Raw genomic sequence first — 142507 nt, forward strand, 5'->3', positions numbered from 1 at the left:
TTGGACAGTGTTTTTGGTTTTAACACTTATTTTTTTTTTTTTAAAATCTTGTGGTACAGAATCCATTAACAGAGAAGTATGGAACAGTATAGAGATCACAGGGAGATGAGAAAGGTCAGGTAGAGGACATAGTTCACCTCCATCATAAGAAATAATTTGGTAGGGAATTTTGGGTCTTTCTCCATCCTTTTGTAGAAGTCCGTCACAACAGATTAGTTGGGTTGAACACTGTGGCTTCTGTGCTTCATTTGTTAGTAAGAATTGGGCAAAAGTCAGACAAACTGTCTAGGTTGGAAGGAATCAGTAGTCAAAAGTTGCAGCAACATGGCATGCTTGTAACTGGTTTCATACTTTTGATTCTCACATGCAGCCAGCAGAAGTCCCTAAGGTTATTAGGGCTGCACTGAAGAGTATCTATCCTGTGCCCAGCCCTGCATTTCTCTGGAGAGCTGAGTGTGGCTGCAGGAGTCGTAGCGGTGGGAGAAGCTCTTCAGAGCTAAAAAAGGCTAATGCAAGCATTTTCCATGTTTTGTCCCGTACCCACCAGCAAGATGCAGTATAAATGGTGTGATTTGCTTTTTTCAGAAGCCAAGTTTTAACTCTGTATGGGGGTTTTAGGCTCTTTATTGAAAAAAATCCAGCTTTATCTCACCTTGCCCCTTCTTGAGTGTGTGAGTGTATGTATATTTTTAAATAACTTGGTCAATAAAAGCAAGGTCAGCTTCTGATGTCTTTCAGTTTCTGCTCCAAATGTGTTAACATAATGTATGTGTAAACACATACAGTGTATACTTTTAAGCATTCCTGAAGAAAGTTAAGGCCCACTCAAAACATGAGTTTTGTTTTCTTTTTCAAATTGGGATGTTGGGCTTAATCCATTCCGCACAAATTCCCAAAATGTTCTAGAAGGAATTATATTCCCAGAAACATACATTTTAAACAAAAGAGTTGTATAAGGAACAACTTTTTATTGGCCACGCTGCTATTAATGCTTCTGCTAAATACTGTATCCAGTGTGCCTTTATCTATAAACTTACCTTTTAGGACATGTCAGCGTAGTCAGCAGCATCCTTCAGTTTCGTGAAGTCAGTCACTTGTGCTCTGTTTATGTTTCTAAAGCTGCTGCTGAAGCTTAGTAGGTTGTTCTTTCAAGAAAAACAAAAGACAGATTCTCTAGTAAAGCAACGACAGGAATCATAAACCTGCTTTCCTCAATGCTGCAGAATTCCCTGGGCTACTCCTCCTCGCACACACACTGTGGGGCTCAGATCTTTGGATTGGTGGTAAGCTCATGTGCCATGAGAAAGTACACATGATTTGGCTATTTCTCACTTCAACAAATGAGAAACATTAAACCAATTTCCTATACCCAAGGCCGTAGTAAGTGGAAGTTGCTTACTAAATTCTGTTCTCTAGGTGATGCTTTAACATCTTTGTTGCTAACAATGTTTTAGTTATGTTTTGAAAGTTGAATATGGTTTAGTTTTGAGCTGCTTCTAATTCTACTAGTTTGATCCTTTCATGTCCTTGGAAGGAGAGGTCATTCTTCTTACATAAGATGAGGCTTGCTCTTAATATGTAACTTGCACAGATGTGAAAATAATAGTTTCTGTGTTTGTGAATTTGTGGTATCATCACTGTGTGTATATCATATTTGTGTCACTGGGCCAAGCATGATTTTGTCAGGACTTTAGGAGAGATTATAGCAAGCCTCGCTTCTTGATTGCATATAATTTTTCTTTCTAGAACCATTGCTTTGTTGCAGCATGTCGTGTCATAGCTGGAGTGAAAGGGTTGGAAAACAAGCTGTCAAGGTGCAAATGCAGTGGTGGAGTTCTGACGCCAGTTCTGGTTTGGGTTATGATGGGTTTGAAGCAGGTTCTTCTTCCACATACTGTTTTTCTTCATACACAGAAAGAGTGCTGGCAGATTCTTTGTTGGGAATATACCCATCCTAATTTCACAGTCTCATCTGCACTTAAAAGCAGAGGAGACCAGATATAGGTTGTCATATATGGTTCAGAGTCCGCTGTGGTGGACATAGCTATGCTAGCTTAACAGTTGGACTCGATTAAAGGTCTTTTCCAACACAAGCTATTCTATGATTCTGTGAAAATAAAGAATATATTCGGTTTGGAACTGGTAAGATACTGCCTCTCTTTGAAGGCAGGCAGTGTGTTGATACTTGAAGTGCCTCGTAGCCTTGGAGTAAGCACTGGATTTTCATTTGCATCTTGTGTCAATTTATACATGCTGATCCATGCACAAGCAGAGATTGTCCCTCTGTGCAAAAGAATTGTCCTTTGTTTGCATTTTAAGGAATGTATTTTGGCAAAATATTTCCTTACTGTTACTGCCTGAGGCATTAAACAGGTTCAGTACTCAGCAGAGTGTGTATGCAGCATGGAACTGCCGTGCTGGAAACGGGTCTAGGCCTGTGGTTTTAATTTTCTTAACCAAAATGCTACCACGGTACAAAACAAATTTACCTTGGCAAATCTGCTGAGATGCACATCCAGATTCTCTGTTCCGTGGTTCAAACTTTCAAGTTAACTGAGTAGATTGTTTAGAAATTCAGCAAAACATGAACAGTCTAATTTACAGGTTGCTAATTTGGGGAGGGAAAGAAAAAGATTGTTCTCGCTTCATGTGTATGAGTAACACTTTTGCAGCTGTGTCCTTTATGTAAACAGTCTTAGTGTCAGATGCATCAGATACAGGTACTGTTTGAGCACTTGTGCTGTCAGCTGTTTCCTTAATGATGCTATCCTTATGATGTTAATTTTCCTTTTCTTTTTTGGTCTCTTGTGGGCAAACGGAAGTGCATACACATGAAAGGAATTGAGAGTGTGTGCACCTCTTGGAGAGTGAGCACATGTGTTTTCTATGCTGAATTTAAATTTTCCTTAGGCAGTTCTAATGTTCTTGAAATAACTTGAGTGCTTAGGCGTATTTCCTATTACTGTTCTAAGCCTAAGGGAAACTAGTTTTGCCCCTCAATATACTAATAATGGGCCGCAGTCAGCTGGAGCTTTCAGGTGGTGGTAATAAAGTGACAACTGCTTTAGTCTTCTGAGCTATTTATGAGATTTGAGAGAGGTAGCCTTTCTTCTAGAAGAAGGGAAATGGGATAGAGAGGTCAGTTAATATCTTAACCTTTACTGCTTGTCATTGATCACTAACTAGAATACAAATCCCGTACTTCTGCAGCAAAGGAGAACCCATTTCATATAACTTTTAGGTCCCGAACTCCCCAAGGCAAGGGAGTAAACCTTAAAGCTTAGAAATACACTTCAAAAAAAGGAGGAAGAAAAGGCAAGTAATTTTTTTTTTCTTTTGCACAGGCTACAAATCAAGTGCAGATGAGCTATACATCAGTAGTTTGTCTGTGTATGGAAGTGCTTCCCCCTGTAGGTGGACGGGTGAGCTATTACAGAATTTATGTTAGGAGTCTTCCTAGAAGATGCTATTTATTGCAAATAATAATGTAACTGGAACCATTTCTGAGCTGAAATTACTACATTTATGTAACTACTAATAAAGTTTTGTCTTTCATTCTAGGAACTTGTCAGGTACTCTTTTAGACATGGTTTTCTGCATTGGACTTGACACTCAAATCAGGCTAATAGAGATTAGTTGTATACCGTAGCTTATGTCTGTATTTAAACATAAAAGGAGTGCTTTAATGTTCCTTTCTACTGACAAAAGCAAATCGGTGTCTTTTTTTTCAGACAGGTAACATAAGTCAGTACATTAGAGAGCAGAAAAAAATTACTGTCGTTTACAGTATGAGTTTTCATGTGGTGCTTGTCGTTAACTTGGTTTAATTGGCTGTGTGTAAATATTCACCAGCTGCCATGCCAAGTGTGGTTATTTTGCAAGTTTTGTGGCTTATTCTGTGGCAAATACAGTACTTGAGTATTTGTAAGTATAATCACTGCAGTAATGAGAGATACTAGTGTGCAATATAACCCAAAATACTGCTGTTAGCTAGGGGTAGGTTATGCTGCCTGTTTCAGAACTGGAAAAGAAAAATCCATGCATCAGTGTGTGTGAAGTTTGTGCTAAATCGTAATAAAAGGTACTATGAGATACAAGTGTCTTTCTGTAAGGAAAAAACATACCCATAAAAGCAAGAGTAAAAGTTAAGTGTATTTGAATACATGGTGTCACAGTCTACATGGTGCCTCTTAGGTTCATAACTGACTCTTGCAAGGGAATACTGGCTGCTGAATAAGCTGGTAAAATAACACATCATTTTTTATTGACGAATGGCATCTGTTTTTTTCCTGCATCGTACACTTTGGTCACAGCAACAGCCTTCCCCCTCCCCTTTAAGTAGGCTGATGCAAGGTTCTGGGCTTGTGCAACAAGGTAATTAGTGATTCCTAAACAACTTAAGCCAGTTGTGCTAAGTAGCTTCATCATTCATTGATAAAGTGATAAACCACCAACTTCTCATGTCTTGGAAGGTCCTAGGCAGAGAGTTTTGACATTGAAAACACTTTAAGCAAGCATTAAGATTTAACTTGGAACTTCTGAAGACCATACTTAAACCTTCTCCTTTAAGATGGCCCAATCCTTCCAAAAGCAGTAGGGCTAGAACAAAGGGCATAACCAGTTATGGTTATGACTCTGCCAGTTACAGTGAGACAGTAACTTCAATGCCAAGTGAAAGGATGGAGCTTCTTTTGCTTACAGGATTGACCAACTCCCAACATATGTCTGACTGATTTAGAAAAGTAAAAACTATTTTACTCTGTGAAAACCATTTAAACTGCTGTTTATGTTGTGAGTTAATCATGAAAGCATAAAAGATGTCTAGAAACACCGTGTCTGGGAAATGGATAGGCTGCAAGAACAGTAGCCTGTTAAAACATCTCCTTGATCTTGGTGACAAGAGGTAACAGTGCAAGCTGCCAGCTACTGCAAACAAAATTAAGTACTAGATGTTGACATACTTCTTGGTGAGACTTACTGTCTATCTTCACTGGTATTGGGTTAGTGTTATTAGCATCAAAAGCCTCCTTCACTGGCACTTTGACAGCTTAGCATACAAACAGACAAGAATTAGCCAGAGTGACATGCCAAAAAAAGTTTATGCACCAGCTGGAGATTTTTGCCTATTTAAGTTAAAAATCTTAGTATCTAGTAGAACAGGTAAATATAGCTTCTTAAAAAGTTTTATTACACAAAGAGGATTGGGGGTCAAACAACAGCTGTTTAAAGGGTAACACAGGAAAATAAAATGGAAACTAAGTGAGGTTAGAAACCAGATGGTTTCTGAGGCTTCAGAACCATATTAACCAAATGGAAATAAAACGGCTTCCAAAAAGCTATTTTAAATATTAAGAAATGAAATAATTATGGAAGTAATTGCATCCTGAAGGCAGGGATAGGAACTCTGATCCACAAAGCCTTTATCTTGTGGTAAAATGTGTGATTTGGCATAAAAAACTAGCATACAAAATGACTGATGGCATATTAGTATGTTGAAGTAGTGCCATCTATTTGATTTAGATTCAAGGGACTGTAATAAAGGTAACAAAATCTTACACCTCAACCCAAACCATTCTGTGAACATGTGGATGCAAAGAGGTGTCTTTTTCCAGTGCTGAAGCTGGCAGAACAAAGAAATCTGCAAATCTGAGAAACTGAACTTAATGTGGCTGCTGTCAGTTTGTCAGTTCAGCATTGAATAAGGTAATAAACCACACAATCCAGTACTTTCGCTGAAGTTATTTATTAACAGAAAATATTTTTCCATCACATACCCAGAAATTGCTAAACTATCACAAGTGTAATCAACATAACTGAAGTGTGAGAGTTCAAGTATATGTTTTGTTGAAGAATCACAGCTTTTGTTATGAAGACAAGTTTATTCTGTGCTTAACTGATGTAGACCTTGCTGACAGATGGATACTATGCTAGAATACAACCACAATCCAATCCAGCCAAAGGTATTTTTGAAGTTTATTACATACCTTATCTTTAATTCTGGTTTGTGCTTGTTATCAGGCATAGTAAAAGTATTATTTGCTAGGAGAAAAAGTAAACATTTACTCATTAACAGTGCTATTCTCTGAAAAGACATCAAGTTTATAAATGTACCAATGCATCAGACTGGTAACTTTGCAGTGAAGAGAGCAGTGGACTAAAGAATGTATCCTCCAACTGCACTGTCCTAAAAAGCAGACGCACATTCAAGACTGCACTGTCATAGAGCAATCAATGAAATAACTTTAATTTTTATCTTACACTGCCGTTCACAGGCAGACATATTTTAAGTCTGTATAATTCACTATCTTAAATGTGCTTTTTTGGTGCACTGGAAATTACCAGAAGGGCAGTTAAGTGTCCTTTAACCACCCTTCAGTTGGCACGATGCACAAACACTACTGACAGACAATGTGCTCCAGACCCACCGGGTCTCAAGCGTTACACAAATATAACCATAAAAATACTTAGAAATAATCAGTAGCAGTCAATGCCACCTTATGTGCGCTTTAAAAAAAAACCCTGTGAAACTCAGTCGTGGCTTGTCTTCCTCCCTCCCTTGTGTTCCTGGTACCTCTTTGCCTGATTGGATAAAATAACCCATTCCATAAGGTACATTCATTAATGTATAGAAAGAAGAGCTCTGCTGCCTTCTTTCATTTATTTTTAATAATTAACGGATTAACCCCATGAAATAAATTTAACCAACACAGGAAACAAAATTTATTCCCTGTAGCTTCTGTAGTGCTGATTTATTTGCCAAATTAACACTGCTCATTTTTCAAGTGCTTCTTTTGACTTCCATGAAAAATTAAGTTTAAACAGCATTGTTTGTTTCATATTAAGGAAGCTTTACATCATCTTTTGAAGATGACAAGTGGTAAGGTGATGCATAGAAATCTCTCCTCTAATCACTTCTATTTAAATCTTTATTAGGGCACAAGTTAGCCAAGTTTAAAGGTTTTTAAGCCTTCCTCCCTAATGGACATTCACCTGTGTAACCACACATCCAATTCAAGGCACAGAGTCCATAGGAACAGAATCATTTATGTGCTCATGTTCTTTGGAGGTGGTGAGTAATGTTCCTTTAGATACTGAGGAACACTTACATCAGTGATACTACTTCTACCCAAGGATAGTCGCATTCTTTTCATGGAAGGGAGTTTACCTGTATCATCATGTCACCACTTGTGCTTCCTTCACACAGCCCTTATAGTGTCACAATTATGTAAGTTATTCCTGCAAGTAAGCACCCCATCTTCCTCCTGCTGTGCACAAAGCCAGCAGCTCCTTGTCCTTCCTGGACTGTCCTGTTCTCAGGGCTGCTGGGGTTCACAAACGTCAAACAAGTTATATTTGATCCCAGGTGTGTGCAAACTGTTAGGCACAAATTACAGCTCTTTGCTCAAAAGCCCAAAGCTGAACAGCTGTCAGCTTTGCAACTAGCATTAACATGCACTGAAAAAGCTGTCTGTTCACCTGTGTGGATGCCTAGCTGGAGCTAAAAGCAATTCCTCACCTTACATAAGCATCAGATTCTCTCACAATTAAAAAACCCAAACAAAAGGCACACCTGTCTCTAAAAGCAGGTCATATAACCACGTTAGAAAAGACAAGTATGTACACAAAATTCTGAAGGGAGACTGTCCTCCACAAAGCCTCCAACATCATCACTGAAACATCAGAGGCAGTAGAAAATGGTGGTCTAGTTTCCCCTTGCCATAGGTTTTGATCTGTTTTCATTATGCACAAGTCTCCTGAGTCTTCCCAGTCACACAGGGGTAATCAAAGAATAATGTATCTGCATTCTTCCCTACTCCTTGCTGAAAATTATAGACACTGTAATCACATTACTGAAAACCAATGTATAAATAAAGAACATGTGAAAACATATGGCAGCACAGAATACTGTAAATATCTCTACGCATACGGAACAGGGTTGCTTAGTTTCAAGGAAGGTAGAAGTTGCATTCATATATGTATCTGGTTCAAGAAGCTTATTGAAACTACAGCACTCTTTTCCAAACTGTTGGGATTGTGCTTTTTGAAGATTTTTATAAGCTTCCAATGCAGACATACTTTATTTCTAAGTATTCATCAATGCCATATTTTGAGCCTTCTCGCCCTAAACCAGACTGTTTTACCCCACCAAAAGGACTCTCCACTGATGAGATTATGCCTTCGTTAACACCAACCATTCCAACTTCCAGCTGTTCTGCAACCCTCCAGATCTGAGCTGGATCCTGGGAGTAGAAATATCCTGCCACACAGAGATACAGGAATGAAAATGAAAACCAGGAAGAACAGTTGGAGAAGACTCTGAAAAAGAGACTTCTTAACATTTAGAAGCATCATTCAGTAACACTAAAGTTCATAAAGCAACAGGCACACACTTATCTGACAGAGGCATACCTGCTAAACCCACATTAGCTGCGTTTGCTATGGCAATAGCTTCTTCTTCAGTATCAAATCTGTCAATATAAAGAGACAAAAACCACAAATGAGGTCTGCAGTTCATCTACCATCTTGCTGACACCCAAGCAGCAGCCTTATCAAATACAAGGTCAAGGTACAGGATTTTTCCTAAAGTGTATTTTAAACATCTGATTTCATTTTCACTTTGAAGCAGGGGTTTCTACCACCTCTCTTCATTTAAACTGCAGGTAAGTAGGGCTGCTTTTATCTGCGCTAGATACTAATAGGTAAAACATTTACTTCACAGAGGGCAGCCCACCAACCACACAAGCACTCTTTAACTATCAGAGAGAACCATATGTTCTTCCATCACATCCAATTACTCTGGATGTAGGCAGGAAAGGTTTTAGGAGAGAAAGAGAGCTCCAGGTGATCCTGCATCAGAAAGAATTTAGGACTAGCAAATCACATGACAATCTGCAAAGTCCTGCCTCCTACTTCCTACCACAAATCATGAAGTTGATGGTGTTGCTGTACATACCTTTGTTTACTGCTAATACAATTTAAAAGTAAATAATTCTCAAAAACTTGCTAAAGAGATGCTAAAATTGGATCAAGAGTGAGAAACAAACGAACTACACATCCAAAGTAAGTTTCCATATGTGTGCCCCAGTCTTATTACAAGACTTGTGTGACTGTACAAAAATACCTGTTGGTAAACTGTCATTCAAACCTTATTTATTTAAGATTTCATATTTTAATTGCTACTTTTAACCTGGAAAATTAATAATCTTACTTGATAACTGGTGCTAAAGGGCCAAATGTCTCCTCTTGGGTGCAAAGCATTTTTGTTGTAACATTACTAAGTAATGTTGGCTCAAAGAAATTCTTCCCCAAGCTGTGCCGTTTCCCTCCAGTCACAATAGATGCTCCTTGAGAAACTGCATCATTAATGTGTCTCTCTACCTGAGTATGCAAAACAGAAATCTCAAAGTCAGCATCTGGGAATGAACAACAGTATATTTTCCACTGAAGAAATAATACTCTCTAGTATTAAAGATTTTGAGAAGTTTATGCTTTGCAGAAGACCGTTTGCAGTATTATTCAAAATTTCACCTGAATTTTTATTTCTCTGAGTCTGACATAATTTCTGAGGGATAAATTATGAGCATGATCCTAGTTTCATGGATATTAAAGATTCAGCTTTTCACATTCACACTCTCACATTGTATACAATTTCAGTAAAAGTTCTTGAGAACAGCTAGGAAGTAATCAGGACGAATTAGTTTCTTCTAAAGGAGGAATCTTTTTTTCCCTTAACAGAAATAAGGGAGCGATACGTTAAGTGGCCACATCTGTTTTGTCTACAGGTATATGCTCTCTTTTGGCTCACTGCAAATACATTCTAACAAAACAAGCATGAAAAAAGTGAAATATAAATCTCAAGTTACTTTACAGATCATAGAAAGGAAATTCAGATGTGAAAAATTAAATAATTTATACCTTCTCCACTGCTTTTTCATTAATTAATGGCCCTTGGGTAGTATTTTCATCAAATCCACTTCCAACGTGTAGTTCTCTCTCTATGGCTTTAGCAAACTTTTCCACAAATTTGTCATGGATTCCCTTCTGCACCAGGAAACGGTTTGTGCAAACACAGGTCTGAAAGCAAACATGAGAAGGAAGAACAAACAGTAGTTTATATTGTATTTAATCTATCAATTAATTAATTCTGGCCTTCAAGCCACATCTTCAGGTTACTACAGTGGTCCGTCCTCTACCTCTTCTCCGTCATCCTAAACTGCTACTCAGCTTTGCAATTTCTTTCATCACCCCTCCCACTTTAGGAATACAACTTCAACAAGCTGTCAGCAAGTGTAAGTCACTTGAGATTTTGTGAGTTCTGCTCATGGATGAAACAAGTTCCCGAATCTGCAAGATTCTTCAAGTCTGCAAGACTCTAATTAGCAGTGCTGGACTGAGCAGCAGAACCTCAAATCACAGTTGGTGGGGTGGGGTCTTTTTTTCTAACTCCTTCACTAATCAAGTTTTCTTTCTTCATGGAATTTGTTTCTAAGTGTTTTCAGTGGCCTATTAATTTGTGCTACCACTCTGCTCTGACTGCATCCTGTTTTGGTTGCTACAGTCTCAAAAGTAACAACCACTTGATCCTTCTATACAGCAGCAGAGGTGTCTTTCATGTTAGATCTTATCCAGTCTGTGTTTGATCACAATTAATTAATTGTGGTCTAATTAATTTATTGCCAACAACAAAATGCTGACAAAATGCCTTATCACTTTTCACACTCTTGTAAGAGGTTCTAGAGATCTTCCTTCTTAGTGACAAAACTGACTGTCAGGCTTGCTGATAACTGGCTTGAGTGCTCAAAGCCATGTGCGACTCTTCATTGTGAAGCGTTCTATGCTTTCCCTTTACATAAAATAGCTTATTTGCAGCTTAAACTGTTAAGTACAACTCTTCACTTCCCATAGACAAGGGCAAAAAGATTAGTCTTACCTGCCCTGAGTTTCTATATTTGGAAGCAAGGGCTCCTGCAACAGCACGGTCTACACTGGCGCTGTCAAACACTATGAAGGGAGCATGTCCTCCAAGCTCCATGGAAACTCGCTTCACCGTGCCAGCTGCATGTTTCAGCAGTATCTGTAGGCAACAGAGGAGACACAGAAATCTGTACCTCTACCAGATGTGAACTGTGGAATCAAGAGATGAAAAGCAGTGAAAAACTAACTCTGGCAGGGAATTAATCTCCATCTTCTCTGTAATGCTAGACCATCTGTTTTTTTCTATGACAAAAACAAGGACTAATTGCCTTCATTAAAATCTTCAGAGATTGAATTCTGGCCAGGAAATACTGGAGAGAAGGATTTTCATCAACTTTAGTTCAAGTCAGCCTTTTGTACAGAAGTATTGTCACTGTTGTTTTCTCATTCTTTTCTTTTTGGGTAACAAAAATCTTGACTACTCTTACAAAATTCTTCCAAGATCTGACAGAACTTAGTGTTAAGATTTGCCTCGATACCAGACTTTTTCATTCTGCGTACAGCCATCCCATACAATCCCACCATTTTATAGCCACACTCTACAGTTGTAAAGCTTATGTCATTAGAGATGGTGGTTATTGCTTTTTGACTAATGTTGACAGGCGAGATTCAAGGGCCTCACTTCTCTAATACTTCCTCTCAACTGCAGAAGTTGTTCCTGAACAATACCTTTGAAACTCTATTTCAGTGTTCTTATTAGTATGTTGTCACCCTATGATATGAAACAATAGCATCTTGTACAGAATTGTTTATAATTTAATAAAGACAGTTATCCAGACCTTGCACACAGGCATCCTTCTGTGAAGTACTGATACTGAAGTAAATAGGCAGTATCTCAAGTACACAATTATTTGGACAATCTGTATACAACAGCCAGAAAAGAAGGCATCTCTGTATAAAGACACACACTTCCCCCCCAACCTTCCCAGCACAACCACCATAATATTCTTCAAGGATATTCTGTGCACTTATGTACCTTTCCTGTTGCTGTAGAGCCGGTAAAAGATATTTTGGCTACCAATGGATCAGTGCACAGGATTTCCCCTACAGCTGGTGTCTGTTGTCTGGAACAAGGAACAACATTATACACTCCTGCTGGAATTCCAGCTTGGTTTGCAAGCTGCAACAAAAGAAATATAGAATTTGCATTATCAGTGCATTTTGCACAAGAAATAGTCACTAATGTTTACCATTTCAAGCAAACCAGTCTGTAAGTCAATGAAAACTGTAAGTCCACAGCACAACAAGTAACAGATGCCACAGTGTCAAGAAAGCAGCCTCACTCCAGTTTAAGCTGGCTGTCAGAGTAACCAAAGATAGAAAGATGTTTTTCTTTGCTAAATGGCCAGGCCTTCTTTGAGCCTCTAGACCGTATTAGAGCAACTTTAAAAGATTCTTACTAAACTATATCTCTGGATCAAGCCAGCTTGCCCTTTCTTCATGTATGAAGCTGGCCAGAGGTATCTTCAAAGCCCGTCTTGACTCTCCATTTACAGCTTCAGTCCACTGCTAAGGTAAAGCTCAGCATAAAAGCTCACCTCCCCAAGAGCTAGTGCTGATAACGGTGTGTCCTCTGCAGGTTTCACTACTACTGTACAACCAGCTGCCAGAGCTGCGCCAACCTTCCGGGTAATCATAGCGCTGGGGAAATTCCACTAGAATGAGAGAAAAAAGTACAATCAAACTTGGGAAAATTTTGCCTCTGTTTTTGCAGAAATAGCTAACCTTTTCTATAATCCAGCAGATGTGCATTGTCCTAAGTGAACATTACAGAGAAGTACTGCCAATCCAGGAAGAAGCAAGTACAGGGCAGAAATGAAACCTAACAGGATTGTTTGCGAGGGCTGGAAGAGCCATCAGTCAGGCCACAGCCCCATTCTGTGGGCTGCGCTTAAAACCTTCCCATGATTTCAAAACGCCAGCTATGCTTACTGGGGTTATGATGGCTGCCACTCCTACAGGCTGCTTCAGCACCAGGATTCTTCTGTCTTTTGCAGACGCTGGAACGATATCACCATAAACCCGGCGAGCTTCCTCTGCAAACCACTCCAGAAATGAGGCAGAATACAGGATTTCACCCTGTGCTTCCTTCAGAGGCTTCCCCTTTGATTAGATCAAAGAAACACTGTAAGCAGCTGACTGAAGTAATACAAACAAATTCAAGTCAACTGAATCTGAAATCAGTTTCTGTTCTTTTTCAGAGTACTTTATAATCCCCTATCATGTACACTGCAATCTCCAAAAAGGACTATATGATTGCAGCAGCAGTAATTGTGTGGCTTCAATACAGCCATTGTAGAGATAACATTTTGTATGCTGTGCCTGGATTCTGCACCAGCTACCAAGGAAAAAACTGACTGCTACGGCTGAACCCAGCACACCTGCCCAAGACAGGGAGGTAGAATAGCAAATGTTGCATGTCTTTTATTACAAGCTTAGCAGTTAGCTGCTACTATCAATCCTAGGAAGATGAAGATCATGGCACAACAATTACAGGTTTATGCCAGGGATATTTGTTTTAGGGAGTATTACTTTGGACTACCTCCAGGTCTGATCCTGTGGACTGAATGCCCGTTTGCAGCTGGGACACCACAGAGGAGCTGCCCAAGTATCTCCCACCAGGGTTTTACCCAAAAGTCTACCAATTGGTGAGCTCCCAGACTGCTCTGCTCTGCAATGCAAACCAAACCACACCGAGTGAATTAAATTTGAAGACTTGCTTTAATAATACTGCAATTTTTCAAAGTCAAGGAAACTGAAAAAGCACAACCATTTCTGCCATGAACACCATGGTTTAGGTTGATGTATGCTTTTTTATACCATGAAGCAAAACATGGGGCTGATTCCTGCTGGATTGTTAGGTACTATTGTCATCGAAATAAGAGACTGTGTGTCAGAAACGTCTGAAACAGTATCCATTGACCTAACCGAGTGATGTGAATGCACACAATGTGTCTGATAGGCTCAACTTGGTCACCTTAGGGTGGCTAACCGATGAAATACATACAGGGTGTTTTGACGTCTGCCTGTTTTGTTTTACTTCAGTGTTAGCATCAGTTTACTTTATTTCAGTGCCGGCACCCCTGTGTTACGTTTCCAGGGAGGCTGAACGCGAGCACGGCGCAGCGCCCACGGCCGGTCAGAGGGGCAGCCGGCCCTGCTGCCCTACTCACGTTCTCGGCCGTGATGATCCTCGCCAGCTCGTCCTTGTTCTCTATCATCAGCTCGTACCATCTGCGGAGGCGCACGCTCCTCTCCTGCGGAGACAGAAGGCTGCCGTGGCTGCCGCCCGCAGGGACGAGCTTCTCCGAGGGGGAAGCGAAGCCCCGGGCAACCCCTGGGACAGACCCACAGACAGCCGGAGAACGGGTGGCCCCCGCTGCCCCGGACTTCCCACCGCGGCCGCCTCCCGCCCCGGGCGGCGCTGGGAGCCGCGCTCTGCACGGAGCCCCCTCGCTGCCCCGGCGCACGCCATGTTCCGCGGCCGCTCACCTTGGCGGGGAGGCGGCCCCAGGCGGCGCCGGCATCGTGCGCGGCCCGCACGGCCTCCCGCGCCTCGGCCGCCCCGCAGTCGGCCACTCGGCCCAACTCCTCACCGCTGGCCGGGTCCTGCACGGGGAAAACAGTGGGCGCCTCCACCCATCGGCCGCCCACCAGGCCGCCCCAGCGCACCAGCGAGGCGGGCAGCGCCCAGCTGTTGCGCCGCCGAGCTACCGCCAGGCCTGGGGGCCGCGGGGGCAGGGAGAGGAGGAGGCGGCGGGTGGCGGCAGCCCGCCGTTGCAGTAGGCTCGCCATGGCCGCGCACCGGCGACAGGCGGCGGGCCCCGGGCCCAGCCCGCCCTCTCCGCCCCGGAGGAGGAGCTGCGGAGGAGCCGAGCCAGATGCGGCAGCTCGGCGGGGTGCAGCTGCAGGCGGAGTAGGAGGAGAGGGTGGCGTTTGGTCTGGTGTTGGGAGTGGTGGGGGCATGGCAGTTGGGAGTTTCTGCTTCCTGGAGCCCGCTTACTCTTAACCCCATCGAGACCCTATCCAGACGGAGAGGGGGAATAGTGCTTGATGGCTTAAACGTAGGCGCACCGGCCTGCAGGAGGCTGTGGTCGTAGTGGGCCAGTGGCCCTCGTCTCCGTCGGGCGGGTCCCATGGTGGCATTGGTCAGTCTGGCACGAAGGCTGTATGACGGCCCTGCCCGGTGCCACCATGTTGCTGGAGACCGGTGGGGCTGTGCCACATGTGCCAGCCGTGCCCTGGCATGGTGATAGGGTCAGGTCTGCGGGGGCGCGGAGCTGCAGCACACCCAGCCTTTGCAGTCACATAAAAGTTAATGGCAATGCCTGTGGCAGGAGTGCTGCCATGATTTCCATCATCAGCTGGGGTTTCTGTCTGGATATGACCCAAGCGTATGTGTGCAATGTGCTGTCAGCTCACCAAACTTAGGACTTTGTGTTGCCTACAACTTGGGAGCTAGTGTGTTTCTACTAATGCTCCTTTGGCAATTGGCTTTTAAGTTTTCGTGAAATCTGACACGCTTGTCACACTTGTTGTAAGGCAAGTGCACCATGAACTGGTCAAAGTGGGAGGATGCTCTTTGCCGTGCTTTGAATGTTAACAGAAACCTCACTTCTCATGTGCAGTGACGGCAGTTACGCTGCCCAAATTCCACAGGTGGGAGCACACCTATAGATTACTTATTTTTATATATATATAAATTATTTAATTTGAGGTAAAGAAAAGCATTGGTCTAAAATAGCCTTTCAAATACAACAGTCATTTACTTGCTGTGTCAGCAATATATCTGAAAGAAAAGGCATGCTCCATAACCCACATTTCAAAGGTCACAGCGCTACTTCTGCAGGCTTCTGAAAAAATTGCAGTTTGAGCTAGCATCATGGGTGGTTTGAAGATTTGGTCTGTTCTGCTGGTTATACTATGCCATTTCTGTCAAAGATGTCTCCCGAGTGGAATTTCAACACACGTTGAAATAGGTAAGATATTCAGAATAGATTTCCATGTGTTTTTGTTTGCTTCTTAGGAAGAAGTAAATCCTGATTTGACTGGAAAGCAAAGGGAGGAAATAATGTTAAAGTAATGAGCATTATATATATATTTTTTATTAAAAAGTGAATTATACATAGAAAAGATGAGTAGTTTGGTTTTGGAGTTCAAAAATTTGCTGGTTTTATAAGCAAAATGCTTGAATCGATGTGGTTGCGTACTTTTCCGTCTTCTAAAACACAGGCATTATGTAACTGGAATGTTTGTGAGTCTTAGGCAGACAGGGTTTGGTTTGGATAAAGAAGAGGAACAGTTTACACAGTTCATGGGATTGTTATATTTAAACTAGAGAACAACACAGACCATTTGTGGCAGCTCTGTTTTCAAATCACCCTGTACTAATTTTGCCATGCCTGCATGAAATAGATCAAATGCTGTAATTTGTTTGTATCTATGGTTAACATAATAAAAACTGTTCTGTATCTCTTCCTGGTAGGTTGCTATCTGTAGCCTGAACAGCCTAGATTTATAGAGAATGAAGGAAAGAACTGAAGGAACATCAAAGAGGGGGGAATATTCCTGGTTTGAATTTCTTGTTTGCATATGTTACTTTTAATACCTGGTTTCTGCTGTAGTTCTTGCAAGAGCACTCTTGAGTAGTGTGAGGTTATTCTGAAATATTTACTCATAATGAATTGACTGTTTTAATTGTTTTCTGTTTCTGATTCTAAATCCATTGCTCAACAAACAGAGTAAGACGTATGACAGATGGTAAAATGTATGGTGTTGTCTCTATTGAGGTAATCTTCTCAGACTTTAAATACTAAATACATGCAACTTTGAACAAATTAAAGGCTGGGATTATTCATAGCATTCATTTGAGACTATGTTCCCTTACTAAGTGTTGTACCCTTGGTCAGTATTCTGCAACCATTTGCTTTTCCAGACAATATCAAGAAACCCATAGGAGAAATTATGGTGCCTGAGGTTAAGCAAGCACAAGCATCTTTGCAATGTTGGGGCTGTAATTACTGAGTATGGGCTTCTGAAACCTTGGAATAACAGATTTGGAAGAATGGAGTGTATCTGCAAGAAAGCTATAAAGAGAAACAAGAGCTTATGGCTCTCTTCCAAAGCAGTAAAATTTTTTCTACTCAAGGAAGCATATTGCAGGAAACCTGCATATATATTATTTAAAGATCTTGGTGCCTGAGGAGTAGTGTACGCTGAACTGTTGGTCATAGTTTACAACAGATTTTGTTCATTTGTCAGAAAATAACATTAAACTGGGATCAGCTCTGATGCTGCTGCAGTCAATGCCTTAATTAATGTGCAAATAAAAGTCCATGATGGTAAGATGCTGAAAGTTACTGCCAAATCCAAACAGTGAGTATTCCAAGAAAGAAAAACCACAACACTGTAGAAAGGAACTCCTCCGACTCAAAACTAGCACTGAAATCTATCGGGGACAGGCTCCTGGAAGTACTTTCAAAAATGGTTAAAAACTGCCTGATCAAAATGTGGATCATGTTCAGTGTACTCAGCAGAGCTGTACCATGTCCTACTTGGCCATCGCCTTGTGGCTGAGGGCAGATCTGAGTGGGGAGGCTCCTCCTCCCCAGGGGCTCCTATCAGACCTGCTCCGTGGAACTGTGGGGATCCATCATAATATCAATGTAAATATGAACTTGCAGGACATGGGCCCACTTGAGTAATGAGAGAAGTCGGGGGGGAGGACGGAGGAATGTGAGACACAAAAAGCAAACTGCCAAACTGAGACTCTCCCAGACTGGAAACAGAGATGTGTGTTGAAATGGCTGAGCAGAAAAATGATGACTTTTTTATTATTATTTTTAAGTTATTCCTGTTTTGGTGCAAGATTGGTCCTTAAGGTATCTTAACATATTTGAGTAAGGATGGTTTAGATTGTTGGGTAAAATTCAAAGTGAAAGAACATTCAAACCCACACAGTTTTGTATAGATCTTACTCCAGAATGAGAGTGGGTTTGGGGATTATTTTTTTTTTTTTTTTTTTGTGATTTATTTGGTAAGGATCAAATTAAATTCAGCATATTCTGGCTTATCTTGAGCAGTCTTAGTCTGTAAATAGCTTCAAGTGAGAAGTAAAACTCTGTGTGGGAAGGCAAGATGATAACCCATGTGTACAGTTTCCACTGAATAATTTTAGTGGCAATGTTGGGTATTTTTACAGGAGTGTAAATAGATTATCTCTGGGATCTAACATTGTTAGAAGGAGACTTTGTGAAATTCATGTCAGTTTGCTTCATACTCGTGTTGTACTTAATAAATATTTTTTCAGCAAGAATGTCTGGATATTCAGTGAATAGATAGTATTATTTACCTTGCTGACTTTAGGTTTTTGTTGGTTTTCATACATGTTAAAAATTAATCAAGCTGTTAAAACATCTGCATTGATTCCTGAGGTACATCTTTCTATGTTAAGGGCAACAATGAAACTTAAATACAATTCACATAAGTCCTTTATAGCTACGACTCTATGATTCATACTCTATAGGTGTCATCATGTCAGTTCACTGTGGTAGCTCAGTTCTGGATGTGGAGAGTGTCTTTTCCCTGCAATACGTTCTAGTGTGAGGCATCCCTCCCCATGGCAGGGGAGTTGGAAGTAGATGATCTTAAGGTCCTTTCCAACCTAAACCTTCCTGTGATTCTATGATTTCAGCTTTGTTGGTCAGCTTGGGAGCTGGGGATTCGAGAGACTGATGAGACCTCAGTGCCTAGATGTGCCACAGAAACAGCATTTCCTTATTAGCTCAGTAGATGAGAAAAGACACCCTCTCACAAGTACAGAGTTTTTTGAGAAATCATGTTTTATGCACCTTTGTGACTTGGCTTAGGTATAACAATGCAGTTATTCTGGTTTTGATAATGCTTCTAACAAAACCCAGGCCTGGCCACAGTAAATCAATACTTCAATATGTTGTTTTTCAGCACATAGAGCTCTGGAATTTTTCATTAAACACGAAAGGAATGTTAATTATAGACAGGTAGGAAGCATATTATTGCTTAATTGTGTGTACCTTTCTTGTGAATGTTTCTTGGTCTGTCTTCTTGCCTTTCATAACTTTATTGTATATTCTCAGTAATATGTGTGTAAAAGTTGTGCCTGGGCTGTATTTTTATCTTTTTTGTTGAACATTAAGTGACTCCTAAATACTATTGCAAATATGTAGCAATTATAACAATGCTTTCTTGCATGTTTTCCTGTCTTCTGAAGTCAAACCCCCCATGAGTAGCTGTATTTGAAGAATTGGTAGAGGACTTTTGGAAAGGCGATTTAATAAACATAAAGTCAGGAAAATGACAGCAAGGTTTGAATGTTGTCTACCACATATATAATTCACTGATTTCTGATTGGTGCAAATAGCTTTTTCTTTCATGGCCGTACTAAGCAGAGGACTACAGGCATGTGGGCAGTTTTCATAAACACATATACAAAATGCAAATGTGTTTTATGTTTACAACATTTTTAATATATCTTAGGACAATGTAAAGAAGACCATTTTAGATAACTCAGTGTTTCATCAAAGTAGGAGATCACTCAAAGTGAGTATTCACACTGTCCACTGTAGACAGATGTGCTGTGATTCAAAGGATGGAAGTTAGCCGCCCAGGCTTTTTATCTAGTCCAGGAGGAGGAGAGCGCCTTCAGAAGGTGGCTTCACCAGCATCTATGTTAGATTGTATGAATACTTTCCTAAGTGGCCTTTCAAATTAGTGTATGCTGATTAGCTTAGATTCTTTTACTGGGGGGGGGGGGGGGGAGAGAATGTTGCAGGATGATGATGACACTGAAATAACATTTACCAAGATAATAGTTGTATCTTGCAGTATTTTATCTTAGATATTGGCAGTAAACTCTATTTTTGTTCTCTGCAGTAGCATTCTGATTCCTTTTTCCCCCATGCTTTTCCCAGTTATTACTAAACCACCAAGATGCATTTCAGGCTGGGAGCATTTATCCTGATGCCTTTTATCCTTCAATCTGCAAAAGTGGTAAGAAAAATCCCATATTGTAACAACTGTATTTTTATGTGAAAATCTTATTGAATTTAGTAGGGTTAAAAATAGTTGTGTTGTAAGAAATGAAATAAGGCAAAAAAAACCCTTCCTGCAAAAACATCCAGTACTTGTATTTGGAGCCTTTTTGTAGAACTTTGTAAGAAACTAATACATTTGAAAATGTTTTTAGAACTTTTAGTAACTTTTGAGCAAATGTAACTAACGAGTAGGGGATTTTGATAGAAGGATGCTGTTTGATTGAATTAGGTCAGATTACTGAGTACTGTCTTGGGGAGAAACTGAGAGGATAAAAATCTCTTTTTTCTAAGTCTAGGAGAAAGCCTAGAGCTGATTTCTCTACTAGGAAGTATTTGTTCCTATCAAATCAGTCACAAAGATGATAGGAGGATATAAAAAAAAAAGCCCCAAAATGAAATAGCATAGGGCTTGCTGGTCAGGGAATGTTAGTAACATCCCAGTGTAAAGCCTTTCTTTTCCGGTCTGCTGTCTTCTGCCTTTTACTGATTCCTGTTTGCAATTAATATCAATCTTAGTTTTGCTGCTTCTAGATCTAAAGAGTGCACTACAAATTTAGCGGTCTGTAGCAATGGCTGTAAAAAGGATGTCTTGACTTGCAGGTGGTCCCCTCATTTTTCAGCTTTTGTAGGTCAGCTCTTGATCATAATCAGCTTCTCCAGCAGCTCTGGAGCTATAAAACAGCTAGCTAGGTCTTGCTTCAGGATATTTGCTACTGAAGTGGTAAATCAGGGTAATGAGCAATTAGCAAATGGGACAAAGACAGCCTGTCCTCCAGCAACAAGCTATTAGGATATCTAGGCAGATACCAGAGACAAGGCAATGGTACATAGTTTGTATGAGGATACTTGGAGTCTAAAGTGCAGGAGGTGGTTTATTTTAGTGGGTCATGCAAATTCAGATCTATTAAATTCGAAGTGTTCTTAGAATCTTTGGTTTGCTTCATCTTTTATATGTTTTACTGCTGAGTGCCAGTGCCTCCGCTTATCTCGGTATTGTTTTTCTCTGCCTCAAACTATGAAATCCTGTGTTCTTCCAAAATAAACTTTCCCCATCTTTTCTCATTGTCTGCTTTTCTTGGAGTCTCAAAATCCCACAGTGGCAGCTGTTGTTTTTTGGTCCTAGGTGTTGATGCTGGCTATTGTTTATGCCAACTATAGGCTGCTTTATTTATGTCCTGATAGGCAAGTTTGCCCATTCAGGTTGCTGAACGGGGGATCCTCTCTGCTAATATGTCATGGTGCTTAGTTCACATCCACATTGCCCCTCTGCTCTGGCATTTAATGCTGGTTTGGTCTCCCGTCACTCATCAGGTCACTGTTCCTGATCTTCTGCCTGGCTCTGCTAACATCTTGTCACAAAGTTCTGACTCACTTGCTTTGTTTTCAGGATAGATGTTCTCCTGGGATTTCTTAAATTCCTGCCTTAACTTGGTTACTTTTATCTACCTCATCTTTCCCTTGTAACAGTTGGCTTCTGCCTTATACCAGGCCAGAAACTGCAGCTTCCAAACTGCATTCCTTCACCTAAGCTGGGATATGTCTTGCCTTGTTTTACACTTGCACAACTTACCATCAGTCTCCTTAGTCAATGTGGAAGAAATAGGTACCTCTGCAGATCTGAGCTGCCTCTAGATCAAGAGCAAAGTCATCCAGACTAGCTTTCCAGGTGTGAGATAAGCTTAGATGTAGAAGTCTGCTCTATCAACACTGAATTTTTATCTAGCAAATCCCATCCCTATGTTACCTAGTTCAGCTGCACTGTAAAATGTCAAGAAGCCAGGAGGTAACTGAATCAACCACAAGATCTTCTCTCTCAGTTTCAGCTTTTAATATACCTTAATCTTCTGCAGTTTCACAGTTCTGTGTGAGCAAACATATACTTGTCCTCATAGTGTATTGATGATCCAAACAATTAACCTCCTGCCTACCATCTTCCCCCTTAGAGAGTTTAATAGTGTGTGTGCTTCTTGGTCTTGTCACATCAGCACCACTTTGCCGTTTATGTAGGTAATTTAAATGCAGTTTGTAAGTAATTAGCTTTTATGTAGGTACACAGAAATTTTTAGGCAATGTCACTGTTAGATCCTACATAATCTCCTCTGCAGAAATCCAAGTGAGAGTAATAATTGATGCTTCAGAGGAAAACCTGATTTTTCCTGCTTTCCTTTGCACTCTTTCTGCTCCTGCATTGACTATATCTTATAAAGTTTGTCTTTCTGTTAAAAATAATGGTGTTGACATAGCCCTCTTTGGCCCTGTGGAAACTGATACCTGTCCCAAAGCTTCAGTTGTCTGCACTGAGTATTTTGAGTTGTCTGCATTGACCATCAGTTTTTCTGCCAAGCAATTTGATGCGTTCATTTAGTCAGCAGCTTCTCTGTTAGCTCTCCTTATCCTGTTCACTTGGAAGGCAGTTTTTCATTGTACTGTACCTACTCACAGGCACAGAGAAAGGGAGCAGGGGAAAAATGTCAGGTGCTTCAAACCCATAGAAGGTAAATCTAGTATCTCTTTTGACAGTATAAATCATATAAAAATACATCTCGTTTGGCTTTTCTCATATAAGCAGATTTCAAAATGTATCATCTCTACATATGAAATTGAACAAAAGTTTTTCATTTTGTTTTGGGTGTTTTTTTTTTTTCCCCATGAAGAAAAACAAGTTGTATTTTTTTTAACTCTTCTTTTTCTTTCGCTCTGCTCCTCCTCTCCTCCTTTTCTCCCCCCCCCCCCCCCCCCAAGATTAAATTAAATACTCTATAATTTTAAATTTTATTGCAACAGGAATATTCCATGATGTGTCTGAAGACACTCACTGGACACCATTTCTCAATGCAAGTATTCACTACATCAGAAGGAATTATCCTCAGCCTTGGGAAGTGGTAAGAAAATTTCATTAACTTTTAACATTGCATTCTGCTGTTTTCTTCACCTTCACTACTTGTTGCAATTTTGTCTTTTGGAAAGTGTAGGAAAAATACATAGTTTTAAATTAAAGTGTCTGCTGATATAGGAAAATTCGAAATCCTGTTTTCATCTTTTTACCAGACATAAACATTGTGGTTTCCATATGAAGTCTGTCAGTTACCTCTAGTGTGGTCTGGTGCTTGTGATACATTTCTCAGGTCCAAATTTTGTCCAAATCTGATTGGTAGTTTTGCATTATTGTCAGATCTGGTTGAGTGACTGCAACTTGAAAACCAGGTGTCTTCTAGAATTCTCACTTGAGAAATCTTCAATTTAGTCCTGATTTGCTCTTGTTTACGGTATATGAGCTACATATGAGGAGAACAGATGAGCTTTAAGGTCTCTTCGAACCCAAACTATTCTATGATTCGGGCAGATACTTTTATGAACAGGTCTTGCACCAGAATGGCTGTCTCTACCCTGTGTGCCTGCACAACACTCCTGATTACAGAGGGGTTCACTCCTTTGAAGTGGAACTGTTTGTCCCCAGTCCAGAGAAACACCTTAGTGCACATCTAACCTGTGGTCCACAAATTTTCCCCAACATCAACCATGTAATTCTGGCCTTGGACTGTCTAAAATGCTTAAAGTTTCTCAAGTCACAAAAAGTGACTCCAACAATAAGGAATGAGTGGACAACATTTTGTCATGCTGAGTTCTTGGATTGTAAGAATTTCTCACCTATATCCTTTTATAATGCACTTACATAAAACGCTTACCTCTTCTTGAAGACAGGACTAAAATTGCTGACATTACTACAAGTGGATTGTTGTTGTGTAGGCTACAGAGAAGCTGGTGGCTTTCTTGTTTGGAATTGCCTCACATATGGTGGCAGACGTTAGCTGGCATAGCCTGGGCATCGAACAAGGATTTCTAAAAGCCATGGGAGAAGTAAGCCTGTGTTATTTTATTTGTTGATATAACTGAATTTATTGGAGTTGATAGCTTAGCTTTGGACTCTGGTGGGGAGGAAAAAGAAAAGCTTGGAGCCCTGTTTTGGGAAGATTTTCAAAGAGATGTAATGTCACAAACTCCATCAAAACAAAGTTGGTCAGGTTTGGGATCTGTAAACGTCAGAGCTGCTGAAGAGTTTGTTTCAGCTCATATGTTTGTATGGAAGGATGCGTAAAACAGGCAGTTCTCTTGTTTTTCTCCTTCTACAGATTGATTTTCATGGCTCATACTCAGAAGCTCACAATGTTGGTGATTTTGGTAATGTTTCTGTTTGCTGATTGTATGTTCTTCTATTGGAGTAACTAGTCTTCTTCAAAGTCACAGTGTGTGATTGTGGCACTTACCCTGTCTTGATGCAGAAGCCAAGAATGAGTCATGGACACTGTGTTCTCACTCTCCCCCATAGCCCTCAAAGCCTTGCTGTAATTGGCCTCATGCTCCATGTTTCAAGAGATGTAATAGGGCATATGGAGACTTGCATTAAAGCCAAAACGCAGGCTAAAGGATGCTAAAGTTTAAATGGAGTCACTACTGTGATTCCAAATTTTACATTATTCTTATCCTCTGGCAGTATAATATATACAGCATGTGTTCAGGTAAACCATTTATGTATTCTAAATGTTTAGCTGAAGGATCTGTCATACATGCATAGATAGCATAACCATATGTAGCTTCGTTGCCTCTATTATCTGTGGTAGATACTTCACGAGTTCGGTTTGTTGTTTTTTGTGGGTTTTTTTCATTCTTCCATCCACAGGAGGAGATGTACTGAGTCAGTTTGAGCTGGACTTCAGTTACCTGGCATTGAATTGGTAAGATAGTGAGGTTACCTTCTTTAATAATTATTTCTGCTTACTCTGCACACTCACTGTGCATTTTAACAAAATGCTGTCCTTTATTTTTCTTTCCAAAAAAGCCCTTGTGGCTATTGGAATTTTTCTGAGTTTGATTGTTTCTTATATTCGTATTTACTGTTCCCTGACATGAAAAACTGCAAGGACAGAAGAAAAAAGAGATTTACTTGGAGGAACACTGCAAGAAAGATTAAATTATTTCTCTCTGAAGGAAATCATAAGTAATTATATGTAAAATAACAAGTGAAAAATGTTTCTGGAATGTCCTAGTTAAATAAATCTCACATTTCTATTTAAATTTTTGGAAGTTGAGGATGCTCATGGTTATAAAAGCTGTGGAATTCAGACAGGTTTAAGAGTGTAAAAAGAAGCAGCAGGTTTAGATGTACACATTTTTTTTCTCAGTTTTTAACTGAAATAAAAACTCACATGCTTTTTTTTTCTGCTGATAAAATAGGTCATTTGAGTAATTTTGCTTAAGTAGGATGTAGTTCATGTAGGTGCAGAAGGAACAGCTGGGGGAAATGTCTGTTTGGCTAGGAGTAAGTTTCGTACAGCAGAAGTTTGGAGGATATCCTCCATGATTATGTGATCACCAAGCCGGGAACCAGGGTGGGAATTGTGAAAACTTTACAAGCAGTAGTTGCAGGGAAACAGTTCTACAGGTTTCTGATTTTGAACTAAACAAGAGGAGAGTGTTGTGCAGCGAATAACTGCACCCATAGTCCTGCTCTTTCTGGCATTTGTAAGGGTTCATGACCTTCTATAGTCTTTTGAAATTTAGAATATTTTAATACAGGCTATTGCTATTACACAAACTTTAATCTTTTATCAGGTGATGTGCAAAATCTCCTGTTATAATACATTCATCTTGGTTTTAGGTATGTACCTGTCAAAGACCTAGCAGCTATCTATAAGGAATTTTATGGAAGAGAGATTATAACTGAAAGCACAATTATTGACTGTACTTACCTGCTGTTTCTTGAACTGTAAGTTGAATAGGTTTGTCTGGGTTTTCATAAGTGAAACATACATAGGAAAATTATGCTAATCTCATTTGAAATGCCTTGTGCATTGAGGCCAGCAATGTAAACTACCTGCTAGACCCTCAAATCACAAAGCGCCTGAATTTTTTTAATAGCTCGAATACACTTTTGGACTGCATAGTGACTGTTAAATTCATTAGTACACCACAGGTTCAGCATCTTAGTTCTTCAATGCATTTATGTAGTTAACATACTTACGCCTATTTATTTGAGAACAGCTGTGTCTTCAACATGCCTCGTGCCATGTTGCAATGTAATACACATGTACTGAAGGAGTAATGTACATACCTAAATAAATGGCTTACCTACGCTTTATGTGGATCCTTTCAAGTCCAAGAATAAGTCAAAAGAGCTTTTTGATATCTGGCAATGTCTACTTTTGAATATCCTATACAGCTTAGCTGTATTATTTATTTCAGTTTATTACCAAGTCATGCAGCATTTATAAACACTCTGAATCCCTTCAAATCAAGGGGAGCAATAAAGTTAATATCATTACTCCTCACATTACAGCTTCTAAAAACATGTTAACAACCAACAAGGAAATGTAATGACTTGTATAGTATTTACCATACAGAAGCCTTAAAAAGAACTGTTGAAATAATTAAATATTAAATGAAGCAATTTTTTTTCTGAAGATTATATTTTTATTTTTTTTTAGGCATGGAGAAAGGCTTGTTGTTGGGAAGGTTTGTTTTCCATTTTCTTTATAAAAACGAAGATATATCAAGAGGACTGTGTAATCCATCTTACTAAGAGAATTGCTTGCTTCTTAGCTTTTTCCAACATATGCTAGTAAATCTCCATTTCTGGTGGAGAAGTTCCATGAGTATTTCCTTGGAGGAGTGGATGACATGGCGTTCTGGACAAACAATATTTTTGAGCTGACGAGCCATATGCTAGAGAATGGAACCAGGTATAGCATGTTTCCTGCAATATGAAACACAGTAGCCAGGTTCTGACACCCATTTAATTGTTCTTCTGAAGGCAGGCTCTTTCGTAGAAATGGTGCTGAGCTTTAAATCCTTCCTTGGACTAAGGGATTTCTGTGGCTGTCTTTTACCTTTGTGCGTGGGATTACACAGGCCTTGAGTTTGCATTTGTTACATGTTCACACTTACATTCTCCAGGGAAGGCTCTGGTATGCCCAGCTGATACTCGATAGGGAAAAATTGGAGCATTTTTTAGAGAGATACTCAAAGGCTTGCTTAAACTTTGCATAGCCATGCCCTGAGGTTCTGCCTGGCAGTCTGAGCTGTGGCTGTGGCTGCACTTTCTGACTGCTGTCATCAGCCAGTGAAGATGCCTTCAGACACTTAAGGATGATAAGATCAGAAAGAGTAAGAGTATACATGTTGTAGTGTTGGAAGCTCAGGCTTGGACTCAGAATATCATGTTTTTGTAGAAGTTCTAACCTTGTACTGCTGTGTTACAAGTGTAATCTTACTGTAAATAACTTTATGAGACCAACAGTGGCAATTAATCCATGCATTTATATGGAAAATATCACTGCATCTATTTTGGGAAATGATGCTTGAAATACAGTATGGCATAATCTGTTGTGTTCTTTGTTCTAGAATGGCACTTTCATTAAAAGTGCTTTAATATAATTAGCATAACATATTACAGTGTTTCCTTTAAGAGTTGTATAAAGACGTGAAACTCATACCGAACTCTATCAAGATCATTAAAATAAATATCAAAGGGTTTTGTAAAGATTATAATGATCTGATTTTGCATAAGCAGGATTTCTTGAGAAAACTAATGACTTCTAACAGAGGAATCAGTAAGGATGAAAGTTGTATTTTTAGTTTTTCACTTCCATTGCGGGAAAAGCTTTACAATGCATTCTGCGTATTTCTTTAGTGACTGTTTCCTGCCTGAGAACCCCCTGTTTATAAACTGCACAAGTGAGCACAAGGACAACTACATGTAAGTATAGTTCTGAAGGTTCAAAGATTTACTGATGATAGGAGAGTCTTCTGCTAATATGGACAGCGTACTATTGAAAATTAGAGATCTTTTTTTGTGTGAATTTGAGATTCTTCTAACATAAATAAGTAAGTTTCGTATAGGGAAACTGTGCAGAATCTAGGAAAGGCTTTCCCCTTTCAGCCCAGGAATACTTATCTAGCACTTGAAATACTAGGTCTTCACACTTTATTTTGTTGTCACTATTTGTTCTGCTAATTGTGAACCTACTGATTCATATTTACCCTTACCATAGCTAAATTCTCTCATGATTTATATACAGAAATAATGGAACTCAGGTGTTTGTAGCTGAGGATACAAGTGTATGTATTCCTCTAGCAGACATCTCAAAAGAAACTAGCTTAACTGGTATGTCTTGAAAATTCCATTTATACATGGGAGGAAGGGACAGCTGATTGCATGCAATATGTTCAATTCTTCTAGCTTTCTCATAAAATACTCAAGTTGTTAATTCAGTTATATTAATTGTTGTATTACTGCCTTCTTTATTTTAGCAAAAACAAACAATCAAAACATGAACAACAGAAGAATAGAACTTCCTTGCTTACAGAAACACATGAAAAGAATATAAGTTATACAGAGAGAGGAGTTCACTTCAATATACAACCTTGGGTAAAAGTAAGTGAGAAGTGACAGACATAAGAGGTAAAATTCAGCTCTTTGTAGAATTGCTTTAATTTCTGTCTGAAATGCTGTGTAATGGAGCAAGGTGGATGTTAACAGTAGCCTCTGGCTTCACTTCATGGAGACTCCAGTGCCATATATTTATATGTACATTGTAAATATTCAGTTTTTACACTTTGCTCATTGTATAGTGAGATTAGATTCACACTTTAGTATTTACACTTTAAAGGATCATACAATCACTTTTTGGGGTTGAGAAGTCCCAGAAAAGCACAGCAGTGAATAATTAGCAGTGATCCATTTAGAGCATATAGATTTTTCTGTTTCTAAAATGTTTGTGACTTGAATCAGATTCCACTTAGATCTACATGGTGATTTCTACCATTGTTGACTTGTTTTCTGAGGGGCTCCATAATGTTGTAGAGTTTCAGCCTGTGCTTTAACCATTCTTGTGTCTTTTTATTGTTTTTATGTCAGAATTCCTTCCACTTGCTAAACCATGCCTTTAGAACTGATGTCTGGAGAGCTACACATCAGAAGTCTTCTAACCACATCTACAAGCCAGCAGCTTCATATTTTCTGACCTCACCCTATGCTAGACTTGGATGGTTGGTAATCTTTTTCCTCCTACTTCCCTCTTAATTTCTGAAAATTTTGAGTATCCTCGAAAATATTAATGTTTATTTTTTGGATACTCTTTAAAGGTGATTGTCCAAGTCAGTTAGCATACAAATCCGACTGAATGGCTTACATCATCTGTCTAGAACAAGAAAGATAACCTATAAAACCTTTCTTTCAGATGTTAACATAAATTTCTTGTGTTGGTATTGAATAAAACTGTATCAGGAGCAAAATTCCCATTCAGATATGAATTCCAGTCAGATAACCTTTTTCTTTGGAAGGGTTGTCTTTTCATAGTTTTTTACATTCCCTCCTTAGCGAAGGAGCTCAATGCTCTGTGTGTGATCAAGCTCGGAATGGAAGGAACCAAAACTGGAACCAGGCCTGCCTCTACTTCTGAACAGTATAGGGACATTTTTAGCCCTTTTTGGTTGTGGGTTGATGTTTGTGCAGTTAATTGCCTGCTCTGAATTGATCACTGATGGTGCCTAGCGAGTTTTTTTGGAATCAGGGGACTAGCGGGGAGTTCAAAGGTATATTCAGGACACAGAAAAAGGGGTGTTCTGTCGCTTTGACAGAGGGTTTCTGGCTTGATCTGCAGAAAGGAAGAATAATAAAATAAACTTGCATTGCTGCTCGTCTTGGTTTATTTCTTCTGACTCAAAAGTTGAAGATTTAATTCTTGAGCTTACTTCACACCATCCAAAGTAACAGTTAGTTATTTTCTCTCCACATTCCCTCTCCAAACTCCAACATGTAACTGAAACCTGTGATCCCTTTGCTTTTCTACTCTTAATTCCATGAGTTAAATCAGAAGTTCAGTTAAAAAGATATTTAATTTCATCTTTTCTATTCTGTGTCATATTCAAGCAGCCCTTTTCTGTGCTCCTTGCTCTGATTCCTTTCAGGTGCCTTGTGTCAGTGAGTAAAAAGCAGTTCCTACAGATCTCAGAGGCATTAATTTCATATATATAGTATAAAAAATACAAAACCCAAGTCTACTAAGAAGTAGATGTTTTTTTTTCTGCTAATGTTGTGGTAGTCTGGAAGCTAATGCTATGCTTTTGTTGACTCCCTTGCTGTACAGGGCAGTGATTTCAGCTGACCTGAACCAGGATGGATATGAAGATCTGGTGGTTGGAGCCCCAGGGTACAGCACATTGGGCCATTTTCAGATAGGACGGGTGTATGTGGTTTATGGCAACCAGTCAGGGTTGCCACCAGAGGACATGGATCTAGATGAGAAAGCTGACCAGATACTACAGGGTCATCAGGTGAGGAATCAGGTCATACTTGCCACTTAAATATTTTTGCCTGAAAATGTGATAAATTTTGACTGATCAGCAGTATCATTGATACGTATGAGGGTTATTCCTGAAATACCTCTCCTGGTAAAAAGGTGTTGTATGCTTTTCAGGAAAAAGAAGTAAATCACAGGAACAGTTAAAGCAATGGTGATCTGTAGGATCGCTTTTATTACTGTTCCAGATAAGTGGGTATTAGAACATAATCTGCCCTTGAATAAAACTGAGATAACATCTCTGTAAGTCGCAGTATAGGTCATTTGGGTCCCTGCATTTAAGAAAATAATGTGATTTTCCCTTCTTTCCTTTCTTTTTAAATTTAAAATTATTAATTCAGTGTAAATGTCCATTCATTTGAAGCATTTTTTCATTAATTGATAACTTCTCACAAAATCATTGTCTTTACTAAGAGTAACTGGCTTGTAACCAAGAAGCAGGATCAAATTATCTTTTTGAATAATGAAAGTCATCCTCTGTAGAAAATATCTTTATTTAGAAAGAAGAGAATAGAGTGAGATGAGATACATTTCCTTTTAATCTGTTTTGTATAAACTGTAGAGTAACAGCTGCTGTCTTCTTACAGAGTGTTTTAGCGGCTCTCAGCTATAATGCTGTTAACAGCAAAGATCATAAGCTTAACATCAATGGCATGCTAGGCTCAGAAGAGGAAATACCCAAGCAGCACCATACGGTGTTCAGTTATCTTATATTTTAGCATCTCCACATGCTCAAAAAGAACAGTTGACTCTGAGTTAATATGTTAGTATGACAGTTACTACTTGGAAGAACAGTGATGCTAAGAAAATATTAGGAATTGGGATAGATATTTGTCATTTCTGTTTCCTGTTCTCTTTGCTGCAACTGTGAATGTGCATTAAGTTTTGATGGTTTTGTCTTGAAAACGTCTGTTACTTTCATGAGAGCCATCCCTCTTCTTTCAGCCTTCAGGAAGATTTGGTTCTGCCTTGGCAGTCCTGGACTTCAATGAGGATGGAGTACCAGATCTGGCAATTGGAGCACCTTCTGTGGGATCTCAGTTTCTTACTTACAAAGTAAGCCACACACATGGGTGGTTTGGAATTTTTTTCTCTCCAAACAGAAAAGTTTGATTGATACATATTTTTTTGAACACTAAAATGAGAAAGAGAATTTCTGTTCTTCATCAGGATGACATCATTGTAACTTAAACACAAAGGTTTATAACCTTTATGGGTACTTTGACTAGACCAATGACCACTATCTGTACTTCTCTTTCAGTGGCCTTCTTGCACATTAGAAATCCAAATCAGACTGCAACTTAGCATCACTCATGTGCTGAAAATGTAAGGAGCCATTCATGAAATACAAGTGTACCCTTTCTATTTAGGAACAGAGAGTCTAGAACAGACCTCATGGGTTATTGAGCCTTGTCAACTGCTGTCACAGGCCAACAGATGATATCTAAAATGTGATGTGAACACAGGCACACTAGCTAAAATAATCAAGTTACAGAGGCTTAATGACCTGCAGCTTACTAGATAAGCCCATGTAATGGTCCCTGACTGTTTTCAGCCCATGCAAACTAAGAGGCAAAATGTTATGGTTTAAACCACATTCATTAACCTTAAAACTTTTCAGAATTTCAGAAACTAACTTAGCTGCCTAAGTAAGAACATAAATGCTTTTATGTAGACCTATTAGCTTGGAAAATTGTGTGCATCTGTTGTGTGTTGCACTGTGTGTCATTGCAGTAAATAATATATAACAAAATTTAAGCCACATGAGTTGTGTATAATGACTTATAAATACACAGCATACCATCCTTGCTCCTTACCCACAGTATGATGAAAATGTACTTCTCTAGTCTGTTGTCTGGTTATAACAGTACCCTTTACAGCATGGGTATTCTGAAATTTGGAGTGAAAAAGGTAGCATAATGAGAAGGCTCTGAGAGGAAAATGCAGTTGTGTAAATAGCCCTTGCAGAACTGTTTCACTCCTTGTACTTTGTCTTGGATTTCATACTTGGTGCTGACATGCAGATGCACTCATGCTGTATTTCCTTTTCCTGTTGTTCAGGGTGCTGTGTATGTCTATTTTGGCATCAAGGGAAGAGGACTGGCATCTCAACCAAATGTTACCATAACATGTCAGGTATATTGATTAGGCTAACACAGGGCTACACAAGCAGGAGGTGAGATGAAGGGAAAAGGGGCTCATGGGCTTAAAAAAGGGAATTTAGATTGATGGGGATCGTGAAAGCAGGTGCTTGCTTATATGTGGGAAATTCATTTGTACTGCCGTGAAGGGAAGGCAGCATCATGAACAGAAAAATGCATAGCCCTCCAAAAAAAAAAGCCCCAAAGAGAACAAAACTGAAGGCAGGGAGTGGGAGGGTAATTTGATCAGAAGCAAACAAAAATAGGTCTTTAGAAGTAAATTGCTTATTTTGCAATGGAATTGGTGGTTTCAGTTCTATTTCAGGCTTAAACTAACTGTTTATTGCAGTATTCCTACTGTAATCTTGGTTGGTCCCTCCTGGCAGCTGATGTTGATGGGGATGGAAATGCTGATCTGGTTGTGGGCTCTCCATATGCACCTGGTGGTGGGCAGCAGAGAGGATTTGTGGTTGCATTTTACTCTTATTTCAACAGGAGTGACCAAGGTAATATTTATTGAGTAAATTAACCCTCTCGTATTTTTTGTGACTTCATTTGTTCCTAACTAATCAGAGGATAATTCAGGTTCAGAGGGATCTCATAAGTTGTCTAGTCCAGTCTTGTACTCAATAAGGGGACAGTTGTGAAGTCAGACCAGATTGCTCAGAGCTTTATCCAGTTGAGTCTTAAAAACCTGCTGTGGCTGAGATTGCACAGCCACTCTGGGTAGCTGTTCTGCTTCTTGGCTGTCCTCATAGGGTAAAAAAATGTCTTGTTACAGGCAGTGTGAGCCCCTCTTATTTCAGCTTATGCTCATTGTGTATTGTCCTCCCACCATGAAATGAGAGGCACAGAAGGCACCGAATACCCCAGTACACTGGGAAGAACCTCGCTTTATCTACTTGTTAACCTCCTTATAGGTACTGGCAGGCTGCTCTTAGGTCCTCTCAAAACCTTCTTTTCTCCAAGCTAAGTCCTGGTCCCTCAGTCATGCTCACAACTCAAGTGCTCCAGCCCCAACCATCTTGGGGGCCCTCCAGTTTATCAACATCTTTACTGTTTTGGGGTATCCAAGACTGAACATTATGTATTATATGGAGGAGCAGAGGGGGAGCAATTGCTTCTCTCAATCTCTTTGTCATGAACCCGCTTATATAGCCTGGGATGCTGTTGGGCTGTTGTCTGTCTCTGCTGTTAGAGCCTCACAGTTGTCTGCTCACCCCAGGGCTTTTTTCACATGGCTGCTTCCCAGCCTGTCCCTAAGAAGTCTGTCCCCCGCCTATCCCTAACAAGGAATCCCTAGTTCAGGGCAGGCTCAGCTTTCGTGTACTTTGTGTAGTCTATTGCAAGGATTTAGAAACAGGTTATGTTGAATAAAGGCTTTCACCAGCCAGTACAGTTACAGACTTGAGCAAGCAAAGTTGGCAATAATTGTTACCATATCATGCACAGTGAAACAACTTTGCTTATAGAAACTTGTCATAGGATGAATCAGTGGAGTATTGCTAACAGATATTTCTATGCCAGGATACACCAAGTTGTAATTCATATTTTTCTGGTCTGTCAGGACTTCTGTCAGCACAGGATGCCAACTGGATGGTGAAGGGGGAAGAAAACTATGCTTGGTTTGGATTTTCACTTGGTATCTGCCAACTGGAGAATATAACATTGCTGCTGGTTGGCAGCCCTACATGGAAGAGTTGTGCTAGGTGTGTTGTGTAAGACACCTTCCTCTCTCCTCCATTCTCCCCTGCTTCTACAGTATTTAAGATTTGTAATAGATTAGACTTCCAGCTTTTCAGGAAGTTTCCTCCTTGTTCTGCTTTAATGTTTTTATTAAATTTGTATTTTTATGCCTTCACCCTCCTGAAAAGAAAGGTGTCTTTAGACCCTTTATAGGTCTTTGTTATTTAGAAATGTTTAAGAATTTCTAGGGTTTTCCTGGGGAGGGGGAGAGGGGACACAAAAATGCTGACAGATAAGCATGCCTAAAATAAGCCTATAGATAGCACCTAGTTTGAGATAGCATTTTTAAAAGCAAACCAGACACAAAATGTACCGAGTGATAAAAGAAATATATAGACTAAGTCTGTGCTCTCAATGTTGTGTAACTAGTTAGAAGAAGGATGGGAATTACTAAAACAGATTTCTAGCATTTGACAGCCACTATTATGCCGAGCTAAAGGAGGAAGATATTTTCAGAAGCAATCCTAGCTGAATGTACAAAAATATGTTACCATATACAAATATATTTTGCATTGTAATTCAAGCTGCAATCTCTTCTCATCGGATGTCAGACAGAGTGTTGGGAAGGTGTATGGGTATAACCCACCAAGCACAAAGCTCTGGTTTGCAGTAACTGGAGACAAGGTAGGGCTCCTTCTGTACTGTGGGACTTTATGAATAATTTGAAGTAAAGTGTTATTTTGAAGAAATGACATACGTGTGTTAAAAATCTGACAGGCAATGGGCAGAATGGGTTTGTCTCTGGCCAGTGGTGTGATGTCTGTGGCTGGGATCACAAGGACAGTTTTGGTGGTGGGTGCACCTATGGCAGGTATGTCCTGAAAATTGGAAACCATTTCTGCTTTGGGATGTTTGTTTCTGCATGACCAGAAAACAGTTAAAAAGTTAAAAGTTAACTCCATAAAAGTTTAGTCCATAAGAGTTTAAATTGCTTCATAATTTAAAAAAAAAAAAGAACAACAAAAAAATTCTGTAATCAAGAGTGCTTTACATGTAGATTCCTCTCTGCAATGCATCAACTTCGGTGTTGGTTTTTTTCCCTTCCTTAGAGTTAGCTCTTTAAATTAGTTTAGCAGCATTACCACCTTGCATTATTTATGTAGAAGTGATTTACTAGTAGACTACATATTTCTTGGAATTAAAACAACACACTATTTTTGTACTTTCTCTGGCAATGGGCAGGAAGGAATTAGGAAAGTCAACACGTAAAACTGTCTTTAACTTGAATGCATTTTTTCCCCTGGTACTATTGTTAAGAGGTTGTTTCTATGCTAATTAGTGTTAATACCATATAATGTTTGATCTTATAAACGTTATGTATGCCATGTGGCACACATGTGCCATATGTTAGGTAATGCCAGTATTACCTGTAATTATGTAACATAGATTATATACGTTATATAGATTATATTACATGCTATGTAATGCCAGTATTACCTTTTGACAGTGTAATCCATGTATTAAACTTAACTTCCTCTATCTGATGCGCAACTTCTGTTACTTCTTTTTCCCAGATAGCCTGTCTAGGATTTCCTTTATATCCTCAGTGCTGCTCCAAGCTGGACTGGCTCTGGTATATGATCTGACAGACAGCACCAAGCCTTCTTTGCTCAGCTCATTCAGTGGGGACAGGAGATTCTCTCACTTTGGAGGAGATATACACTTAAGTGACCTGGATGATGATGGACTTGGTAAAGCTTGATGAATCTAGATCAGAAGTGAAATGTTTTACTTTTGGCAGTAGTAAGACTGGTCACCTACGTATTCATACAAGTGCTGAACACTCTGCTTCCTCAATTGACTTGTACCAGTATTCTGTTGTGCATTTTGGGGAGACATCTTTAAAATCCCAAGCAACTCAGTCAGAAATTGAAACATTTTGACTGTCATCATTAATAGGAGTTGTGGTATCTAGATATACGTACATGCCAACTTGTGTGTTTCGGTTTAACATTATTGCACTTCTGATGTGTTATGTCATCCTTGTAATATCTGCAGATGAAATGATTGTGACATCCCCACTGCGAACTAACGCTATCAGCATGATACTGTTTGGTGGGGCAGCAGGCCGTGTTTACATTTACAATGGAAAGCAGGCATCCTCAGGGAATGTGACACAGCACTGCAAATCACTGGTATCTCCCTGTCCAGAGGACTGGGTAAGAAGACATAAAAGAGAAATCAGGGCATAAGTTCATAATGACAGCTGATTCATTACATCCAGTACAAGTATCTAGTGCATTCTGACTTGGTTTCAGAAAACAGAACATTTATTTATGTTCTTACAAATCTGTGTGATTCAGCTCCTCCTATTTGTTGTTGAATTACTTTGTTGTTTAGCAGCCAAGGTTATGGCACTGGTCTATGCTCCTAGCCTGGTTCTCTCCACTGACTTTTTCTCTTTTCTTTTTCTTTTTCAGGCACAGTATGTCCTGATTTCTCCTGAGGTAAGTAACCAGAAAATACACTACTGAGAGAAACAAAAAAGTCCCATTGCAACAAACAACAGCGTTGTAACAAATAATGTTATTTTACAGGAACTGTCAAGATTTGGGAGTTCTGTTATCACTGTGAAATCTGAAAGAAAGGTGAGAAAAACTACTGGTTTTGGTTGCTTTCTATCATCTTTCTACCTCACTTGCATATGCTAGCCAACACCTCACAAATATATCTTACCCCTTTGCAGAAGTCTTAAAGGCTTTACATAGTTAATTAAGTTTTAATGACTCTCTGCAGTCATAATTAAAACCATTTTATAGGTGGATGAACTGTGGAGTTGCCACAATTCTGGCACCTGATACATGAATTGAAAGATCACTTTAAAATGGCCTGAAATCTTAATAACTTAGGAGTTTGTTGAAAGTTTGCATGGTAAATCAAGTGTAGGTGCCAATTGGCTTTACTGTTCATGCCAACCTGTATGCAAAGTGGATGCTCAGCTCTGGAGTAAACCAGGCACCGACCCACATAACATATACAGGTTTGCTGTTCTCGTTATCACGTGCAGTGAACGCTGTTTCTGTGTCAAGTATTTCCAAGCACAGAGAGGCCCAGTTCTTAGCCAGATGATTCTGGACATGTTCTGTGTACCCATTTCTCTCCCTCAGGTGACCATTATTTTTACCAAAAATCAATCCCTGTTTGCATGATGTGCTGAGGAACGTTTTTTTTTTCAGCTTGAAGGTTACTTAGTGCTTGTTCAGCTGAGTGGAGTCCAGTGTTCTCTGACATAACCTCTCAGTGTGAGAAGTGAGGCTCTCTGTGATTACTGAGAAAGCCTCAGGACCAGGCTATGGAGGTGTGTGATAGGCCTTCAACAACTGGTGTCTGTCTTCTTGCTGTTCAAACATGCAGTGGAGAAACCACCTCTAAATGTGAATGCTTCTGACCTAGGTTAGGGTGCATAATCCAACACCTGAAACACAGGCATCACTGATGGCTTTTGTCTGAGCTCAAGTGAGGCCATTTTCCAAGCAATTGTGTTCTTTTGCTATGGCACCAATCCAGTCCACACTTGAGCTTCATCTGTATTGATCCTAATCCTGAGGAACAGTTTATATTGGCAAGAGATATATTTGACTGGTTCTGGCTTCTTTCAGTTACCCAAATGAAATAATCTGTTTGCCAGATCATTTTATTAACCACTATTCTGATGAGGTGGGTTGTGCTGGCATTTCTTCTCATAGGTTGCCCAGGGAGTTGTGAATGCTCCATCCCTGGCAGTGTTCAAGACCAGGGTGAACGAGGCCTTGGGTGACATGGTTTAGTGTGAGGTGTCCCTGCCCATGGCAGGGGGGCTGGAACTAGATGATCTTAAGGTCCTTTCCAACCCTAACTATTCTATGATTCTATGATACTAATGATATGGAAAAAATCTGGTTTCCATAAGGCAACCATGTACCTGCAGTTGCATTTTCCTAACCCTTGTTCCATGTCTCTTCAGAAAGAAGTGGTGGTGGCAGCAGAGAGAAGTTCAGCAAAAGCACGCCTTGGTGGAAGGCTTTTTATCTACTCGCTCTGAAAGTCCATGGTAGCCTTTAAGACCAGGGCACGGCTGGTCTTTTAGTGAAGCGTATCTGTAGTATCTGCAATACTTTCCTTAACAAACATAAACCAAACATCTGAGAGAGCCAGATAGGGTCCTAGGTAGTTTTAAGAGAGGGAGGGAGGGAGGGATGGACACTGGTTTTAAGTGAAGGGGAACATGAGTATTCGTGGGGGTTTGACTTACAAACCAAAGCTTTATCAGTTATGTAAAAGCACAAATTAATTCCGTTGTGAGCAGTAGCATCACTTAACCTAGAACAAGCAAGCTGAACCAAAAACTTTCTGAAGTCTGAAACGAGCAGGCAGCTAGATTTTTTTTATAGTAATATTTAGCTGTATAACGAATAATATTCAGTGGTCACATTCTTTACTGGTCAAATTTGAGTGTTTTCTTGACAAAACCAGGAAAGAATAGCATATCATTTTCAATTCCTTGTGTACTGTATACAGACAGCTATTCTAAGATGTCAAAAAGTTGCTGTCAAAATACTAAGCATGGAGGAGGGGCAGCTCTAAGACAGACAGAAAGGTGGGTGCCAAGCAGTAGCACATCTTGAGGTCTGCATTCAGGGTGTGGAACAGCTGGGATCTCCCAGGGCAAAAAGTACAAGCAAGACTGACCATGTTTTAGGAAATGCTTTTACTTTCACACTCATGGCTGACACTGTTGTGACACCCTTTGTGCTTTTATGTAGAATTCCATGACCAGTGTAACTTAGAACTGTTAATAGCTTTAGTGGTAACAGTATTGTCTTCAACTAATTAACACTAATTTTGTAAGATGTAGGTTTAACAGTGTTCACCAATTATCTATTAAACGACTTGAGCAGCAAGATGTGATGTTATTATTACCATTAGTCTGTTGACACATGTATTTTCTCTCTTGCCTCCTTCACAAATATAAAGCAGTATTCTTATTTTAAATAATGCAAGTCAGTGGAATAGCACAGAATTCTAAAGGCTATACTCCAGGATTACACATCTCAACTTACCATATTAGGAATTAGCTCAGAGAGGTTGTTTAAGGGGAGAAAAAAAAAAGGCAAGATGAACAGCTTGATGTATATTGTGTTCCGACACCTATTTGGAGGCTTATTTGCCCAAATAGCAGGACACTTTAAAAAAAAATTAAATGTGAACTTCATGAAAGTAGTAACTGGATGGAACTGGGAGCAGAGTACCTACAAATCTCTGCACAAGCAGTGTATTTGTAAGGGGAAAATAAATACTTTTCCTTTTAAAATGAAAATTGGCAAACCCAGTATGTTCTATAGAAATTCCATTCTGAACATACAGCTTTCACCAGTTTTGGTTTTTTCTATGTGTGATCTCATGGTAACTTTATTGTGTGTGAATGCATTTTGATTGCGCAAATTGTCAGAAAACCATTACACATTTGTGTATGCCTGCAGAGAGAAAGGCAGTCTTCTAAAAGATGCGTCTTTCTCTCAGTGCTTTTATTGTGCTTTAAGTCAGTCAGGTACAGGAAAAAGAATCAATACAGTTCACAGAAGTCTCCCTGCGCAGAAGCCAGAGCTTGGAAAGCTCACATGAAAGATTCTCAAACAGCTGCACCAACACATTTCTGTACTGGCCTAATGCAACTACAGCTTGGTTGAAAACATCAGCATCCATATCCCTTCACACACTCAGCTTTCCTGGGTTTATCAACCAAGGTATGTGAGCCATTGTTTCTTCCACCAGACTGTTCAGTTTAGAGGTTTCTTACATCTCTACCTGCTTAGTAAAAAGGCTGAAAGAAAAACAACCAAACCCGAGCTAGAAACCTCAAAAACTTTACAAACCTCATTAGTTTTCTTACCTTCTCATGCCTTTTTATATCTGTAGTTGAAGTCACACACAGAGCAAGAACAACTGTTTAAAAACAATTACATAAAACTGATTTTAACCAAACTAGGATCACAGGCCAGTATAATTTTAATTTATGTACCTTTTCATTTCCATTTTTGACTCATTAGTCCTGAGTGAAAATGTTCACAGCTACCATCTTTTCAGTTCCTACTAATACAGTAATTTATTTGGTGGCACCTAAGGAGCTGCTCACTGTATGTTACAGAGAGGTTAAAAAACTCAAAGAAATACACAGTTTGTGACCTGATTTAGAATGATTTCATGCTCCCTCTACAGACTGAGAGAAACCAGCAGAGAACTACACCCTCAGAGTTCAGAGGTAAGTGCTAAGAAAAATGCAAGTAGTGGGCATAAGACTTTTACTCCTTCCTTCAGTTCACCACAGGACACAAGGCTTCCTACTGTGGTGCAGGCTAGTCCATGCTTTGTCTTGTCTTGTTGGAGAGAAAAAAAAAAGCAGAGCCTAGCTTAGGAGAAACGAACAACTGGTCTGGTGCTTTTTACCAGCATGAGAAGCTGTTACACTGCAGCTGTGTCAATGCATGCAGACTTAGTACCAAAGAACAAGCACCAGGGTGTCTTACCAACAAGCTGCTTTTCCTGTTACTAAAACTGCATACCTTTTGGACCTGAATTAATTGTTAAGGAATACCCAAGATAAGTAGCTACATTTCAAAGCCTGTTATTGCTCTCTTGAAATAACAGAAACATTATTTTTGGTTACTGTCAATCTAGAGGCGATGCTTCAGGACAGGTGCAGGTATGCTTTCTGCTTTGGAAAATCTGTTCTCTGCAATTAAAAAAGGCCTTAAAAAAAATATATCATTAAAAAGGCCATTTTTGGGGTGTTTTTCTTTCTTTGACATTGGAAGTCAGATTCCTAAATCTGCAGCTCAGAACAAGAATTATTAATGAACACTGGCTGCTGCCATCCTTTAAGCTGAAAATACTAAGAAAGGCCATTACATGAAGTATTTGACAGAAATGCCCCCAAAATAAATACATGTATGCAATACAAAAAACTAATGGAACATACATGGGGTGTGAGGTGAGACTACTGTGAAAGCATATCTCCCTTTTCCCTGGTGTTTTTCTCCTTTTGTGTGTAAGCATTAAAATCTCACCATAGTTTTTTGGCATAAAATAATAAATTAGCAAGTTTAGAAATTCTTGCAGTTTTCAGTAAGGAAGAACAAATGGAAGTGTCCAAAGTCCACCCTGTAAGAACAAAAGTCTCTTCATTCCTGCTGTTCTATTGGTTTGTTAACGTGCTTCTGTTCAGCCCAAACGTTTCTGTTTTAAGGTTGTTCTTTATGTCCACTCTTCCAGCTGCTGGCTGGGATTTTTTCAAAACTGCAGGAACCTAGGCAAGATGATACAAAACAGGCTGTGATTACATGAGAAGCTGTTCTATATGCAGCAGAAAGAAATACATCTTCACAGAGGCCCAAACACTGATTTTTCTTAATTTTCAGAACACTGGCTCTAGCTCCCCCCTCCCTAATCCCGTTCAGTGTACTTCTCCAAGCCGAAGTCAGTATGCGCTGGAGTTGGTTTTGAGCAACACTTGAGCATAATCCTGTTGGTTTTAGCCACAGTCAGCAATCCACACAAACTCCTATGTGCTTTAGTGGCAAGGGAGCGGAGGGAAGAAGGGCAGTTATCTGTCACTCCCTTTCTTTTGTCACTTGTAGCAATTTAACTTTTGAATCCACTGGTACTTCCCTACTCTAGTTGTACTAGAGTACCACTAGTAGTCTATTGTACTGTAGCTACAAATAGAGTGCAGAACAGAGTTGGACAATACAGTCCCAAAAGCCCTGGGAGGAAATGGTAGTCAACAGGGAAAATAATGCATGTAAAATCTTGCTAATCTGAAGATGGTCTCCTTGGAAATCTTCATACAGCTTTGTACAATGGGGTTCTAAAAACGTCATCAGCATCGATGGCAAAGACAGCTGGTGTGCATGTGAGGAGCTATTACACACTTTGGATTGGGAGTCAGGACATCACAATTGCATCATTCTCTGGAGAGTTCCTACACCTAGTACCTGTCCTTATCACCTTTTTATCTTTGCTTTCTTTCACAAGACAGGGACTACAGATCAAGAGTTGTGTGAAAAGGCAAATTAGGGCTGTTTTCTACCATTAGCCTCAGTTTCCCTTGGACTGCCAGGTTAAAGTAATAGTGCATCTCAAGGAACAGCTTGTAGCTTTGCTTCTGTCAACAGTGAGCAGTATCTCTTAACTGCTCAGGTGTATCTTTGCCAGCGCTGGGGCTTCCCACCTCATTCAGCCCAGCTAGGGAGAACCTCCTCCTTTACCTAGGAGCAGACACTGAGCTGAATTCCCCCTACTCTGCAGCGCACCCCTCTACAACAGCTTATTTCCTGCTTTAGAAACGGACTGTACGGAGTGTGAAGCAGAAACCCAGCCAGCCATACATACTTGAGGAGGTAGTGGAGGTTCTAGGTGCCGCCCAAGGAAGGAAAGCAAGCGTCGCCATATCAGACCACTTCCCAGAAACATAATCCCTGTCACCAGCCAAAATATCCTGGGGTCCTACCAACAGAACGTTCCCATTAGTCATAAAATCCTCTCTTCACAAAAGGGATTATCCAGAGATAATCTCACACTCCCCACCAGAGATCTCCTCCTTCATGGGAGGAAGTGGTAAACTCTACCATCAACATCCAAGCCCTGCCTTGGGAAAAGGGCTGTTTCATAGCAAACCATTTTATTTAGGAATCATCCTGTTACTGTCTCATGCAGTTTTCCTTCCTTCATCAGGAAGTTTGAAAATTTAACCTTTCTATATAATGGATTTGGAAAGAAAGAGTCTTTGCTTTAGTTAGTTTCTTTTAAAGATAGCATGTGCAATTGTAAATTTGAACCCCTCCAGGTGTAAACACGTAACTGACAGCAGAGTATTTCCTGTGGTGTGCTGGAAATGCCCTGAGTACTTGCCAGGTACCCTTGTATATGGAAGACAAAGCTGGTCCCCTTCAGAAGAACAGATGATCATTAAAGACAACTTAATACTGCTTTTACAGTCAGTCCTTATACAACCATAAATTTGTCTTCCTGTTTCTTTTCCACAGACATGACACAGAAAAAAGGCTGCTAAATTGCGCAGTTAGTCACACATAGTAATTCACCTACAAAAAAAGTGATGGTATGAACACATGAATCACCAGAGTAAATTATATTTACACATTAATATAAACCTGGAGCTTTACCTATGGAAAGAAGTTGCATTGAATATAAAATACACTATAAAACTAGGTCCCATGTATTATGTCACTGATAAAAGCAACACTTGTTCCTTACCTCTTCAAGAGAGGACTCCAAGTTCATACCAAATGCAACTCCTATGAGTCCAAAGAGAGAGAGAGAAAAAGTCCCCATAGTCAGCTGCAAATTCAGCCTCATCATCACATTACGGTGGCTAAAGGGAGAAACATCTGTAAGAGGAACCCAAGAACTGATTTGCTGCCCAAATTCTCAATTCCATATGCACTAAAGCCAAACAGTGAAAGAGAGGAAGTCATGCTGCAATTAGACAACCCAGGGAGGCATCCACCAATAGCTTACACAGGTAGCTCCCCAGTAAAGAGGAGAGTGAGCATTAAATGCTGACCTCAAAGACAGAATGGTAGGTGCTTAGAAATTCAAGCTATTTTTCAGTAAGAAAGCTGACTAGTAGTGAAAACTGTAGCATATAGAGAGAAAATACTCACTCCAAAGTTATTCATTCTTGTCACCACCCCACAGAGTAATAACTTGTGTTACCCAGCCAGATTTAAATAATTCAGGTTTTCTAAATTAAGACTGAACTTTCCTGAGTAAAATTTTATTTTACCCCTAAATTTGCAGGGGTTTCCTTTAGTGTGTAGCTCCTCAGAAGGATCTAGGGGAAGCCTGGTTTCTCCTGCTATGGATAACTGATGCCTACCTAGCTAGGGAGCTTTTTATACATACAAATTAGGGTGTCTTGTTGCTTTGCTTTGTCCAGTTCACTTGCAAGAAAAGCTGCACATGCAGCTTCTTGTGCTGCGACTGCAAGTGCATTCAAACCCCCATGAAGATGGAACTCCCCAACTGTCCTTGTAGGCAGATTTGAGAAAGACTAAGCAGCATTAAATTCTGCTCGGGTGTTGGCAGTCCAGAAGATAGGGTAGCTAACCTGTCTAGGTTGATAAAGATTATGCTTTCTGAGTCATCAATCAACAGTCTGAGTTCACGAGCTTCATTTGCAAGATCTTCTGCTTGTCTGTAATAGTTCTCCAGCAGCAGCTCCATTTCCTCTGCATGGTCAATCCCAGATACACTCTCCTCACTGCGAGCAACAATTTATATTTTTCTGGTTAGCTACACATTGTATAGAAGTGTATTACTGATGTGTTAAAACAAGGCACGTAAGAGTTAAAGGGAATAGCCAACAAGAGTGCTGTCAGATACTAGATCTCAAAATTCAATCTTTTCAGTGAGGAACTTCCATCAATACAAACAGCTTCAAATAAAAGACATATTTTTCTATGTATCAGCTGATCAGCATAGGCAATTGATTCTGAGTAAAGCAGTTAGCATTGGAGGTACTCAAGACACGCACAGCACCACAAATCTTACATGTTGAGGTATTAAAAAGTTATAAAGTTACACTTTTATATTCTTTATAAAGTTTATATTACCGTGTTTGCATTATTATTCAGCTATCATAAACTGCTGACAGTTTTGACAGAATATGCTTAATTTCGTGATGCCCTCAAGTGGTGGAAACTGGTAACAGTACAGTCAAAAATACCAAGAATCAAGTCAACACACAAACAGTTACACAGCGAGGCAGATGTTTTAGAGGTATATTCAAAAAGTTTAGTTGTAAGGTGTTTCAGTTATACACAGTGATTACTGCATGTTCTGGAGCATGAAACAGATGAAGAATGAGCATCAAATGGAAGATGCTGCTCTCCTAGGTGAAGTCTGTCTGAGAGACTAGTCTCATTTCATGGTCCAACTGCTGGTGCAGCAGCCTTCTCTGGAACAGGTATGTATGTTTCTGGTGGTGTACTGGATTGCTATGTAGATGAAAGCTGAGGCACCCAAGTTCCACAAGGGCCTGGAAACTGGCAGCAAAACCAGGAAGATTCATCATTTTTTAATTTTGTAGCATAACCTCACTTCTGCAGAGACTCAACCTTTTAAAGAATCTCCTCCTTGCATTGCTGACTGTTAAAAAGGGACCTCTCTGAAATGGTTTTCCAAGAAACTAAGTGACATGCTTTAAGAATCAACACACATAAGCTTCCTGAGGAGCTTTAACAGAGCCCCTAGTTTCCGTCTTACAGGGCAGAAGCTTTGAGTTAGCTAGGTTGATTTTAGAGCCCTCCAGATGAGAGGAGCTGCAGACTTAAAAGTCTTAGAGCACTACCTGCTGTATTACAGATTCGGTTCAAGGTCTTACTTGATGAGTATCTTTACATTGCCTTCTTTGTGGATATACAAAGGAAAACGAGGCATATGGCCTCTTCCACCTGATTTGCTTTCATTAACTAGCCTCTATCTGTCTCACAAGTCTTAAAACAGTCTGCCATGCCCCTGCACAGATACAATGCCCAAATCGTCTTTTGTCTTTCTGCGTTCAGCTCACCATTGTGGCTTCAAATGATCACTGATGCCACCTATATGCCTCAATGGGTTACTCCACACCTTCTCAGACTTCTTGAGTTCAGCAAACACCACTTACCATCTGCATCAATTGTGGAGCAAAGAGAGCTCTCCACACACTTCCTGCCTGCAGATGTGCTGCCACGGCTAGTATTTCCTGGTGTACCTTGTACACAGACCACCTCTGCACCCTGTAGCACACCACAGCCTCCCAGTACCACCTCTCCTTCCCATGGCATCTGAAAGAAAGGATGACTTCAGGCTTCTCCTGACATGAGTGTGTAAGGTTACTTTGGTAACTTTCCTAGATGTTCCCTATACATTATCTACCATGAGGCAAGAAGAGAGCTGCCAGCAGCTTGCATTAAGTCCAGAGGAAGGCTGTGAGCAAAACCAGGATGAAGACCAGCTGCTGACTCAGGGGCAGCCCTGAATTCAGAGCCCTCCTGACACTGCTCCAGCAGATACACTAGAAATGCTAAACGTGTCCCACTTTTGGAATACCAGGTTTCTGCTGCACATTTAGACTAAGCTCTGCAGGACAAGAAACTACCTCATGATTTCAAACACATGCTACTGTGTGAATACTACTAATATCCACATGCAGTGTGGTTACACAAAAGTTGCATTCAGCAGCTTCACAAAGGATACTGAAAAGCAGTTTCTGTTATCCGCTTAAACATAAAGCACGTCTGTATGCCCAAGATTTAAATACAGTTCAGCCCAAAACATACTGGGGTCTGGTACACATTCTCTTTTTGCTTTTTAGTTTTTGTTAAAGCTACCGGCACTGCTGCTGCTGTCCTTCACCAGAATTTGAGGGAGTGCAATAGGACTATTTCTGCATGTACACCTTTCCTTAAATGTTGCTCTTCAGAAGCACAAGATTGCTTCAGGGCCTCTTTCCTTCAGGTTCTGCTGGTAAGCAAAAGCTAGAAGAAAGGTGTTCAGAACACTTCTAACAAAGGAAGCAGAGTGTCTGATATATTTAAGACAAGCTTTAAAATGAGCAAAATTCTTCCAGAGAGTGTTAACATTTGCCTTTTCTCCTTCTGCCATCCTGCTCCCATCCCATTACATACTGGATGAGCTGACCTGTTATGCCAAGAACTATTTGAAAGTGCATAATATAACTAGTGCTAATGCAGTCCCTCTCTGAAAGGAAAATACAGTGATTTCTGAAGCAGCAAGCATTACGGCTTTATAAGTCTTTTGCTTTCTGCTTTTTGGCAGGGAACACACAGTTTAGTGTTCAAGTTCTTCTAAAACAAATCACACTGTTAAAAAAGTATGTGGCTTCAAAATATACATACAATACTTGTGGATCAGTCCATTTAGATAGACAGAGCTCTTCTATTAATTCTTCTTCATCTAAGATCTCCAGAATTGTTTCTTTGAAAACTTTAAGATCTGTTTCCAGTTCTGACAAGCTGAAGAAAGAACAGGCAAAAAAGGTCAAGTAATCCTCACTGGCACCAGTGCACAAAGGTAATCTCTAACTGAGTTTGCCAGCCAGCACCCTCGCCTGACAAGACCATCCAGGGAAGAATTCCTTGCAGGGTTCTAAGAACTTCGAAATATCCCTTACAGGCCATACACTTTAGAAGTGGCAGTGATCTGTCTGGGGACCAGTGAGCTACAGACACACACTGAAAGAGATTCAGATGTGTTTTCAGGATATATTCCTAAACTAGAGGAAACAAGCACTCTATGAGCATGTAGCAAGCATATACCAGAGGGGCTAATACAGAAAGGTACCAGTATATGAGAACTAGTAACCTTAAAGCATAGATCTAAAGGCTAATCTTGTTTTACATTACAGGAAACATTTTCATGATGTTATTTTGTTCTCTTAGGTATTATTTTGTTCTGTCAGTTGCTATTGAAGAAGCTCAACTGTATTTATGACAACTTGGAATAGGCTTCCCTTTTTCTATTCTGCCCCAAATCACTCATCTTCCATACCAATTTTTACATTTAGAAATAAGATGCACAAGCCAGCACTGCAGTTATCTAGGAAATTAATATTCGATACCATTTTTCTAACATTTCACTGCACATAATTTTCTATGGTCATCTTCTCAGCTCTTCATGGCTTACTCTTATTTACCTCTTGCCATTTTGCAGGAGAATGTGTAGTTTACTCCTATCCACAGACAAAAGCTTGGGGTCCACTAGAGCTTCCAGTGTCTCAAGGATCTGAGGCTGCAAAGTGTTAAGTCTCCCCTGTAGTCTGCTGATCTAGGTAACAACATGATCCTTCATAAGAATTAAAGCAATCCCTTTAGAATGACTTGGGCTACTGACTCCTGTCTCTGAACACAGAATTCACAGTAACAGGCAGTTAACACAATCTGCTCTCCAATGCCCAGGAAATACTTGCTATAGAGATACCACTTAAAAGATAAAGCCAGTGCAAACTACAGTATTTTATAATAGAGATTTGCACTGAACTGAAACCCAGTGACAACCACAGCGGTTAAGGCTGATAAAGCTAAAGCACTATTTGCCTAGAAATGTCATATTAGCATTAGCAAGCACAGATTTTTAAGGATAGCTAGAAATTGTTACCTGACTCCTGCCCAAGAGGCCAAAAACCTCAGCGTGACTTCCATTTCAGCTACAGCATGTCTCTAGAAAGGTACTCTGTCTTGTTTTTAACTGTCCAAATGATGGTGAAGCCATCACATCCAATTAGCACTTTCTTGGGAAGGGAATGGTAACACATACACACACAAACCCATAAAAACTAAAGTAACAAAAAACAAACCAAAAAGAGCTCCCACCGTTAAGTGCAGAATACATACACAAATGCGTATGTATAAATAGTAACACAAAAATAAAATCAATACTGTCCTTTCTATGAAGCAACAACTTCCAAAACTGTTTAAATAAAAATGAGACAGCTCACCCGGTATTGCAGGATTGCTTCTATGGCTCGGAATTCAAAGGGCAGGGAATATGTAACCAGCTGACCTTCCCCAGCCAGCTGAGATGCTAGTTCCTTGAAGAGCCAGTGTTCCAGGTTTAAATTACGATAATCTAGTATCAGAAGAAACTCTGGTGTTATGACAGCCTTCAAGAACTGAAAAAGACAGTACATAGAAGAGTCTGAAAAACCACCTCTTTCAAGATAGTTTGTAACTGTGTAGCGCATTTGATAATTTAGGCTCTAATAAAGCCATTCTTCGAATGTCTTTCCAGGCAGGAAATAACAGAATCTCATGCTAACTGCAAACTAATACATTCCCTATGGTTCAGACACAGCACTGTGCCAGTGGTGGTATGACTGAGCAGAGGCTCCATGTAAGCCTTTACTTCTATGACAACATTAGTAATGTTTCTCCTGTCATTAATATATTGGTGAACACATACCTCTGATTGCTAGGCAGAGCTCCAAAGACACATTTACTGCTAGACTGCACCTCATAGAAAACTGGTATTAAAAGAACTGTGCAAGAAAATGCAAGTGCAAGGATAAGACATGGTTCAAGTTTACACTCAACTACAGGGAAAATATTACCTCCATTCTCAAGATGATCCTGTTGTTCCTAGCTGCTATGCTCATTAGGTGTTGGAATCTTAGATCTCGAGCTTGAAGACCCAATTCCTGGTACAATTCTGTTTTCTTCTTTTCTATCAGAAAAATATTTTAAAATGAAGACATTTAGGGGACAAGCATGTATGCCCTGAAATGACATTTTATTGTGTTACTAAGACCCACAGAAGGGAAGAAAAAGCTGTTATCTTTAAAACAGTTTTCCTCCCATAGATTCCTCAATATACGAAGTTTATAAGACTGCATCTTAAGTGGGAAGAGAAAAAATTCAGATGTAAGTGAAAAAGTTGGCCATGAAAATTAATATCATGCCAAAAACCAAGAGACTCATTTGGGAAGTCTCGAAGGAAATACAAGGTGAGGAAAGCTGCGTGTTTGTTAAAAAGGGAAAAGACAAAGTAAAAATGACCACCTGATAGAGATATATTTTTCAAAATATTACTTAAAAATATGTAAAAATTGTAACAATAAAGATGCTATGAAGACCAATAGAAGGCAGCAAAACAAAGAACATATTGCAACATCCCACACAGAGAAGTATCCCAAATACGATTTTCTATCTCATGCAAATTGCCAATTGGACTTTTCTGTATTGGAAAAGGAAAAAAGACAAAAACTAAGCAAAACTGCAATGAAAACTCACCAAAATAGGTAGCATTTCCCTCTTTGTCAAGCTTCATCTAAAGGAGTGGAAAAAAAATATATCTTTTTCACAGAACTACTGTATGTCAAGAAATCAATTTCTAAAACTGTTTGCACTTGCCTGAAGTCAAATGGAATATACATTATGAAGAAAACCCAACCTTCACTCTCTTCACAGTTCACCCCAATTGAGAAAAAGTTGCACCAGACTGCCACACACCAAATACTAGTGTCATCTCTATGACCACGTTCCTATGTAAACCTTGGGGAAAAAGTAATTTACAGAGGATCAGACTTAGAATAAACTATTTCAGTGAGAAGGAACCTGCAATAATTACAGAATCCAACTGCCTGACCACTTCAGGGCTGAACAAAAATTAAAGCCTGTTATTAAGAGCATTGTCTAAATGTCCCTTCAACATGGACAGGCTTGGAGCATTGACCACCCCTCTAGGAAGCCTGTTCCAGTGTTTGAACACCCTCTTGGTAAAAAAAATGCTTTCTCATGTCCAGTCTAAACATACCCTGGCATAGCTTTGAACCATTCACACATGTCCTATCACTGGACACCAGGGAGATCAGTGGGGCATCTTACATTCTTGATCACAGATTTTGCTATTTCCTTTACAGCAATCTAGGCTCTGTCCTGGCCTTGAACGCTGCCAGGGATGGAGCACTTACCACTTCTTTGGGCAGCCTGTGCCAGTGCCTCACCATCCTTACAGTAAAGAACTTCTTCATTTATAGCTAACCTGAACTTCCCCTGTTTAAGTATAAACCCATTACTCCCTGTCCTATTGACACAGTCCCTGATGAAGAGTCCCTCTCCAGCATCCTTGTAGGTCCCCTTCAGATATTGGAAGGCTGCTATGAGGTCAAGTCAGAATACCTTAAATCAACAATTTAGAACTAGGGATGTCCTCTGAAAGATGAAATCTATCTGCTCCTATGATGCTTTAAAGAAAGAGTACCATCATCTTGCACAAGCTGCCCTTGCTGGTGGAAACTCCTGCACATACTTACCACTGCAAAAACAGGAGCCACGCTAGCTAAGGTGGCTTGGGAGGGCTCTGTTGGGACATGTTGATAAAGTTTACCTGAAGAAAGACAAGACATTTCTATTTATGTTTTCCAGCACACTGCATTTTGCCTTTAACGATGCGGTGCCCTGCTACAAGCCATGCGCATAACCACTGGCACAGAAACTAAGCAGCACCGGTAGTCAGAAGGCCCTCACGAACCTGACACCCTTCCGGCAGGAAGCCGACACGGCACCGAGAGTGCAGCTACTGCCGGTTTGGTTTCCCGGTCCCCGGCCGGGGTGTCACTCTCTCTCCCTCCCTCCCTCCCTCCCTCCCCGCCTGCGACACCACACAGTGAGTCCTACCGGGGCGCACGGGGGACCAAGGCCCAGCGGTGCCTGCCCCAACCCACCCCAGCCCCGCCGCTTACCGGACCAGCGCAGCCCCCGGGCGCACAGCGGCACAGCCACGGCCGCTGGCCGGCCGGAGCCTGGCAGCAGCCCCAGGGCGGCCCCCAAGCGGGACCCGCCGCCCTCCGCGCCCGCCCAGCTGCGGGCCGTGCAGCAGCAGCGGCGGCTCCGCACGGCCCCGCGAGGGCGGCGCAGGGCGCGGGGAATCAGCCCGGTGCGCAGCATAGGCGCGTAGCGCCCGCACGAAGCGGGACAGCACAGCGCGGCCCGGCCCGGCCCGGTACGGTACGATACGGCTCCCAGCGCGCAGCCGCGGCGAGGGAGGAGCCCAGGCTGAAGAGTTACCCTGCGCAGCCTGGCAGGAGTGTGGCCTGTGGCAGCTCGTCGGCTGGGGGCCGGGAGGGGCCACGCGGTGCGGGGTACGGCTGCCACTGCTAACTGAGCTGTACGTCGCACCCGGATGGAGCTGGTAACGGAGCGGTGGCCGCAGTCGTACTTTGCGGGCGCCCAGCCTGCGCCCGCTGGCTGCTGTCACCGCGGCGTCTGTGGCCTGCTCCGACCTCCGGAAGCGTTCGTAATGCGCGTAAACCATGTGGTGGCGGAAACTTTCATTGTGAGGGTGGTGAGGCCCTGGCACAGGTTGCCCCTAGAAGCTGTGGTTGCCCCATCCCTGGCAGTGTTCAAGGCCAGGCTGGACGGGGGTTGGAGCAACCTGGTCTAGTGGAAGGTGTTCCTGCCTGTGGCAGAGGGGTTGGAACTGCATGAGCTTTAAGGTCTTAAGCATATATGAGTAAACTGAGGGCATCGAAAGTTTTCAGTTTCTGGGTAAGCATGCCTGAGTGCAAACGTCCCACTTTATAATTAATAAAAAGCTCTAATCAAAAGCTTACATATTTTAGCTCAAGTTTTGTTTAATCACAGCAGGTGGCAGTATGCACAAGACTGTTCTAATACTCTTGGATGTCAAGAGATACTTAAAATTTGGGAATACCAGACAGCGCAGAGCAAACAACAGGAGAGAGGAAATAAACACACGCTGTTGCTGGCTTCTAACAGCAGCTTATGTTGGCTCTGCATAGTTGGAATGCAAAAGCTTGGGAAGCATTTGAAGAGTATCTGCCAGAAATTTACATTTAATGAACTTGCAGTAAGTTTCACACAGCTGACATTTCACTCTCTTCAGTAAAAAAGGGAAAAGATACTGGGTTGATCTATTTGTTTTCCTTTGTCCGTCTGTTATTCTGGCTGCTTACACAACAGGCCTGTTAGAAATAAGATGACATAACTTCACACCAAATATATATTGATTTGAACTTTGATATGTATGATGCAATAGGCCAGTATGCTAGTGAGTACTGGTATTGTATCTCATTATAGCTGCATTATCAGTCATCATCATAATTGCCTGGAAGGGCAGGGACCAGGTATCACCTCTGTCTTCAGAGGTGAAGGCAACAGACTGGTGTGAATTGGCAAACAGGGCTAAGTTCTGAAGCACAGATAGAATGTCTGATTTTATACTGCTGCTCAGAAAAGATACCTGGAGATCTCAAACTGCCATCTATTTATTGCAGCTCTAAATACCAATGATCTGCTTGTTGCTTCTGCTGTACACAAGTGCCAGGTACCTGGTCTGTCCCGCAGTGCCAACTGTTGGGAGCAGTTTGCTGTATCTAATAAAAAATTAGTCAAGCTCATCTGCTGTTTGTTGAAGAAGCTCATTACCACAAACAGGCATGATAGCTGTCCTCTGTTCTGCTGAGAAGAGAAGCTAGCTCACGCACAGGCTTGCTTAGCCCTGAAACTGCTATCCAAAACACAACTATCTGTGAGCCTGAATGACATGAGCAATTAGTTCCACTGCTGTCTGAATGCCAGTGCAGACACGAGGGACTGGTCTGATTGCAGCTGGGGTATGTGGAAGAGCAGAAACACCAAAGAAAACTACAGAAAGAGAAGGAAATCACAGGTGTCATCAGAGGACTCCTTCTAAATCTCTGCTGAAGACCTTAGAGAACTTCGGGGAGAACTATGGTAGAAAGGCATATGGATGTCTGTCTACAGAGAAATTGCCTCCCTAGTGTATGGTTTGTACATTTAATTAGTCCTGTTCATATACAATAACATGCCTGAACCTATTACCTGTTTCTTCTCCTAAAATACATGATCACAGAAGTGCCATTATATAAAGAAAAAAAAACCACAAACAACAAAACACAAACAAAAACCAGATTAACCAGAAAAATGTAAGCTTGCTTCCAGACAGTAGATAAGTGTTCAGTGGATGATCAGTGCAGCTCAATAAGAAGAGAGAAAAGGCCCCATGGAAAACTTAAAAAGTATAACATTCATATTTAGAATAATTTCTATTGCATGAATGAATCAGGAATACTCCACTGATAGTGTCAGGTGCCTTTATCAAAGGTGGCTCCCATGACACACTGAGAAATCTTTGCCTAGAGAGCATACCTTCACTTTCTATACAAAGACCACATGAGAGATATTTTTTAACTTTTTACCTCAGGCTAACCCCCTGGAATGTGCTTCTTCATGGAGAACTATTTCCTCATATGCCTTTAAGGGTATGCAATAGCCTTTTTCCTAGGTAACCCTTTATTATCTCAGCTCTCTCAAGAATGGTTAGAACTCTTAAGACATGTCATCAAAAGCTGTAGCTTCAACTAAGGTTAATGCTTTATTTAAGAAAAAAATAATTGATCCTGGTATTCTAAGGAGGTTTTGATCTTGCAGTTGTAGAAGAATGTGAAATTGCTATGACATGGGTTTTAAAATTTACAACTGCCCAGCTGCATCAGTATTTTGTTTCTTCCAGTTAGGGCATGTGTCTGAAAGCTGAACTACCCAGTATATATATACATTAAACTGTCAGTTCAGACTGTCCGATCACCCCAGAATTACAACTGGGAATAAAGTGGCTGCTATTGCTTAGTCTGATTTTTAGATAAGCTGCACAAAGGTGTAGTTATTAAGTGTGAGTCTCAGCACTGTGTACAATCGAACAAGCTGAATTTTGTTCTCTGTATTTAGAAACTTTATCATTTTGCATTCTGTCAGTCTTCAGCACTAGGACATGTTCCTGTCTTCATGACCTCATGTTTTGCTGTCACTGAGCCTTGTTGCCAGGGACCTGCAACAAGCTGCAAGATCGCTCCTGATCCTGAGATGCCTCACAGCATTTTGGTGCTGAAAAAGTGACCCTATTTGATGCTATGTCACTATGCCATGGCTCTGTTCTCATGACATCCCCCAGTGTGTGCTCATTGACTTCAGGTCCATCATGTGATCCCGACACTTGACCTGACTCCAAGTAAGATGAGAGGTCTGACACTGCTCCATCACAAAGAGATTATGTGTCTCTGGATTTATATTAATTGTGTCAGTGGGTTCAGCAGCTTTTCTTGTTACTGTGGAGAATGTGACAGGAGATTGCTTAGGAACTGAAACAATAGTGGGAATAAGCGCTCCAGCCCTGCAAAGGCTAGAAAGAGCAGATTCTCATAAATGAAGGCTGCTATCATCAGCTGAAGTGCTTGAGATTTTCTTAGCTTTTGGGCAATGGTTGCACTAAGGCAAGACAGAAAACATACTAACACTGGAAATACTCTAAGTTTGTTTTGTGTTCCTATCACTGAAGAAAATGTTTCATCCTGAAAAGACTTGTGTGAGGTAATGGGCCTGTTGTGCACTAGACAGTCATGGTTGCTTTTCAGGAGCTGAATTTCAAGGTCGTGCCTTAAGAATAGGAAAACAGATTCCACTGTAGCACAAGTAAGGGGACAGATGGCAGAAACGCAAGCAGCTGAATTTGAGAGATGAAGTCTTTATGAGGCATTGCTATCAGCTATGGAAAGCTTAAACTATGGGCAAGATACTCTATTGCAATTACGCAAAGGATTTGTAATGTGCTCCCAGTTTTGGCCAAAGATTTTGCTTACCAGTTCCAGGCTGCTTTAAGTCTCTGGTATCATTCAGGGGATGTTTTATTGCAATCCACAAAAGTGATTGTAAGCAGTACGGCTATAGGTAAAGACCAACAGTATTCTGGAGTAGTGCAAATGTCAAAACAGGTGCACAAGTAAAATACTCAGTGGTTTATACCTATGCCAAAGACAATGTGTAATCGCAAATTAGGCCTAAGATCACCTTAAGTGGGAAAATCTGGCACAAAATAGTAGACAAATAGTTGGCATATCACTACTTGACTGCAGAATGATGTGAAGGTCATCAGCATTTTTGGTGTTTAAACTGAGGCATATTTTTAATGTATTTTTTTCATTTCAGGTTGCAACAGATCAGTGTTAAGCAGTATTAATTTGCGGATGGTAAATGTTTGGTTCTCCCCTTTACTAGACAGAAGCAAACCAGCAGCAAGTAGAGAAATTGAACTGTTAACCAGTAACAGCATATTTGACTTCCCTCACCCTGAAATTGCTTTCTGTAATGCTTAACTGCCCTGTTGTAACTCACAGCAGGGGGGTAATTTTCCCATCAAAGGAACCAAGATAAAAGGGAAGAAAAATTCTTTCCATCACATGTGTTAAAATCCATTTGGAAGAGCAATTGTTACTGTACACTAAGCAGTTCCAGGTAGGAAGATGTAGACCAGTTCTAGTCTTGCAACAACCAGTGGGGAAACGGGGTTGTTAAAGGACTTCAGTTCAAATTTAAGACATTTTCTGTTTATTTTCTCTCAGGTTTCACTGCTTCTTGTACCCAAGCTGTGGCAAAAATCCAGTGGAATCAAAGCCTCTGTATTTTATTATGCAGCTTCCTGGAAAGAGCAAAGCAGATAGCATTAAAAAGTATGGCCAAAAGGCATGTCCCAAGTATGCCTAAAGTGTTGTCAAGTAAAAAAACTTTTCTGTAGTCAGAATTTTGGTGGTCTGGACACACCAGAGACTTGTCTGTACATTGAGTAAGCCTGTAAGACCCACTCTTGATTGATTTTTTACAAATTTTATTAATCTGAGATTAAACAGGTCTACTATTCTGATAATGCAATATCCAAAATTACTTCTCAACCACTGGACAATCTGGAGATGTTTGGCTGACAATTAGCAAGAAAATGCAGCTTCAAGTGGATCATTTGTTTACAAAGTTTTTTTAATAGTTTAAGATTAAAATGGTATCAGTATGATTTCATGATCCAATATAGTTATCTATGAAACATAAGGAAGTCTTTTGATGATGGCAGCCATTGGATCTGGTTCTTAATAGGTATAAAAATATATTTTTTATACATGCTATATCATACCTACTATGCAGAATTATAGAAATCGACTTAAGAAAGACTGCAACATAATCTCATTTGACTTTACATCATGTTCTTTGAATCAGGTGTGTTACTTTACGTTTTGTTGTCCACGTTTATGTTTTGTTAAACCGCATTTGTCTATTGTTTTTCTGTTTCATTTTGTTGATGTATTTTTGTTTAAAATAAATTGTGCCCGAGGATATTCTTCTGATTTATCAGGCTACTGTTCATGCTGTATTTCAAATTGATCTTGGTTTAGTAGGGCAAATCATCGCTGAGTCTCATTAACTGAAATTTTCCAGACAGAACTGCAGGTTTGGGCCAGCTCAGCAGGAGTGATATTACTTCTTGTGACTGATCCTGGATGCTTAAGAGAACAAATTATAGCAGACTTACTCAACCAAAGAATACCAGGAGTACCGAAAAGCCTTCAAATATTCCAATGCAAATAGCAAAATAAAATTACCCAGACACAGGGGGGGTGCAGCTTAGTTCTGTGTTACTAGCAAATTTTTCCCATTCAGATGGTAGACCTGCAGCAAAGATCCAATTTTCAGGAGGAATTTTTAGTAACTGACAAGAAGTAAAGAAAGAGTAACAGCAAGTATGACTTTTCAGTGGTTCGTTTGTTTTGTGCATGGACCTTCCTGTACACACAACTGGGAATCGTTAGATGTTAATCATGAACCAAAGGCAATTACCAGGCATCAAGTAACTAAATCTTCACTGGAGAAAGCATGTGTCAGATTCAGCAAGGGAATATGCAGAAGCAGCCAGGCCAGAGCGCTTGAAGCAGTCACTCGTGTTGTAGAAACTGCCTTTTTGCTGGCGGCTGAACCTTGCCCTTACCTCCACGCCAGGGCACCTGCCTAGCGTTTTCGTTACCTTGATCTAAAAGGTCTAGTAAAAGTCTGTTTTTTTCTTGAGAAGGAAAAATTGACACGTTCAGTAAGAAACCCCAAGAAGAGCTGGCTAGACGTGAATGAAATAACGTGGTTTTCACTCCCTCCTTCTCCTCTACCGGGCGCGGCCGCTGCCTGCCACCGCCTACCTTCCGGCCCATCACGGCGGGGCCAGGGCCCGTCAGGGAGAGACTTGCGGGTGGTTAATCCTGTACTCACCACCATGCGAACGGCGGTCCCTCTGAGGCGGCGCGGGGGTCTGTTACCGGCGGTTAACGGCGCTTACCGGCCGCTCGCCTGTGTGGAACCGCCATCTCACGGCAGCTCCGCCGCGCCTGGTCGGACCTGGCCACCGCATTCTCCCTGCCCGGGCTGGCTGTGGGAGCGCTAAACCGGCTCAAGGTTTCACCTCCGCCGCCGCTCCCCGCCGAGGGCAGTTCAGTGGCCGGTACCTTCCTCTGTGGCGGGGAGCCCCAGCGCACTGCAGCGCCTGAGCTGCTGGGGAGGAGGAGGCAGAGCGGGGACTATTCCCCCTCGCTCTCTCGCTCGCTCAGGTGCGGGGCCCTTGGTCCGTTTACATTCTGCCCGTATTGCCCCCGCGTCCTTCGCCGTGCCTCTAGACACGACGCCTCCTCGTTCTCCTTCCCCCAGCCCCTGTCCGGTGAATAACTGAGCAGTGCTTTGTGCGGTGGCTCTGGGTCCGTCAGGCTCCTAGTAGGCTGTCGCCTGGCTGGGCAAGGGGGAGGACGAACAAACCCGGGATAAAGTTCCCCGAGGAAACCAGGGTGGCAGCGGCAAGTCGCTTCCCGTAATGGCAAGGCTGGAGGATAAATACCCTGGGAGGCCGTAGGTCCCCTGCAGTCCATTTTCCATCTGTGTAGGATCTACCTCCATGCAATGTTGTTGTTTTGGTTTTGTTTGTGTTTTTTGCCTGGGTTAGTGTAATCGGCGTTAACCTCCCCAGGTGCCAGGGAGCAGCAGCAGCAGGAGCTGGTTGCCAAGGAAGAGCCGCTCTCAAGACGCTGACCTGAGCTGTGCCGCAAGCCCTGGGGAGGCTGTGGTCCCTCCCCGCGGCCCCGGGCTCCCTCCTCTGCCTCCTTGGAGGTGGGCCCTGGTGCCCAGGCCTCGCCTGGGTGTGTGCGCTTCACCCCGCTGTCTCCTGAGTAAACTGGTGGTGCAGGCACCGGGAGGTCCGAAGCCACCGAGCATGACTAGTACTGGCACAAAGGGGTCGTGGCTCTCGCAGCCGACGGTGAAGAGCTTGCTGGTATATCGGAACGGGGACCCTTTCTTCCCGGGGCACCGCATTGTCATCAGTGAGAAGAAAGTGTCCAACTTTGAGGTATTCCTGAAAGAGGTGACAGCTGGGGTGAAGGCACCCTTCGGAGCTGTGCGTAACATCTATACCCCCCGGGGTGGGCATCGTGTCCGGCAGCTGGAGGAGCTTCGAAGTGGAGAGCAGTATGTGGCTGGTGGCAGGGAAGCCTTCAAAAAACTCAAGTGAGTGGCTAAAAAGTAATATCAGATATGTATGGAACTTGAATATCAGGGTTCGGGGTTTGGCGCTGTGGTGTTACTTCAGAAGGCTCCCACCCCCTTTATTAGGCATTGCAGAAAGAGGACTTAAATGACTGCAACCCAAGGCAAAAGGAAAGGTGCTTGTAACAGATAAAACTGCACAAGAGCTGCAAGACACAGAAAGGCTGCTGTGACCATCAGTCACATAGTGCCATTTCCTTGACATGACGGTAGAAAAGGAGAAACAGCCTTTTAACTTGAAGGACATGCAGCAATGGCATGATGTTGTGATACGTGTTTTTAACTGAGGGGTGAGTGGTAAGAGGGAGAAAGCTGCAGAAAGGTGGAGTCTTGACAGTCCTGCTGTGAAGCTGATGAGCCTGGGAATTTAATTCCCAACACTTTCTTGCTAATTTTATAAAGTCTAAACTATTCTGCCTAGCTATCCACCTCTCCATTACTTCTGTTCGTTTTGGGTAGGTATCTAGACTTTTTATGACCGCAATATCTGAGTCCCTCCTGTTATTTAAAAGATGACTATTTGCTTTCTGTTCCCTCCCTTGATACCAAGAATTGAGATGACAGTTTCTCTGTTTTCTAATGAGTGACTGGGATGGTATCATGGAAGAGATTTGGGCTTTTAGGTGTGATTCCTGAGTGGCTCTGCATGTGATCAGTAATGGTTCTTAATTCTGGCAGTGAATTTCTTTGTGGGCATTTTTCTTACAGTTGAATTAAAAACAAAACAAAACAAAACAACAGTCTCAAAATTAACAGTCCCTTTCTGAAGGTGGTTAGGAATTTATATGCTAAACTAGCAGCTTTATGGGACCTTGCTCATCTTGGTTTTGCAGAGTTCAAGACACTACTTCTCCCAGGAGAGCTCATGATGTTTCAGGAGAAAACTGTGTAATGAGCAGGATTTCTGTCAGCACTCTTACTATTTTTGTCACTGGCTGCTTCTGAACATTTATTGAAGCTTCTTGTGCTTCAGTGGCAAAGCAAGAGAGAAAGATGTGACAGGCTAAATATAAGTCCCTTTCCCTCTGTACTGTCTTCCATGTCAAATGCAGTGTTCATTTCTCAAGAAAGATCTACCATATCTTTTTGGTATTAAATGCTGTGATTCTGTGGATAGCTTAAAGTTGTTAGCTGTCAGCACATCATGTTTCACCTCCCTAAATGTATTTTATGTACAACAGACAGGGTAAATGTAAGTAAGTGTTTGGCATTAGCATGTACTGTGTAAAGAACTGAGCACTCTGGATTTATTTTGGGTGGGAAAAAGCATTCCTTTTTGTCTTGTTATGTTTTATGGTCAGAGTTTTATGGTGAGAGCTTTTTGGACTTCTATGGCTCCAACATCAAACAATACAGCTAAGAATTTGAGGTCACCAAAGAGAAAACCTTAACAAAAGCTAGCCTAAAGGACTTTTTAAGAGAAGGTTGGTTTGTATATCCCTTGATAGTATGCCATAGACCTGTACTGTAGAGAGGATAAATGGGATGACTTGAGATCTTTCCCATCCTTGTGTTCAAAGTCGAGTTCTTCACTATTAGTATTTATTTATTTATATAGTGCTGTAAATGTTGGCAGTGCTATTACCAGCATTATTTATGACAGGATGAAGGGCTTAATGTTGATCTTGTTCTTAACTGCATTGTAGACAGAATGGTAATTAGGGAGTCATCCATAAACGTCAGAGGAGAGGATGGGTTAATTGAAGGGGACAGTTTTCTGAAAGATATTGAAGGAATTAAAGAGCGTATGTCTCTGTTATGTGTCACAGGCAAAGATAAAAGCTGTTGAAGCTGCAAGAGACCAAAGCATCTGCCCTAAAGGATCTGCCTCTGGTCTGACAGCAACAAGAAGTTTGTACATTATTTTTTTTCCCCGAGTGTTGCTTATTGAGCACATTCATTGCTGTGATAGACTGAACTTTGGCATGGTGGCTTGTGCCACTTATGTTAGGGAATGTAATGGAAAGGAGAGAATATACAAGGAGAAGCAGAAGCTGAAAGTGTCATTGCTCCACTTCAAGCAGTGCATTTGTTTCTTCTCAGGTGTCTTATACTGAGAAATTAATCTTTTTCTTCCCTGTCTGCAGTGATTTCTAGACTAAACTTTGCTCTCCTTTAACACTCTCATTCCAAGCACTGAATTGTAACATCTTTAGATGATATATATATATTTAGATGAAATATACCTTTGAAGGTATGTAGTCCATATAAGCTGCTGCTATGTTTAATACTTAAATAAAGTGATTGGCATTAAAACATTTTGCTGTTTTATCACTAACTTGGGTAGTCATTGAGTGGAAGTATCTCTGCTTTCTTAGCAAGTGGATATACTGTGGTTAAGTTTTTGATCTGGAATTTTTTTTAATGCCGTTATCCCACAGAAAGCCTTTGGCACTGTCTAAAACTTTTCTCATTTGTGGACCTCTGAAATTTGACAGCTGAGTGCCCAGACCTCTGCATAGCGAATTTAAGCCTTTGACTATATATTTGCTCTTCTTTGACACTTTTCTTAGTTCTCCTCGAAATAATTCAGTGGTGCCAGAGAACAAGAACCAGGGTCAGCAGCTTATTTCTTTTTAGTCTTGTAGGCTTTAAGACTTTTTGTTTGTTTGTTTGTGGTGGGGTTTTTTGTTTGTTTGTTTTTGTTGGTTTGGGGGGGGGTTTGTTCCTTTGGAGAAACTTGCAATACTTGTTTTTGTTTTTGTTTTTTAAACATGAGGTTTGCACACTTTGTTTTTAAATACTGTCTTGTGTTGCTACATTTACCTTGTCCATATCACAGAACCATAGAATAGTTAGGGTTGGAAAGGACCTCAAGATCATCTAGTTCCAACCCCCCTGCCGTGGGCAGGGACACCTCACACTAAACCATCTCACCCAAGGCTCTGTCCAACCTGGCCTTGAGCACTGCCAGGGATGGAACATTCACAACTTCCTTGGACAACCCATTCCAGTGCCTCACCACCCTCACAGGAAAGAACTGTGAACTCCTTATATCTAATTTATTCTTCCCCTGTTTAAGTTTGAACCTGTTACCCCTTGTCCTATCACTACAGTCCCTAATGAAGAGTCCTTCCCCAGCATCCTTATAGGCCCCCTTCAGACACTGGAAGGCTGCTATGAGGTCTCCACGCAGCCTTCTCTTCTCCAGGCTGAACAGCCCCAACTTCCTCAGCCTGTCTTCATACAGGAGGTGCTCCAGTCCCCTGATCATCCTCGTGGCCCTCCTCTGGACTTGTTCCAACAGTTCCATGTCCTTTTTATGTTGAGGACACCAGAACTGCACACAATACTCCAAGCGGGGTCTCACGAGAGCAGAGTAGAGGGGCAGGATCACCACCTTCAACCTGCTGGTCACACTCCTTTTGATGCAGCCCAGGATACGGTTGGCTTTCTAGGCTGCGAGTGCACACTGCAGCTGGCTCATGTTCATTTTCTCACCAACCAGCACCCCCAAGTCGTTCTCTGCAGGGCTGCTCTGAATCTCTTCTCTGCCCAGCCTGCAGCTGTGCCACATCATTGGCATGCACTTTCAAGCATTGCCTCGAAGCCTTGCTGTGTCTCACTGTCCTTGCACACTCAAGCCTTAAAATCCCTGTGTCCATTTTGTGGTTCCTTGATAGACAATTGCCATTCTTTCAAAGAATTTCTTCTTTCTTGCTTCTACACCTTTGTTCAGGTCCCATGAATTGTCAACTTCAGCCAGGCAGGAAAGTTTCCTCTAGCAAACAAATCTTATCCCAGCCGTCAAATATAGAACATGACATTACTGGAGGGCTGCAGATGCATTACGAAAGATTTTTTGGTGAGCCTGCACTGTTGCTTGCACCTGACATTTCCAGATAGGATCTTCTAGCCTTAAAAGCCTGGCAAAGCTTTCTCACTGAAAGTAGGAATAGGGGGAACCTCTAACAAATGCCTATCACCTAATGTTGAGTTAGATGCTCCCTGCATAGAATAGATGCCCCAGTCGTGGGTTTGTTGTTTTTTTTTAACCTCATGATCAGTTCTTGGTAGAAGGTGCTGAAAGGTGCTGCTGTACTAAGTTGTAACTGCCCATGAAGGTGTCTTTTCCTGCAGCACTGAGAACTGGAAATATCTTGCAGTACTGGAAGATACTGAGAGCTGCATTCATGAGAAGAACCACTTTCCTGGCTCTCAAAGTGCTGACAAGGGAAAGGAGTTAGCATAGTCTGGGTACCTGGACAGTTGCCTGTTTGCCAGTCTGTGGGTTACTCATGCTTAAAGGCTTATTTAATTCCCTTTCATTGGAAAGGCAGCATACAGCTAATCCATCACTGTGTGTTTTAACTAACAGGTCTGTGTTAATGCAGTGTTTTTGTGGAAATATTATTGTGAAGGAGAGCAGTTTTGTTCAAATAGAGATTTTTTTTTTTTCTTGTCCAGTTGAGGCTTGTATTTTCTTTATTCACAAGATAATTGTTCAGATTATATTGGTTCATCACCATCACGAGAAACCAGGATATACAGTGTTTAGATATATCCGTGTCCTGTTGAAGCACAACTGTAGATCCTTTTAAACTTTAGCAGATGCCATGGGTCAAACTTGGGCATGGAGGAAAGCTTTAAATGTATCAGAGACTTAATGCAAGAAACTGAGAGGCAAGATGCTGAGTTTGAAAACTCTGGTAAGTTGATATTGTGCTGAGATTTGTTGATGCACATCACAATAGTATGTGAGCTTCTTTATGACAAGGGGGCTATTGATGGTCTGTACTAACCACCAGTGACTTGAAAGTAGATGATTTGTTCTCCCCTGTACTTTGTATTGGCCCACGGAGCTAGCCTGCAGGTTTATATTAACACTCCTTCATTAAAATCTTAAATTAGTTACTTTGATAAATTTTAAAATTTAAATTTTAAAAACTTTGTGTATGAAAAATAGCAGAAATATTTGCATTGTGTAAGTTAATTGCTTCTGTAAGTAATCAAAACTGTTTTCCTTCCACAGCTATTTGAGCATTGGAGAAACAAAGAAAAAACCTCCTGAAGCCAACAGTGAGGTAGGATGTCTGAAATAATTAAGTAAACTTGCAGTTAATGTTAGTGACATGCCTGCAGGTCTGATTTTTATACATAGATTTATTATGCTTAATAATAGAATTATCGACCATTCTGAACATATTATTTCAGTGATTATTACTCTGATTGCTCTGAGCATGATGCACTGATTGTCTTATGCTCAGCTTTCTGAATTGCCACATCCAGTTGAAAACTTTCAGTAAAGAAAGTCTCTTATCTTCACTGGATCTGGTCGTAAACCTAAGAGACCTTTTTTTTTTTTCCTCATGCAAAAAAGGTGGTGGGAATGGGAATTTTGGGTGTTTTGGACCAGCAATTTTTTTTCAAAACTTGGTATTTTTTCTGGAGTAGGGATATTTTTGTTTGGAAAAATGACAGTTGAAATACTTTTCCCAGTCACTGCCAGTGTAAGTTATAAACTTCTAACAAGTTCTAGTCCATAATTCTTTAAGCTCTCCTATGCTGTCTTCAACAGTGCTATGCTGTAGTCTGAGGAGGTAACTGCAGGCTTCAAAACACACTGTATGTGGGGTTTTGTGAGATGTGTGATTCTGCATTATTTTTGCTGTTTTATTGTGTGTGGGAGCAATGATTCCCAACAAACATTTGAATTGCAGCTTCTGCTTGGCAGGAAGCATCAACTCACTTGTTTTCCAGTTTCTTTCACCTTGTGCTGACATGCCACGCTTCCAGCAATTTAATGGTTTGTGTAGTGGATGTTTTCAGAGAGTAGGACACCTTGTACTAGAAGACCCTCAAAACTGAGGTCTTAGTGCCCTAATGACATTTACTGTGATACTCAGATATTTCTTATTCAGAGGCTATGAAATATGACATCTGCATTTTATAATTGATCATAACTTTGTAACTCATATTTTTTCCCAAGTTTATTTATGCAATGACCAGAACATTGTAGAGATAGTTGTTGTTTCTGTGTAGCCATTCATGTTTCTCTGTTGCTTGGGTCTTTTTTACAAAGAAAAAAGAACAATTTTTTAAAACTGGGAAAAGCTAATTAAATACTGATGAGTCAGCAGGATTATACTGTATTGCTGATGTATATTTATTGAGCAAATCTCCTTCACATAGGCACTACCTAAGATTTCCCATGACATTTATTCGTAAATTCAATTTCTGACCCCCAGCATTTTCTTCTTCTTCCAGTCCTGAGTCTTCTTTGACCAAGTTTTGTGAATCTTAATGAAACTAGTTAATTGCAGTGTGCACAGGCAGAGAATAAAATCATTATCTCACTTAATTATGATCTAAGTAAGAGATTATAATTGTGGGAGGGAGGGAAGGAATGGAAAAATGTTTGTACGTAGTAGCATTGCACTTTCCTAACCTCTAACACAGGAAACATAGTTCTGAACCAAAAAACGTACCTTTGGATGCATGTCTGTTCTTCAGTATTTTTTCTGAATACTTGAATATGTGTGTAGGACTATATTTTGTATTAAAACAGTATTTGGGTGAAAAAGAAAATTATTTTTACATATCTAGAACAAGAAAAATAACTTGAGGAAGTTGCTTCTAATTATCTCCGAAAATGCAGTGGTTTGGATTCACTATTATCTGTGAATCTCATTAATAATGTGCAGTGTGACTAACTGAATGTGCCCTTGCTGAGAAGATAGTTGCCTTCATGGAAGGCTTTAGCTAAATCTCCTGATACTGCCAGTTACCAGTACAACAATAGGCTTGCTACTTAAAGGCTAGTTTTAAGGCTGATTGTTTTGCAGCATATCCTTAGAAGATTCTTGATATAATACAAATTCGGTGCAGTTGGAGAAGTAGTTATAGAAGTTGTGGGTTTTTTACTTACAATTGAGAGAGGCTTCTATTATTTCTTCTGGAATCATTGTTCATTGTAAATTATCTTAATATTTTCATCCATCTCTCCGACCTTTGAAGTAAACGAGTATAAACCATCTATTATCTCAGCTTTCATTCTTCCTGTTTGACTTACGTTTGCAATCTCCAGTCTCTGTGGAGAGCTTAACTCCCAGTGTTGAGTTTAACTTTATGTGATTGATTTATTTGGGCAAAGGAGTCATAAAAATGAGATGAAACCCTAGTAATAGTCTACAAATTTTTATCTGGGATTATGAGTAACACAAATGTTTTCATGCCCTAATCATTTAATCCTAAAAATGAACTTTCAGGGGGCTGGTTACAGAAGTTTTTATGTCTAAGTGTATTTATGTTAAAATGATGTGAGGAAGCAAGTTCTGTTTTGTTTTATTTTGTTTTGGTTTTTTTCAGGCATTCACTTAGAAATAAAAAAAAACCCTAGATGTGCTTTAGGACCAGGAGGAGCAGCAGTATTGTCTTTGATTCTGTCAGATTTTCATCAACAAACAAACAAAGAAAAAAATCATGTTTTTTCCATGAAGCCTTGTAGCAGTCTTGATGCTCTAGCCCACAAAGGTATTTTGCTTTTGTAAGGCCTTATTTTAGATTGAATTTCAGCAATAAAATCCCCGTTTGTTTCATTAAAAGCCACATCTCTCTCTTGTCACTGCTACGCTGTTATGTGCATTGGACACTTCCTTGCCTGCTTGTAGTTTTTTCACCTTAGCAATAGCAGCAGCACAGCAGTTTAGGCCCTTCATTCTCTTGTGGCTTTAACATCAGATTGATGTGCCACTCAGCTGATTTTCACAGTGACACAAATTCAGTTCACTAGGAGTGTTCATGACAGTCAGAAGGGTGAGCTGTGCCTCATGAAGAGGGAGAAAGAAAAGATGAAATCAGAGCTAAAGGCAGTGAGTAGCTGCCGCTGTGAAGAGTGAGAGAGTACCTGTATTGGCAAATTGTATCTGGCTCAAGTGTTTTACTGACATGGCAATGTTTTTTCCTCTGTGTTTTGCTGTTTATCCCAGCAAATAAGTGGTGACATGTTTCTTGCACTGTGGTACTTGTTCTGTATGGAAGGCTGGAATAAGTTTTCTAGGAAAAATCTAATTTTTCAATTCCTGTTTGGTTGTCTTTGCAACAAGGTAGTTCTGTGGAATTGTCACATCCCATCTTAGTTTAGACTTTTTGGAGAGAGATCAGGGGTAGAGAATAAGTTCAGATTTCAGTCGTCTTTTCAACCAGACACAGCAGTAAGGGTGAAAGAAGACACTTGTCCTAGAAGCATGGGAAGACTGTGTCAGTCTCAGCAGATGGCCTGGATCTTGGCTACTTTAAATCCTCTGACAGAGCGCTCCCACTATAATAATATGTCTCAAAACTTTTTACAGTTATGTTACTTGTACAGAAAGTAGTAAGAAGATTTCTTTCTGACTCAAGCTAAAGCTTCGATGCAAACTATTCCTCAGGTATTTTTTCATCCATCGCTTATTTTGGCAACTGAGCTTGTTTTGCAAGAGAGATCCCTTTTGTACTGAATGTGATCTGCAAGTACAAATACATTTTAAATGATGTGCTTGTGGAATCTAACAGTTAATCTCTTGAGGAAGTGTGGACCAGCAGACCTACCATTTGTTTATTATTATAAGCTTAATTGTTTGTAAAAGGTATTGAACATTATTTTCCCATTATAATGTGTAAAGCGTGGACATTTATATTCCTCTAGGCGCTATACCTGATCTAGATGGTCTCTCCCTGTGCACTCCAAAAGATGTAATTTTACTTGTCATTGGGGCTGAGTAAGCTGCTGAAGAACTAGCTGAGCTTTTGTATGTGCAAATCCTGTATGCAACTCTTTTGAGTTTTTTTGTTTCACAAAACCGGTCAGCTGAAACCTCCTTTCTTCTTTGACTTCTTGTGACGAAGGTTTTTTAACACATTGAACTAAACAGTCTTTGCAATGTGTTATTATTATAAAGGCAAAGAATTGCAATCACCAAAGAAAAGCAGATGCATTTTGATATTCAAGAGCCAGTCTCTTGCAAACAAAATAAAAAAAACCTTACAGTGTCGTATGAAACAGCATCTATTATCAAAAGTTCATGGTAGGCTTGCATTAAGCTGCTTTACTGACCCATAAAGATAGATTTTGGCCTTGGTTGAGAGCAGACAGATTTTCTTAGGTAGTAAAAACATTAAATTTTTGGTCTGCACTTCACTTTTTCCCCTGGGATTCTAGGACAAGGTGATTGCATGGCAAACTCTGACACAAGTATTTTTTGTGCTGCTCAAGTTTCATTGTCATTTGTGTTCTGCTTGGATTTTTTTACCAACTTTAAATTTATGAAGTTATTTAAGAAGTTATTTATGAAGTTATTTAAGAAAACAATGTAAAGCACATTAAGATTTATCTCTATACTATATAGAGATAAGGATGGTGTAGACTCTTTTCCTTAGGTGCTGCACTGTTGCCTATGATGTTTAAACAATGAAAACATCCTGGTCCACAATTTTAGAACACTTGCTGACCTACGGTGTGTTTCTAGCATTATCCATCAGTTGGGAATGGCTGTAGGGCAGTAAGTATGAAAACAGACATTTCAAGAGCTTGTTGGTTGTAGGCCAGATGTGTGGCTGGTCGAGGAATGGTTGCTTTATTCAGTTTTTAGAATGGTGGGTTCATTCCAGGATGCTGTCATTTAGCATTACAGGTATGGCTCTTAGACTGTCAGATTCGGTGATATGTGTCAGGGACCCTGGTGTGAGGGATGCAGTAGGGGACTCTCTGCCCACCACCCACCAGTTCTTGCCCTACTTTTCCAGTTCCTGATTCTTCCCATGTTCAGCCTAGGTACATTTCTTGTGCTATGGTTGCCTTACATTGCAGTAGTTTTGTCCTGGTCACATTTTTTCAGTGATTCATCACTTTTTTGTCACTGTTTTGCGTAAATGCATTTTACTGTTCCATAACTATTTCAGCTTCAGCTCACACCATGACAAGGGGGTGTGAGGTGGAAAATACAATATTTGAGACTGGTTGATTGGAACTTACCATCACAATTTAAAAAAAAGAAAGCATTTGAAATGTTTCTGTGAAAGTATTTTAAGGAGCTGCAATTTCTCTGTCTCCTGCTGCTCTTCCATATTTTAAAATTCAATTCATTTAGTATGATTTATGGCAATTGTTACTTCTGCATCTTTTAAGCTCATCTTTGTTGTGGAGTCACCACTCGCCTGTCAGCAGTGATACGATTGGATTAATTTGTAAAAATTGAATTTTGGAAGTTTATAATGTTTTCTCGATTTCAGAAATTACTTTGATATGCTTATGCTGGATATACCTTGTCTTTAGCATATTTGCATATTTTTTCCTAGTATATTCTCATGAAAAATCTCCCTATTTATAATTATATTGTTTATTTCAAACCTAGCATTTATCATCTCTGACAAATGTGCATGTCTAATCATAAGAAAAAGCTTTTAATTTTTCAGTGGGTGGAATCTTGATTCACTTTTAACTTTGAATTAGAAATGGCTCATTGATACTTTCCCTGTGTAGGAGACAGTCTCGTGAGGGTGAGAGAGTGCCTGAACAGATATCAGAAATGATCCCAGCATGTTCAAATTACAGCCACTTTATGTCAAAATAATCTATCTTCACAGGATATTTTTTCCTCATTCCTTCCTAAGACTTAGAAACAAACAGGACTTATGCTACTCAGAATTACGCTATACAAAATACTTGTATGACTGGAAATAAATATAATATAAAGGTCCACTCATACTCCTGTGCAGATATGCAAAACTAAACCCTCTTGCTACTCCATATCTGACCAGTTTGATTTCTTCTACTGCTGGTGTCACAGGCTCAGTAAGGAATTTCTCATTTTCTGGTGCTGAATTAATTAGGAATTCTACTGTAAGCATAGTTTCCGGAATAAGACTGTCAAAAGGTAAAGATAAAAAAAAATGAGATATATGTCCTTGATCTCCTGAGCAACATATTTAAGACTTAAATTTTATATGTCATTGTTTGGTATTTAGTATCCTAGTAACATAATTAGCACAACAGTTCCTACAAAACAAATACTCATCCTGAGTGTTCATAATCTGATGCCAGGAGGAATCAGAAGAACTGACCAGACATGCAGTTAAAACATAAGCTGTCTTCTAATAGGGCCTATGAATTAATAAGATTTCTCTTTCTATCATTCTGTATACCTGAATTGTGCAATTTTGAATATTCTAATTATCAGCTTTCTTACAGATGGATTTAATGGATTTTGGAGCAACAGAAAGACTTGTAGAGGCTTTTGTTCATGTCACTGGAGAATTTCATGGTCTATATTGAGTTTTATATGAAACTTGAAAGTTGATCTCTTCCTTGATTAACATGGCTGCCTTGTTCTGTAGGGTAACTGCTCTTTCTGGTCTGTGAAGAGTCTGGAAGGGAAGAGTTGCCAGTATTGAAGCTTTTAATGAGGCACGTTAGTCTCATTAAAAACTAGTTGCTGCATATTGCATTGACTTATTGGAAACTTTAACAGTTGCTATCTTTGATTAAAAATGATGAAAAAATTTTTTTTTCATAGGGTTGCTTTTTGTTCTTCAGCTGTCGTTGATCACAGGTTCACAGGTTCAAGCCCTTCTGAACAGCCATGAAGGCTAGAGGCTTCTTTTTGATTTAAATGAATCTAAGGAATTGGGAAAAATAGAATTGTCAGTATTATGTCAGTGACAGAAAAGAGTCTCAGGAACTATTTTGCTTGAATAACATCAGCATTATTGATGCCATCATTGTGTGTGTTGTAAGGAGTGCAGGGTATAAATAACATCATACAACTCAGAGAAGAAATAGGAGGGATTCTTGGGATCCAGAAGCAGCACAGGTGTGATCAGTCTTGGAGCACTGCACAGGCTAAGTGCCTGTGCAGATAAGGCCATGCCATTGTCTGATTTATCTCAGCTGAAGATCTGGCCTCTAGTCCAATGCCCCAAAACAATGATGGATCCCAAGAGAAACATTTTTCTTTTCAGGGCTTAGCTAGGTGCGGTGAGACTTATCCCCAGATGCACAAGGGATGTGAACTCAATATCACCATAGTTGAAAAGGAGAGCAATTCACTTTGGAGGGGACCAGAGTGGCTTTAAACACTTTGTGAATTTTGTAAGAGTTTTGAGGTCTAAAAGTTTTGAGTCAGTACATGGCAATTTGTTCTGGCATTGTTGTCCTGGCATAGTTAATTTTGTAGAATCACAGAAGAGTTTGGGTTGGAAGGGACCTTAAAGCTCATCTAGTTTCAACCCCCTTGCCACAGGCAGGGACATCTTCCACTAGACCAGGTTGCTCCAAGCCCCATCCAACCTGGCCTTGAACACTGCCAGGGATGGGGCAGCCACAGCTTCTCTGGGCAACCTGTGCCAGGGCCTCACCACCCTCACAGTGAATAATTTTTTTCAACTGTCTAATTTAAATCTAAATTTCTGGCTTATCTATGCTGTGTGTAGGCTGATAAGTTTGTGTACTGTGGTGATGTTGTGGCCTATTTATGTATGCCTAGAAATACACTCAGTTAATAGCAGTTTCAGTGGTGCTTTGTGTCCACACCAGTGGAAAGGCTAGTAGTCTCTTGCTCAAGGCTGTTCTATACTATCCAGTGTACCATCTAGCAACACAAAGTAGCCAGGGGAATGTAGATTATCCAGCTTAATTACTATGTAAGGATAACTAATGGTTTTGTACTGACCAAACACCTCAGTGACTCTGCATCATCTGTCCAAGTGTATGAAAGTGACCATTAAAAAAAACAATTTTGTGTTTCTATGTAATAGATGTTTCCTGTGTTGTAATAGCTTTAGAAAACTTATCATTCTAATTTCCTTTGATCACTGAACCTTGAACATTCCTTTCTTTCACATCACAGTGTGGTGATAGTGTGTATAAATGGGGTTTTGGTTCTTTTGACCCCAGTTCTACCCTAAGGGAATGCAAATATTTGTTCTCAATTTTTCTGAGCACATTGATTAACAAACAGACCATTGTAACAAACTGGCAAAGCCATGGCTCATTGCATTAGCTGATAAATTTGGAATGTGACATTGTGTTGAAATACTTAAAAAGAAAAGGTTAGTTATAAACTGATGTAATGAGTGAGATGTTCATAGCACCCAAGACTATATTAATACAGCAAGAAGAAAGGGCAAGTCTTAAACCTGTATAAATCAAACCAGCATATAGTGTGTGGTTCAGGGAGGTTGTGTTTTTTTGACTGTTGTTTTGCTGCCATCCAGAATAGCTGTATAAATATGTGTAAACCTGTACATCTTGCAGTTGCCCAGTTGCTCCCTTTGATGGGAGGCACTTCTGGGAAGAAAAGGAAAGAAATCAGATAGTCATACCAATTCTTAGCTCTGGATAGCTAGCTTGTGTCCTCATGGCAGCCTGTGAATGTGCTCCCAGACCTCTGTATTTAGCATGTCTCTAATATAGAATGGGGGGGTGGTGGTGGTGGTGGTGGTGGTGGTGGTGAAGCCAAGAATAGTACATTTCTGTTTAAAACTATTCTCAAGTGCATAAATTCGTCTTTTTAAAAACTAAATATGCAGCTTTTTCAGAGAACAATGAAAATACGTTTTAATGAACTCTATACTGTTCTGATAGACAAGGACTGATTCTCTGAAGTGTCACATACCTCTTGCAAGTCCCAAGTAGCCAACAGGAGGTTGGGTAGTTTGCTGAGTCTGTCCCACTTTCCAGTCTATATTTGAATGATAAGTGTGAAAAGGATAATGTAGCAGTCATAGAAGCAAAAACTTTATGCACTGGGATCAACTAATAGGTTCATACCAATCAAAACAAATACACATAATTTTGCTACATCTCCATTTTAGGGATTGTGTTTTTTACTTTTTACTGGTTAACACATTTCTGAACAAAGAAGTAAAAAATACTCTTTTTTTTTAATCTGTATTTCAAGCCAATGTGTGGGTTACTTAGAGCTTTAGAGCATTGCATGAGCAAAAGCCCGTTAACAGTGTTCTAAAAAGGAATAACACATTTTTTGTTGATCTTCAGTCCTTCATGTGGTCAGCTGGACCACATAAACATAATAGAAATTTTTGTATGAAAGTTATAGTAAGTTGGTATATATATATATGTATGCATGCACACATTTTATATGCATACATAGATGTGGATATGCAAGCACTAATTCAAAGTGATTTTCTTACAAAAACTGTTTTTCATATGTGTACATATAGTAGTATTCCTGAGGTAATGGTTTGGTTGCTGATCATTTTGCTTTGTTTTTTTTTTGCCTGCAGTCAACAGTGGAAGATGTAAGTACCCTGAAGTATATCATGCAATATGTTGTATGTGTTTGCTAAGTGTTTTGTCTGTGTTTGTTAAATTTTATGCATATTGAGCAAATTTTTTTAGCATAAGTGAAAAATATAGAGAATGTTGTTATAAAGCAGCTGTGCGGTTGCGGATTTTTTTTGTTACCGTATTTCAGTTAAATGCTGATCTGCATCTTGTATTTTTATTTTCAAAGGAATGTTAGAAGGTACTCAGCAGCAGCTAACATTCAGCAACACAAATTCAGCTGCAGTGAATTCCAGCTGAAGAGGAAAGCTGGGCTCTAATAGACCCTTTGTAAAATGTATTCTGAAATTTGAGTGTTTACAGAGATCTCAAACACTGCAGATTGATCCCCACTCCCAGAATCTAGCCTGTGTTGAGTTTAGCTGCTTTGTTTTTCCCAGACTCTGCAAGGTGCTTTGCAAAATTTGACAGGTAGTAACTCCTCTCTGAAGCAAGGATCATCCACACTGCTGTTGGTGTAAGAGGCACTGTGGAAAACAGCAACAAATTCATTGTAGAATAAAGTGGTAAAAATTATGGTAGTTTTGAGTGTCTGTGATCCCAGGGTACATTTCCAACTGGTTTTAGCTCCTTGTTGCACTTGTTGCAAATTCTTATCTGATTTCTTGTCCCCATCTTAAAGTTCCCCCTGAGTTTCAAGTAATATAATGCTTTCTCCTTCCTCCCCTAAATACTTTGTGTTGTTGCTGTATGTTATTGTGTAATAACTCAGATGAGTATCCCATCACAAATTATGAAATGTTGGCAGCATTTGTGAGGAGGATATGGAAGCTGCCCTTGAATGGGTCTTTTCAAACAAACTGAAAATGTGCAAAATTCAAAGATAAAATCATAATGGGGCCAGACCATTGATTAATGTGCAATTGCTGACGTAAATGGGAAGGTGCTGATTTACACTGGCTGAGAATGTGGCTTGTGAAATTAAAAGAAAATGAAGGGCTTAGGGGGCTAGTGATGCTGGTATCTTAATGTAAGCACAAACTTTTCACCCAAGACCACATCACTGTTAATATGTAACTCTTCAGTGCCAGAGGGGTCAGGCTATTCCAGACACTGCAGCCCTGTGGTACCTCCTACAAAGGAAACAGGAGCAGAAGCATGAATGCTTTAATTAAATCCTTGGTCAGGTCTTCTGCTTTGGTGGTTTGGCATAACTCCCTGTACTTCAAAAGAACAAGATTGATTTACAGTGGCTGGGCACTTGGTCTTTTATTAATGTATATTTCTGTGCATTGAAATTATGTGGCTTGCTTTTCATAACCATAATAAATTTAACATTAGTCTGATATAAATTATTCTAAATTCTAAGAGTTAGTAACTTGAAGGCTGTGCCAAAAAACCCCAAACCAAACCAAAAGCAACAAAACCCCAAAAAACCAGCAGGACAGTCACATTAATTAGAAGAATGGTGTATAGGGTAAAGGGTTTTGTTTTCAATCACAGTGCTGTGTACCTCTAGCCAAACTGTTTTTTAAACAGGTGGCTTCAGAGCAGGCTAGAGTTGGTTTTGCTGAGTTTTGTGCTTTTGTGCTTGAAGAGCTTGATATACTATTCTGTAGCCAGAACATACTTTGGGTATCTGTAAGTTCTCTCTTGTGCATTGTGGAATACTATACTATACTGTGTGGCAGTTGCTTGCATGTTTGCATACTTGCCAGCTTCAAAATTAGAGATGATTTACACAGCTCATTTGCAGTGCCCTGTGCAGGCACTTTCCTCTGTTTGTTGTTTTATTGTGTTTTGTTTTTTAATTTTCTTATAATTCATGTATTTATTTCCTCCTTTCTTCTCTCTCATTTGCAGCATCAGTGTTGTCCCTGTGTCCTGGATGAATATAAAGAGTTTATATGTCTTTTTGCCCCCTGAAAGCAGATTAGGTGTAAAATGTACCTTCAGAAGCCAAGCAGTCCCAAAGACACTAGTTACCCCTCATCTTCCAGACAAACAACAATAGCCTAAACATCAGCTTGAGACCATGTGGACCCCAAGAGCAGTACATTCGTCCTTGCTATTCATGTTGGGTGTGGCAAAAGACTCTTCAATGCTCTGTGCCACTGTGGTCCAGCATTTGCTTAATTTAGTCCACGCTACTCTGTTCTAAGCTCCCAGAAATTGAGGTCTGGTCTATGCACTGTGGTAAATACTTGTGGGTGTTTTAATAGTGTCATAGTCACCTTAGTGTTTCTATGCACTGATTTTTGTGGTGTTACATTAGTAAATGTAATATTTGACCAATGTATTCTTTTCACCTTTTAAGACAGTTACAGTTGATCTAAAAATGCTTAGCAAAACAACACAAAATTGTATTTTATTTTGGTTTAGGCCATGCTTAGGTAGAAGAAACAAACATTGTCTCTGCCCAAGCTGGTCCCATCTTACAGTCACCTGAAGTTTACTTGTTCAAGAACAGGGCTGACTTGTTAGACCACAGAAGGCTACTGGAAATATTAATGCTCTTTGATAGATTAACCCAAAAGAAAGACTTGTCAGAAAGCTGATGCCACAGTAGCTATTATTGGGAGAAATACAATCCTTTGAATAATAAATGAGCACTTAACATGGCAAGTTGCTTGTTTTCTCAGGGGCTGGGTGATTGGACTGCATGCAATAACATGATGGCCGCCTTAGGAGCCTACCTTAATGGTTTCATCAGCTGAATTAATGGTTTCATCAGCTTGCAAGAACAACTAAATAATTGGGCACACATGGGACTATCCTAAAGTGCTCCTTTATACTTAGTGAATGCTTTCTAACTAGTTCCAGTAAAGTGTGGATCATTGGAACCTGTGCGTTGCAGACTCGATCAGAGAACTTAGTTTGATGGCCTGTTTGGAGCATGTGAGAGCTTGAGCATAGGTATCAAGAGCACAAGTATGCATGAGGAATCAACTTTTAGAAAAAGCAATGTGAGGCTTTACTAGTTATATATTGAATACCTTATAGGGGATTAGTCTGGCAATCTAGCATCTATGCGGAGAGGTGTATGGCCAGCCAAAGTTAAGTCATTCCTGGCTTGGATGCAACCTCTGTTTGGAGTCTAAATGTTAGGACCTGGTACTGTGGAAGTAAATCAGTATTGCCTTACACTTCAGTAGCATACTTTTTAGAAAGTTACCATATTTTTTCTGTTTTCTGAAGCCTTCAATTAGGTTGCTTATGTTGGGCAAATAACCTTGATGGATGACAGCACCGATAGAAATGTTTTCAGATGTTGCAGCTTAAGATATGTTTTCTTTTTCTTCCTAGAGACTCAATAAATTTTCATCTCTAATTTTGGTGATTTAAATGACATGTTATACTCTGAAAAATGTGCTTTAAATGTATCTGCAAGAATGGCTGAGCTCCTAAATTATTTGGCAGTCGCAAAAAAATTTCTTTGCTTCCCCTAATGAGATGTATTATAGCAACCTCTTAGTCTCCTCTTGCTCTGTTTCCAGGCCTGTAGTAGTAGGTGTGAATCTTCCACCTGATTCAGAACACATTGGAATTAACAGAAAGTCTATGAATTATAATTGCCTTAGGCATTAAGACATAGCATACATACAGTCTGGTACAAAATTTCTCATTGTATGTGGCCAAGACAAACATGTATATGTGAAATAATTATTAAGGAGTAAATACACTGCCCAGTAAATTGCTTGCATAAAGGAAAGGTCCACTAACATTGTTGTCACAATGTGGCAATAGCATCTTTCTTGCTGTCTCTCCTCTTGTAGAAGACCCACCTGATTGTTCTCAATACAATGTCTCCTCAAAGTAATACAGGGAATAATGCTGGAAATAGCCTATGTTTTATTCTGAGAGCTAAAAATCTGCAGTTCATTTCACTTGTGAGTCATCACCCTTTAATAAGCGTAGTATTCAGCAACCTTTATAAATGTCTGATAGATTTGGATGAAAAGACCTGTGCAAGAGGAAAAGTATTTATTACATAATAATTATTATTACATACTAGCAAAGAGACCTATAGATGACATTTATGGTTAAAAAGAGAAGATGGTTTAATTGCTTGGACCATGGTTATGAGCATTAAAGACTAAGAAAGCGAAAACAGTGTTTGGAAGTGTTGCTTTGGGTCTCTAGGAACAACTGAGAAGTCACCAAAGATGTCCATACAATAATAACCTCTCAGTGGAAATCATACATTGTGCCATGTTGCACTGTGGTGTACTATGCTGTGACTGCTCTCCAACATGTATATAAAGCTGCAGAAGTAATTACGTATTGCTGTGTGTAGAAGGTGAAGCTGGAAGGGAATAAAATTTGTGGTTTAAAAACAGGAGCGTCTTTCTGCAGATATGCTGCCCCCCTTGCTGGTGGTGTTTGAGGCAAACTCGTTCCTAATGTGAAGATTGAGTAATTTCTAATTCTTTTTTTCCTTGCAGGTCAAGCCTGTTACTCACAGTCGAATCACTGTGTCAGCCCGGTTTCGAAAACCACTCCAGGAGCCCTACACTATTTTGTAAGTAGAATTTTCAGTTAGCGAACTGCCATTTCAGGGCTGGGGGTGGTGGCATCTTAAGTAGTTTTGTTTAAAATGCTCCTCTAAATTATTTTACTTTGCTTTATTTCAGCCTGATTGCTAATGGAGACCTCATTAGCCCTGTAGTACGCCTCCTCATTCCCAGGAAAACACTGAATCACTGGGATCATGTTCTTGAAATGGTTACAGGAAAAGTTACCATCAGAAGTGGGGCTGTTCACAGGTATCAGGAAGCTATTTACAAGATACATTTGATATGTGTAGATATGTTTTTTGCAACTCCATAGGTAGATGTAATGGATCATTTCTGCTTCATGGGAAATTCCACTATAAGAAAATCAAAATACATGTAGAAGTCACAAATTAGAATATATTGACTCCCAAGCAGCCTTCATGTTTCATTTTAACTGCCATTTGAAAATGCAAATAGCTCAACTTGTTTCAACTGTTATTTCTTGATTAAATATTTAGTTAGCAGGCATTTTATAATACAATAATAATGCAATATATTTTGTATTAATAATTAAGTTACAGGCCAGAATAAAATAAATGAGCATGATAAAGTTGGTGAAGAAGTTTGTAATATGCAATAATCGGTGCTATCCATATTTCCTTTTAATTTTGGTATTTAAAATCATTGGGGCAAAAAAAAAATCAAGAAAAATGCTATAGATTCTTGGGTTTTTGAAGACCTGTGCTATGATTAGGATGTGCTCTATACTCAGCCAGCTCAGCCTTGTAATAAGAGCCAAGGCCAAAGTTGGAGTTGGGAGTTTGCCAGTTCTAGTATCTCAGTTGGGCTGAGTTATTGTGTTCTCCCAGGAACAGGAATTGAGCTCTTGGATAGGTAAGTTTCAGTCCCTGCGGCTCTGTAAATAAGCTCTCTAAAATAGTGTAAGGTAGTTGTTGCAAGTTTTAGAAGAAAATGATATATACAGCTTCCATGAGAAACGTTGTGTAAATGGGCTGCCAAGGTGTGTACAGGCAAATTATTGACATTCCAGTGCTGCCCCATGAGGAGCACATTACAGAAATCCATTCCTCAGATGGGAAAAAGCCTTTTGTAGAAAATCATTCTTCACAGCTTACACAGTGTCTGAGGCTAAGCTTGCAAAATCTTTCTCAACCCAGTGAAGATAAGGTAGTCTTTCAATTCTTCTGGTTGCTTTCCCAGAGCCTATACTGATGAAGGTCATGCTATCTGTTGACTGTCAGCTCTTGCCTAATTTTTCCTCTCAGCCCTGCATTTCTTTGCTCCTATTATTTGGCTACTTAGCACTTTTACTTGCAGCTAACTAAACTTACACACGTTGCAGCTTTCTGGATCTGTTTCTCAGCTAGTATAGCTCAGAAGTGAGCAAGGTGACAGTGGTTTACAACATACCATTTTTTCCTGCTCTTATGTTGTTTAGCAATTTAAAAGCCTTTCACATTTTATTCTTATTACTTGATGTCATTCCTTGGTGAAACTGTATGATGTACATGAAAGCAGAAATCATTCTGTACATAGCTGGAATTGCTTTTTAGAAGTTCCCTTCAATGCTCAGATTTAATCCTTTGAAATAAGATAATGTGTATGACATTTTGAATTATTTAATGGTTTCCTTTTTCTGGTTTTCTGTTAACTGAGTTTTCATTTTATTTTTCCTAAAAATCCTAGGAATACATATTAAATATGTTAGTAAAGTGATCATTGTTCTTTAATAAGTTACACGTTAATTGCTGGGGTTTGCTGAAGCTATGTAAGCATTAGGGGAGTGTCTGTAAAACCACTGATGCTGAGAAGATTTAATATCTTGTTAAAGAAGCGTAAGTGGAAGTACAAGAACCTGCATTATGTACATGGCAGTTTTTCTTTTCCATGTTATTAAAAGACATATAAAGCTGCCAAGTCTTACAGTTTCACATATAGATTTTTTTGAAAAAAACCAAATATTGTTCATCTGCATTAGAATAGGGTTGTAAGTAAGAAATGACAAAGTAGCTTTTCTGCTTGTCAGATTGTGCATGGGGATGGGGTAGAGCAACCTGATGGGCAGGTACCTGGTGCATTGGCAACTGGGAATTTGGGGATATTGGTCCCACAGGTTGTGTCTTTGCTGTCTCCTTTGTCAGCCTGTATACTTGCTTTATTTTGGTTGCCACTTTCTGGCTTGGATTCAGGAGGGAAAATGGAAGTCCACTAACATCCCACAGGACAAATCCTGGGTTATACCCCAGTGACCAGAGGAAGTGACCACAAGGACACCTTTGTTGTGTAATAGTTGCCAGAGAGAACTCAGCTGGTATGTGAATGGTTGTGGTCAGGTGGGTGGGTAAAAGACTTCAGAACTAAGTGTCACAAAAGTTTTGTGATGCTTGTTAAGTCAATAGTTATTTATGTGTTTGAAGTGCCATTTTTTAAAACTGCTTTTTTGATTTCACTTTCATCTTCAGTGGCTGATTATGTTTGATTCAGTTATCATGATTATTATTTTCAGGGTGAAAAATACACTAGAAATTTCCAGATGACCCATAACATTTTGGGGAGTTATATTAAACAAACGACTTTGGTGCATTAAATACAATATTAAAATGCAAGCAAAGTGGAAGATTGAGAACAAAACTCCACAATCATGTCTGTATGAACCCCTATATACCTGCAGCACCATACAAATATATAAAACAGTTCATAAACTCTGGTACATTGATTTACTGTTTTATCCTGAGTTCCCCAAAGCAAAATGTAACCTAGCAAAACACAGTTAGATTAATTCAGAAATGGGCTTACTGCTGATTTTAGACTGATTGTTTTATTTTCATTTTTGGGTGTAAATAATGTTGTAACACATAAATTGTTCTTTGAATTGCTGGCATGCCTGTGAAACATTTGCACTAAAAAGTAAATGTAAGTAATACAAACAGGGTGCTTCAGAGTTGGCATACTTCTTCACAAGGAAGCAACAATGTGATCAAGAATTTAAAAAGCTGCAATTTCACTTTTAAGAACTTTCAGTCTTTGCACTTAGAAATCCAAGGTACTTTCATATGGCAGGAGGCACCTAGAAAAGCAGGGTACTTTCATGAGGGGAACTTGAGAAAGACATGGACACACTGGGAGCGCAGCAAAGGGTCACAGATCATAGAATGAGAAAATTGTTTAGGTTGGAAAAGACCTGTGAGATTGCAAAGTTCAACCTTTGACCAAGCACTATCAAGTTCACCACTAAACCATGTCCTTAAGCACAAAATCTGTCTTTTAAAAAACTTCAGGGATGGTGACTCACTACTCCCCTCAGCAGCCTGTTCCAGTAATTAACGACCCTTTTGGTGAAGAAATTTTTCCTACTATCCTATCCTGTCTGGCACAACTTGAAGCCATTTCTTCTTGTTCTGTTTCTTGTTATTTGTGAGAAGAGACTGATCCCCACCTCACTACAAACTCCCTTCTGGTACTTGTAGAGAGTGATAAGGTCTCCTTTGAGCCTTCTTTTCTCGAGACTGAACAACCCCAGTTCCCTCAGCTACTCTTCAAAAGACCTGTGCTCTGGACCCTTCACCACCTTCCTGACTCCAGCACCTCAATATCTTTCTTGTAGTGAGGGGCCCAGAACTGAACACAGGATTTGAAGTGCAGCCTCACCAGTGCCGAGTGCAGGGGATGATCACTTCTCTGACCCTGCCGTCACACTATTTCTGATACAGACCAGGATGCCTGGGCACAGGCTGGCCCTTGTTCAGTGACCATTAGTCAGCACCCCCAGACCCTTTTCCACCAAGCAGCTTTTCAGCCACTCTTCCCCAAGCCTGGAGTGTTGCATGAGGTTGTTGTGGCCCAAGTGCAGTACCCAATACTTTGCCTTGTTGAACCTCATATCACTGGCCTCGGCCCATTGATCCATCCTGTCCAGATCCTTCTGTGCAGCCTTCTCACCCTCAAGCAGATCAACACTCCCACCCAACTTGGTGTCACCTGCAAACTTCCTGAGGGTGCACTAGATCCCCTTGTTCACATCACTGATAAAGACATTAGACAGAGCTGGCCGCAGTACTGACTCCTGGGGAGCACCACTTGTGACTGGTCACCAACTGGATTTAATCCCATTCACTACAACTCTTTGGGTCTGGCCATTCAGCCATTTTTTAAAACAGTGCACCTGTCCAAACCATGAGCAGCCAGTTTCTCCAGGGGAATGCTGTGGGAAAGTGTCCACAGCCTTTCTTTTATCCTCTAAGTGGGTCACCTTGTCGTAGATGGAGATCAGGCTAGTCAAGCAAGACCTGCTTTTAATAAACCCATGCTAACTGGGCCTGACCACCTGGTTGTCCTGTACATGCTGTGGTAGGTGGACAGGTCCTGGGTTTGCAGTAAGTGGCCATGAATGACCAGAGCACAGATAGGAGGTGCAGCTTGGTATGAGAGGGGTGAGGAACTCATGGAATAGATCCCTTTCAAGGTGTCAGGAGAAAGACATTAAACACCTTCTAAGTATAATTTCTTTAATTTTAGAAATTATGAGAGTATTTCATCTTTCATAGCACTTTATATTTCATTAGTTTTATATAAATTGTGATTTAGTTCATTATTTTGCTCTGTCTTTCCTTGTTTATATTGTGACTGATCATTGTATGGCATCTACTATATTTTATTTGGTTTCATATCTGGAAATTCAACATGATTTAGTGCATTTAGATTAATGTAGCTTTCAACTCTCTTAATGCACCTAACAAGGTTTATTATATTACACATTTTCATATTTTTCAGACTTTACACTATAGATGGAAAACTTGTTCAGAATGGGTCAGACTTGGAGAATGGGCAAATTTATGTTGCAGCAGGCAGAGAAAAGTTTAAGAAGTTGCCGTATGGTGATCTGCTATTTCGCAAATCTGTAATGAGAAGGCCACAGGGGTAAGTTCTGTAGGTGTGTGGTTTAATTCTCACATGCCTGTGTGTGTCAATATCTTTACAAAGTACCACCAGTAAAGTACAAAATCATCATGAGGAATGGATGGAGGGATAGATGGATGGGTTAGTAGGGGTGTAAAACTTTATTGACAGCTTCTGAGAAAGTTGAGAAGATGAAAATGAAAGAGAAGATAGAAATTCAGAAGACTATTTCACCTCATAAATATGCCACTGAACATGTATCACAAAACTAATGTTAGAGACAGTATTATTGTGACTTTTCTTAATTTGTTTTTTTTTGTTTTGTTTTTTTTTTGTTGTTGTTGTTTTGGTTTTTTTTTTTTTCTAGTGAGCAACTATAGGCAATGTAAAGAATTTGAAAGTGTTTTGGGAAACAGCATTTGCAACAAACGAATTTAAGGACATTGAAAAACTATGTTGATCAACTGATGTAAACCAATTATTTTTTTAATTGCTGGAACTTTTCATTATAATAGTTGTAGAGATCTTTCACTTAGTAATTCACTGAATGCTGCTCTGCAAATTTTCTGTATATGAATTATGCATTGTGGGGAAATGTAATGTATTTGTTAGTAAAAATATACGATGAATAAAAGAATTAACTCTGTTGCCATAGCTGATTTGGCATTATCTGACTGATACATAATGTCTATGGTAGTGACAGCATACCAATTCTAAGATATGGCTTATTTCTGCAGTTCTAAAGCGTCCGCACTACCTCCAATTGTGGGATCTCGAAAGTCTAAAGGCAGTGTAAGTATCAAGTGCCATAATAAAACCTGTTTCTAATTTTGCTTAATTCCGGTAGATGGAAAATCCCTGTCCTTTGGGTTTTAATTAAATCTGAAGTGAAAAAATCCACAGCCACCTGGTGGTATGCTTATGAAAGCTTGATGAATCTGTAGTTATTTGCAGTGTCAATTAGGAGAAATCTGAGAAAATATTATTGCAATAATGGCTGCTTTATTTGTTATAAAACCTTCCATAGCAAAGTTCCGCTGCTGCCTTGAGGTCTTTCCCATAAACCTTGGCAGTTATCTTTGTGTGTTTATTTATTCATTTAAGCTAAATACCTAGAGGAAAAACGCAGAACCTTTTACAAAACGTCTTGCAGAAAATGGTGTTTCTGCATGTTGAGTCTGAATAAGGCTCTAAACCAGTTTCCTATCTGATGTGTTTTGTCCTAGCTAACCATTAAATACAGAGCTTGAGCCTCCACTGTTTTGTAGCCTGTATAGCTACTTATATGTGTACAAATGAGTCCACTGTGGATTTAAAACAGTGCCAAATCAGAATATAAGTATCTGTTTGCACAGGCTCTGTACAAGTGCTGTTTACTATACAAGACAGTGGAGAGTCAGATTCACCATCTGTCATTATAATTGTAGTAGTTGATCATGTCCATTCACTGTTTACAAAACAAAAAACTGTGGAGCCACTGAACAAAATAAGCAATAAAATATACTGTTCCATTCTGTTGAAATTCAGTCGAAGATAAAACCTCAGTAAAGAACATAGTTTCAAGTGCTGTGTGGTTTTAAGATGTGAGCTTTGCAGTTCTAGCATTTGTTAGCTTTAACTTCTTGCCTCTTCTATTGTTATTTTACAACATGGACAGAAAATTATTTGATGTTCAGTTTTAGTCACTGGGATTGTAATACACACTAATAACAAGTTTCAAAACATAAGGAGGCAGGAATACCTACTACTGCTCTTAAATATGTAATGCAACACTTGAAATGGTATAAATCATACAATTGTTTACTTCAGTTTGATATCTATGCTTTCTTACTATTATTGCTTGGGAGTAACAGTCTCCAGTTTGAATTGGAAGAGACTGAAATATTGCCATGTCATTATTTCTCTTTATAGAGAAAGGATAAGTGGTAGATTTGATGGCATTGGTAGATAAATGGTAGATTAGATGATAAAAGCTAAACAGTTATTTAAGTAAGATATTTTAAAAGGAACTGATTTCTAGTGATTATGTGAAAACTAGCAGAATCACATAAAAATGTAGTAATGTATGCAGGATGTTTTAAAGAGATGCAGGATTTTGTTCAGGACTTATTTTTCAGAAATATTTTAATTTTATATAGTATTACCTTTTAACTTAAGCAGTGAGGTGAAATGAATTGTGTATGACCATCACAGAATGAAAGGCCTTTCTAATGGGCAAGTTCTAAAATGGCATGAATTGTTCATGCAGCTACACTAAGCTAAATAGTGAAGTAGAATATATTTGTCTTCTGTGATTCAGCTAAGTCAGTGATAGGTGAACAGTTCCAGTGTTTTGTCAGTACTGGATTAGGAAGAAACTGCGTGCACTGTTAGACTGGCAAAAGTAGGAGGCAGTGGTGAGGGTGTTCAGTTGGTAAAGTCTTTGTAAAGCCTGGAATGATATTAAACAGAACTTATACAGTTCAGATTTTTATGATGTTGATTGTGAACAGATTTACACTGAAGAAAAATGTGTACAAATAGTAAAATCTCTGGCTAATACATGCAGGATCATACACACATCAAAGCAGTAAAAGTACAGACCAGGTTTCTGGTTCTGTTTCTAGATACACTACAGAGTAAGCAGAGGAACTGGCTAATGTCTTCAGAGGTGATGCAGAGGTGATGTGTGGGCAAACCCCTTTCTTAGTGTCCACTTGGCAGTCAGTGTTACTGCCATACAAAGACTGTCATCCTCTTCGATCTGCTTTTGACACTTAGGTTAATGCCCATGCCTCATTTAGACAGGCAGTGAATCCTTACAAGTTGAATTTGTTACATCTTGTGACTTTCCACACATATGTGTAAATGAGATATAGCTGTATATCACATGCATGCATGTAGATTCCCCTAGCTTTCTATTCATCAAATGGAACATTATTTCCCTATAACAAATATATTGTTTTCTTCTGGGCATTGTTGAGGAACATTTAATCAGTTGGATCATATAGTAAGTTGATAAGATAGTTACAGTTTTCTGGATAGCTTATCACTTAACTGTACTGATTTAAAATGAATATGCTTCTTTAACACTTGACACCAATCCTTAGTATTAAAAAGTTGAAATAAAATTGAAACTAAAAGAAATAAATGTTGTTGTTTGTATCAATGATAACCATGTACACATCTTTTCAGGGAAGTGATCGGCAATCTAAATCAACCACTGGATCCAGTGACCCAGGAGAAAACAGTTCCTCACCTCAGTTTCCCCAAAAGAAAGACAAAAGAAGCCATAATCCAGGGGATTCTGTGTCCGGACGGCACTTTTCTAACAACTCTACTAAAGTAAAACAGACAGTAACAGCTTCCGCAGGAGTCCTTCAAGATAATGGTCAGTACCGAGATAGACACTATTGTACACAGCGGGTTTTGCTCTTCATTTAAAATTCAGTGAAACAGTGAAATAATATGCTTGTATAGTTCTTGAATTGCCTGTTTACTCTGGCTATCTGAATTTACAAAGGTTCTTTCTGCTTAGGAAATGTACCTATGCATAACCGCTACTTTCCTGGCTTTGAGTACCACTAATTTTTAGTATACCTTGGAAGTTAAACTAATACAGTCTTATCTTCATGTTTTTGATAAAAACATAATAGAAAACATATTTTGAACATTCTCCCACAGTTCTGCCCTGCAAAAAAAGTAAAGAAAAGGAGTTGGTCTGCCCAAAGGAAAAAATGTCTTGTATTTCACCATTACAATTAAGCACTAAAATGCACCTCTAAGATTCTTAGTGGCATTAACACCACTAGATTACTTTAAAATTAAGTGCTTCGTTGTGCTTAGTATATATTACCCTAGGATGCAATGATGCCTTTCAGAGATAATAGGAAATGTTGAGATTTATAGCTGCAGTTGTTTAAGTTTACCTTTATCTTTGATAATATCTGGAGACAGCATATCTAAAATAATTTTTTGAAATTACTAGTGTGATAGCAGTTTTTACACCTGGAACTGTTCTTGAGCAATGTACTAATTGTAGGGTGTGCGTAACTCGGATAATATAACTTCTCTAGATTTTATGCATGCAGACAGTTTCTTTATTTGTTTTCTATTGAAACTTATCACAGTATCACAGTATGCTAGAGATTGGAAGGGACCTCAAAAGATCATCTAGTCCAGTCCCACTGCCAGAGCAGGAACACCTAGATAATGTTACACAGGAATGTGTCCAGGCGAGTTTTGAATGTCTCCAGGGAAGGAGACTCTACAACCTCCCTGGGCAGCCTGTTCCAGTGTTCTGTCACCCTCACTGAGAAGAAGTTTCTTCTCAAGTTTAACTGGAATCTCTTGTGTTCCAGTTTGTACCCATTACCCCTTGTCCTATCATTGTTTGCCACTGAGTAGAGCCTGGCTCCATCCTCGTGACACTCCCCCTTTTTATATTTATGTACACTAATAAGGTCACCCCTCAGTCTCCTCTTCTCTAAACTATAGAGACCCAGCTCCCTCAGTCTTTCCTCATAAGGGAGATGCTCCACTCCCTTAATCATCTTAGTTGCCCTGCGCTGGACTCTCTCCAGCAGGTCCCTGTCCTTCTTGAACTGAGGGGCCCAGAACTGGACACAATATTCCAGATGCGGTCTCACCAGGGCAGAGTAGAGGGGAAGGAGGACCTCTCTCGACCTACTAACCAACCCCCTTCTAATACACCCCAGGATGCCATTGGTCTTCTTGGCCACAAGGGCACAGTGTTGGCTCATGGTCATCCTGTCATCCACTAGGACCCCCAGTAAAAGAGGAGTTAACATACTGTGCGATGTTTGGTAACCAAAGTCTGTTGCTGTATGTTCCTTTTTATTGTTCTTTCCCATGTAAATGAACAGCAAGCTTCTCTCTGGAAAAGCAAAGCAGTAGGAAATAAACATCTCCATGTGGGATGTGAAGGGTTCTTGAATTGCTCCTCTGAGGTTTTTTTGCCCTTATTTGTCTGCCTGTGAGAGACAGCAGCACTTGCAGGCAAAATTTGAGGAAAGAGGACAACTCTTGACAAATCAGAACAAAGGTCTTTTCACTCGAGTCAGACTCTATGTGGGAGCTCCAGTGTAGTCAGAATTTGGATATCTTGTGGTGAAGAAGTTCAAAGAAAATGTACTATATTGACCCCACAGAGACATCTGCACAGTTGTCTTCCAAGCATTTATTCTGGTCACACATGAAGATGTAGTGACAAAGCACAGGCCAGGCAGGCTGTAGGAGCTGTGAGCTGTTAGTGAGGAGTGATACAACTTCAGTATCTTCCTGCCCAGCCAACCCGCTCCGTCAAAGACTGCCCATGACAGAAAACCAGTTGGACCGTAAAAATAGAGGGTTGCAGAGGTCAGCATTGCACCTTATTTCTGTTCTTTATTATTTAAAAGGACTGAACTGCTGTGTGATTTGTGATGATGTTAAATATGACAAAGGCATATTATTTTGTGACTTGATAGCCTGTTTTGCTATTAAATTTATTTTTATTCCTCATTAGCTGAATATTTTTCACCTGTGGGACTATCTGTTGAGTTAAATATAACACTGGAGCTTGATTAAGTACTTCCACCAAATTATCTATCTGCAGGTGGGAAGTGGAAGTTGTTAGCTGGTTGATGTACATTTTTAAACAGAAGTAGGTGATAGTCTCCTTTGAAAGCTTTCCCTAGAGAGCCTCATCAGTCAGATCAGTTTTAAGAGCCCACTGACTACAACTCTGTCAGTGGGGGATGTGAAAAACAAGATGTATTGAAGTAAGCAAAGCCCGAAACACTCTGTCCTCATCAGCATTGGCATTGTTTCTTGGTGCATCACATGAGAGTCACCTGGCTCGGTTTTCACCTGTGCAGCCCCTTCTCTACCAGAAAAAAAAAAGTTCACAGTGGGCAAGTGTCCTGGGTTCAGCAGTAGCAGTCATTTTTCTCCTTCTTGGTAGCTGGTGCAGTGCAGTGTTTTGACTTTCGGCCTGGGAACAGAGCTGATAACAATGATGTTTTGGTTTGGCCAAGGACTTTGTGAGCCTCACGCTCTGCCAGGGAGGAGGGGAAGCCGGGATGAAGCAGAGACAGGACACCTGACCCAAACTGACCAAAGAGGTATTCCATACCACAGCATGTCATGCCCAGGATGTAACTGGGAGTTAGCCGGAAGGGGTGGTAGTCTGCAGGGTTGGAGGAGGTATGGGTCAGAGCTTGGTCGGGCTGGGGGGGCGAGTTATCGGTTGGCTGGTGGTGAGGTGATGTATTCTCTTCCCTTGTTATTTCCTTTATCATTGTTATTATTGGTGGTAGCAGTAGTGATTTGTGTTATACCTTAGTTACTAAACTGTTCTTATCTCAACCTGTGGGAGTTGCATTCTTTTCAATTCTCCTCTCTGTCCCTCCGGGAGTAGGGGGAGGGAAAGAAGGGGGGAAGTGAGTGAACGAGTTACCCGACTGAGTTTAAACCATGACAGCAAGTCTCACTACCATGCTTCCTTGCTAATGAAAGAAACAAACTAGTTTGCCTCTTTCAAGCAGACCAGGTTGTGGCTAGCTTCTCTTCCTGCTTCTTTTGACATACTAAGCTGACCTTTATCATACCAGTGAAGAAGGAAAGAAATGTTAGAGATCTGCAAACACTGAAAATATTTTCATACTCAGATGACCTAACGTATCTGTATCCTACAGCTTGTTGTTCATGGCTCAGTTGGCTGCTTGGGTTTAACCTGCCTGCCCATCTCATGTGTTTCAGTACATTTCATAGAATCATAGAATCATAGAATCATAAATTAGGGTTGGAAAGGACCTCAAGATCATCCAGTTCCACCCCCCATGCCATGGGCAGGGCCACCTTACGCTAAACGATATCACCCAAGGCCTCGTCCAACCTGGTCTTGAACACTGCCAGGGATGGAGCATTCACAGCCTCCCTGGGCAACCTATTCCAGTGCCTCACCACCCTAACAGGAAATAATTTCCTCCTTATATCCAATCTAAACTTCCCCTGTTTAAGTTTTAACCCGTTACCCCTTGTCCTGTCACTACAGTCTCTAATGAAGAGTCCCTCCCCAGCATCCCTATAGGCCCCGTTCAGATACTGGAAGGCTGCTATGAGGTCTCCACGCACCCTTCTCTTCTCCAGGCTGAACAGCCCCAACTTCCTCAGCCTGTCTTCATACAGGAGGTGCTCCAGTCCCCTGATCATCCTCGTGTACCACCTTCTTGAAAGAAGAATCATAGAATTCTGTCCTTTTCAGTTTCATTTTAGAGTGAGGAGTCTTATTCTGAGATGGAGATATATTTTTTGATGGAGAGCAAGAAGCCAACTCCAGTTACACAGTGATAATGATTGCTTTCAAGTATTGTTTGGGTTAATATAGCTCCACCGTCTGCTCTGAAGGCTCCTTGCAATTCCTCAGTTGGCTTTGCAGATTTATTCAAAAAAACTCCTTCAAACTCAAAAGCTTTGGATTGGGTAGTGGAAACATTCATCACCATCATATCTTTTTTTATGTATTTTTATTTAATATTTTCCTGAGGGACAGTGAGAAAGACTCTTGGCATTTTAGTTGGCTGCATTTGGCTGTCACTGATGAGGGATTAATTTATTTTAATCGGAAACCAATAAACCACACAATGAGTTTATACATGCACATTTTTGAGTGTATGGAAATAGCTATAAAGAAAAGATTCATAGTAGAAAAAAATGCATCCCATATTCTTCGTTGTCCTTTTCCCCGCCAATTTAGCAGTTATGTCGAATCTTCTCTCTTTTAAGTGCCAGATTGTTTGAAAGTGGTTGTTTCCTGGGACTTAACATCTGAAGAATTATGCTCATACCGTATTTAAAGCTTAACCTAATCTTCCAATAGTGTTTAGTTGGGCTAACTGTGTATTTACTTTGATTTTTTTCTTTTAACACACTAAGAATGTCACCAGCATGCGATTCATATTAAAATTGATCCATGTCATAATCCTCTCAAATCAAGATGATTAAAGAGTTTCTTAGTGTTGAAAACTCTTTGTGCAAGACTTAAATTCACCACTGCTGGAGCAAATCCAGTAGACTGTGAGCTGGTGGTTTGGCTTTTGTAACTTATAAGGTATGCTATTAATGTTATGATTGAACTCTCATTGCACTAGTAGAACCTAATTAATATTGAATATATTATATGTAACAGTAATTGCAGCTAGAAATGTGAGGTTTAGAGCTTAGACTAGTGCAGCTGGTTTGGCATAATTAGGGCTTATGAAAGTGACACCAAAGGCACATTTAATTATCAGCATCTTGGTTTAAAGTTTTGAAAAATACAAACCCCAAACCTAATTATTTTTTCATTTGCGCCACATTCTTTAAAGGGTATACTGTAGGAAGTTGAACAGGAAAGCAAATTCAGACATGTAGTAGAAAATTCTTGTAAGGAAACACCCTCACTTTAAAGCCTATTCCATTCAAGTACAGTAGTTTAATTGTGGTCTCTGTCCTGGATTCAGCAGTAGCAGTCATTTTTCTCCTTCTTGGTAGCTGGTGCAGTGCTGTGTTTTGACTTTTGGCCTGGGAACAGAGCTGATAACAATGATGTTTTGGTTTGGCCAAGGACTTTGTGAGCCTCATGCTCTGCCAGGGAGGAGGGGAAGCTGGGATGAAGCAGAGACAGGACACCTGACCCAAACTGACCAAAGAGGTATTCCATACCACAGCACATCATGCCCAGGATGTAACTGAGAGTTACCCGGAAGGGCTGGGGGACTGCAGGGTTGGAGGAGGTATCGGTCAGTGGTTGGTTGGGCTGGGGGGGCGAGTTATCGGCTGTCTGGTGGTGAGGTGAAGTATTCTCGTCCCTTGTTATTTCCTTTATCATTGTTATTATTGGTGGTAGCAGTAGTGATTTGTGTTATACCTTAGGTACTAAACTGTTCTTATCTCAACCTGTGGGAGTTGCATGCTTTTCGATTCTCCTCTCCGTGCCTCCGGGAGCAGGGGGAGGGAAAGAAGGGGGCGGGAGTGAGTGAATGAGTTACCTGACTGGGTTTAAACCACGACAGCAAGTCTCACTACCATGCTTCCTTGCTAATGAAAGAAACAAACTAGTTTGCCTCTTTCTTGAAGCCTCTTTCTTTGAGCACATGGTGAGTTTTTTATGATTGCTTTAGTAGAATGAATATATTGCAAAGCATAAAATGGGCAAAATGAGCAAATGGTACTTGGAGCAGGAAAGCCATGTTGCTTAACTTGTTGCAGAATGGAGTGTAGGTGTACTGATGATCAGTTTGGAATGATGGGACCAGGACAGGCATTTCAGGGCTTTTGCATTTTCTCTGCAAGAGTTTAACCCTTAGGACCCAGCTGTACACATAAGAAGGCTGAGTTTTGAAACAGGCATGGAATTAAAAAAGATGTGGCTGAATGGAAGCTGCTTTATTAATTTCAAAATGCAAATAATCTTAATGATCTGTAATTTAAATAAATGAATAAATTAGATGCTTAGAAACATGGAGAATAAATTATGTGAATGACCAAAGTAGGGAGAAGGAAGAAAAAAACCTTGTATTGTGACATGCAATCCTTTATTTTTGTACCTGTTTATGTATAAGGATGACTGAGCTATTGCAGCTGACTAAGGCAAATTTTCTTTTACTCTAGTGTTATGACATTTCCTACCCGTAAAGGAGACAAGGTGAAGCTCTAGAAGCACCTTTTGCAGTTTCTGTTGAGGTAGTCACATGTCACCAATCTATAATTGTATGAAATCTTCTTAGAAATTCAGTATTTTCTAACAGAGGAACTAATTGCTTAGAAGCTTGAGGCTTCAATAGTTGGTGAAGAAAAATACATATTTTTTAATATTCACAACAGTTTCATGTGTATATTGCTACCAGTTTCTTTTTAATTCCATTACTTTTTGATGATAGAAGTCACAGGCATACAAACACATGCAAACCTATCACCAAGGTAGTGGCTTTTTGTTGGAAATGGGTCTTGTACAGCAGTGGTGCTTTAAAATAAGAAAAAAAAATAAAAAAATAAAAACCCAGAAAATTATGTTGGGTGCAGGCATAAGCACACCTGTCCTCCCTATTCCTCATAGCAATCTAGTCAATTTAATGAGCCACAAATTTTTTACATTTTGTTTTTAATTTGACTTAACATTTTTATGAGGCAGTCTCTGTGGTAAGTCACATTAATTTTTTTTTATAGTCAAATTAACTTCCTTTCTTTCATACAGAGCTTGCAGTTAGTAAATGCCTCTGATTTCCATAAAATATTCAGGGCAGGCTATTATTACAATGATTTTTTTTTTTATCCCTCCTAGTAAACTTCAATCAGTTTAAAATTTGGAATGCATTAATAACTGCATAATGTTGTAATTTGTGCTGCAATAAATGTTTTACAGATAATGCTGGTTAGGAAAGGAGCTTATATAAGAGCCAGTAATTGCTATGCTCAATTATTTTAAATATATAGATTTCTTATGAGCTGGTTCAGTGTGTAACTCAATTACTATTTAATAAAGTCATATAACTTATCAGTATTCCAGCTGCAATACTGAGTGGCATCAGACAGAAGATGATAGTAGCACTTTAGACAAGGTCTGCTTGGTTATACATGCATCAATTAATTGCTTTTTCTGTACATATAGAGTGACTGCACAATATACTGAACATCCGTGTATTGAGATAACTGGTAACGTGTCAGGTGAAGTGTTGTTAGTCAAAATGTTTTGGGTGTTTATAAATTTGATTTTACTGGTAATTAATCTGTTCTGTTCTAGACCTATTGGGAGATTAGCCAGAAGTATAAAATATGTAGAAAATTCCTCTGAATGGTCAGTGGACTCTCTTTCACACAAAGGAATTCTCAGGAGCTGCAGATCTATCATAGCTGGCATGGGTGAGGGGACAAGACAGAACAGGTAACTCTGAGGATCCTTGGCTATTAAGAACCATTATGCAAGAAGCGCAATTTACAGCAAATAACATTGTTTTAAATTTTATTGGTTTATTTGGCCATTTGCAACAAAGTCACAGAGGTGAAGTACTGTAGGAACACAAAACCGCCTTGTCTTATCTTTGGTGAAACCAGCTGAGGACCCGGCTGCTTACTTTATGAAACAGACCTTGGCGAAGTACAAAATCAGAAACTCCACACTCTTATTTATCAGACATCATCCTTTCTAATGCAAATGTGTCCATGCTGCCTTTCTCCTACCCACAGCCTCTGGACCGGCTCTTCAAAGAGCTAAGTCTTCTAAGAACATCCTCCCTCATGTATTGTCACCACCTTTTTCAGATGAAACTGTTCTCTTGATTTTTCTTACTGTTTCTGTGGTTCCATTGCTGATAGTTCTAGAGGTCTGCCATAAAGTAGATGTTAGTGTTTCAACAGCTGTTATCATTCCACTTTGCTTAGGGCAGATTGAATTGGTTCCCTGCTTTTTTGAGACACTAGCTATCTCTCTTCAGTGCAGTGTATCGGGCTCCATGTGTTCCTTTTCCTGGTAACCCTCACAAGACTTTGGGGAATTCAAAGCTTAAAGCAGTCTGTGTCCTCTTGAGATTCATCAGTCTTTCTCTCTGTGGGATTACAAAGCTGGAGAAGAGTTGAGATAGAGCATAACTCTTGAATAAGCTTCGTAAGAAAGCACTTGTGGTTTCAGTTTTCATTCATCCCTTCAGCCTGAAACCAAAAAATGCTGTAAGAATTCTTTCCACAAACTGTAGTACCACTAAATGGAGTCTTAATAAATATTGGTTTTGTAGGAAATAAATAAGTAATCAAGAAAAATACTTGTCTGACGACAGTGTGCATTTTTTCATGGTTGCTTTTTGCTGCACTTCTGTCACTAGTGAGTATGTGTGGGAGCATCTGAACATAGAAATTCAATTGCAGATAAGTACTAGTAAAATGACATTCCTCTAATAAGGCTTTCATGAAGGAAGATTCCTTTAAGAAGCTTAAATTCTGAAGCTTAAATGCTGAAAGCCGTTTTTGCCATAAAACGGAGTAAGGTCAAGGGACCTGCACAGGAGATTCAATTTTGGGGAAAAAAATGGCAAGATGGATGTTGCCAGATCCCCACAGATGTGACCAACAAGATAACAGCAATGTCTCCACCACCGCCATGGTACCACTGGGGCGATGCCGTAACTCAGATTCGAACCGAGGTTGCTGCGGTCACAACGCACAGTACTAACCACTATACGATCACGGCACGCTACCAAGCCTCCATGCATCCTTGGCATAGACTACCTCAGGAGAGGGTACTTTAAAGACCCCAAAGGGTACCGATGAGCTTTTGATATTGCTGCTTTGGAGACTGAGGAAATTGAGCAGCTGTCCACCTTGCCTGATCCTTCTGTTGTGGGGTTGCTAAAGGTCAAAGAACAACAAGTGCCAATTGCGACCACAACAGTGCACCGGCAGCAATATCGCACCAACCGAGACTCCCTGATTCCCATCCATAAGCTGATCCATAGACTGGAGAGTCAAGGAGTGATCAGTAGGACACGCTCACCCTTTAATAGCCCCATATGGCCTGTGTGAAAGTCTAATGGAGAGTGGAGACTATCAGTAGGCTATCGTGGCCTGAATGAAGTCACACCACCATTGAGTGCTGCCGTACCGGACATGCTAGAACTTCAGTATGAACTAGAGTCAAAGGCAGCCAAGAGGTATACCACGACTGATATTGCCAATGCATTTTTCTCAATTCCTTTGGCAGCACAGTGCATGCCACAGTTTGCTTTTACTTGGAGGGATGTCCAGTACACTTGGAACCGACTGCCCCAGGGGTGGAAGCACAGCCCTACCGTCTGCCATGGACTGATCCAGACTGCACTGGAAGACAGGCAAGCTCCAGAAGACCTGCAATACATTGATGACATTATTGTGTGGGGCGATACAGCAGAAGAAGTCTTTGAGAAAGGGAGAAAAATAATCCAAATACAGCTGAAAGCCGGGGTACCTGCTGGCTTGCTCTTCCTTCACATCTCATTCCTTTAAGCTTCTAGTCTTCCAATGCACATAACCTATTTTTCTGCCTTCCTGCCAGTGTGCTAGACACCATTTCTTCCCTTAGGTTCCATTTGTGTTCCTCATTTTTCTGTTTACTCTTATACAGTTTCTCATTCCACACATTCCTACTAACATTACTGTGCATCATCTCCCTCTGTTTCCGTATCCTCCAGCCTCTGGATATCCTCTCTCTCCAGTTGGCTGCTCCTCTTGAATGGCTTTTCCCTCTTGTGATCTGTTCTTTGCCCTTTTAAGGTTCTTCTTTCTCCTTCTTGCCTGAATGACTGAACAAGACCCTGATTTAAAATAATCAGAAATAATGGGAGATCTTTGTTTTGGTTACCTCACTTTTTTCTGTATAGGGTATAAAAAGTAATGATTTTTAGCATCAGACAGTCTGTTTTCATACAGGGACTGGCAAAACCTGAAAAATTCCAGTCTCTTCTGGTTGTCTGGGCACTATGAAGAAATATCCTCACAGATCAAGACTTCTGGTAATATTGTGCTTGGCCTGTTGACAGAAGTAGCACTTTACTGTGGCATGGAGAACTAAAAAAACCTAACTGAAATAAATCCTCTGATTTCCACTTGTCTGCAAAGCTGTAGGGAGACATTTTGGAGCTCAAAGTGCCCTTGAATTATTTAGTGCCATTGTATTCTACTCAACTTGGAGCAGATGCATAGACTGTGCCACACCTTGACTATAAGGATTAGACCTACCTTCCTTTCTTACCCCATTTTAGAACTTTTCTGACTCAACGTTGCCGTATCCCTGGCTGTGGCAAATTCCCAGTTTGAGGCACAGAAAGTCAGAACTAGCTTTTGTATGAGGAGTATATGTAATCTAAAATATTTTATGAACCATTTGGGGTAGGCATAAATGTTCACTCTAATGGAAATGCTGGGAATTCTCTTTTCAGTAAGGTACACTACTTATTTCTAACTTCAGCAGAGATTGCAATATAAGCCCACAACCATATGGAAGGAAGACTTGCAAAATTTTTTTTTCAAGTAATTTATAGTGTTTTCTAAAATGCAGCCTTGTTTTCTCCTCTCTTAGAGATGTGTGTAGAAACTGACTCATGATTCACAGAGATGTGAAATATTACGTCAATAAGATATTTTTTTGTCCTTTTTTTCTTTTCCTAAATCAAAAAACACTTCTGAAATATTACCTATAAAAAAATGAGGCTAAATTACCCAGTCTAACACATTTGCTTGGGAGGTGCTGAGTAACTCACAGCACTGGTAATAATGGTTAATGTGGTCTGCGAACTCCTGCTGAGAAGATCTTGGCACAGAATCACATAAACAAGTAATATATTGGCTTTTTACTCAGCTGCCCTGCTCCAGATATTTGTAAATTCACACATAAAAGGTCTAAATACTTATGGTCTGAGTAGTAACACTAGTAATGTTTATAATTTAAGCTATTTTCTTAATGCTCCATTTAATCAAGTTTTTTTTCATAAAGTATTTATAGAATCATAGAATAGTTAGGGTGGGAAAGAGCCTTTAAGATCATCAAGTTCCAACCCCCCTGCTGTGGGCATGGACACCTCATACTAAACCATGTCACCCAAGGCTCTGTCCAACCTGGCTTTGAACACTGCCAGGGATGGAGCATTCACAGCTTCCTTGGACAACCCATTCCAGTGCCTCACCACCCTCACAGGAAAGAACTGTGAACTCCTTATATCTAATTTATTCTTCCCCTGTTTAAGTTTTAACCCATTACCCCTTGTCCTATCACTACAGTCCCTAATGAGGAGTCCCTCCCCAGCATCCCTATAGGCCCCCTTCAGATACTGGAAGGCTGCTATGAGGTCTCAATGCAGCCTTCTCTTCTCCAGGCTGAACAGCCCCAACTTTCTCAGCCTGTCTTCATATGGGAGGTGCTCCAGTCCCCTGATCATCCTCGTGGCCCTTCTTTGGACTTGTTCCAACATTTCCATGTCCTTTTTATGTTGAGGACACCAGAACTGCACACAATACTCCAGGTGGGGTCTCACAAGAGCAGAGGAGAGGGGCAGGATCACCTCCTTCGACCTGCTGGTCATGCTCCTTTTGATGCATCCCAGGATACGGTTGGATTTCTGGGCTGTGAGTGCACACTGAAGCCGGCTCACGTTCATTTTCTCATTGACCAACACCCCCAAGTCCTTCTCTGCAGGGCTGCTCTGAACCTTTTCTCTGCCCAGCCTGTAGCTGTGCCTGGGATTGCTCCGACCCAGGTGTAGGACCTTGCACTTGTCATGGTTAAACTTCATGAGGTTGGCATCAGCCCACCTCACAAGTGTGTCAAGGTCCCTCTGGATGGCATTCCTTCCCTCCAGCATATCAACTGAACCACACAGCTTGGTGTCATCGGCAGACTTGCTGAGGGTGCACTCAATCCCACTGTCCTTGTCACCGACAAAGTTGTTGAACAAGATCAGCCCCAACACTGGCCCCCGAGGGACACCACTTTTTACTGTTCTCCAGCTGGACATTGAGCCATTGACCACAACTCTTTGTGTGCGGCCATCCATCCAGTTCTTTATCCACCGAATGGTCCATGTATCAAATTGATGTCTCTCCAATTTAGAGACAAGGATGTCGTGTGGGACAGTGTCGAACAATTTGCACAAGTCCAGGTAGATGACGTCAACAGCTCTACCCCTGTCCATCAGCTCCGTAGCCCCATCATAGAAGGCCACGAAATATTGTCAGGCAATTTTTACTTTGTTTGTTTGTTTGTTTGTTTGTTTTTTTCATTTTTGGTACCATAGGATCAATGTATGTATCCTATTGGAAGACTAATTTTGTTCTTTGATATTTTCTTGGAATTATTTATTTGTTCAAGTGTTAAACCTTACAATTTTCAGTTAGTGTAATTTTTTTTCTTCACCTGTTTTGGCACATTTCAGACCAAAATCCTTTCTTCCCTGACTATTAATGGTACATGTGTTTTGGACATTTGTCTTCCATACTTTCATTTCTGTGCAGAGGTAAATAATTATTTTCCCTTTTGCTGTCAATTTTCTTATTTCCTTAAAGAATTTTTTCTTTTCTGACAACAAAACTTTTCTGCCATCCTTTTAGAAACCAACCAATGATCTTCTGTGTTGTACACATTTGAAATGCGCTATTTTTTAACTACTTGTTTTCTCCAAAGAATATAGTTCTGAAAATGAGTTCATTTCCAAGTGTGAAAACACTGTCCTTGAAGTTTTTTGGTGACTTCTGTGGTCACTATTATTTCCCCTTGCAGGCTGCCATCTGATTTTACCATATTCCACGCTGTGGAAGAGCAGGAATGCTACTTCACTTTAAAGTACTTTCCATGCAAAACAACAGTTGTATTCTTTAGAGATGCTTGAAGGTTGTGCAGAACTCTTTTCAACTAATCTCTTTTCATTTATGACTATCTTTCTGAGAAGACACGTGGTAGAAATTGCTTAGAGGAAATCCTGTGAGGATTTCAGTTTTTGCTTATTGAAATTCCCCTGTTAATAGCTATTTGGATACACAGTTTTGAATGGGAAACTTATTTTCATGACACAGGTAGGAACTTATTGTCTTCCTCCCTCTCCCTCACTCCCTCCTGGTTTAATGCTTGAGGTTTTTGAAAATACTTGCACATCTATCTCCTTATGCTGGGCTATTCAGCATAGCCCTGAGGCTGACTTAGTCTTCTAAGAAGTGCTTTAAAATTGAGAATCCTAAGCTCTTGAGATGAATTTTGTGGATTTGGCTTCCAGGGTCAGCACATGTTTATCTCCCTTGTACTTCTTTTGCCTGCAGGAGAAAAACCTAATTAGAGTTACCTCTGTACCAAAATCCTTTCAGCTCTAGATGCCAGAAAATCCCCATTTTGGTTTAAAGACTTGGGGATCTTGAAGGCAAAGTTGGTATTACAGAGTCTAAATGGTGATACTAAATGCAGTTCTCTCAGAACTGATTTGACCTCTTATATTTCAGCGAGCTGAGGGATCTAGGACAAGGTTCTTTTCTTATGTATTTCAGAGAAAGCCTTGAATTAGGAAAGTCATCACGGTAGCTTTCAAGGAACACATTACTTTTTCCTCTCAGAATATGGTAGCAATCTATATCTCAGTTTAATGTCTATGATGAAAGGCCACAATGATAATATCAGATAAGAGAAACTGAACATTCTGTCCCTTAGAGAGCTCAGAGAAATGGGGAATGTGAAGTGCATTGATAGAATTTGTCAAAAAAAAAAACCCAACCGTGTCTTGGTAAAGGGGATCTGTAATGAGATATGTACATAAAGATTGTGCAAGATTTGCCATACTGCCAGCAAATATTGGATGTTCTTAGTTGGTGTCAGTGGAACATGCTACAACAGATGAATTATATTTAATAATCTACAAAAGAAAGGGACTTAGGGAAAAAGATATTTCTATGCTAAGTATGAAGATGGGAACTTTTTCAAGATGAGTGCGATGTTTAGAGTAAGAGTACATCCAATAATCCCGAGAACCTTGTGGTATTTCCAACACCAATACTTTCAGAGGACAAGTAGTCTAGATCTTTTGGTGGTTTGGGGAAGGGAGGTTCAATGGGACTGATGCTCAGGAGCTCAAGGTGCTGTATCCATCAGAAAATCTGTCTCCTAAGATGCAATCAGCTGTACCATTCTGGAATATCATTGCGATGTTCCATAGAAAGAGGCTTTCTTCATCTTAATTTTAAACTATGAGAATGGCTTTCATTTCTGCTGCTTTTGTCAGTGGCCTGTCAGTAGATATCTAAAGCCATCTGGATGAGCTGGCACCTTCCTTCCAGTTAGCCATTTGCAGTGGTATGGTATGTCTTAGAATTTTGTTCCCAGGGTAAATGCTTTGCTTGGCTTTTGTGGTGATGACAAAGTAATTGGAAAACTGTTGTGGTTTAAGTTCAGTCGTAAATCAGCCATGCAGTGCTTGCTCACTCCCCCTCCCTTTCCTGCCCCCGTGCCCGGAGGGATGGGGAGAGAATCAAAAGAATGTAACTCCTACAGGTTGAGATAAGAGCAGTCCAGTAACTGAGGTATAACACAAATCACTACTGCTATCGCCAATAATAATAATGATAAGGGAAATAACAAGGGAAGAGAATACAATACCACCCGCCGACCAGTACCCAGCCTGACGGAGCAGTGAACTAGCCCTACTGGGTAACGCTCAGTTTACATCCTGGGCATGACGTGCTGTGGTATGGAATACCACTTTGGTCAATTTGGGTCAGGTGTCCTGTCTCTGCTTCCTCCCGGCTTCCCCTCCTCCCTGGCAGAGCATGAGGCTCAGATAGTCCTTGGCCAGATGAAACATTTGAGCAGTAACTAAAAACATTGGTGTTATCAGCGCTGTTCCCAGGCCAAAAGTCAAAAAGCACTGCACTGCACCAGCTACTAAGAAGGAGAAAAAATGACTGCTACTGCTGAACCCAGGATGGAAACTAACTTCCAAAGTAGTCAATGCTGCCTTTTAATGCAGGTAGATTCCAGATTTCTCTAAGTCTTGGGGGTTTGTCCATTATTTTTCCTCCTTCTCAACGGTTCTGTGAATGGTTCAGTGCTACACTAGGGCTGTTTATTTAATAGCATCCAGCAATGTAGATCAGTTTGCATTGTCAGTTGATGTTATCAAGTTCACATCCTTTTATGGAGAATTAAGAGTCAGTCTGAAACAGCACAAATATATTTTCCTCTTCCTTACTGTTGTTATTTATTATGTTGGATATGAACACATCAGCATAGGACCATCTGCTGTCCTGGGTTCAGCAGTAGCAGTCATTTTTCTCCTTCTTGGTAGCTGGTGCAGTGCTGTGTTTTGACTTTTGGCCTGGGAACAGAGCTGATAACAATGATGTTTTGGTCTGGCCAAGGACTTTGTGAGCCTCATGCTCTGCCAGGGAGGAGGGGAAGCCGAGAGGAAGCAGAGACAGGACACCTGACCCAAACTGACCAAAGAGGTATTCCATACCACAGCATGTCATGCCCAGGATGTAAGTGGGGTTGGACTAGGTATCTGTCGGTGCTTGGTTTAGCTGGGGTTGGGGTGGCGAGTTATCGGCTGTCTGGTGGTGAGGTGTTGTATTCTCTTCCCTTGTTATTTCCTTTATCGTTATTATTGGTGGTAGCAGTAGTGATTTGTGTTATACCTTAGTTACTAAACTGTTCTTATCTCAACCTGTGGGAGTTGCATTCTTTTTGATTCTCCTCTCTGTCCCTCCGGGAGTAGGGGGAGGGCAAGAAGTGGGGGGAGTGAGTGAACGAGCTGCCTGACTGGGTTTAAACCTTGACACTTTCCTAGATAGATGGAGAGGGAGAGGAGGTTATGATTTGGAGTAACCTGTGTTTGTAATTTCCGGACTGTTTTCAGTTTGGGATGAAGGAAAAGACAAATGTGTCTCACCTGAAATTGTTTGCTTTCTGTATGTACTTATCTTCACTCTCCTAGTTAACTGATACTGAAAGACCTATATTCGAAACTTTGATGACCCCTAGTTATTACTTGCAACTGGGGGAAAAAATACCCAAACTAAATGGTATAAAATCTTTGCAAAATTGAATATTATTGTAACCATTAACCTTGTTGGTTAGCAGTATGCGCTTTTTTAATGTGAGTATGGAGTTTCAGCTATAGTTCCAGCATGTGCCCAAGGGTGGGGAGCAGCATTAATCCCAGCTGTTTCTGTTAATCTTTTACTGCTGTCCTGTTTCATGACTTCTGTTGTTGACTCAGAGCCTGAGATTTTTGATAGATGTGTGTGATAGTGCAAATTACTGGGGGGTATAATCGACTGCAGAAATAGAAGAATATGTATTAAGTTCAGATTGACTCCTGACCTTTGTCAGAAGTGAAGGAACTTCAGACTTAGGATATTTTTTAAAGGAAAGAGTTTCCTTTACTCTTTCCCTTTTTCCCTTTTCCCATTTCTTCTTTTCCCCTTTTCCCTTTTTTTACACTTTTCCCTCTTTTTTACTTCTTTTTCATTTTTGACCCTTTCCCCCTTTTCCGCTTTCCTTCCTCTTCTCCAAATGGTGTAGCATGTAAGTATTTGTTATTAAAAAGGAAAACAAATTCACAATAATGGGAGATTGAAAACTTCATTGAAAGAACTGTATAGGAAATGGTGGGTCAGCTCAGAAACCTGCTCTCAGAAACAAAATTGAGTGCAGTTCAGTAGTCGTGCCACACAGTGTCACAATGGGACTTCGCTTCCTTCCACTCTGTATCTTTCCCATTATAGGTGAAAATATTTTCAAAGCCAGTGGAGATGGGTCTGAAATCTGGGGAGCAGCTGAAGTGCAGGAAGATGAAGATACTCATGTAGAAGTTCCGCTGGATCAGGTTTGATCAAGCTCTTTAAATAAATGGATTTATTTGGGGTTGCAAGTTGTGTGCTCGTTTTCTTTCCCATTTTCTTTCAAGTGTACAGTGTAATTATGTAGGGGTAATTGTAACAGCTCAAAGATACAGCTTCTTCTCTTGTTAATGTGTTAAGTATCAGGTACCTTTTCATCAGCTTCAGAACTGCTTTGAGAGCCCTTGCTCTGAGAGCCCTTATAGTGCCTTAGAAAATCTGGACTCCTTGCTGTCACAGCCTACCAAATAGATCCACCTGGATCTCAGTCCATTCATACTGGTGGAGCAGAGTAAAGGCAGTATGGTACAGAATCAGTGTCAGAATTCCTGAAGTCCTGAACTACAAACAGGTGTGGATTTATCTGATTTTTATTAAAGCTGTCAGCACTTTCTTCTGTTGGAACAACATGGTACTTAGTTGGCCAAAATTTTATTCATAAGACTTACGTGCAATAAATTGGTCTTTATAACTAAATATAAGATTGTATCCCCTCTCTTTGACTTGTTTTTAAAAGAAACTCCTGTCAACTGAAATAGTACAGGAAGTAGGTAAGTTGATGTTTATTTGAATGGGGAGTAGAGCTGCTTAAATTATTTGCTGAAGAATTACTTTTTTTCTTTCCTTTTTTTTTTTTTTTTTCTGTTTCCTGGCTTATGAATTGCTGACAAGGCAGTTCTCTTTCATCTCACATTTGCAGTAATTTGCTACCTTGTTCAAGTTTGTGTCCAGTCCACAAGATGTTGCACTGTGCTTTTGGTGTCTGTTGATAATAGCTTAGGGCCAGCCACCTAGGCCAGAGAGTAGTGTTTCTGATACATGCTGCAGTGTAAGGAATTACATTTTACCCAATAGCTTTCTCAGGCTAAAAATGATTCAGAGCAGCCCTGTGGAGAAGGACTTCGGGGTGCTGGTTGGTGAGAAAATGAACATGAGCCGGCTTCAGTGTGCGCTCACAGGCCAGAAAGCCAACCGTATCCTGGGCTGCATCAAAAGGAATGTGACCAGCAGGTGGAAGAAGGTGATCCTACACCTTTACTCTGCTCTCGTGAGACCTCACCTGGAGTATTGTGTGCAGTTCTGGTGTCCTCAACATAAAAAGGACATGGAACTGTTGGAACAAGTCCAGAGGAGGGCCACGAGGATGATCGGGGGACTGGAGCACCTCCCGTATGAAGATAGGCTGAGAAAGTTGGGGCTGTTCAGCCTGGAGAAGAGAAGGCTGTGTGGAGACCTCATAGCAGCCTTCCAGTATCTGAAGGGGGCCTACAGGGATGATGGGGAGGGACTCTTTCATTAGGGACTGTAGTGATAGGACAGGGGGTAACGGGTTCAAACTTAAACAGGGGAAGTTTAGCTTGGATATAAGGAGGAAATCCTTTCATGTGAGGGTGGTGAGGCATTGGAATGGGTTGCCCAGGGTGGCTGTGAATGCTCCATCCCTGGCAGTGTTCAAGACCAGGTTGGACGAGGCCTTGGGTGACATGGTTTAGTGTGAGGTGTCCATGCCCATGGCAGGGGAGGTGGAACTTGATGATCTTAAGGTCCTTTCCAACCCTAACTATTCTATGATTCTATGATTCCAGCAATGTAAGAGATTCTTGGGCATTTTCCTGACTTCTGGTCAGCTCAGTGGTGAGGAGCTGCTGTCAGTGTGAGATTGTAAACAAATGGGAGGGAGTTGAAAATAGTTTGTAAATACACTTTAATTACTCAGGGCAACAGGGTGGAACACTAACAATCCAGGAGATTCCTGGACTGTGTCAGAGCCAATTTTTTATTGTAAGTAGTGGGATACATGATTAGGAGAGGCATTCTGCTGGGTTTGCTACTCATGAATAAAGAGTAACTTTTTGGGGAACTGATAGTGGCAGCCTTAGTGCAGTGGCCATGAGATGACAGAGTTTAAGACACTGAAGAAAGTGGGGATGGCAAATAAAATAAAAATACTAGAATTCAGGAGAGCGGACTCTGCCTTTTTTGGCAAACTGGCAGGCAGGATCCTGCATGAGGCTGCCCTGAAGTGCAGAGAAGCATGGGAGATGTGGTTGATCTTCAACAGTATCTCCCTTAAAGCACAAGAATTATCCTTATGTGCAAGAAAACAGGCAGGCATAGCAGGAGGATGCTTTGAACAGAGGACTCTGGACCTCATGCTAAAAGACATGGGAAGGTGAGGAACTGCTAAGGAGCAGTATGGAGATATTGACTGGGCATGCAGGGGTGGAACTGGGAAAGCCAAAACTTGTTGAGAAATGGAAACTGATGCATGTGATTCTGAATAACCAGCAATGGATTTGCTATGGGCAAATCATACTTAACCAGTCTCTACATTAATGATGAATAACTGGCTCTGTGGATGAAGGGAGAGTAGCTATCATCATTTATCTTGTTTTCAGTGTAGACTTATGTATTTATAGGAGAAATTGGAAGAAATGTGGTAGATATGGGGAGGAAGATATCCTTAAGGAAGGTAGGGACTGGATCTGTGGGCTACAAACTGGATGAAAAATTGACTGGTTCGGTGGGACTTAAAAAGTCTATTGGTTGAAACTGCAATTCATATGAAATCCAAGAATACTGGAGATGGCTTCCTTACTTCTCCATGGAGATCGTACAGTGGAGGCAACAGCTCTGCCCATTCTGTGGTGTGTCTCACCAGTTCACTTCAGCCAGAGGACAGTGACCATCATTAGGGAAGGAAGAACAGTTAACTTTCAACCAACACTTCTGTGCTTGGCAGTGGTAGCTCTGGTTGTTAGAGTTGCCAGTGAACACGGATGTGCTGGCAAGCTTACAGTGCTAAGAACTTGCTTAATACCTCTAAGCTCATGTACAAAAGCGCATGCATTGTGCTTAGATGGAAATATTTTTTGGTTGCTATCAACTGATTTTGCTACCTGGACAAGGAGCTGAAAGCAGGTGTGTTTGGGGGAGCAGATTTTAAAAAACCAGCCATGTACACTACTAATAGTCTGATTTAAATTTTCAGAAAAGCCAAACAGAGCACCAAAATTTATTTAAACTCAAGCCATGATGTATTTATCATCTTAAAACTTCATATATAGTTTGCTGGGTAATCTGGCAAGAAGCCAGGTCCTTCTGAATAGCACTGAGTACTTTTTATTCCCAGATAACTTGGATTACTCAGACCTTGGAAGCATTTAGCATTTTACATGTTCAGGTTCTTATTAACGATCATTTTAAATTGTTTTAAATTTTGTGATGTAAAACTTTATAGCTTTTTCTTATCTAAACTGCAGTTTCTGTTATTGCTAGAAATATGGAAAAGGACAGCCAATCAGGGCTTGACTATCTTGCATTATGCACAAATATTTACATGGCAGGTTTCACTAGAATGCTGGCACTTTTTATATGCTATCATTTCCATCAGCCACATAAATGAGGTGGTGAAAATAGAGCTTAGTCTTTTTTTTTCTTTTTATGCACCTTCTCTGTGTTGTCATTTGCAGTACACTGTTGAACAAATGCCAGATTAGCCATTAACTAAACTTAGTGTAATACTGGCTAGACAGCTGCTTATGTCCTATTCTGTAAAATGCTGTCTGCCAGCTGAGAACACATTAAAAGAACAGGATTTGCTTTACTCCAGACTAGCTGACAGTTGTAATTGAACATCAAGGAAGAAAAATCAGTGTTTTGCCTAAAACCAAACCAGACCCTTCTGTTCTATATTCTGTGTCAGGATTTCAGCTTCCAAATGCAAAATGGATAGTTTCTTCTTTTGACATGCAGACTTATTCCAGGTTGGTTGTTTACATCTCTGTGTCAACATTCATGGTAATGTATGGCAGACTATGAAATCAGTTGTGCAAATAACAGGGAGCAAGGTGGTTTTATTGCAGTTCTTGGTAAGGGTGCAGCAAAAAAAAGACGAGTTTCTTATTTGAGATGGTAATTAAGTGCGTTACTTTGAGTTTGCTGATAATAATATCAATATATTCAAAGAAACTCTGAGATAGAAAATCTAAATTTCGAAGCTTTTGGAATCAACTACTATAATTTTATACAAGTTGTGAAATACAAAGCCAGCAGTTGGTTGTAATAGTACTGAAATAGCACTGCAAGTTTGCATTGGTTTATCCATTTCCATAAGCAGGGTTGGGGTAAGCATGAAAGTTATGAGATGCTGTCCAGTGCCTGACCCCTACAAGGAATTCATGCGTGTTGTGCTAGCCTACTTTGCCAGGGGGTATATGATACTGGCTATTAAGATTTAAGTGATGGTGAATGAATCTGTTTGTTTGGGATTTGGTTGTGGTTTTGGTTTTGTTTTTTTTTTCGCTCCAGATTCATCATCTCAATCTCCCTCTCTCTGTGTTTATTTGTAAGAATCACTGGATGCTAAATTCATCTAATGGGCACTGATTTGGGGTTTTGTAGGTGTTCCCACTCTTGGTTCTTTCAGTAGCCATTTTCTTTCTATTACTACAGACATGTCCACTGATTAACGCAGACCTGATGCCACTCATTATTCCCCATTTCCTGGGCTGTTATGTGATGTGAGATTGTGTAGCCCCCCTAGGTGCTCTCTGCAGCTGGAGTGTGTCATCAGTTGCAGAAAATTTGCACCTTTCATTTGTAGTTTTCATTATTGAGTGTACATTTTGCTTTAGAAACCCAAGATTCACCTCAGTGAGCAGAACAGAATGTTTATTTTCCCTGTTGCTGAAGGCAAAATGTTAAAGCTTACAGTGATTCAACAGTAAAACAGGCTGACTGCTTGAAGAGACATTCTTTGATTAAAAAGGTTAGGACCTTTCACGAGAAAACATTTTGCATTGCATCAGTAAGTGTTTCAAAATGACATTTGCAAAGAATACATGCAGAACTTCATATGCTGAAATTTTGCTACGAATGATGCAGCTGTAATCTAAGCCTTCTGGATGCTGAGTGCTGACAAGCCAGCAGATAAGATTTTCACAGCATATTCTTCTTTCAGCTCCACTGATTTGCACTTTCTTTTTTTTACTGTTTCTCTGTGTGAGATAGGAAACTTGCTCTGGTTGGTTCATTGCATCTCAGAACAAGAAGAGAGATCTTCCATTGGTTTCTGTATTGGATGACTGATTTCTGAAGCTATAGCAACAAGGTCTGATCTTTTCTTTAAAGGCCTGCATGACCAGCTCTTGGAGGGCCTTCAGTTCCTCAGAATGAAGCCTGCAAACACAGTTCTGTTGTAAAACCAGTGTTGGTACCACTTTGACAAAAGTTTCTTTTTTCTGTGTGCGCCTGTCTTGAAAAGCTCTAGCAATCATAGAGTAGACAATTTCTCAAATTGCTTAAGATTTAGGGCATTTTTCATTCACTATAGAAGAGTCTTTTTCTGGAAAAAAAAAAAACAAAACCAAACAACAAAGCAAACCCAAACCAAACGCATTTCTGTATTTTTGCAACCTCAGTAGGGCTTCTTTTTAAATGCTTATCAATCTTTCCATTGTCTACAGGGGTGCTCAGCAGAACATGCTCCATTGTGAAGCTTCGGCAAATTTTAATGTACACATGGAAAATGTTGTGGAAAAACTAGACATGGTTGTCAGTGAATAGCTGAAGAAAAATATTGTTGACTTAGTTACATCTTAGAGAAGTAAAGGTCTGATCAGATGTTTTCTTCTCTACCATGTGGAGCGTGACCAGCAGGTCGAAGGAGGTGATCCTGCCCCTCTACTCTGCTCTTGTGAGACCTCACCTGGAGTATTGTGTGCAGTTCTGGTGTCCTCAACATAAAAAGGAATGGAACTGTTGGAACAAGTCCAGAGAAGGGCCACGAGGATGATCAGGGGACTGGAGCACCTCCCGTATGAAGACAGGCTGAGGAAGTTGGGGCTGTTCAGCCTGGAGAAGAGAAGGCTGTGTGGAGACCTTATAGCAGCCTTCCAGTATCTGAAGGGGGCCTATAGGGATGCTGGGAAGAGACTCTTCATTAGGGACTGTAGTGATAGGACAAGGGGTAACGGGTTCAAACTTAAACAGGGGAAGTTTAGCTTGGATATAAGGAGGAAATTCTTTCCTGTTAGGTGGTGAGGCACTGGAATAGGTTGCCCAGGGAGGCTGTGAATGCTCCATCCCTGGCAGTGTTCAAGACCAGGTTGGACGAGGCCTTGGGTGACATGGTTTAGTGTGAGGTGTCCCTGCCCACGGCAGATGATCTTAAGGTCCTTTCCAACCCTAATTATTCTATGATTCTATGATTCTATAATTCTATGATTCTTTGTCCATACTGTGATAGAGGAATTATGTATGCCTCCAGTTACCACAGATGAAACCAAGGAACACTGTTTGAAAAACTGTTTTTTTCTACACTTCAAGTTACATAGTTTCCCTTAATTCTAGTTGGATTTCTTGGTGCTATGTTCTTATGAAAAAATTACACTCTCTGGACTCAGGTGCTATATTTGTTGTTAATAAAAAAATAAAATAATGCATCCAACTGATAAAAAGGTTGGAGTTTAAATATTGTGGGGATGAAGACATTTTGCCCTCAGGAACAACCATTACATTTACTATGTGGGAAATGTAAGCCTGATGAACACTTAACTATTCATTTACTTGTTTTTAAGAGCCTGGGTTTTGTAAATGATGTGGAAGAGAAGAGGGCTGCTGTCACTTAGCAACCCTGTCTGGTTCGGGAACAAAATGTTTTGCTGTAGGAATCTGTGCAGTGCAGCTACAAAGCATTCCTGACTGGGTAGGAGCAGGGGCAGCTCGTTGTGGAGAGGTTTGGTGCAATCAAAGTTAAGTGTTCCTGATGCTGCATTTGTGAGGTGTTTTCATGTCGGTATTTGTGACCATTAAGATTTTTGTTGTCTACCTCATTGTTTGTTGTGACCATTAGCCAAGTAGACATTTCCAAATGGCTTCAATAAAGCAAAATTATGTTTTACTTTAATGGTACAAAATAATTTCCACTTTAAATGATTTGTGATACTGCACTTTTCAATATTCTAGTATCAGTCATGTACAGACCTGAGAGGTTACATTAGCATCCCTAGAGGAAAAGAAGCCAAATGCTTGTCAGCAAATGCTTCAGTGTCTTAAGATTTCCTGACTTTTAACTGCTTTTGAATGATGATGGCATTTGGTAATGTAGTTCTTAATGAATGATAGCATAATGAGTGTAATTAGAATACATCTTTCTTTTTTAAACACTCTGGTTTTGCTGAGATTAAAAATACCATCAAGCAATCATACTTCTTGAATGCAAAATTAAATTCACTCTGTTCCTTATCAACCTGATAGTAAGTCAGGAGGTTTCCAGAAGGCAGGCTGGGTCCATGTTTCCAGCATGAAGTTGAGAATTACTTCAGTTGTTGTAGGTGCCTTTGGTTGATTATGCCTTTCAATATACATATATTGTGTCAGCAAGTCTTTTTATTGCTTGTCCGTGACAAGCAAAGAATTTCACTGACATTTGTGAAGGTATGATTTGAAAACTAGTTATTTTAACTAGTGTACTTTCATCTGGAAAATTGCAAAAGCATCATCTTCACTTAAAAGATGCAGCCAACAATACAAGAAAGGTTACTTCCTATTTTCTTGCAACCATGCAAAACACAAAATTACAAACCCTACTAGGAGCGGTTGTCATGTTCTGACTATAGAAAGACTGAGGGTAATTCATCACAGTCACTTGAAAAGTCCCTTGTCCTTGAAGGCATTTACTTCTCTGTGAAAATTACTTCAAAGAATAAGAATGTAATCACCTCATGCTTTTGCAGTTTGGTATTTATTGCTGTCATGTTGAAGTTGTGCTGTTGGCTTTTTATGACATGGACACAGGCCTAAAGTAACACATGAATACATATTCTGCAGCCCACTACTGTATACATGTTTAGTTACCCTGAGCTACAACTGGCTGGGTGCTTCCAATATGAATTTTTAAAGTGCCTCTTGTTCTCTGTTATGGTCCTGGAATCTTTCATGACAACATGTTGATACTAATATTTGATGCTCATGTTTATTCCATTGTGTTGCAAAGTGGTCATAGATCTCAGTCACTTAGGTCTGGTGATATAGCGGGTTCTGTGGATTTGAGATGCCAGGAGCTCTTACAGGAATCCAAATGTAATGTGTGACTTCGTCTGAGCCAACATACTGGCTGAAAGCTGAACTCTGATTTCTTGAGTGCAAAGAGGAGTGGCAGAGTCCCACATCTGTCTTGGCTATGCAGCCAGTATATTCCACATAGGAAGCTCTTACTCAGAATATTCTGTTTATTTAAAAGATGAGTGATGAAAAGCTAAAAACTAAGATGTGATATGTCACTGCTTTTTCTTGCATATATTGCTGATGTCTAGAAATGAGTCTGATGATTTCTGTATGGACACATAGCTCTGAATCAGCACACCTGTTTTGTTTTCAGTATGCCCACCCTGATTTATTGACTGAGAGAAAACAGTCTGCAATAATTTTGTTGTATATGTAATGGGCATTTTTTACAGTTGTAGGTAGAGGGGTGGCTGAAGTGTATCAAATTCAATGAAAAGGTTCCCATTGACTCCAGGGGACTTTGAATTGTACCCTGACCCAGCAAGAACTTTGTTGTAGGCTTTAGCTCACGATTTCAGGTTCACTGAAATCACTGGAACTGTTCTAGAAAATAAAGTATATACAACATTTAGAGGCTTTAGACCATATGCTCTGTTTTTCTGCCTTTTTCTGTTTTCCTTCCTGCCTGTATATATAAAGATTCTTTTCCCCTAAATATCAAAAATCCAACTTTTGCTTCAGTTTGTCAGTGAAGAAGGTGTACTTAAAATAGTGAATGCTAATTTATGCATAGCTAGTAGATCAATAGAAAAGTAAAGTGTCACACCTTTTATGTTAAAAGCAGTGTATGATGTGGTGGTGTCCTTTTACAAGGGCATGTAGTGACAGGATGAGGAGAAATGGCTTTAAGCTGAAGGAGGAGAGATTTAGATTAGATATTCAGAAGAAGTTCTTCCCTGTGAGGGTGGTGAGGCCCTGGCACAGGTTGCCCAGAGAAGCTGTGGCTGCCCCATCCCTGGCAGTGTTCAAGGCCAAGCTGGACGGGGCTTGGAGGAACCTGTGTGGTGGATGGTGTCCCTGCCCATAGCAGGGGGTTGGAACTGTATGATCTTTAAGGTCCTTTCCAACCCAAATCATTCTGTGATTTTATGATTCTGTGTAATCTTGGCCTCCATTTCCCTCCCTACAATCCTGTCTTATGTCTGCTGTGCATTCTGGAATGCATTGTCTGTGGTCCTTTTCACATTTCAAAGCCTACCTATGACTCTGGATGCAGTGAGAACCATACTGTATTTTAGATTACCTTTCAGGTCTTCTTCTCTGGGTCAGTGCTGATTTTTAACTTGTTTGAAATGTCCATTCTAATGTAGTGCAGCTTGAATGGAGATTAAATGAAGAACTCATTTTGCTTTCCAGTTATTAGCTGCATATATGCCTTTTTATTTTTTTCTGTAGTAGTAGTAACCGTTCTAGTAATGTGCTCAGCTGTCTTGAAATTTTCACCTACTAAAGAAGCATTACACTTGTACATGCACTGATGGGATTTGGTTTACTGGTCTTGTTTTGTGCTATTATTTTTCAGGCAATTTAGCTTGCCTGGTCAATTAAATTCGTTGAAATTTGAATGTTATTTCATGCCAGTTCCTTGTGAGCTTCCAGGAAGTTTCTGGGTAGAGTTCAGTAATACCATGTTGATCTTCCATATTAGTTTTAAGTCTTAAAAAATTTGCATCCACACCCATTTTAGGCAGATGAGGTCTAATGAGTCTAGCTAGTGTAGCAGCTTAGGAGGTTACTGCCCCTCAAATGTCCGTTGTTCTTCTATGCTAAAGACTGCTTCCACACCAATATAACCAGTAAGAGCATATCTATTAGGATACATGTATTTACACCATAGTGTAATGTCTACATACCTTCTTCTGCAGTCCAAAATGAGTCACCATACTAAAGCAGTTCAGGCAAGGGCAGATACTCTCTTCTGATTGTACCCACTACCAGGCAGTGACAAAAAACCTGGAAATAATAATATCTTGGATGACTACAGCAGTTAACTGAGAAAGCCTCTGTTTAGTTTTCTTCTTTTCTTACCCTCTCTTCATTTAATGTTTGTAACGTCATAGCAAGCAGTGCCATTAAGCAGAACCAAAACCACTTATTATAGCTAGTGGTGTCTGGTGCATGTAATTTGTCCCACCCTCCCCTGTTTCTGGTAGGATCCAGAGCTGCTAATTGCCTTAGCAAACTGAAAAGAAAATTAGTAGGTCACATAAGTAAGACCAGCAGGTAACTTCTGAGAACTTATGGATCTACAGATTCTTTGCTATCTTCATGTGCTGGAGGTTACCAAAGTTGGCTCAAGTTTGCTTTAGATGGTGCCTTCTTTGAAGGTGTTTCTTAAGATTTGTCTTGTTTAATTTTTATTTTAGTGGTAATATGCCCAGCTTGATGTTACCAGATGAAAGTGAGTCAGGAAGGCTTGAGTAAAATACACAGAGACTACTGTACTTCAAAAATTACTTATGGAGCTGTTATTTATCTGGTCAGGTAACCATGTAATATTTCTAGTAATTTGTCATTCTGTGCATTATTACAACACAATAACTTGTCCTTTCTGAAGCTGTGTCAATGTGGTGTTGTGCACTGGCATAATAAAGTTGTCTTATGTTGCTACTTAGATATAAAAGCAAAAGCAAGGCATTCCATCAAGAGGCTTCAGTCAATTGTTGGTATGGTTGAAATGGCTTTTACTAGTATGTTGAAGGTGATGAGGCAATTCTTTTGAAATGTTAGTGAGGGAAAGAGATTTTTAGAAGACGTAATTTACAGGTCTGTAGCAGATAGCTGCCTGCATAAAGGAGCTGCTAATGATAATAAAATTCCAAACACTTATGATTAAAAGAGAATCTATTGTTCTCAGCTTGTTTGCTTTAGATTTAGTCTGATGAGGCTGTGTGGGAGGCAAACATCCTGTCACTCCTGTGTGATTTTTTTTTCTCTTTATTTTCATTCAAACCTTAGTACAAGTACCTAAGTCATCTTGGAAGTGGGGGCATTGGTTCACTGAATAGTCAGGCAAATCTTCAAAGCTGAAACTGGAAGTAAAATGACAGAAAGGAGATACTATGTGCATGAGTCTTCCAGGTGATCGTGAAATGATGCTGCTAGCAGCTCCATCTATCGTGACTTTTTGCTTACGCTTCTTCAATGTGGGACAAGATACTGTTCCTCCTCTTGGTTGGTCAATTGCTAAATATCAAACAAATCCTAACAATGCCACCCCACATAGGGGTCCTTGGGAAGGACAGTGATGTTGTAGAAGTGACCAGTAGGTCTACCTCATCTCTCTTGCTACTTTTCTGTGGGTGCGAAGAAGGAGGCTGCACAACAGGGCCAATTGGCATGGCATGGCCTGGTCTGTAGGTAAAATGGTTCTTGGGGAACAGTGACATCATTGAACATTTTATTGTTGCAGGATTTTATAAACAAGTACATGCTAAATGCTAGAATGTTGGAGAATCTGGAATAGCAGGAACAAAATAGCTCTTGCTGTATTAGTTAAATCTAGTTCATTCCAGTTGTTTTGGGTATGGTCAAATGGATTAACCCAGTGTAATTCATTTAAATCTCACTAATACTTTTTTTAAAATGTAGAATATCAGTGCATTATGGGATGTTAGTACAGGAGCATCATTTTCTGTCCACATAGACAAACCTCAAATTAACATTCGTACTCCCCAAGTAATGATGTAATTGTGATTTTGACGTCTGTCACGTTTCAGAATTTTGTGGAGCATTCTGATTAAAAACACCTCATAATGCTGCTGCTTTTCCTTTCACCAGAGGCCAGCAGAAACTGTAGATGAAGAAGAAAATGCAGAAGAGGAAAATGACTGTGGAGAGGAGGTATATAAAGGAGAAGAAGAGTATCCAGAAGTGAATGGAGATGAAAGTGAGAAAACTGCTAAAGAAAGAAGTGAAGTGGAAGAAAACAAGAAATTAAATGAGAATTACAAAGATGAAGCAGAAGATACAGAAGAGGATTCTGGTAGTCAGAACCAGGTGAGTGTTCATACTTTCAGTTTGTTTTTCTTAAGTTATTGATGTTCATTCATCTCAGCCTTAGGCTTCTCAGCTAGTCTCTAAATAGCTCACTCCTGATAAGTTGATGCATTTACAAGAACTTCAGTTTGAGGAAAAGCTGTTTTCCATCTGCATAGATCAGTTACATCAGTAATTACATTATATGCTCTCCAACTGAGAAAGCAGATGTTCTTGCTCTTTGATGAATCTGCATCTCTTGCTTTCCTGAGAATGCTGAATTAAAAAAAAAAAAAAAAGAAAGAAAAAATTCTTGCAATTTCCAGAAAATGCATGGTCATTTATATATTTCCACCTTACATTGTCCTTTAGAACAGAACAGAACAGTGTTCATGAAACCACCATGCCTCATTGTTTTGATGAATTGACATTCACAGAAGTTTCATTTCATAAGGGCTCTTGCCATTGCTTTGTGGAATTTTCATCTCCTTTTCTTAGAAATATGAAAAGACAGTGGAGATGAACACAATCCTCAAAGCAGGGGGCTTTTGTTGGTTCAAAAGCAAATATCCTTTTAATTTAGGAGCTATGGTAACATGCTGTTGGTTTAGGTGGAGGCATACAGCCCTGAAAAATAAAGTGGACTGCCCTGGCTGTCATATGAACTGACCAGCAAACAGAATGTAGGAATGAAGTATTTTGTTTGATGGGGAGAATCCAGATCTGGAAAAGTGGGATCCTTGAGCATCAGAAGCAGAACAACTTGCTGCATATTTCATGCCTATAGGCTGCTGAAACCAGACTCTTCCTCTCTTTGTGACACTAGGACTGGCTTCTTGTACCTTGCAACTAGGTTTTCTTCTGTTTCTGTATGACATACAAGAACATCTTTCAATTAAGAGAGCTACATAGCGTGATGCTTTCTTGGGCTCTGAATTTATTCAGTGCTCAATATATTGATCTTTTGTTTGTTTTTAGAAAAGCTGAAGTTATTTATGGGAGTGGAGAAAGTGAGCATTTAAGTGGGTATGTGGGTAACTGATGTTTAATGAAAGAACTTGGGGGGAACCTCTAATCTGAGTAAGTTATCCTTTGGAAGGTATACATGTGTAAGGTAAATAAAAATGTTAATGTGATCATTATCAGAAAACATTTTTTTCACATTGATACTTTGTGGAAACTTTAGTATGAGGTGCTAGCACTAGATTGAAATGAAGTGAAATCTTTGTTACCTCGTGAAGTTAACAGTACCTTTCCTTTTTCTCTAGGTTGATTTCCATCTTGAAAAAACATCCACAGCTCCAAGGGTGACAATCACCAGCCCGCAGGAAAGTGAAAAAGACAGACCAGAGCAATGACTACAGTTGCATAGATAGAAAAAATGTAATGAGCAAAATGGAAAGATTATAATACTTTAAATATAAAGCATGTTATTTTTTGGAATTGATAACTTGTAATGGAAAGATAGTTCCCACATACTGAGTCTTGAAATAGTAATGCCATATGGACTGATTTAGAAAACAAACATTAATAGCTACTGGAAGAACATAGAACTATTTTTACAGGGTGAGATTTTCCAAATGGAGGGGGGAAATACAAGCGTACTGTATAGTAGTGTTAGAAATAAATTAACTATTCTATGGTATAAGATGGCTAGCAGTAATAGAATAGCTGCAAAAATGACACAGTTCCAGAAAAAGGAAAAGTCCATCACCCTAATTCAATATCAAAACTTTTTTGCACATTTGTTCGGAAAAGAGACACATTTTTTACTTTTAATGAGGACATGCGTAGTTTCTCCTTTAGAATTCCACAAATACATGTTTTCCAATAACAAATAATGTTATTCCAGGCATAACATTAAGATATAATTAGAATACGTTCCTCAGTTAGTGGATTTATGCCCCTAAAAGCTGGTGTACTATAATGAGGTGTCAGTCCTAATGTTACTAAATAGTGGATTTTTAATATATTAATTAGAATTGTTAGTTTTTACATTCTAAAATAAATAGCTCATATTTAGCACTATCAATGAATGTAGACAGCCCACAATACTGCCGCTTGTTCTCATTTACAACATGAATGTTGATTGTCCTGCACCAGTTTACTAAACAGTGACTTGTTACCATAGTGGGAAAAAAAAAAGTAGAAGAAAAGTATTTAGCAGATTAGTTTAAAGTTGAGTTTCGGTAGATTTGTAATCCAGTACTGTGTGAAACTTAATTTATTAGTGGGAAAAAAAAAAGTAGGAGAATAGGCCTGAATTCAGACTGAAATTACCATGAAACCATTCCTATCAATGGAGCCATTTAAATATGAAATACATTAGGATGAGCCCTCCAGTTTTCTGTAAAAATCGGCAACAATTGCTGCATTTATGAATCCTTTATGTAGCCTTAATGGTTGAAAGTGTGTCATCATCTTTTGGAGTAAGCTGGCTCCTTATCGGCTGTGGCTTAATTTGCATTAGTAAATAAGGCATTGACCCACAGTATTAGTTCTCTTAATGACACCAATTCTGTTACTCTTATTGTTTCTCTATTAGCAATGAGGATAATTTGTATTTTATAGAAACGCAGCCCTGAGCATAATTTCATTAATTATACAAAAGAAATAATGAGTTTCCATATCATTAATGCTGATAAATTATTACTATCAGAAGCTAAATGTCATTTTTGTTGATTTCATGCCATTAAGACAAAAATTACGTTTATGAACAAATTGAACTTGAAGCACTTTGAGGAATGTGAAGAACCATTCTTCATAACTGAAATTCATCCATACATCTTCTCTTTTTCAGCAGAAAAAGTTGAATATATTTCCAATAACTATTGAATATATTTTTCCAATGGAATAGAAACACATAGAGGTCCTTCAGCATGTTTCTAAGTATTGGCAATATAAGTATAAAAAATATAATGTCAAAACCAATAGGAACAGGGTTAGAAAAGTCTGTCGTATGGCATCTCTGAACTGCCTATGATTCGTGTCTCCTTTGTTGAACTGTCTGAGAAAGATCTGAGGGAATATTGCGTTTGTGATCAGTTCAAAATAAGCTCCTAGTTTAGCCAAAATCTTAAGCATGTGTGCATGCTTCATTTGATACAGCAGTTAAGCCTATGCTCAAATATCTTGATTTCACTGGGGTTTAAGAAGACATTTAAAGTTATGCAGAAGTAAAAACCAACCAACACCTCAGAAAAAAAACAGAAACATTATGAATAAAATAATTGTATGTTCTAGTAAGGGAAAAATGAAAGAAATCCCTAGGTACCTTTATAGTTAATCCCGTACTGGAATAATAATATGCAGTAGCATTAAAACTCTCAAACAATACTTAACCAGTCAGAGAAGGCAGCTCTGTCTCCTCAGGGAGCTTAGGAGAATTTACCTGCTGACACTTCTGTGCAAAGCTGACCTAGGAGACTGACTAATGCTGCATCTCTGCTCACTTTAAGCTGAATAGCTCATATGCTTATTAGCTATTCATGAGTAAGCATGGTCTTAAATGTGTTGCTGAATCAAGACAAACAACAGTAATCTTGTACTGACATTACTCTGAATGGGCTTTTCACTAGCAGTTAATGGTGTACCAAATACAGGACTCTTCTTGTTGTCATTTTATTGCAGATTAAGACATCAGCAACCTCTGAGATGTTCTTCATCCTCAGAAATTTTAAGTTAATTCAACACCCAAAAATATCTGATGGAGATAATTAATTTGGAGAACATTTGCCTCAAAATGTTGTACCTAGAAACAATATTTTGAAGAAACTGATGGATTTGCATGATGATTCTCTTCTCCTTTTGGTTTCTATTTATTCTGTCTGCCAACAGTTTCTGTCATTTCTTCCCTTTTCCCCAAGTGTTCAGTATCTTCTGTGCTTAAAAGTCTTAAAGATATCAATAAGAGTAATTTAAAAGCTGAAACTAAATTCTAGGGAAGTATAATGGGATCGATTTCTTTCATGGGAACATGAAATCCCTATGAGTGTTATTCAGCTTTTTAAATGTTCTCCCCTCTGTTTTGTTGTAAGAAAGAAAGTATATATTTCTTTGGAACAGCTAATCAGACTTCTTGGAAATAGAGATATAACCATTTTATTGTTCACCTTTACAACACTGACAACATGAATCTTGTATCAGGTTCTTTTGTATAGAAAAAACAGTTTAACCGTAAAAAACAATGCTTATGTTAAAAAAGAAATTAAGCAAGAAGTCTTGGAAGGCAGACGCAGGGACTGTGAGAATAAAGACCTTAGGCCCACTGTAGGAGAGGATCAGGTTTGAGATCATCTTAAGAACCTGAATGTGCACAAGTCCATGGGGCCTGATGAAATCCATCTGCGGGTCCTGAAGGAGCTGGCAAATGAAGTTGTGAAGCCACTGGACATCATGTTTGAGAAATCATGGCAGTCAGGTGAAGTTCCCAATGACTGGAAAAAGGGAAATATAACCCCCATTTTCAAGAAGGGGAAAATGGATGACCTGGGGAATTACAGACCAGTCAGTCTCACCTCTGTGCCTGGCAAAATCTTGGAGCAGATTCTCCTGGAAGGCACTCTGAGGCACATGAAAATCAACAAGGTGCTTGGTGACAGCCAGCATGGCTTCACTAAGGGGAAATCCTGCCTGACCAATTTGGTGGCCTTCTATGATGGGACTACAGAACTAATGGACACGGGTAGAGCTGTTGACGTCATCTACCTGGATTTGTGCAAAGCGTTCGACACTGTCCTGCATGACATCCTTGTCTCTAAATTGGAGAGATATCAATTTGATAGGTGGACCACTTGGTCCAGAACTGGCTGGATGGCCGCACACAAAGAGTTGTGGTCAATGGCTCAATGTCCGGCTGGAGACCAGTAATGAGTGGTGTCCCTCAGGGATCGGTGTTGGGACCGGTCTTGTTTAACATCTTTGCTGGTGACATGGACAGGGGGATTGAGTGCGCCCTCAGCAAGTTTGCCGATGACACCAAGCTGTGTGGTTCTGTTGATAAGCTGGAGGGAAGGAATGCCATCCAGAGGGACCCTGACACGCTTGTGAGGTGGGCTGATGCCAACCTCATGAAGTTTAACCATGACAAGTGCAAGGTCCTGCACCTGGGTCGGAGCAATCCCAGGCACAGCTACAGGTTGGGCAGAGAAGAGATTCAGAGCACCCCTGTGGAGAAGGACTTGGGGGTGTTGGTCAATGAGAAAATGAACATGAGCCAGCTGCAGTGTGTGCTTGCAGCCCAGAAATCCAACCGTATCCTGAGCTGCATCAAAAGGAGCGTGACCAGCAGGTTGAAGGAGGTGATCCTGCCCCTCTACTCTGCTCTCGTGAGGCCCCACTTGGAGTATTGTGTGCAGTTCTGGTGTCCTCAACATAAAAAGGACATGGAACTGTTGGAACAAGTCCAGAGGAGGGCCACGAGGATGATCAGGGGACTGGAGCACCTCCCGTATGAAGACAGGCTGAGAAAGTTGGGGCTGTTCAGCCTGGAGAAGAGAAGGCTGCGTGGAGACCTCATAGCAGCCTTCCAGTATCTGAAGGGGGCCTGTAAGGATGCTGGGGAGGGACTCTTCATTAGGGACTGTAGTGATAGGACAAGGGGTAATGGGTTAAAACTTAAACAGGGGAAGTTTAGATTGGATATAAGGAGGAAATTCTTTCTTGTTAGGGTGGTGAGGCACTGGAATGGGTTGCCCAAGGAGGCTGTGAATGCTCCATCCCTGGTCAGGTTGGACAGAGTCTTGGGTGACATTGTTTAGTGTGCGGCATCCCTGCCCATGGCAGGGGGTTTGGAACTTGATGATCATAAGGTCCTTTCCAGCCAAAACCATTCTATGATTCTAAGATAGTCTTGCTAATATTTCTTGTGTTTTCATTTGGTGTGTGTGATGCCTTAACTCGGTTTTACATGAGAACTGCATTATTTTGTTAAGCTTATATAATGTTATTTTATTAAGCTTATATGCAACATTTCTGAGGGGTTTTTTAAGACTTGTTTTCTTGTTTTGGTTTTATTTTTCAAAAGAATTTGCTATTAAAGAGAACTATCGTACTGATATTCTTGTGTTTTGTCTCATATCAAGACCTGTTATGCTAAGTCTATCTTTGGGTGACTGGCTTTATAAACCTAGTGATTTTGCAGCTGATAGGATTCTCTCATAACTAGAACTTTCAAAAAAAAGTCAGATATTTTAGTTTTCATGTTGCAGCTGTGAAAGGAAATATGCTGATAATTTAGCTATTACATAACTATAAATCTAAGTTACAAATCTGAGAATAACAGCTCAGTTAAATTGGCCACTGGTTTTTAAAAAGACATAGTTCAGGTTAGGACTGGATTACTGTTATGTGTATACTGTTGAGCTGGTACTGAGTAAGTAATGTGAGTTTTATCTGTTCACTGGCAATACTTGAGAAAACTACCAGAACTTCTAGATATCTCCCTGCTGAAATGCCCAATTTCAGTAAAGCATTAAAGCATATGCTTAAATCCCCTGGGACTGCAGTTTTCATTGAATTTTATCTAATGCTTTGGTGCTTTAACATATCAGAGTCAAAATACAGTTAGTTTCCAGAAAGAAATGGGTAAAAATAAAATATAATCCCTGCTCAGTCTCATCTGGGGTAAAGAAAAATAGTTGTGCGCGCAGAAGAAAAAGAGTAAGTGTAAATATTCTGATTACTTGAAAATACGGGGAAAGAATTGTCGCTTGAGTACTTTGATTGATTATCCAAAAGGTACATTAAAATAAGCATTATATAATAAATACAAGTACAAAATGAAGTATCTTGAGGAAGGGTGTATTTATTAAGTAGTAGCAATCAGAATTATTTAATGGATGCAGCTCAAGGATGTGTGGTTTTGGGTGGCCAATAGCCTTCAATTTAAATTTTAATCAAAAGAAGTGCTTTACAGTGCAATAGGTAATGAAGCTGTCCACTATCTTTAGATTATCCTGAACGTGCATATTTGTATGCTTTAACTTACAGGCATGTGTGTGAACACTCTAACAATGCATTTGCTGTGTGTCCACACATACTGCACATATAAATAATGTGCATATACTATAATCTAAACTTGTTATATTGTTAGTGATGGGAGAAAATGTTATTGATTGTAGCTGAAATTTGCTATAATTATAAAAGAAAACATAGCTAAATCTAGTCATAACTAACCTCATAAAAAGGGTGACATGTCTTTTTAAGTTATTGCATATTTTGGTGCTTTGCTGAGCCAAGCTCAGAATTGGACCCCTGAAGTAAAACAGAAATAGTAGCCTAGAACCGAGTGTGAGCTATGTTGGTCATAAAGCAGTGGACAGGATTTGGAAAATTCAAGACAGAAAGTGGAACACATTTACTACAGCATGTGATACCAAAACTCTCAAGGGTGTTTAGTACCAGCTACAGAGCTGGGAACATCTGATTTAAACAAAGGGGTATTTGGAAAAAGTAGGCAGACTTCCAATAACCTATGCGGTTACTAAGAATGCCTTTAAATATTAATATTTTTCTTGCAGTCATCTACAGCTCTATTATTTGTAATTTTATAAATAAATCTCTCATTCAGCTATACTTTTCCCTTGTTCAAAATGGGACCAAAATTTATTCAAAATACAGGTGTTATTAGTTGAAAGCTTCTACTCTCTAATCCTAAAACGGTTTAAAAATCTCGTTTGGTATAATCTAGAAGGAATCTAATTCTCTATAAAATGATTCACAGTTCTGTATGTCAAGAACATGTAGACTCATGATTATGGTTAATGGATTTTCAAAAGCCCCTCTTCATCTCCTTCCTGTCTGTGCTGCCTCCCCTCTGTCACCATGTCAGGCAGGCTCATTTCGCACCCACTCCAAGACATGCCTGGGGCAGGCGTCCCTCTTGCTTCACCCCTGCTGCTGTCCTGAAAATAGACAGGGAGGCTTAGGAAGGAAATATCAGGGCTCGAAGTTCCTTACAGTGTCAGGGAGAGAAAGGGCAGCAGATGCTGAAGTCATTAGGTGAGCAGAAGCAGGGAAATGAAGGCCTTCTATGTGTTCTCCTGCTGAAGAACACGTCCTCCTAGCCTCAGGCTGTGGGGTGTCTCTGGCTAGGCAACAGCCTGAAGCTGTAAGGCTTGAGGCTGAAATTGCTGGAGCAGCATATCTAGTACATAGTTAAACTGACTGGTTTATTAGCAAGTGTTTAAAAATGATCTCCTTTATTTGCAAAAGCCTGTGAGTGGTAAATTATGTAAAAAGCGGGCCTTCAAAAAACAGCTGCAAATGATTAGACAAAACAGTAAGTTACTTGATGCTGCCTCTTCTGTCTACAGGGATGTTAGAAGTATTTGCCTGACCTAGTGTTAATATGCAGAGATTATTTTCATGCTAATCCCTCTGTAAATTATCTGACATCAAAACTGAGCTTTGCCCTGCTTAATGTATATCAAGTGAACTAATGCAGGAAACGCTCACTGTGTGGTCTGCCACTCATCCAGATAAGAGCTGAATAAAAATCAGGGAGTGGATGGATTGTTTGCCCACAGATCAGAAGGCTCCAGAAGGAGCACACATGGTCTCAAAGTAATAGAAATAGTAGGAGACTATGTGGGTCTCCCCATTTGCCATGATATTCCTCGGACACATTGTGCCACAGGGATGACCTGGCAAAACTCATCATTTCTGTAAGTGGCACGTAGGCATTAACCCCAAATGACCAGTGCAGGATAATGCTCTGTGGGGATGCCAGTTCTCTCAGCTGTGAAAGTGGTGGGATGAGGAGGGAGTGAGGCTATACCTCCAAAGTCTGCTCGGCAAGCATAATACTCTCTCACTGCCCCTAACATACAGTGAGCTGAGAGGGCAGCCTGCTATGTAATGGCAGGACGACCAGTCAGTGCTGAATGAGCCAAAGTACCAATTCCTTTATTTTTCCAAATTTATTCTGCTATTAGCCCTTTGATAGAAAGCTGCTGGTAAAGTGCATCCAACTAAGGTACTTGCAGTCTTTTGCTTCCTCCCTTGGATCTCATGTTCTTGGGGGCTAAACAGGCTCCCGGGTGTGCAGGTTCTGCTGCTGCTCTCTCCCTACCAAACCTCTCTCTCTGACGGCCGCTGATGAGGATGCTGCAGCCTTCCCCACACTGCTGCTGCTTTCATGAAGAGCTGTTTTCTTGCACTCACGCATGATTAGAACTCTCATATGTGGAAATGGCAGGCTGAGGCTGTGGCAGAAACTGGGAATTAAATCTGCTTATAGGCAGCTTGGGAGGAGGGAATGTTTCTGCATCTGTGCCTTTGCCTGTGATTCACTGTGCACTGGAAACAAATGGAAAATAAAGGTGTCAAGACAGCCTGGAGGGGGAAGGACAGAACAGATGCTGAAGAGAAGCCTTATCTGTACAGTGTGGTGGGGGAAGCAGACCTAATCTTCAGAACATCTATCCACCAAAATGAAGTTGGTGATTACCACTTTGACTAAAAATGTGATTTCTTTTACCACAGTTGCAGAGAAAATGGTGTTGGGCTAAGAGGGGTTGCATTGTAATTTTAAGCCAAAAAAAGACTAGAAGAGGGAAAAGAAATAAGGTGAATGTGAAGAAAATTAAAGACTCTTGAGCAGGGAGGTCAGAGGGTTGGAAAAAAAAAACAGCTTGGGTCCTTAAGCTGTATTTTATTTTGTGCTCTTTGGAAAGGTGATGGCAGTCAGTGCTGGGAGGTGAAGTCACGGGCAGTGCTGGGGTGGAACATGCACTGCAAGGGGAAAAAGATGCATGATAGGGGAATGATATGTGCAGGGACAGACTGCCCTCAGCTTCACTTGAAAGAACCCAGGGAGCTTAACTGCCCCTCACTGCTCCTCAGCTGGAGGCTGTACCATAGGTTCTTTCAATGAGAACAGCAAAAAGCATATCTCTGCCGCTCTTCTGCTGATGCTTCAGTTCCTGCACCAAAGGGTGAAGGTGTTAAAACACTACAAGGAAATGGATCTTGAAAATGTTTCTACAATGTCTTAATCTTTCCAGCTTCTTAATAGCAACAGAGTAATTTTCTGCTTAGTATTTCTACAAAAGCCCTGTGAGGCACTGATTCTCTGCTGTGAAGGACTGCAGCCTCTGGAGGTCTCTATTGTGGAAAAGCTCTAAGCAACTGAAACACGATTTAGTGAGATGAAACGTGTGGCAATGTTAGCCATGACAGCATTACCAGCTTTGCTGCTGCTGCTAAATTCCAAACCCATTTCCTATCCCAGCAAGCTTCAGTAAGTTCCTCAATGTTTTTTTTCCCCTAACACCTGGGTAATGCCATGCCGTGACTCATCCTCTCTCATACTGCCAAAGCATGTTCAGTTTTGCAGGAGCGATGCACAATGTGACAGAGTGCCTGGCTTGCATCAGCTCTATTAGGCCAGCCATCCTCTGGACAAAGATACGGCGATGCTTGCATGTGTGTATCTACCTGTGGGGTATGTTTTAAGAAGGACTGTATACCCATATAGCTACTTTGGGTAACCAAACCTAACCTCTGCTTTCTTTTCCAGCAGGATTTTCATTCAAACTTCCAGTGGTGTTGAGAAAAGGTAGGTGGAGAGAAGGGACTCAGTAATAGCTACAGGAGCCAGCACTCTCATCTCTTTCAGTGAACTTCACTGTAGAACTGAAAATGTCACACTTCCGCCATGGACGGTTTTTAATTCAAAGCTCTCCATCGGAAAGGTCAGGGCAGCTTGACTCTGCTGCCCACACACCGATAGCCAGGCAGCCATGAAAGCTCATCACGGTAAACACAAATCCTCTCAGCCTGAAAAGCAAGTGCTGAGGACTCTCTGTCTGGAATAACTAACGAATGGCAGCAGTGACAACCTGTCCCCCGTGTCCCAGCCCTGCCACATGCCTTGTGAGGAATCATTACCCACCACCCCTCTTCTTGCTGGCTTGCTTTGTAAATATTGCAGAGCTCCTAACTTACCCATTTCCTCATCTTTTCCTGTTTAGCACTGCTTGATCTGCTTCTCCCCCGAGATTACAGTATTATTTTTAAGCATCAGGTGCAATGTGCTTTTGCACTTCTAATGTATGGGTGCCAGTGAGTTGTTGGACGCCCCAAAACTCACTTTGTTTCATTCTCTGTAATCATGTGCATGTGGCAAGCTCTTGATTGTCCCTCTTTCAGTGCTAATGCCTGTACACTGCCATCGAGTTGCTAAGACAGGCACTTTCTTTGAAGAAGAAAATTTTACTTCTGCTGCTGTCAGCCACGATAATTATTGCAGATTCAGCTGAAACTCCCAAAACATGTATGTTCTGGTCTATTTAAGGTGTGGAAGTATGAACCAAGTCACAGCCCACAAACTGTGGGAAAGAGGAAGGGAAAGAGCATAGATGTTACCACGTACCTTTGTTAGTGCACTGGAATCTTTTTGATTGAGCACCAATGCGATTTCCTCACCTATGAAAGCTGAAAACACAGACTGCATTAAGAGACTCTGAGTTTGAACTACTGATTTCTCCTTTCAAAATATCTTACTAAATTTATAGAGAAACCTGTTTGATAAGAAAGAGACTTTTCACAAAATCCATCACTGGCTCACGCCAAGAGTTTTATTCAATCCATTCAAAAAATAGACAGAACTATAAGGTGGCACATATTGTCAGAGAGTACAAATGTCACATCTTTCTTTATACGGTTTAATTTAAATCCATAGATTAAGACAGTGAAATAATTGCCCTGTGTGGGAAAATAACTGAGGGTCTTCCATGAAAGGACAAGTCTTCAAGTTAGCATTTACACAAATGTATCTGATTAAGCATAACTTTTTCTATCCTCTATAAAAATATAAACAGCATTTCAAAATGCCTTTAGATAAGTGTGTTAAGGTCATCTAACATGGCATCAATGTACTGACAGAATATGAGGCCTGGGCATGTCAAACCACGTTTAGTAATCCATACCCATCCAAAAAGAAAACATTGTATGAGCTTCAAACATAACACAACACAATGAAACAATATCAAACAAAAGATACATAAGTACATATTCCTCCTTCCATATGAATTCCTTCTATTTATTTTTGTTAATACGGCAATAAACAAGACAGAAGTGGCAGTTACGCACAGGTTAATTGTAACTTGGGATCAAGTATAACTTGCCCTTCCCAGAAAGTAACATCACTGGGAAGTGAGATGCACCAGGATCACATTAAGGGCACTCATTGCCATGTGTTTTACCTGGGCAGTATTACTTTGATGAAGGCTGTAGAATGGCAGGAGGACAAGTGCAAATTACAAGGGCAGAATCTTTGCTTCCCAGACAGCAGAACCAGGAGCTAAAGTTAAGACTAAACAGTATTTTACTGGCAAGAAGAAACTTAAACAAAAAGCCAGCTCATCTAAACTTGAAACAGTGGGATGTGGGGTGTTCTCGGTACAGCTGTTGTAAATGCACCCTATGTTTTCCAGGGATGCAATCTGATAAGCTAAACACCTAATTGTCGTTGCAAGGATTTACTGGTTCAACACAGATTAAAATGTTCAAATACACTGAATATACTGGTCACAGATCTAATCACATCATTTCCCTTTTCCCCATCCTAAATTTGTATTGGAGCAGCTTCCCTCTCAGCTGTGTGTTTGTATAGCAGAGCACTGGATGTTGTAATCGACTAGCACATATGCCAACAACGGCTGATATTTTCCAGTTAAAGTGATCTACAGGTGAGAAACAAAACCTAAGGGAAGGGTCAGGTTTCAGATAGAGGTTGGACATTTTGAACTTTGGACAAAGTGACAGGTATCTTTGATTCTCCTGGTGCTGGAGCTTTTGTGACTGGGTTTGCATGGGCTTTTATATCAGCTATTCTCTCTTTGAATCTCTGCTGGAGGTACTTTTCTTCTTTGGAGTAACTTTTAGCAAAAGCAGACATCAGCAGACACACTGCCACGCTGGACCCTCCAACGCAAAACAGGATTGCTCCTGCCAGCTTGCATATATCAAGGGACCCATTAAACTGAATGGCACGGGTATCTACCACAACAAAATCATCTTTCCCAAGAGCTTCGATTTTCGGTGGCACAAGAAAACCCACCACAAGAACCGTTAAACCTATGAGCATAAAAGCTGTCCCAGAGATGAGTCCGACCTGGAAAACAAAGAAACAAAACAAATTAATATGAATTTCCAGTTTTTTACAGGTAAGTGGTCCTAGAAGGCATCTAGCTTTCACAGTGTCTTGCATGTAGAGTTTTCTCTTCCAGAAGAAGGATGATATTTTTCTTTCAGGTCATTATGTGACACTACCAGAAGTAGAATATATGGAGAAACTGCCTTTTTACAACTTTAATTCAGCATTTACATTTCTGGAAACAATGGAACATGCATTTATACATCCAAAGAGCATTTCACGTCCAAAGGCTCTATCACATACAGGATCACAGTTTAAGCCCGGTGCTGTGTGACAGATTTCTTTAGTTTTAGGTGGTGGTTAGGACCAACATTTCAATCCCTGCTGACAGTCATATAATCACAGTGTCATATTCACCGCTTGCTTTTACACCATGAAATTCCTTCACAGAGATCAGAAGGAAGTTGCTATTGCTATGAACAGATCACAGACTATTTCTAGCACATTTCAAGTGTAAAGTGCAAAATCTGGGTTGCACAGAATGCCCCTACCATCAGAGCAGAGGGGTTGAATTAGATGGCCTCATGGGCCCCTTCCAGCCTCTGATGTTCTCCAGTTCTGTCAAGTTCCCTGACCTTAACAGAGACCTTGCAGTTTTCTTGATCCCTAAGTCACGCAGTCCTAGAGTTACTGCTGTTAACCTACCAGTCCTACTCCCAGTAGTTTGGCAGGACTACTGTCGGTGCAGACCAAAGGTAAACTACACTTTCAAGCTATGTGTGGAATTTCCCAGGCAACACTGTGATGTTTCAGTGATATGGCTCCTTGTGACACAGAAATTAGAGGATTCAAAGACCCTAGAACTCCCTTGAAAATTGATTCACCTTGGTAAGAGCACCCTGCTTTCAGAGAGATTGTAACTCAATCATCAGGGAAAACTGAGCAACAGAAGGCCTTAGTTATTTTCCCATGTAACTTAACTCATGAGTTACATGAGAAAGTACTGCAGTGTGAGTTTCTAATGCCAGTAAACAGCAACATGCAGTACCTTCCAGAACGTAGAGCTCCACCTGCTAGGCGATCTCTGGATCTGAAAATCATCCTCATACTCCCAAATCGAAGCTGTGCAGTCTTCATAGAACTGATGCAGGTAGGACCGAACTCCATAGCGTTGGTACCCTCCCTCAGTGCCTCCCTGTGCATGCTTGGACCCACAGATGTCAGCATAGGAGCTCATCCTTCCTACCTGCAATGAGATGTTTCATGCAAAACAGATTAATAGTGATGTGGCAGGAGAGGAAAACTAGAAACTCCCCAGCTGACACGAAGAAAAGCATCCCAGGAGAGACATTTCCTTCATGTTTTTCCAAACAAAAAAATGGGCCTGGTAAAGTTGCATGCAGTGATCCAGCTCAAGAGAACCCAAGGCACTCAGTGTCTTGGCACAGCACAGCCTAAAGGTGCTGAAGGGAACAGTGCCTTCCATATGCAGGGTGCCCACACCCCATCTTTTGTACCAGCATGCTATTACGTTTCTATGCAGACTGAGAAAAGCAGAATATATCAGGTGACGTCCGACACCTGGGTGGGAGCAACCCCAGGCACAGCTACAGGTTGGGTGGAGAAGAGATAGAGAGCAGCCCTGCGGAGAAGGCCCTGGGGGGGTCAATAAGAAGATGAACATGAGCTGGCAGTGTGTGCTCGCAGCCCAGAAAGCCAACCGTATCCCGGGCTGCATCAAAAGGAGCGTGACCATTTAAGGGAATGGAACATCTCTCTTATGAGGAGAGGCTGAGGGAGCTGGGACTCTTTAGCTTGGAGGAGACTGAGAGGTGACCTCATCAATGTTTACAAATATGTAAAGGGTGAGTGTCAGGATGATGGAGCTAGGTTTTTTTCAGTGATGTCCAGTGATAGGACAAAGGGCAATGGGTGTAAACTGGAGCATAGGAGGTTCCATGTGAACATCAGGAAAAATTTCTTTACTGTGAGAGTGATAGATCACTGGAACAGTTTGCCCAGGGGGGTTGTGGAGTCTCCTACGTTGGAGATATTCAAGGCCCGCCTGGACAAGTTCCTGTGTGGTGTACTCCCGGTTACCCTGCTCTTTCAGGAGGGTTTGATGATGATCTTTTGAGGTCCCTTCCAACCCTTAGGATTCTGTGATTCTGTGACCAGCAGGTTGAAGGTGGTGATCCTGCCCCTCTACTCTGCGCTTGTGAGACCCCACTTGGAGTACTGTGTGCAGTTCTGGTGTCCTCAACATAAAAAGGACATGGAACTGTTGGAACAAGTCCAGAGGAGGGCCACGAGGATGATCGGGGGACTGGAGCACCTCCCGTATGAAGACAGGCTGAGAAAGTTGGGGCTGTTCAGCCTGGAGAAGAGAAGGCTGCATCAAGACCTCATAGCAGCCTTCCAGTATCTGAAGGGGGCCTATAGGCATGCTAGGGAGGGACTCTTTCATTAGAGACTGCAGTGATAGGACAGGGGGTAATGGGTTCAAACTTAAACAGGGCAAGTTTAGATTGGATATAAGGAGGAAGTTCTTTACTGTAAGGGTGGTGAGGCACTAGAATGGGTTGCCCAAAGAACTTGTGAATGCTCCATCTCTGGTGGTGTTCAAGGCCAGGCTGGACAGAGCCTTGGGTGACATGGTTTAGTGTGAGGTGTCTCTGCCCATAGCAGAGGGGTTGGAACTTGATGATCTTAAGGTCTTTTCCAACCTTCACTATTCTACGATTCTAATAAAATCCAGCATCCCCAAAGGGCTCACATTGCTTCTCATGCAGACTGCTTCTATGAATTTGATAGGGTTTGCAGCCTCAAGAACTGGGAACTAGGTAAGGTTTTTCAATTATTTTTTTTACCAAGCTTTTGAAACACAGGACTAAACACTGATAGAACATTCATAGCCATGAGAAACAGAGGCAAAACAAGCCCCAGACAGACTGAAACTGTATATATCTTGTACTTAAATATGGATAATTAAAACTGAAAAAGATGGAATGTCATAACAGCACCGATCTTCTCACTGAAGGGAGTGAAATTAAAATATTAAACCTGTGGCAAACCGCTGCTGCCTTAGAGAAGTCAATGTCCAACTCCTGCTGATTTTAATAAAACCACAATTTTGTCTGCTATGAAAACTGCCAACAATGTTCCCCACTCTTTCCACTTCATGGAAGTTCTCATAACACACAAAATTTATATTTAATTATGCAGGTCCCAGGTGTGAACTTGCTTCACAGGTGTGATGCTATGGAATTCATTAAAGTAATACTAGCCCCTAAAAACTTGAGCAGCAGGTCCATGTTATTTAAATTGACTGATTTGTCTTTAAAGAAGTTCAGAAAGTCTTAGTCCAAAGGGAACTGTTAATCAGTACTTGCATCTGAATGTCACAGCTCAAATTATATCAGCTTTAAGCAGCTCATCTGATTGCCACAGCAATTTTACTTAAAGGGAAGGAAGGAAGGTCTGACGTGCTCACAGCAGCTAGGGCCTCCAAATTTCACGCTCTGCAGGCCTTTGCTCTTCAGGAATGAGTGATCTTGGTGGGTACATTTTGAGGTACAAAACTAAAAAAAGAAGTGGTATGGATATAAGTACATAATCTAAAGTATTGTGTGCAAACACTTAAAGTAATTCTACTTTTGGAGCCTGTTTAAGCAGAAAGGAAGTCTTTTTCCCCCTAAGGTCAAAAAAGGGGAGGACCAGACATAACATGACCAGATAGTGTGGCCCGTCAAAGCTCACTTGTGTTACTCCAGCTGCCGCCAGAAGATAATTTTAGAGCTTCTCTAGTTACTCCAGAAATCAGATAAGGCACATTGCAACTGAAGTTATTGCAATCGATTTAAAAAAACCCTTGACGTTATGTGACAGAAAACTGTATAAATATGATCTTGCATTCACTGCACTGTCTGTAGGTTTAGTAACAAAACGCCCTCCTTTCTCTTGACTAACAGTTTGAAGAATTGTCTATAGGAACCACAAAGCCTGGAATCACTTACATTACAGCTTGATTCTTTAGCAATCTGAAATGCTAATAGGTGGATTTGGTCAGGCATATGAGAAAAATGATAAATAGGAGCTGAGAGATGGAGTAAAAACAAAAATAATGATCTTTTGCTTGTAAGATTTTCGATAGCATCAAATAGTATGACCTTCTAAAATGGAAAGAAAAAAAAGAGGACTGCCAACATCACTAATTCTTCTCAAGTATTGTATATTAGTCCTACTGAACATTTTCCTTATGCTCAGACTCTTCCACTTATAACTGATCTCCCATCTTTTGCAAAATATCTTGTCCACTAGAGAGAAGGGAAGAAAGCTTCCCAGCCCTATATGACTCACAGAAGCAGCCTGATAATTTGGCCTAAGATGGTATCTCTTCTCAGCTGCAATGCAAACATAATGTTGGTGTTCTTGCTACTTACAGATGGGGCAGAGGAATTGACACAGTCAGACTATGGTGGGAGTAAACAGCTCTCCATAAATAAGAAGGAAACATGTGTCACAGCCATCAACTTACATCAGATGAATAAATACTGCAGTAGCTATGATCTCTTAAGTGTTGATGTATATTTGCATGTCTCACCTTTATGGCTGTGAAATTAAATGCTGAAATGTTGGACAACTTGCTAAACAGAGAGTCACAGTTATCTAATCCCTGTAACACACAAGATCAGAACACGCATCCAGTGGTTTAATCATTAAAAGTTCTTCTGTGCCTAAACCGGAGGTGCCTAGGAACACGTGGGATGTATGATCACAGCTTCAAAGCACACCACTGCATAGTAGCAATCCATCCCCTAGCAACTTTTGTTTCCATGGCAAAAGCTTGTCCTGTTTACTTTGAGCTTTACTATTCTCCACTGCTCTGGGGAGATGTGACTGGGTTTGTGAGCAGGCAGATTAAAAGATGAGCAAGCTCTAAGAAAAATCACGCAATACATTTCCCAGCTACTTTGCTTTCCTATTGCAGGGTTGGACACATTTTAAAAAACCCTAAAACATATGTAAGAAATTGACATCTGAAAGGCCGGCAGAAGCAAACGAGGTTGTGCCATTGCTCTGTGACACACAGCACTAGATGTAAGCCACAGATGCTGATGGGTTTGCATAGGTGAAGTCCCCCTCTCCAGATTTACATACCTGGACCCTTCTGTTCAGAGGGCCGTGTTTCCTACCGAAAACAAGTTCCCTGGAAGAGTGAACACTGGAATAAATAACCTCCCTTTGACCGCAGCCTCCGAGATGGTCCTTTTGATACCTCAGACCCCTGTCACACCAGCCTCCGGCACCTCCCCAGGCCAGACGCTGGCCCAGGCCGTGCTCAGGCTCACCCTGAGCTGTGTCCATCACGCCCGAAGCGAGCCTTCCTGTGGCCGCGGCTCCGGCCTCGCCGGGGCTGGGGGAGAGGGACGAGCTGCTGCCGCTGCTCCCTGAGGGAGCCTGGGCTGCCCGGCTGCCTACCGGGGCGACTCCTGCGCTGCTGTCGTCCACCGGGGAGCCAGTGGGGCCTCCCCTGTGCGGGGACAAGGCCCAAAGGGGGGCGCAGGGGCCAGCGGCAGTCGCCAACGGCCGCGCAGACCGGAGCGCAGGACGCTGCTCCGGCCGGGCGGTACACGCTCTCCATCAACTGTCTCCCGGGCGAGGCGAAAGAACCTCGCAGTGCCCGCACTTGGGCAGGTATCCCGGTCCCCGCTACCCACCGGCACGCTTCACCCTACAGCCCGCCGCTCCTACCGGGGCCCCGAAGGCAGAGAGGCCGGCCCGGCCGCGGCGCCCCCTAGCGCAGCGCTGCGCGCATACCCCCCTCCCCGGCGGCAGCAGCCTCCCCCACGGGATGCTCCCTCACCCGGGCCGGGGGACGAAAGCCGCAGGTCCCGCAGTGCACACAGCTCTCCATCCCTTCTGCCGGGCGGCCGATGCCCCGCCGCCACTTTCCCCACGGGAAGCTCGGTGCCGTACGCCTCCCGTGAGGAGCCCCCCTTCCCGCCGCCAAACTGCGCGGCCGAAGTTTGCGGAGAGGCCCGGTGCCACGGGCCGGGGTTACCTGTCCCTCCCGCCGCTCCCCTCAGCCGGCTGAGCAACCGCAGCGGCGCTAGCTGCGGCTCTCCCTCGCCGGTCCCATCTCCGCTCTGCGCCGCGCCGGCCCCAGACACCACGTATTATGTACGGCCCGGAGCGCCGCTCGCTCCCGCTCCGTGCCTGCGCACTGAGCCGCCGCCACCGGGAGCGGAGGGGCGAGGGGAGAGCGCGGCGCGTCGCCCCCGCCCGGGGCGGCTTGTGGCGGGGACAGAGAGGGGACGCTGGGCCCAGCGGAGTCTCCGGTGAGGAGGGTCCCTCCGGCCGGGGCTCCGGCGGGGCCGCTCCTGAGGCAGGCGGGCGCACTGGGTGGCTGCCCCAGGTGCCCACCAAGGTCGCCGGTGTGTCCTCCCGGGGTGGCGGGAGCAGGAGGGACCTTGGGGCAGGTCTCTAATCGCCACCCCCATCTCCCATCCCCTGTTAAACAGCACTGAAAAATGCAGACTCAGTGTCTTGTCCGTTGGAGCCGATAGACGTTGCAAAAATACGAGCTGCAGAGAGTAAGGCACTGAGATCAAAGGGTTGGAGAAATAAATCAGTTAGTTGGCAAGGAGACCCAGGTTTTCTTTTAGGAGAAACAGTGACGCTGAGGGCCAAGTGTTAGCGTGTCGGATCTGTCCTGATAACAATAGGTTGGCTGTTCAGTGAGGAAAGATTTTAAGTGAGCAACTTAGGAGTTAAGGAAGCTGGTGAGGGAAGAGTTAGAAAGCATGACAAGGCAGGGAGAGCTGGAGATGCTAAAACGTACTCCACAAAGAGGCAATATGTAATTCCTCTGAAAAAAAGAATGAGAATGTAAAGGGCAAGAATGGTAGTCATTTCAAGGCTCTGTACTGAAGTACGCACAAAAATATTGTTGCATGCAGAAGAATGGAAGTGCATTAAAGCAAAATGGGGTAATATTAGCCAAAGGAAAAACAAGGTCTTTCTAAAGTGCTTAAATCATTACAGCACATGAAGAAGATGAGATTAATGGTGGTTTCATTAATAATAATAATGCCTAAGCTCCTTTTAAAAAGAAACCCAACCTGTAATTGGTATCAACAGTGAGTTTGGGCAGTTGCAAGCTAGGAATCGTAAAAACAGCTATTAAAGAGCAAGTAAGGGATTACATTTAGAGGAACAAACTCTTGTTTCAGTGGATTTCATCTTGTCCTTCCAAAGCTGTTATGCTTGTTTCAAGTAATGAGTAATGCCAACCAACAGTGGTTGGCCTGAGCTGAGCAGAGATACTTCCACAGCAGTATTTGATCAGTAGCACTGGTGTACCTCAGCCCAAGGTGACTAACAAGTTAATAAACTGACAATTACTTGTGAACAACCAGGAAAATACAGTGAAGTGATAAATGATTGGAAAGCAGGATGGAGTATTGGTCTTAAAAAAGATTTCCTATTTATTGTCCTGTAAGACTAACACCAGATTTACATGTTGTTTCGCAGTTTGGAACAAATGCTGCCTTATCCCAGATGAGGAAGATGTCTTCTATAGAAAAAGCAATTAATCTACCCAAGCTGTCCTCCCTCTATTCACAAAGCTAGTTTCTTTTTGATTCCTTATCTGCTGACAAAGTGAATAAATAAAAGGAACACAAAATACCTGAGCTGGCCCAGTACATTGTTTCCTCACAGAGAAGTGATGTGCTTTGTGAGCCAAGACAAATCAGTACTGTAGCAATGGGAACATTTGCACTAGCACTAAAAATTATCTGTGAACTCCAAATTAACAACCCTGAAGGATAACCACTGATAATCTCAGAAGCTGCTTCTAGTCCACTTTTGGAGCATTAGGAAAACTGTAAACTCAGTCTGAAGTGAGGGCTGTTCTTGAAGTATAGCTGAGGTCTTGAACAGAAGAATGTAAATGGCCTTTTTAGCCTTGAAATGGGTAACATCAGTGCAAAGATCATTTAGACTGTTTATCCTGAAAGCTTTATCTGGGAGTGGCATGCAGAGCAAGTGCAGTATTCTACCTCAAGTAAGTTTTTAACTTGTTGGGGTCTATTTTTCTCTTGTGGAAAGGAAACCCAAGCCTAGTGCTTTCCTTGTCTTCCACCTGCTGTGCTAGAGGTCTGTGATGGATAGTAGTGAGCATACTGAGGAAACAATCCTCTATTATTGAAATCCTTTGTAGGTGGTGGTGTTGGTTGCCATAGAATTTACAAGGTTCTCTCTTACTGAGAGGTGATCAGCCAGTTTTGTGAGCACAGCTTAGTTAGCTTCTGGGAGCCTGTCCTGAAAAGGAGAAATTACCACTTCTGGAAAACATGCTTCTCTTGTAACAAAATGCAGCAATTGGTATGAGACTCATGTTCACTGACTTGCAGATGTCTGTTCCTATTTGCTTAATGGTGATGGCAAGCTTCCAGAGGCTCTGCTTCTGTTTCACGTGTTGCAGAAAGCTGTGGCCTTAATACTTCTGCTGTAGTGACATTGATGTATTGCCTGTCCTTCCCTTCCTGCTGTCCTGCTCACCTTCACTTGGAGGACAAGACTCATAGCGTACCCACTTCCCAGGAAACCTTCAGTTGACACAGAACCTCAAGGAGCAGCTAGGGCAGAGAAAGGTGATTCCACCTATATTCCACACTTTTGAGGGTAGCAGAAGAGAGGTGCAAGAGCTCCTTCCACCGCAGAAGTGTGTGGAGGGGCCCGTGAAGAGCAGGAGCTAATTGTTGTTTTCTGCACTGCCTGTGGCTCTGAGTCTCCTAGGAATTGTTAGTTCTCTTTTTCATTCTTTTGCTGCTGGGCAGAGGGATAGGCAGGAGGAATTAGAAGCGTTCCAGGGACCCATCTTCACTCAGAGACTGCCTCCATTCATCATGTTTGTGTTTCCAGAGCTCACTAAGAGACTTGCTTTCTCTTAGGCCCAGTTGTTTACAAATAAGCTTTGCAGATGCAGTGTGTGTGCAGGGTTCAGAGGCAAAAAGCCTCAATTTAGATCCGAATGAAATGGCAACATGTCAAAAACACCATTTTCTAGCAGTGCCAGGCATTGGACAGCAAATGTGTGCACAGCATTTGCAGCAGCTACGACTACCGCTAGACGGCTGTGTTGTTTTTAAAATACGCTGCCTGTGAGGATCAGTGCCTAAGAGCTTGGGTTAATTTATGAAATTTGGTTTCTCAGGGGAAATGTAATTCAATGTCAAGGGCAGGTGGGGATGAATCAGCCCAAGAAGTTCAGTTTTCTTTAGCGGAGATGTAGTGTATGGTATGTTCAAGTGCTGAACACCCTGGTCAAGAGCAGCCTTTCAAGAGTGCTCAGCTCCCAGTGGGACAGCCAGTTTCTGGGCATGCTGAACTGTGCCTGCCATGTGTGTGAGTTACTGTGTTTGGGTGGGTTAGGCCACCTCAGATGAGTTTCTCTTTTTGCTGTATTCCTGTCTCCTGTGCCTATGAGGAAAATGTGTGAAGCACAGCATCTTTTGGTAACCCTTGCATGTCTGTGCTTACTGTTCCATACGTGAAGTTACTAATATGCTCCACATGCCATATATGAAATTTTTCTGTGTTTTGTTGCCCATGTCGAAATGGAAGTATATGAAAACTTGACCCCTACTGTGAATGCTGAGGGTCATGAGGGTGACATTAAGAACTCCTCTCAAAATGCCCTTGAGTCTTCAGCTTTTATCTGGCTGATCATATCCCAGAAGTCATTATACTGCTTCCTATCAGCTTTTGATAAACTGGAAGGATTTTATAAAACACCCATTTTAAGTTTATAACGCAATTACTCTGTGATTGGTCTCATATACCTTTATGTACAATCCAAATGTTAACCACACGACAGAGTGAAGGTAGTACACAAATACAGTGTAATCAATGTTAATGGACTTTTAAAAGGCACATTTTGAATATAAGGCCAGAGATGGGAAGGATGACACCGTGATGTTGTTACTGCACATGTACACTGGAAGTGTCTGTGAGTGGCTGCAGTTAGGCGGCAGCAGCTGCATTGTCTGGTGGTTGCTGTACAAACCTCCATGCAAAGGCATCTTCTGGTTCAAGGAGTTACTTGTTTTTGTTGTCTAAAAGAGTGTAATCACACTATATTTGTAATGTATTTGTAATATAATTATCCACTATATTAAGTGCCAATTGCCAGACTGTCATAGATTGTCTCTTAATCTATGTTGCTTGTTCAGAAAACACTGCTAGATTTTAGCAATGAAAGTCACTTTCCAAAAAATTACTTCCCTGGGAGCAGTGAGGAGGATTAGGTGAATGCTGTCTCAGCTTCTGCAACCAACTATACATTGACTTTTAAGAGAACACACATCCAATTGCAATCCAAAGACAGTCCCTGTATTGCTACGAGGCTCTCCAGAACTTTTAACCTCTATTTAGATGGAAAACCCCCAAACTGAGGAGAGCACACACTGATTGTTCACACGATTTATAGATGTTATGACAAGATAAATGTGTCATAGGTGTTTGAATAGAGTTACCAAAGATACATTATCTTCTTTTTAGCCAGGCCAGTAAAAATTTGGTTCTGCCACTGACTGTGATGCACTTTCACAAGGCATGGGAAAGGTGTCATGACAGGCAGGTACCCTCAAGAGAGCAGAACGCAATCTATTATCTCTGAACTAAAAAATAATTGACATTCTGTGATGACATTGTCCACTTTAATTAATTGATGGTGTTCAAAAGTAAATAGGCAACAATCACAGGCAGACCAGTTCCACTCTTTTGGACACCTGAGAGTGAGAAGAGTAAACATATGCTCTCTTATGTAAGGTTCCAATGCAAGTATCATCCTTTTGACATTATCCTTGGACTTTCTTGTGGGACATTTAAAGCATTGCTGCCTTTGTGAAGAGGTCACAAGGGCAAATTGGTTGATATAAATCTGCTTGTGCCTATAAGGATTTAAAACCCTTTTAATTTCTATAACCACATTTCAGTGGGGTGTTGAGCTCTGCGCTTGATAGAGCTAATTCAGCAGAGGACCTTCCTAAAGTTGTTGTTTGCACTGCCACCAAAAATTTTTTTTTTGTTTTTTTTTGCTCCCCAAGGATGATTTACCTGCACTTATCTTGATTAATATTGTTTTGCTTACAAAAAGAGCATGATAATCACTCAGTAGTTTGAACAGAGCAGAATGACAATTGTGTGCAGAGTGCATGAGGAAAGAGCACACATGTTCAGATTACAGATTACAATATCTGTTTCACTGTCTCCTTCCTGCTGCTTGCTTGCTTGCTTGGTGCTATATGCTGTTATGTGATGGCTGTGTAAGGGTTGAAAGAGGAATAATTCCTTTTAAGTCAAGGATCAGTTAAGGGTGCTGAGCAGTCCTGTGTCCCTCTAGCCACCTCTGTGGCCATTTGCAGGTGCACATGGAAAGATTATAAAAACAGGGCAATCACATCAGTTTCTCAAAGCTCTTATCTTCTGACAACATGCAACTTAGGGATGCATGCATATGGACTAGAGGAACCCTTTGTGCTTAATAACCATTAATGAACTTTCCCTTGTGAATTTAAAAGTCCCACTGCTTTTTGAATCCACTTTTTTTGGCAGCTGCTGCAATGTGTTGAGGTCTCAATTCACTGTGAAAGTGAATTTTATTCCAGGTATTTTTGCAGAATGAATTTTTCACTGGGAAGTAGGTAACTTTTTCATTCTATGCTCTGAATAGCATGCTCTAGACAGCTGCTTATTCCATATGTTTTATATATAAAAGATTGAAGGCTAAGGCCAGAGTCTTCAAATCTGGTTTGGGATCTACTTATTCAGGAAGTGGTATCTCACTGAAGAGAGCTAAACCCTTTGACACTAACGAGATGCACTTGTCTGAATAATACATTTGAGTGCCCTTTTTTTTTTTTTTTAAATGTGAGGAAATTAATATGTGTATTATTTTTACCACTTCACACTCTACAGTGCATTAATGTCCTGATCATTTTTTTGCTTGGTAATAATGTGATCATAGTGTTACTGCCATGGTTTGGTGGGTACTGATACAGCTTGGAGCTTTCACTGAGTCACCAGCTATGCCTCTTTAGTTAGCTAGTTTTAGGGGGTTTGAATGGAATCCTAATGCTCTACAGATAGAATTGGAAAAAATAGCATATTTTATTCATGACTGATATACCTGGTACTCAAAGAAAGTTTTTCAATTCTCTTTGCTTATGTTACCAATTTCAAGGCTGAAAGATAAGATTATACTTTTCTATTCAGCACCGTTCATAACCAAGAACAAGAATTCTGTTCTCCAATTTTTTAAATTATTTTTACTTATTACATAAATGAGTGGATATTTTGACAGATTGTAAATTCACTGAAAAAAAAAAGAAAGGTTTCTGGAGGGTCAGGAAAAGGAAATTTGGTTTTGGTTGGTTTGCTGGAGAAAAAAAATGGAAGGAGAAAGGAAAGATTTTTAAAACATATTTTGATAAAGTGCTATTCAAAATTAAATATTTCAAGTGACATTTGAAATGTAATAATATTTCTATTTTGAAACTTAATCCTTTGAATCTTCCATTTAAAACAGTGGTTTGGTTTGTTTAATAAATGGACCAAGAAGGAGAGAGAAAAGATGAGACAAAAAAATTAAATAGTCCCAAAATGAAACAAAGCCTCTCATTTTATGTCAGTCCAAAATAAATATTTGTGGTTTGCAACCAAAACAACCAGCTCTTTGTTTCTCCAGCTACAGTGGGTGTAATGACTTTCTTGGTTACTTATTCCAGTTGCTAAATGGTCTTGCTGTTGTAAAGGTGCCTCTTGGTCATAATCTGTTTAATGACATGAATAGAGTATGGCTTTTATAGGGGAGCTTTTGTAGTTGATTTATGGCATTTTCATTGCTGTAAACAACACTGTGGCAATTGTAGTGGAGGCAATTTCTGGTAGTTAATGACTGTAATCTAAGAGAAAATAAGGTATTGTGATAAAGGGGTTCAAAGATAATGCAGTGCTAATGCAGGCTAGAAATGAGGAACATTATTCTGAGTGTGAGGCTAACTAATTTTTTTAATAGTTTGACTAGGAGTTTACTAGATTCTTCTCTCTTTTATTTATTAATCAAGATTGGGAATCTTTTTGGAAGATGCATCTGTTCACAGGAAATAGCAGGCTTCATTCAGAAGTTGTCTGAAATCTTATAGCCTGAATTATGAAGATGAGAAGATACCTTTGTGCTTTTCAGTATTATCTTAAAAGATAGTAAAAGCTTCTGCTACCTACTGGGCAACAGTGTAGCTCCATTGAAGCCAACAGCAAAATTCCCCATAATGTCAGTAAGTTTCATGTGTTACCACTGACTCAGCAGTAAGAGCTTCCTCGGTTTAGGTGGCTGTGAGGAATAAAACTGGAGGCTCTCTTTGTCTGGACCTTAATTGTATGGGTGGGGTGATAAAAGTGTTTTGCCAAGATGTCTGACTTCCTACCTGACTGTTTTAGCAATGGCATCCAAATGCAATTTTAATGCAGTTATGTGAAAGAATCGCTTTGTAGCACTCCTCAGTCTCAGATTCCTTCAAGCTTTAGGCCAAGGACATTTTCAAATGCCTCTAGTACCTACTGCAGCTTACCATAAAGAATCTAGAATTACTACACAAAGCGGTGCAATGAGGTCTTCCAGACTTTCTTGGGCAGAGAGGTTAGGTAGTTTCTTCAGACTTCTTGTGTTATTCAGAGTAGAGGTTTTGTGTTGTGAGGTGTTTCTTTTTTGTTTGCTTGCTTGATTTTTTTTAATTAAGCTAATGCTAGATAATGAATTAGCATTTCAAATAAGAGTATTTTGTTTTTTCATGATAAATCACAAAGGAGGAATTGCCTCAACAGAAAACCCAATTAAAACCTGTTTCCATGATGGCTCAAAGGTCTCCTCAATGCGTGATTAACACTCGTGTGCCCTTTGACTTCCAGTTAATAGGTATTTAATATATTACCCCATTTAAACCTAGCTTCAGGAGTGCATTATAATGAGGTTCATTCATATGTGTTGCCTGGGTTATGAAGGGAAGAGAAACTCAACTTCTTTTCTGGTAAAGTCAACATGAAGGGCTGTAGACCTGCAAGGTGGTGAGAC

The 142507-nt window shown here is 40.5% G+C and overlaps 5 protein-coding genes and 1 long non-coding RNA gene across 9 annotated transcripts; 2 read left to right on the forward strand and 4 right to left on the reverse strand.

Moving 5' to 3' along the window:
- Window positions 1–6908: 6908 nt before the first annotated feature.
- On the reverse strand, window positions 6909–14769 carry ALDH5A1 (aldehyde dehydrogenase 5 family member A1). Its single transcript, XM_057424357.1, has 10 exons — window positions 14467–14769; window positions 14148–14231; window positions 12907–13077; window positions 12513–12629; window positions 11951–12094; window positions 10931–11074; window positions 9916–10074; window positions 9209–9378; window positions 8410–8468; window positions 6909–8257 (listed from the first exon to the last, which is right to left on the reverse strand). The coding sequence occupies exons 1-10, from the start codon at window positions 14767–14769 to the stop codon at window positions 8052–8054; spliced, it is 1557 nt and encodes a 518-aa protein (XP_057280340.1). The 3' UTR covers window positions 6909–8051.
- An 864-nt stretch (window positions 14770–15633) lies between these two features.
- On the forward strand, window positions 15634–39598 carry GPLD1 (glycosylphosphatidylinositol specific phospholipase D1). 3 transcript variants are annotated; one of them, XM_057424219.1, is made up of 26 exons: window positions 15634–15953; window positions 18937–18992; window positions 19923–20001; window positions 22830–22927; window positions 23793–23903; window positions 24176–24224; window positions 24724–24778; window positions 25702–25809; window positions 26528–26555; window positions 26643–26782; window positions 27733–27798; window positions 28353–28476; window positions 28960–29090; window positions 30191–30377; window positions 31349–31459; window positions 32465–32539; window positions 32894–33050; window positions 34112–34253; window positions 34815–34914; window positions 35008–35101; window positions 35805–35981; window positions 36289–36449; window positions 36711–36737; window positions 36828–36878; window positions 38234–38320; window positions 39244–39598. In XM_057424219.1, the coding sequence occupies exons 1-25, from the start codon at window positions 15857–15859 to the stop codon at window positions 38309–38311; spliced, it is 2502 nt and encodes an 833-aa protein (XP_057280202.1). In that variant the 5' UTR covers window positions 15634–15856; the 3' UTR covers window positions 38312–38320; window positions 39244–39598. The 3 variants fall into 3 exon arrangements, with proteins under 3 accessions (XP_057280202.1, XP_057280203.1, XP_057280204.1); XM_057424220.1 differs by having other exon boundaries at window positions 39247–39598; XM_057424221.1 differs by lacking the exons at window positions 18937–18992; window positions 39244–39598 and having other exon boundaries at window positions 15636–15953; window positions 38234–38319.
- On the reverse strand, window positions 36539–51731 carry MRS2 (magnesium transporter MRS2). Of its 2 annotated transcripts, none has more exons than XM_057424223.1 (12): window positions 51527–51731; window positions 51098–51171; window positions 50076–50112; window positions 49397–49509; window positions 48785–48958; window positions 47984–48114; window positions 47187–47303; window positions 44396–44548; window positions 43540–43657; window positions 42658–42771; window positions 40160–41572; window positions 36539–37624 (listed from the first exon to the last, which is right to left on the reverse strand). In XM_057424223.1, the coding sequence occupies exons 1-11, from the start codon at window positions 51729–51731 to the stop codon at window positions 41462–41464; spliced, it is 1347 nt and encodes a 448-aa protein (XP_057280206.1). In that variant the 3' UTR covers window positions 36539–37624; window positions 40160–41461. The 2 variants fall into 2 exon arrangements, with proteins under 2 accessions (XP_057280206.1, XP_057280205.1); XM_057424222.1 differs by having other exon boundaries at window positions 36539–37628.
- A 4026-nt stretch (window positions 51732–55757) lies between these two features.
- On the reverse strand, window positions 55758–57313 carry LOC130607321 (uncharacterized). The gene is made up of 2 exons (XR_008974216.1): window positions 57248–57313; window positions 55758–56298 (listed from the first exon to the last, which is right to left on the reverse strand). It is a non-coding gene; the product is annotated as an uncharacterized LOC130607321 (long non-coding RNA).
- A 1531-nt stretch (window positions 57314–58844) lies between these two features.
- DCDC2 (doublecortin domain containing 2) lies at window positions 58845–117089 on the forward strand. Its single transcript, XM_057424370.1, has 10 exons — window positions 58845–59183; window positions 64195–64246; window positions 77892–77968; window positions 78081–78212; window positions 82734–82880; window positions 83597–83651; window positions 86034–86229; window positions 103104–103204; window positions 115068–115286; window positions 116534–117089. The coding sequence occupies exons 1-10, from the start codon at window positions 58891–58893 to the stop codon at window positions 116621–116623; spliced, it is 1362 nt and encodes a 453-aa protein (XP_057280353.1). The 5' UTR covers window positions 58845–58890; the 3' UTR covers window positions 116624–117089.
- A 9732-nt stretch (window positions 117090–126821) lies between these two features.
- Window positions 126822–134694, reverse strand: NRSN1 (neurensin 1). The gene is made up of 3 exons (XM_057424373.1): window positions 134432–134694; window positions 129416–129613; window positions 126822–128385 (listed from the first exon to the last, which is right to left on the reverse strand). Exons 2-3 carry the CDS (start codon window positions 129602–129604, stop codon window positions 127987–127989), a joined length of 588 nt encoding a protein of 195 aa, XP_057280356.1. The 5' UTR covers window positions 129605–129613; window positions 134432–134694; the 3' UTR covers window positions 126822–127986.
- Between the last annotated feature and the right edge of the window lie 7813 nt (window positions 134695–142507).

Source organism: Pezoporus wallicus, unplaced genomic scaffold, assembly GCF_028554395.1.
Source record: "Pezoporus wallicus isolate ANWC-B61680 ecotype Strahan unplaced genomic scaffold, APGP_CSIRO_Pwel_v1 contig_5485, whole genome shotgun sequence".
Lineage (NCBI taxonomy): Eukaryota > Metazoa > Chordata > Aves > Psittaciformes > Psittacidae > Pezoporus > Pezoporus wallicus.

What these genes read in the sequence shown, in the direction of transcription:
- ALDH5A1 (XM_057424357.1), bottom strand. Translation starts at nt 14,769, where the DNA reads ATGGCGAGCCTACTGCAACGGCGGGCTGCCGCCACCCGCCGCCTCCTC. An exon ending in GCTCTACAGCAACAGGAAAG is followed by an intron (nt 11,075 to 11,950) that starts GTACATAAGTGC and finishes TGTTGCCTACAG; the next exon opens with ATACTGCTGAAACATGCAGC. An exon ending in AATATAGAAACTCAGGGCAG is followed by an intron (nt 10,075 to 10,930) that starts GTAAGACTAATC and finishes GTTTGCTTTCAG; the next exon opens with ACCTGTGTTTGCACAAACCG.
- GPLD1 (XM_057424219.1), top strand. Translation starts at nt 15,857, where the DNA reads ATGGGTGGTTTGAAGATTTGGTCTGTTCTGCTGGTTATACTATGCCAT. An exon ending in ATCCTCAGCCTTGGGAAGTG is followed by an intron (nt 22,928 to 23,792) that starts GTAAGAAAATTT and finishes GTTGTTGTGTAG; the next exon opens with GCTACAGAGAAGCTGGTGGC. An exon ending in ACATGGAAGAGTTGTGCTAG is followed by an intron (nt 34,254 to 34,814) that starts GTGTGTTGTGTA and finishes TTGTAATTCAAG; the next exon opens with CTGCAATCTCTTCTCATCGG.
- MRS2 (XM_057424223.1), bottom strand. Translation starts at nt 51,731, where the DNA reads ATGCTGCGCACCGGGCTGATTCCCCGCGCCCTGCGCCGCCCTCGCGGG. An exon ending in CTCCTGCAAAATGGCAAGAG is followed by an intron (nt 47,304 to 47,983) that starts GTAAATAAGAGT and finishes TTCTTTCTTCAG; the next exon opens with CTTGTCAGAACTGGAAACAG. An exon ending in AACCTCCACTACCTCCTCAA is followed by an intron (nt 41,573 to 42,657) that starts GTATGTATGGCT and finishes CATCTTGCCTAG; the next exon opens with GTTCCTGCAGTTTTGAAAAA.
- DCDC2 (XM_057424370.1), top strand. Translation starts at nt 58,891, where the DNA reads ATGACTAGTACTGGCACAAAGGGGTCGTGGCTCTCGCAGCCGACGGTG. An exon ending in GAAGCCTTCAAAAAACTCAA is followed by an intron (nt 59,184 to 64,194) that starts GTGAGTGGCTAA and finishes TTCCTTCCACAG; the next exon opens with CTATTTGAGCATTGGAGAAA. An exon ending in CTCGAAAGTCTAAAGGCAGT is followed by an intron (nt 83,652 to 86,033) that starts GTAAGTATCAAG and finishes ACATCTTTTCAG; the next exon opens with GGAAGTGATCGGCAATCTAA.
- NRSN1 (XM_057424373.1), bottom strand. Translation starts at nt 129,604, where the DNA reads ATGAGCTCCTATGCTGACATCTGTGGGTCCAAGCATGCACAGGGAGGC. An exon ending in GGAGCTCTACGTTCTGGAAG is followed by an intron (nt 128,386 to 129,415) that starts GTACTGCATGTT and finishes TTTGTTTTCCAG; the next exon opens with GTCGGACTCATCTCTGGGAC.